Source organism: Primulina eburnea, chromosome 15 (assembly GCF_022965805.1).
Source record: "Primulina eburnea isolate SZY01 chromosome 15, ASM2296580v1, whole genome shotgun sequence".
NCBI classification, from domain to species: Eukaryota; Viridiplantae; Streptophyta; class Magnoliopsida; order Lamiales; family Gesneriaceae; genus Primulina; species Primulina eburnea.
Window position 1 is genome coordinate 5,999,460 of NC_133115.1, and position 144,179 is coordinate 6,143,638.

The 144,179-nt window shown below is 37.0% G+C and overlaps 2 protein-coding genes across 5 annotated transcripts; one reads left to right on the forward strand and one right to left on the reverse strand.

Moving 5' to 3' along the window:
- The first annotated feature begins 29,158 nt into the window (after positions 1-29,158).
- Positions 29,159-31,129, forward strand: LOC140814481 (uncharacterized). Its single transcript, XM_073173486.1, has one exon. The coding sequence runs from the start codon at positions 29,300-29,302 to the stop codon at positions 30,926-30,928; it is 1,629 nt and encodes a 542-aa protein (XP_073029587.1). The 5' UTR covers positions 29,159-29,299; the 3' UTR covers positions 30,929-31,129.
- Positions 31,130-42,572: 11,443 nt separating this feature from the next.
- LOC140814082 (callose synthase 1-like) lies at positions 42,573-114,460 on the reverse strand. Of its 4 annotated transcripts, none has more exons than XM_073172945.1 (43): positions 114,279-114,460; positions 112,593-112,826; positions 89,704-89,804; positions 88,544-88,665; positions 88,377-88,470; positions 88,070-88,180; positions 87,872-87,988; positions 87,144-87,233; positions 86,963-87,054; positions 86,664-86,790; positions 68,580-68,717; positions 68,405-68,481; positions 68,249-68,339; positions 66,209-66,331; positions 65,984-66,101; positions 65,204-65,538; positions 65,018-65,070; positions 64,864-64,924; positions 64,169-64,250; positions 64,013-64,062; positions 63,830-63,916; positions 61,393-61,524; positions 61,203-61,297; positions 59,216-59,300; positions 58,981-59,141; positions 58,770-58,893; positions 58,576-58,679; positions 58,365-58,494; positions 58,043-58,194; positions 48,037-48,146; positions 47,807-47,932; positions 47,646-47,714; positions 47,371-47,560; positions 47,137-47,290; positions 46,513-46,632; positions 46,319-46,434; positions 46,144-46,227; positions 45,442-45,554; positions 45,126-45,355; positions 44,244-45,041; positions 44,071-44,121; positions 43,763-43,948; positions 42,573-43,026 (listed from the first exon to the last, which is right to left on the reverse strand). In XM_073172945.1, the coding sequence occupies exons 2-43, from the start codon at positions 112,777-112,779 to the stop codon at positions 42,778-42,780; spliced, it is 5,835 nt and encodes a 1,944-aa protein (XP_073029046.1). In that variant the 5' UTR covers positions 112,780-112,826; positions 114,279-114,460; the 3' UTR covers positions 42,573-42,777. The 4 variants fall into 4 exon arrangements, with proteins under 4 accessions (XP_073029046.1, XP_073029047.1, XP_073029043.1 ...); XM_073172946.1 differs by having other exon boundaries at positions 114,261-114,460; XM_073172942.1 differs by having other exon boundaries at positions 114,250-114,460.
- Between the last annotated feature and the right edge of the window lie 29,719 nt (positions 114,461-144,179).

Below are 144,179 nucleotides of genomic sequence, written 5' to 3' on the forward strand. Positions count from 1 at the left end.
AATGTGATCACGAATGAAATGATGTCGAATGTCAATATGTTTAGTACGAGAATGTTGAACTGGATTCTTTGTTAGACATATGGTGCTTGTATTATCACAAAAGATTGGAATTTTTGAAAAAGTAACACCATAGTCGAGTAATTGATACTTCATCCAAAGAATTTGTGCACAACAACTACCGGCAGCCATATACTCGGCCTCGGTCGTTGAAAGTGCAACACAGTTTTGCTTTTTAGAAAACCATGACACCAAGCAATTTCCCAAAAAGAAACAAGTTCCACTAGTGCTCTTTCTATCCACCTTATATCCTCCAAAGTCGGCATCACAGTAAGCTTTTAAATCGAAAAATGAGTTCTTAGAATACCATAATCCGAGATTTGGAGTATTTGAAAGATATTTGAAAATGCGTTTTAAGGCGAATAAGTGTGATTCCTTTGGACATGATTGAAATCGTGCAGACAAGCAAACACTAAACATAATGTCAGGTCTACTAGCAGTCGCATAGAGTAGGGAGCCAATCATGCTACGAAATAACTTTTGGTCAACAGGTTTACCTCCCTCATCTTTGTCGAGTCTGACTGTCGTGCTCATAGGTGTGGATGAGGCTTTGGAAGACTCCATCCCAAACTTTTTTAGCATATCCTTGATGTACTTCCCTTGGTTGATAAAGAAACCATCCTTGCATTGCTTGATTTGGAGACCAAGGAAGTAGTTGAGCTCGCCCATCATGCTCATCTCAAAGTGATCCTGCATAAGCTTAGAAAAATCTCTACACAAGTGTTCATTAGTGGCACCAAAAATAATATCATCTACATATATTTGTACTATCAGCAAATCATTGTCTTTAGTCAAGGTAAACAAGGTAATATCAACTTTACCTCTACAAAAACCATTAGACAGCAAAAAGGTAGATAATTTCTCATACCAAGCTCTAGGAGCTTGTTTCAAACCATACAAAGCCTTATCAAGTTTATACACATAATCAGATAAGTGCACATCTTCAAAACCAACAGGTTGCTCAACATACACTTCTTCTTTCAAATCACCATTAAGAAAAGCACTTTTAACATCCATTTGAAACAATTTAAAGTCTCTAGAGCAAGCAAAAGCAAGTAGCATGCGAATGGATTCTAGTCTAGCAACAGGGGCATAAGTCTCATCATAATCAATTCCCTCTTCTTGACTATATCCTTTAGCTACTAGCCTAGCTTTATTTCTAGTGATTGTACCATGCTCATCTAACTTGTTCCTAAATACCCATTTAGTTCCTATGACAGGTCTATCAGTGGGTCTAGGTACAAGATTCCAAACTTTATTCCTTCTAAATTCATTTAGTTCATCTTGCATAGCAATAATCCAAGAATCATCAAGTAAAGCTTCTTCTATGTTCTTAGGCTCTATGTGAGAAAGAAAAGCAAGATAATTGCACATATTAGAAGAGCGAGTAGATACTCCCTTCGATGGGCTACCAATGATGAGGTCCATGGGATGATCCTTGTGTGTAGTCCACTCCTTCGGAAGAGGTGCGTCCTCTTGATCTTTAGGAACATCATCTAGGCTTGTGGACTCCAACTTTTCGCCAAGGATATCTATATCATCATCATCAGAAACAACAGTTCTAGGCAAGCAAGGGTTAGTTTCATCAAATATGACATGAATAGATTCTTCAACTAGTAAAGTACGTTTATTAAAGACTCTATATGCTTTGCTAGAAGTAGAGTAACCAAGAAAGATACCTTTGTCCGATTTAGCATCGAACTTACCCAGGTTGTCCTTACCATTGTTGTGGATGAAGCATTTTGATCCAAAAGCGCGGAAGTAAGAAATGTTAGGCTTTCTCCCTCTCCATAGTTCGTATGGAGTTTTCTTGAGAATTGGCCTTATTGATACGCGATTGATGATGTAACAAGCAGAACTCATTGCTTCAGCCCAAAAATATTTTGGTAGAGAATGCTCACATAGCATGGTCCTTGCAATCTCTACTAGGGTCCTATTCTTCCTCTCAACGACACCGTTTTGTTGAGGAGTTCTAGGACAAGAAAAGTTGTGACCAATGCCTTTGCTTTGACAAAAAATTGAAAAATTTTCATTTTGAAATTCCGTTCCGTGGTCACTACGGATTTGTTTGATCAAAAGATTTTTCTCATTTTCAACCTTTTTGACAAAAATTTTGAAATGATCAAAGGCATCATTTTTGTGGGCTAAAAACAATGTCCAAGTAAAACGTGAAAAATCATCTACAATGACAAAAGCATAAGATTTTCCTCCTAGACTAGTTGTCCTCGAGGGACCACATAAATCTAGGTGAAGTAATTCAAGGGGCATAGAAGTGGATACAAAATTTTTATTTTTAAAAGATTCCTTTGTGTGTTTACCAAGTTGACAAGCATCACAAAAAGAATCTAATTTTAAATTCAGCTTTGGCATTCCGGAAACTAGGTCAAGTTTTAAAAGTTTTTCTATGGTGCTCATCCCAACATGACCAAGTCGTCTATGCCAAAGAATGTTGTCATCAACATTTAATGTTACAAGGCTTTTTATTTTTGAAAAAGATGAAATCTTTAAATCGACCTTGTAAACATTTTCACTTCTATAACCTTTGAAACTAATGGTTTTGTCAGTTGTGAGTGATACAGTGCAATCGTGTGGTGTGAATTTGACTTCATAACCCCTATCGCACAATTGACTAATGCTTAGGAGGTTATGTTTAAGCCCTTTCACAAGAAGTACATCATCAATAATAGTAGAGTTAGATATACCTATTGAGCCGATGCCTTCTATGATCCCTTTGCTGTTGTCTCCGAAGGTCACCGATCCCTTTTCTTTTGGTCGAATGGATTGTAGCAGCTTCTTTTCTCCCGTCATGTGTCGAGAGCATCCACTGTCAAGATACCAAGTGCTCGATGACTTGTCTCCCCTTTGTCCCTACAAGGTTGAGATACAGTTTGATAGTTGGTACCCGTTTCTTTGGGTCCTTTGGGGTTAGTAGTAGTTGGGGATTTGGGGATCCATTTCCAATAACTATTCTTGTTGTGTTGGTGTCTAAGTTTCTTGCATTTAGGTCTTATGTGGCCTATCTTACAACAGTAAGTACATGTTGGTGGTGTTCTTGGTTTTGCCTTTGCGATAAGACTAGCGAAGTTGACTGATTTCTTTTCATATCCTAGACCTCCTTTGTCGAAGTTACACCTTTGCATGCTCAAGAGGTTTTCTAGTTTACCGCTACTCACATTGAACTTGTTGAAGGCTTTCTCTAAGTCTCTTAGGTTTGTCTTGAGCTTAGTGTTGTCATGCATCCTAGCTTCTAGTTCAGTTTTAAGTTGCTTATTCTCATTTCTAAGTGACTTAGCCTTATTGTACATACTAGTGTAAGCGGAGAGTAATTCATCGTAAGAGGGTACCTCGTCGTCATCCGAGTCGGTCAGATGATCTTCCTTCGCCATGAAGCATAGGGTAGACTCCTCTTCGTTGTCGCTGTCGCTCCACGTGGCTAGAAGGGCCTTTTTCTTGTCTTTGCCGGCCTTCTTCTTGGAGGGACACTCGTTTGCATAGTGACCCTTTTGTTGACAGTTGTAGCAGGTCACTTCCTTCTCAAACTTTTTGTCTTTCTTGTTGAAGTTGGAACTCCGCATGAATCTTTTGAACTTTCTAGTGAGGAGTGCCATTTCTTCATCGTCGCTATCTTCAAGTTGACTGGTCAAGGCGATCTCTTTCGCCTTTACTTTGTCGTCATCTTTCTTTGTCTCCTTCCGGGTAGATACTTCAAGTTCATGGGTCTTTAGGGTCCCATGAAGTTGATCAAGGTCGTAGGATGCCGCATCTCCCTTGTTGGATTCAATGATAGCCGTGCGCTTTGCATCCCATTCCACCGGTAATGCTCGAAGGGCTCTCCTCCACACTTGTTTAGTTGGGTAGTTCTCACCAAGTTGGGCAAGCTCATTGATGATTTGGGTGAGCCGCCTAGAACATGGTGTCGATATCCTCCTTGGGTTCCATCTCAAAGGTCTCGTACTTGAGTTGGAGAAGGTCTATCTTCGTTTCTTTGACTTGATTGGTTCCCTCGTGGCAAATCTCCAATTTTTCCCAAATCTCTTTGGCGGAGGTACAAGCCGAGATTCGGTTGTATTCATTCATATCTAGAGAACAATGAAGAATATTCATAGCTTTAGCATTTTGAGAGATAAGTTTCATATCGTCCTTGGTGAAGTCATCCATTCCCTTAGGAATTTCCTTATTATCCACCGTTTTCATGGGGATATAGGGACCTTTCACCGTTATTTTCCAAAGGTCGTAATCGACGGATTGGATGTATAGAGATATTCTATTTTTCCAATATCCGTAATTAGTACCATTGAAAAGAGGGGGACGATTTGTGGATTGTCCTTGGGCATACTCGCTTGCTAGATTGGCCATTTAAAAGATTTTGAAAAACCTTGCTCTGATACCACTTGAAGAACCTAAAGGGGGGGGGTGAATAGGTTCTTTTAGGCCCTTTAGCGTTTTTAAAACGAGTTTGCAAAAATTGCAAGCGGAAGACTTGAGGGACAATCACAAATGAATGCGTAAAGTAAGTGCGTAAAATAAATGCGTAGTAAAGTAAATGCGTAAAGTAAAGAGGGATAGAGATGTTTATGGAAGTTCGACGAAGAATCGTCTACGTCTCCCCTTCTCGATGAGGATCGAGGTATCACTATATCGACTTGGCTTTAGGAGCTCCAAGCTAGCTTTTACAACCACGCCTCGATGCGTCTACTTGGCCTTGAGGGCTCCAAGGATAGCCACGAACTTTACAACCCACTCGAGAGTATTACTTTCACTCTTTTTCTACAACTCTTTTGATATTACAACTCTTTTAATCAACGCACACAAGAGATAGTAGAAAGCTTTGTAAGAGACAAGAGAGAGTGGAGTTGATGATTGAAAATGCATCCTCAAAGGCCTATTTATACTAGTCTTGGACGCCAAGGTTCGGATCTTCTGTTTATGCTTCGGAACGTCCGATGTGATTGAAATCAATTTCCGTAATTTTGGGATGACTTCGGATCGTCCGTTCTTGAGTTCGTAGGGTCCGAACATATGCTTCGGAGGGACCGATCCAGCTTCGTTTCTTCCGAACAGTTCTTTCAGACAGTGTGTGAACAGCTTCGGAAGGTCCGAACTCAAGTTCGTACCGTCCGAACATTCCCGCGTTTCCAGAGATTTGAAATCTTCAACACTTCGTAGCGTCCGATCATGTCCTTCGTAGCGTCCGAAATCTTACTCAATCAATCAGTCAGATCAATTTGTCTCCGCATTCAAGTGATTTGATTGCTTGTGTTCGGAACGTCCGATCACGTCTTCGGACCGTCCGAACTGGCTCCTCGCAGCTTCCGAACAGCTTCCACTTTGCTTCTGATCGGCACCTTTTCGGAACGTCCGAACCAACTTCGGATCTTCCGAACTTAACTTTGTTCTTAATTTCCTGCATGCCTCAATATAAAACATTAGTACATTTTTAAGCCAAGTTTTGGTATCATCAAAACAAAAACTTTGGGATATGTTACAGCATTAAAAACATTAATCTCATCCTCGAGATTTGTATGCGTTTAAGGCGTAACAATATATATATATATATTACTATCAAGTGATCCATATAAGTAAGCTGTAATAACATCCATAAGATGCATTTCTATATTTTCAGATATCGCCAAGCTAATCAAATACCGAAACGTAATTGCATCCATCACGGGAGAATACGTTTCTTCATAATCAATTCCAGGCCTTTGAGAAAAACCTTGTGCAACAAGTCTAGCTTTATATCTTACTATTTCATTTTTCTCATTTCGCTTTCGAATAAAAACCCATTTGTATCCAACATGTTTTACAACTTCAGGTGTAAGGACTCTAGGTCCAAAAACATTACGTTTATTTAGCAAATCCAATTCAACCTGGATGGCTTCTTTCCATTTTATCCAATCCTGCCGATTTTTACATTCACCAAAAGATTTTGGTTCATGATCTTCATTATCATTTATGATGTCGATTGCCACATTATAAGAAAATATATCATCAATTTTTTCTATATCTTTTCGGTTCCATATTTTTCCAGTATTAATGTAACTGATAGATATTTCACGATTCTCGTCAGTTTATGTTTCTGACAGAACATTTTCATCATCATGTGTTTCTTCAGGAACATCATTCTCTATTTTGTGATTATCATGTGTTTCTTCAGGAACATCATTTTCTCTTTTGTGATCATCGTGTTTCTCTATGAATTTTCTTTTTTGAGGATTTTTATCCTTGGAACCGACTGACCTTCCACGCTTCAGGCGTTTAATGGCATCATGACTTTGTTCAATTTGTTTCTTTGGAATTTCAATTCGAGCAGGAGCATTTACAGCATGTATATATGATTTAGTTACTCCTTTTGTATCTGCAAATGCATTCTGGTATTTGATTTGCTATTCTTTACAAGTGCACAGTTTGCTGTACATCTTTTTCACATTGTTGTGTTCTTGGATCCAGATGTAACAATGATGATATATACCATGTAATTTCCTTTTCGGTATGTTTCTTTTCTCCCCCTAGCATTGGGAAGATTTCCTCATTAAAATGACAATCAGCAAAACGTGCTGTGAACACGTCGTCTGTCTGATGTTCAAGATATCGAATGATTGATGGACTATCATAACCGATATAAATTCCAATCTTTCTTTGAGGTCCCATTTTCTTTCGTTGAGGTGGTGCAATAGGCACATACACCATACATCCAAAAATTCTTAGATGAGAAATGTCTGGTTCTTTACTAAATGCAAGCTGCAATGAGGAGTATCTATGATATGCACTTGGTCTGATGCGAATTAATGAAGCAGCGTGTAAAATTGCATGTCCCCATATAGAAATAGGTAGCTTTGTTTTCATAATCATTGGTCCTAGCAATCATTTGCAGACGTTTAATCAATGATTCAGCCAATCCATTCTGTGTATGTACATGAACAACAGGATGCTCAATAATGATTCCCATAGACATACAATAATCATTGAAAGTCTGGGAAGTAAATTCACCAGCATTATCAAGTCTAATTTTCTTGATTGTATAATCGGGAAATTGATTCCTCAATTTTATTATTTGAGCAAGTAATCTTGCAAATGCAACATTTCGAGTTGACAATAAACATACATGTGACCATCTGCTGGAGGCATCAATCAATACCATAAAGTATCTTAATGGTCCACATGGTGGATGGATTGGTCCACAAATATCACCCTGAATACGTTCAAGAAATATTGGTGATTCAGTTTGGATTTTGGCTGGTGATGGTCTTATAATAAGTTTTCAAGAGAACATGCTTTACATTGAAACTTATTATTCTGAAAGATCTTCTGGTCTTTCAGCGGATGACCATGTGTATTTTCTATAATTTTTCGCATAATGGTTGAACCAGGATGTCCTAATCGATCATGCCAATTGGTTAATATCGAAGAATTATCAACTACCATGTTTGATTCAATGGGAATTTTATGTGTATAATGCAATCCAGTAGGGAGCATTGGTAGGTTTTCAATCACATATTTCTTTCCTGATTTATATGTGATAAGACACATATATTTCTCATTCCCTTCATTCATTGTTTGAGTATCATACCCATGGGAATATATATCATTAAAACTCAACAAATTTCTTTTCGATTGTGGTGAATATAAAGCATCATTAATCAAAAATTTTGAACCATAGGTAACAAAAATTGTTCTTTACCATATCCTTCAATCAAGTCTACAAGACCTGATATTGTATTCATCGTTGTTTTTGTTGGTTTTAGTTCCAAGCAATATCTTTTATCTCGGAGGATAGTGTGCGTTGTACCACTATCGGGTATGCAAACTTCAGCTTTGCTCATAGCATTTTCCATATTTGAACATAAAAAAAATGCAATGAAATATAATTACTGACAATAAAATACAATACAATACATATGTAAAACAATATAGCACACGATAAAACATTATCATACGGGTACATAAAATATTTTATATATTTATTCCACCAGCAAATTGATCATTGTCTGAGAAATCAATCAGAAAATCTCCAGCATCAAAATGAGTTGAATCACTCAAAGGTTCATTTTTTTCAGTGAAGTTGGTCTCCTTTTCTTTCCCCTTTATTGATTCTTTATAAAGTTTACAAAGGTACTCAGGGGCTCGACAAATACGGGACCAATGTCCTGGAGTACCACATCTAAAACAAGAACTTTCATATCTTTTTGAGTGATTCTCATTAACACTCATGTTCTCATGATGCTTTTTCTGTGGATGGTTTGGGACGCTCTTTTGAGATGAGTTATAAAAATAACTATCTCTATTGTTTTCAAAACTACGGCCTCAACCACGACCACAGCCAATTCCACGTCCACGTCCACGACCTCGACCTCGACCTCGACCTCGACCAAAATCTTGTCTTTGAATTTGATTTTGGTTTCGAGGTTTAAATTCATTTTTACTTACAGCATTTACTTCTGGAAATGCTGTTGATCCAGTGGGTCGGGACTGATGATTTCTCATTAATAGCTCGTTGTTCTTTTCCGCCACAACAAGACAGGCGATGAGTTCAGAATATATCGCAAATCCACGTACTCTATATTGTTGCTGTAGAGTAATATTTGATGCATGAAACGTGGAAAATATTTTTTCAAGCAATTCCGATTTTGTGACCTCATGTCCACAAAATTTTAGCTGCGAGATTATTCGATATATCGCTGAATTGTAATCACTAACTTTCTTAAAATCATGGAATCTTAACATATTCCATTCATCACGGGCAGTCGGAAGTATAACTTCCCTTATATGTTCAAATCTTTCTTTCAATCCTTTCCACAAAGCCATGGGATCTTTTTCAATTAGATATTCACATTTCAATCCCTCGTCGAGATGTCGACGCAAAAATATCATGGCTTTTGCCTTTTCTTGGGATGTCGATATGCCATTTTCTTTTATGGTCTCATTTAGACCCAATGACTCAAGATGCATTTCTACATCGAGAGTCCATGGCATATAATTTTTTCCCGTGATATCAAGAGCAATGAATTCGAGCTTTGCCAAGTTTGACATGGTGGTTCTAAAAAAAATTACGATGCATTTTATTAGTTAATGAATATTGCAATACAAAGTAATGGATAAACAACAAGTACAAGGATTTGTAAAAATAAAGAAAACACACGAGGAGGATATTCTCCGATAAATACAAGACTCGTGAGTATGATAACCAAAATAATTAAAAATAACCTTGAGAAAGCCATCTTCTTTTTTCTTCGAAAATTTGATGAAGAATAATTTTTAGAGAATTGGAGAAACTTGGAGTGATTGAAAGAGTTTGTGAGATCATATTTATATGGCAAAAACTAGCCGTTTTGTTACCGTTTATGACCGTTGGTATACAAAAAAATAAAGGTATGTGTTTGTATAATTTTATGGTAATAATATGGTGTATATAATATTAGTCATGTTTATATAATTATGTATATCATATCACATTATTATAATGCAGTGTCACAAGTTATTTTGTTTAAAAACCTTATAGGCTTTTATACTTATCGTGTCCCTTACCGGGAGTGTGGGATGTCGTCTTAACATCCTCCCAGGATTTATAACAAGTTTTTGAAAAATTTATTTTTATTATTTCTAATAATAACATTATATTATATATTAAATATATAAACAATAAATAAATAACAGTAAAATAAATATTATTACTTTTGTTACCTTTTTCTTCTGTTTGGAGCTTGGAAAAGTATGGAGGACTTTTAGAGCTTCGTGCTCATAACGTGTTGTGAAAAAGTAAAAATTTATGGTAAAAAGTAAAAATCTCAAACTCTCAAAATTTACCAAACTACACACTTTATAATATTTTTCTCTCTACTCAATTGTGATTTTCTTCACAAATGAGAGATCTATTTATAGGAAATATTTATAAATAATCCAAAAATAAAAACATCATTACTTACATCATCACACACTAATTTTCAATATTTACAACTCTTATTTTCAACATTCAAATATTCAACATTCAAATATTCAATACACACATTTTAAATATTATTTTTCAACATAAATAATATTATGATAATAATTATTCTTGTTGTTGAAGCATTAACAGCCGCCGTAATTGGTTGTATGATTTAAAAATATATATTTGTGAAGACGAAGCATGCTATTTCACTGTATTGTTGTGATATGTTGGAAATATTTGAAGACAACATCTGTACAAAGTATTGATTGAAGAATTGTTTTGTTTTTTCATTTTGCATCTATTTTAAAATTTTGATCGAATTTGAAGCAGTGTTATCATTGGACAGTAGAAATATCATCCAAGTTAATCGAGAGTAATTATCCACTATCACTAAATTGTACCTCATTCTCCCTATGCTATTTTACTGATATTGGCTCAAATAAGTCTATATACAATAAATCCAAGCATTTGGGGGAAAAGTTATATCCTTTGCTTTTAAAAGTAGATATCAATTGCTTGCCCAACTGACATGTGGTACAAATCTTATTTTTAGTAATATTGCATTCGGAGAGACCGGTCATCAAGCCTTGGTTACTTAGATTGGAAATATAATTGAAATTTAGATGATTCAACCGTTTGTATCACAACCAATGTTTATCATATTTATAGGAAACAAAACATGTAGGGGAGAGAAGTTGATTATCTTTCCAACTTATCCTGTAAGTATTTTCTTCTCTTAATCACGTTAGCATAATATCATCATTACTAGATTTCACAATGCAAACGTGTTGGTGAAGTTCAACAGAATAACCATTATCACATAATTGGATAATTCTAATTAAATATAACACAAAATTTTCAACCAATAGTACATCAATAATGATGACTTTATCATGTATAATCTTATCTTTATCCACGATTTTACCTTTAGAATTATCACCAAATATGATTCTTCGTCCTTTACGTATATTCAATTATTTTTTCAGTATCTTTTTGTTCCGGTCATGTACCTTGAACACCCACTGTAAAGATATCATGTTTAATTTTCGACTGTTTTTGTCTTTTGTACCTGTCAACAAACATAAAATAATTTTTGTACCCATATCTATTTAGGTCCAAACTAGATTAGTTTATAATGAGCTATAATGGACTTCTATAGCAACTTGAGTTAATCATTTTCGTAAAGCGATGATAGATACAAAATATTTTCTATAAGTGCCCATTGTGTAGTCACACAAACACTATAAATTATTTGCTATAGGGGCCCATTGTATAGTCACACAGGCACAGGCCCATGCCTGAGGCATGACATAATGGTATCAGAGACGGTCACAAGCAAGGAAAACCATGAAATAAGTGCTTTGAAGTAGGGGTGATCGTGATATCTCTTGTCCTACATGGTAAAAAATTAAAGATTTAAAATTAGTTTATAATGGACTATAATAAACTTCAATATCAACTTGAGTTCATCATTTTCGTAAAGCGGAGATGCGAAGTAGTTACTATAGGGTCATTGTGTAGTCACACAGGCGCGGATCTGGGCCCATGGAATGACAAAAATTCACTAGAATACTTTGATTTACACGTCCTTTATAACAACAAACTTCAAATTTAGGTATTATCCACGACATAAGTTGAAACTCCTAGTATTTCTTACAACGGTTGAGACCCTTAGTGAAAAAACCAAAACACCACAAAGGTAACAAAAGAATGAATCCTAAGATTCAAAGTATTTGCAAATACTCGAACCGTCTCTGGTAGAAAACTGGTTGAGTAGTTGTCTTTAAGCTCTGCCTGATCTTTGTCGAACTGATAATATCTAGAAGAGATTTGGGTTAATCATTTTCGTAAAGCAGAGATACGAAGTAGTTGCTATAGGGCCATTGTGTAGTCACGCAGATGCGACCCTGAGCCCGCGCCCGGGGCATGAAAAGAATTCACTAGAATTCTTGGGAAGTGAGGCATACCAAGCAAATGCAGTTCCTGTGAGGAAATTTGGGAATAACAACAACTTTAAATTGTTGAAGTTCTCCAAGTTGACCAACTCCTCAAACTGTATAATATAACTGACTATATGCAATATGCTGGATTGGCTGCCCTCCCTAGAGAACAGCCCGAAGTCATGAGATCTGTAACCCTTGTGATAAGTGCTATTCACATCTATGTAGTCTGGATAGGACTTGTGGAACTCTTGGCGTCCTTAGTTTCTTTCACCCTTTCTGGATCAATTACGTGGATGTTCAGAGCTGGGAGTGAATGATAATAATGTGCCCCTGAGTTTGGAAACCTGCATTGAAACCAAAATTACCTCCTAGGAAACCCCCATCCACTCTTTGATAATTCATATGCATCATGTCATCATGATATGCTCATAATAGTTTGTATTTGTGTTGTCATATCTCTCATTGTTACCACTTTCAACATGCTTAATTGACACATTTTTATGTGATTTTATTGTAGGAGGAATTTTTCTGCTTTTGCGATAAATCTGGGCTAAAAGGGTGATTTTATATCACAATTAAAGTTGCTGATATGATCTTAGTAGAAGACGTGGAGCAGAAAAAATTCAGAAGTGATTTTTGGACAATGCGTGATCACGCCTTGTGACTACTTCTCGGCTGCCTAGTGATAGTTGAGGTATTTTTATATCAAGGAAGAATACTAGATAGAGTTTTTTTCCATAAAAAACTCTATTCTTGGAGGATATTTTCTAAGTATCTTTTAATTTTAGATATTATGTTATAATTTTAATTATTGGGTTTTTATATTTTTTTGGACCCAAAATTTCCTGTTTAACCTACACAATTCACGCAACAAGGGGAGTCGGCTGATTGAACAAGAAAAAACTCTCCCAACCTTCTCCAACAACTCACGTGAAGAGCAAAAGAAAGACGTATGGATTTTCTCTCAACTTCTTTCAACAACTCTAGGCTAAGTTTTATTTCTGATTCAATGGATAATTCTACTATTTCAATTTATCATTGTGAGGCTTTTTGTGCTTCAATTTAATTTATGTGTTTTGTTCAAGTATTTTTTTATTTATATTTAATTCTATGAAAGTTGTATCTCGGCTAATCTGACAATTTAATTCGATATATAATTTTTTATTATTATCCATGAATTCAATGATCCGTAATTATCATGAACGATTGGTACAAGAGTAGCGATAGATTAGGTGTGTTGTGCTATCATAGCATATTTAATCTAAATAAATCAACGAAACTCGATCTATCAATTGCAGCTATCGCGGTTGTTAGATTTTAGGATTAACTGTTTTCACAAAACGAAATGCTATTTTTAATTAATATGGAATGCTATCGTGTCCAGTTAATTATTGACAAGTTTTGACTGGATTCTGGGTTTTGTCAATTAAATTAGGAAAACACAAGGATTTTAGCGGCTATCCCTGTAATTCTAAGGTTAATTACTTGTAATTGCATTAATAAATAATATGTTAGCCGATGAACAGTGACACAATTGAATAGTGAAAATATCCTTGAACCAGAGTTTGGTAATTTACTTCTCGTTTAGATTTATTATTTTTATTGCTTTCTAATTTTAGTTTTAATATTTTATTTTATATTTATCCAAAACCTCCCCAGTATTTACATTTTACTCGAAAAAAATCATCTCCTGTTCCATATGGATTCGACCCTACTCACCATTACACTAATTTATTTAGAGAGTAGGAATTTAAGTTTGGTGGCTCAACGACAGCACACCACATCATAAACTCCTGGATGGTATAGAGTGTTTGTCACGCTGTACACTTGATTAACATGTTGTTTTGAGCTTTCCACTCCATGAGAACGTGGATATGGCTGGAATCTCCCCCTAAGGTCTCTTCTCTCCTGTGTGGAGATGTATACTTTCTCTCTTGTTGTTTTCGGAGTTTGAACTCTGGGTGGAGAGGATCTCCCGTGCTTGTATTCCTATTCCCTTTTCAAGTTCATTGAATTGGTTGATTACCTGGTTCCCTTCTTTTTCACTTGTGTTATGCTCTTCACGAGTTGACTAATTTGGTTTACCCAAGAGTGTCTTCAAGCAATTAGACATCGCTTTCGACACTGCTTGTGATATTTATTCAATTTTCATTGTTGTAAACTATTCTACCCAACGGTTTGAAATGTGAGCACATACCTCTGGAATACGACCTGGATGCAAATCCAACACCCTGATCGGTTGTTCAGCAGCATGTTGTTTTGTCGGTGGAACTTGAATATCTTCTTGAATTGGTGGAGACTCCACATCCCCTTGATTGATGTTTTCTTTCCTTCTTGGCAGCATATTTTGTGTCCCACTAGGCGTTGAAAAATTGTTTGCACAATATTTCTGTGATGCGGGAGTGCTAGGTGTTTCAAACACCAATCTTGAGGGAAAATAATGAAATATCTAACTTCTAAAATTCAAAATAGAATGAATTTCTAACTTGATCATTCGTTTTAATCTCCTAAGCAAATATAACGTCATGAACGAAGAAAACTAAAGAAAAACTACTGGAAATTGAAAGATTCATTCTTTACATGATTTTTATTTTCAATAAAATGTAGCAATTTACAAAATACTAACATATAACAAAAGATCGTTGCTGAAATCTGAAATAAAATTACTTGAACTATTGAAATCTGGAATGAAAACGCTTGACTAATGCTATGAAAATTCTGCAGAGAATTTCTAAAATTCGTGCGATGTATCTTGTATCTTGTGTCTTCTGTCGTTTGTTCATGTTTTTTTCTCAGCTTGAGTGGTTTCCTCACTCCTTCCATCTGTTAGGTGAGGGGTGGGGCCCACATATTAAATAAAATAATATAAAACCACATCCTACATCGAAAATTTATAAAATTGAACGAGAGAATTAGTTATAAATAGAGCTCAATTCATTCAGTTATTGTATCCCAAAATCAAGCTTTTTCAGCTTTGATAAAAAGAGAGCGCATAGAAAAAAGAGTGTATTTTTTTCTTGAGTGCGGGAATTCTCTTGTGTGAGTTAGAGAAATTATTTTCTCGGTATACTCGGGTTTGGGAGTGAGAATTATTGAGTGTATTGTTGTATACACTTTTTGTAATATTTCTTCCAGTTATAAAAAAGTTGCAGTGCTCCGTGGACGTAGCGTATATTGGGTGAACCACGTAAATATTTGTGTTCTTTTTGGTTATTTTATTCTGCAATTTTTGGGTACTATATTATCATCGTGGTCAGCATCGCTTCGGTATAATTTCTCAACAACTGGTATCAGAGCCTTGTTGTGAAAATTCTTAAGAATTCTGAGTATGCTCTGTGGTTGCAGCTTTGTCTGATCTTCCACATTAGAAAAGATTTTTTAGATTTTTTGCTAAGGCTAGAGAAGTGATGGCCGGAGATGATGAATCGGGACCGAGAATCAACAAGTTCGACGGAACAGATTTTTCGTTCTGGTGGTTACAGATAAGAGATTATCTGTACAGTAAGAAGCTGCATCAACCTCTATCAGGAAAGAAACCGAAAAAGACAGAGGATGATGATTGGGAGCTCCTTGACCGACAGGTGTTAGGTATGATACGATTGACCCTAACGAAGAATGTGTCACATAACGAGCGGAGGCACAAACCACAGAAGAGATGATGTTTATTTTATCGGACATGTACGAGAAGCCATCAGCAAACAACAAAGTGCATCTCATGAAAAAGTTATTCAACTTGAAAATGGGAGAAGGTGCTTCGATGGCTAAACACATCAATGAGTTCAACACGATTGTTTATCAGCTAACATCAGTTGAAATTAATTTTGATGATGAGATTCATGCACTTATCCTTTTGGCGTCTTTATTAAATAATTGGGAACCAATGCGGGCATTGGTTAGCAACTCTGTCGGAAAAAGAAAGCTACAATTCAATGATGTCAAAGATCAAATTCTTGCTGAAGAAGTTCTCTGGATGGATTCGGATGAAGTAACATCATCGAGATCTGCTCTAAATCTCGAGAACAGAGGAAGGGGCAGGAGTGGCGAAAAGAGTTCTAAACGATGGCGGGGTAGGTCCAAGTCAAGAAATGGAAAAGACAAAATCAATTTTGAAAAGAATTTGAAGTGCTGGAGCTGTGGTGAAACTGGTCACTTGAAAAAAAACTGCAGATCAACGAAGAATAATGCCAATGCTGTCACTGAGGAAGTACATGATGCTCTGCTATTATCCATGGAAAGCCCTGATGATTCTTGGGTTATGGACTCGGGAGATTCGTCTCATACCACTGATGATCGCGATGTATTTTATAATTATATCGCTGGCGATTACGGAAAAGTTTTCCTGGCTGAAAGAAAACCCTTGGAAATTGTTGATATGAGTGATGTACGGATGAAGATGTCAAACGGATCTGTTTGAAAAATCAACAAAGTCAGGCATGTACTAAAATTGACACGCAATCTGATCTTGGTGGGACATCTCGATGATGAAGGCCACAATGTGACCTTCGGTGATGGTTCCTGGAAAGTGAACAAAGGGGCCATGATTGTTGCTCGAGGAAAGAAAACTGGAACACTGTATATGACTTCCAGTTGCAGAGACACATTAGCAGCTGTGGATGTTGGAGCCAATTCAAGTCTATGGCATTATAGAATTGGACATATGAGTGAGAAGATAAAGAAGATGTTGGTGTCAAAAGAAAAGCTACCAGAATTAAAGACTATTGAACACCAACTATGTGAAAGCTGTATCTTTGGAAAGCAGAAAAATGTGAGCTTTTCAAAAGGTGGTAGAGAACCAAAAGCAGCAAAGTTGGAGCCGGTTCATACTGATGTATGGGGACCATCTCCTGTGACATCCCTTGGAGGCTCGAGATACTATGTCACATTCATTGACGATTCGAGTAGAAAAGTTTGGGTTTATTTTCTGAAAAATAAATCTGATGTTTACGAGACCTTTAAAAGGTGAAAAGCCATGGTGGAAAATGAGACCAACTTAAAAGTGAAGTGCTTACGGTCTGACAATGGTGGAGAATATAAAGATGAAGAGTTCAAGAAATATTGTGCACAGAACGGGATCAAGATGGAGAAAATCATTCTTGGTACACCTCAACAGAATGGTGTAGCTGAAAGGATGAACATGACCTTGAATGAACGCGCAAGGAGCATGAGATTGCATCCTGGATTGCCAAAATCATTCTAGGCTGATGTTGTTAACACTGCAGCATATCTGATCAACAGAAGACCTTCGGTACCACTGGACTACAAAATACCCGAAGAGGTTTGGAGCGGCAAAGAAGTAAACTTTCTTTCTTGAAAGTGTTTGGATGTCTATCCTATGTTCATATTGATTCAGCAAGCAGAACAAAACTTGATCCAAAATCAAAGAAGTGCTTCTTTATTGGTTATGAAGATAATGAGTTTGGTTATCGTTTCTGGGATGACCAAAATCGGAAGATCATTCGGAACAGGGATATAATTTTTAATGAGCAACTTCTGTAGAAAGACAAGTCAGACATTGGAGCTGGAGATGAATGTCCTGAAGTCAAGAAGACTGATGAAGTGCCATTGACATATATTCCTGTGAATAAATCGAAAACTAGTAACCAGGAAGATGAAGAAGAAACTGCACAAGATGATGACCCACAAACTCCGGTGATTGAACTCAGCAGATCTTTGAGATCCATTAGATCACATGAAAGATACTCCCCTGCACTTCACTATATTTTGCTGACAGACAAAGGTGAACCGGAGACCTATGAAGAGGCAATGCAAAATGATGATTCAACCAAGTGGGAGTTGCCCATAGAAGATGAGATGTATTCACTGTCATCCAATCAGACGTGGGAGTTGACAGAACTTTCGCAAGGCAAAAAGGCTTTACATAACAAGTGGGTGTACCGGTGAAAAGAAGAGCATGATGGTAGCAAGTTGTACAAGGCAAGACTTGTTGTAAAAGGCTTCCAACAACGGGAAGGAATTGATTACACCGAGATTTTCTCACCAGTGGTTAAATTAACCACTATCAGGACTGTACTTGGACTAGTGGCGAAGGAAGACTTACTTTTGGAGCAGTTGGATGTAAAGACTGCGTTTATTCATGGTGATCTAGATGAAAAAATTTATATGAAGCAGCCACAGGGCTTTGAATTACGTGGAAAAGAGAAAATGGTGTGCAAAATTCAGAATAGCTTGTATGGTCTCAAACAAGCTCCAAGACAGTGGTACAAGAAGTTTGATGGATTCATGAGTAATAATGGTTTCCTAAGGTGTCAAGCTGATCACTGCTGTTATGTGAAAAAGTTTGACGGTTCTTATATCATACTACTACTATATGTAGATGATATGCTGATAGCTGGAGCTTGTCTGGAAGAAATTGATAAACTCAAGAAAGATTTATAAAAAGAATTTGCCAGGAAGGATTTGGGTGCTGCAAAGCAAATTCATGGAATGAGGATCTTAAGAGACCGAGTGAATGGATTCTTGAAGTTATCTCAAGAAGAGTACGTGAAAAAGGTGGTTAGCAGATTTAATATGGATGAAGCTAATTCTGTGAGTAATCTTTTGGCTAGTCATTTCAAACTAACCAAAGCACAATCACCTTCGACGGAGCAGGAGCAGGGTTATATGAATAAGGTTCCTTATGCTTCTGCTGTTTGAAGCCTCATGTATGCAATGGTGTGTACAAGACCAGACATAGCACATGCAGTGGGAGTTGTGAGCAGGTTTATGAGTAATCCAGGAAAGCAACACTGGGAAGTAGTTAAGTGGATTCTCAAGTATTTGAAAGGTACTGCTATTTGTTCTTTATGCTTCAAGAGGTCAAAATTGGGCTTACATGGTTTTGTTGATGCCGATATGGGCGGTGACCTGGATGATAGGAAAAGTACTACTGGATATGTGTTCACATTAGGTGGTACAGTTGTAAGCTGGGTGTCTAAGCTGCAAAAGATTGTTGCGCTTTCGACTACTGAGGCTGAGTATGTTGCAGTTACAGAAGCTAGTAAGGAGATGATATGGTTGAGATCCTTTCTGGAGGAATTGGGTCAGAAGCTTGAGAGTAGCATATTATACTGTGACAGTCAGAGTGCTATTCACTTAGCAAAAAATCCTGTTTATCATGCTAGGACAAAGCATATACAGACATATCAGTTCTGGAAGATGGAGTCTTGAAGATTGAGAAGGTTCCCGGAAGCAAGAATCCTGCTGATATGCTCACGAAGACAGTAACCACTGACAAACTGAAGTTGTGTTCGACTTCAGTTGGTCTTTAGGAGTAACATTGGAGATATGAGCTGCTGCATTGATGATGTGAAGACATGATTGAAATCAAGTCTTCAAGTAGGAGAATTGTTAGGTGAGGGGTGGGGCCCACATATTGAATAAAATAATATAAAAACACATATCACATCGGAAAATTTATAAAATTGAACGAGTAAATTAGTTATAAATAGAGCTCAATTCCTTCAGTTATTGTATCCCAAAATAAAAACTTTTTCAGCTTTGATAAAAATAGAGTGCATAGAAAAAAAGAGTATATTTTTTTGAGTGCGAGAATTCTCTTGTGTGAGTTAGAGAAATTATTTTCTCGGTATACTCGGATTTGAGAGTGAGAAATATTGAGTGTATTGGTGTATATAGTTGTTGTAATATTTCTTCTAGTTATAAAAAAGTTGCATTGCTCCGTGGAGGTAGCCTATATTGGGTGAACCACGTAAATTTTTGTGTTTTTGTTGGTTATTTTATTCCGCAATTTTTGGGTACTATATTATCATCGTGGTCGGCATCGCTTCGATATAATTTCCCAACACCATCTCTATGATTTGCTTCACGATATCTTCAAATTCTGCCATCAACCATGACTTTATCCCACAATCTCCTTTCTTGCACACCAAACCAATTCAGATTGGCGAAATAATCGATGGACCTTTATCTTTTAATTTATGTAATTGGCGAAATAATCTTAAGTCAAACACGCATGTTTCATTTGGCATATATCAGCGGATGTCCCTACAGTCATATACATCATCTTAGAATTTTGTTACTGTCAATGATAAACATTAAATCAATTAATACCCTATTATTTTTCGTACCAAACAATGCATGGTCTAAAATCACGTACAGTTAACACAAGAAAGTAACGAGGGGAACTATTACTTTTACTAGCATCCAAATTTATTAATAAAAAAAGAAAAAAAGAACGAACTGAGGACATAATTCAAGATGGATCACTATTATATAAATTTCCGATAAATGATTCCGAAAGTTCCGGGCTTTGTTTGTATGTATCTTTGAACTAAAAAACGCGACTCTTTTATTTTTCTTCATTCATTTCTAAAAACTTAATTTTATGTCTCCCAACACAATTAATCATTTCAGTTTGATTTTTCATCTCTCTCAAAAAATATTATACTATTATATTATCTTTAACACAATATAGAATATTTTTTAAAATTATACTAGCCAATTTTGTATTTAAAAAATCATTGTGCTTGGTTATTTGTGAATTTGATCATCTATATTGTTAAATTTCATTTTTAGTATTTGATCTTTCAATTTTTTAAAAAAATTAGTAATTTTTCATTGGAAGTGTTGATCGAAATGTAGCAGCTTATCAGTACAAACCCCCAAATCGTAGACCCTATATCTAGCTCGAATAAGATCATCCATATTGTCCTAAGAAGACCAAATAATCAGTAGATGCGCTAAGAGTTTAACATAATTAAAGTGTAAGAAGACGACCTTTGATTTGGTTAGGAAACCTGACCATCAAGAGATGAATTTGGGGCCAATAAATCGGCTGTATGGAGGGGAACAACCATCTTTGGCCTATAAATATCTCACCAAATGCTGGAAAATGTCACACAAAAATCCTCTCCAATAAAGCCCCGAGGCCGAGCACTCTTGTGCTGCCTTAGTATTGGTTTCCGCTGTATTTCACAATCGCAACTCCGAGATGTAATTTTCTGAATTTATGTCGTCAATGTAAAAGATGATATTTATATATGAAAAATGTTTTATATATGTTTCCCGATGATCTTTGGAACAGAGAACAGTACGAGTTGAGGAAGAAATTTTTTTTTTCCGCAAGACGAATTTACCCGTATTTACGTGTTATATGAAATGACAATCATCCCCAAGATACAACAACTCTAATATGCAGCACTACAAGTTCCGGATGGCAGCGAACAAAAATACGCCGAAACTTTTAAGTTTGGAAGAAAAGAATGCAACGAAAATGTATGCAGGAAAAGAAGAAGACTAATGAATGCATGTAGAAGGACTATTTAAAGAGTGAGACTCATCTGCCAAGGGACATATCCAGAGGACACACCTTTCTAAGCAAAGGGACGCGGTGCAACGCCAAAGGACAGTCACACGAGACGCACTGTTCGAACATAAGCACCACACTGGTTCGGACTAAGCACTGACTGAAGTGTGCAGACATCGAACTGTTTCGAAACAAAAATTATTATTCCAAATAAATTTTGTCCAAGAAGATTAAGATGGACACCACACCACACCGGGCCAGGCCGAACACGTGCATGTGTTTTTCCGAGATCCAGAACATAGAGCTAATAAGGAAGTCTTTTCTTGGCACATTTTCCAATGTGGGATAGGACTTGCCACACTTCCTTAGGCTATTAATCAGTAAATAAATATTAATTAACCATATTTTATGGTTATAGTTTTATGCTTTTAACTTTTTCCCTTATCTATTTTTCATTATAATATTAATTATATCATATTTCATTCTATTTCATTTAAAAAAAATTATTTCATTATATACCTATATAAATGTGTGGATGATAGAAATTGAAAACGACCATGAGAGATATTATAATGAAATGTTATTTTCTACTATAAAAAATAATATATGACATAATCCTTATAATAAATATAAATTATAATGATCATTGATTAACATCCGTCAAAGTATTAGAGTTTTTACATATGATCTATTAACATATTTATTTATTTATTTATTTTGAAATCAAACTAACTAATTCAACAAATACAAAAAATAACATTTTTTATGCAAGTTTATGTATTTGGTTATATTTTTATTTTTTATGTGAAAATCATACCGGTAGTTTAAATTTTATATTTAATAATTATTTTATGAGTTTATTAGATTTTATTTGATATTTACCATATAATCTTATTTAAATGTGTATTTCATTACATATATTGATTTATTTATTATTTTAATTAAAATTATATTTAACAAGAAATTAATAAGCATCGATGTAGTTTATAAAAGATCGATTCTGATATAAAATTATTATCAATGACATAAAATTATAAAAACAAAAGGTTAAAAAATTATTTAGGTATTTAAATATTATTTAAATAGAATATTATGACTTATATTTTGCTATCAAAATTATTATTTCATTGGTTTTGATATTGTTTTGATGAGTTAGTGACGATATTTTAAATTGATAATTATTTATCGTTAGTGTGCTTAATTTATGTAAATTATGATTATGCATTGATAAAGTCCATAATTTGATTGATTTTTAGTTTATTATGCCTTATACGTAGTGTTTGGATATATATTTTTTAAAAATTTGTTTCAGTTCATTTGGTTCTATATATTGTGCTAATTATAAGTTATTACATAACAGAAAATTATCAACTTGAATTTTAATTGTACAAAAATTCGAAAGTAAATTATATAAGTTGTTAATTAATTTATTCGTCTAATATAACAAAAGATTAAACTCAAATTAATAACAAAATGATTCAAATTATTTATTAAAAAAATCGAATTTTTAATTTTTATTATATAATTGATATGCACGTTATTCATGCAAATCTAACAAAAAAATGGTTCTGACTATCTATTTTATTGCTGTTGTGAAAAAGTAAAAATTTACGGTAAAAAGTAAAAATCTCAAACTCTCAAAATTATCAAACTACACACTTTATAATATTTTTCTCTAAACTCAATTGTTATTTCATTCACAAATGAGTGCTCTATTTATAGAGTTTCATATACAAATATTCCAAAATAAATTACCTCATTACATACATCATCACACACTAATTTTCAATATTCAACACCTAATTTTACCTAATTTTCAACATTCAACATTCAACATACATATTTTAATATTATATTTTCAACACTCCCCCTTGTGATGATGATCATAATGATTGTCTTCATTACGTGTTTTTATACTGCCTCGTTAAAAACCTTATAGGCTTTTATACTTGTCGTATAAAAACCATAGTAAGGGAAAAAGAGTGCAGTCACGTAAACTCCCCCTGATGTTGACATGAACAGTTCTTCACAAATTTCGTAGATTGCGCATCCCAATATTATATATGTGCTTTCTGAATATTGACGTAGGAAGTGCCTTTGTGAAGAGATCTGATGAGTTTTCACTTGATCAAATGTGACGAACATCAATACATTTATTCTTCTCAAGCTCCTTGGTGAATGCGAAGAACTTAAGAGGAATATGTTTAGTTCTGTCGCTTTTTATGTATCCTTCTTTCATTTGAGCAACACATGCAGCATTATCTTCATATAGTATCACAGGTTTCTCGTCGAATGATAATCCGCATGAGATTTGGATATGTTGGGTCATTGATTTTAACCACACACATTCACGGCTTGCTTCATGTAGTGCAATAATCTCGGCATGATTTGATGAAGTTGTTACTAGTGTTTGTTTCTGTGAACGCCAAGAAATTGCAGTGCCTCCACGAGTAAATACATATCCAGTTTGGGAACGTGCCTTGTGTGGATCAGATAAGTATCCAGCATCAGCATAACCAATTATACTTGGATTAGCATCTTTTGAATACAAAAGTCCCAAGTCTGTCGTTCCTCGTAGATAACGGAATATATGTTTAATTCCATTCCAGTGTCTCTTTGTTGGATATGTGCTAAATCTTGCCAACAGATTCACGGCAAAAGATATATCAGGCCTTGTACAATTTGTAAGGTACATAAGGGCACCGATGGCACTTAGATATGGTACTTCTGGACCAAGAATATCTTCATCATCTTCACATGGACGGAATGGATCCTTTTCTATGTTTAATGATCTAACAACCATTGGAATACTTAAAGGATTTGATTTATCCATATTAAAACGTTTAAGGATCTTTTCTGTATAATTTGTCTGGTGAACAAACATTCCACATTCTTTTTGTTCAATTTGCAAACCCAGACAATACTTGGTTTTTCCAAGATCCTTCATTTCAAATTCTTCCTTCAAGTATGACACAACTTCTTGAATTTCCTTACTCGTCCCAATGATGTTTAAATCGTCAACATATACAGCAATAATTACCCATCCGGATGTTGTTTTCTTAATGAAAACACAAGGGCATATTGAATTATTTACATATCCCTTCTTCATCAAGTGATCACTTAGCCGATTATACCACATTCGGCCGGATTGCTTTAACCCATATAATGATCTTTGTAATTTCACAGAATAACATTCTCTGGGTTTTGAACTTTGTGCTTCAGGCATCTTAAATCCTTCAGGGATTTTCATATATATATTACTATCAAGTGATCCATATAAGTAAGCTGTAACAACATCCATAAGATGCATTTCTAAATTTTCAGATACCGCCAAGCTAATCAAATACCGAAACGTAATTACATTCATCACAGGAGAATACGTTTCTTCATAATCAATTCCAGGCCTTTGAGAAAAACCTTGTGCAACAAGTCGAGCTTTATATCTTACTATTTCATTTTTCTCATTTCGCTTTCGAATAAAAACCCATTTGTATCCAACAGGTTTTACACCTTCAGGTGTAAGGACTATAGGTCCAAAAACATTACGTTTATTTAGCGAATCCAATTCAACCTGGATGGCATCTTTCCATTTTATCCAATCCTGCCGATTTTTACATTCACCAAAAGATTTTGGTTCATGATCTTCGTTATCATTTATGATGTCGATTGCCACATTATAAGAAAATATATCATCAATTTCTTCTATATCTTTTCGGTTCCATATTTTTCCAGTATTAATGTAATTGATAGAGATTTCATGATTCTCGTCAGTTTGTGGTTCTGACAGAACATTTTCATCATCATGTGTTTCTTCAGGAACATCATTCTCTATTTTGTGATCATCATGTTTCTCTATGAATTTTCTTTTACGAGGATTTTTATCCTTGGAACCGACTGGCCTTCCACGCTTCAGGCGTTTAATGACATCATGAGTATCTTCCATTTGTTTCTTTGGAATTTCAATTCGAGCAGGGGCATTTGCAGCATGTATATATGATTTAGTTACCCCTTTTGTGTCTGCAAATGCATCTGGTATTTGATTTGCTATTCTTTGCAAGTGCACAATCTGCTGTACATCCTTTTCACATTGTTTTGTTCTTGGATCCATATGTAACAATGATGATACATACCACGTAATTTCTTTTTCGGTATGTTTCTGTTCTCCCCCTAACATTGGGAAGATTTTCTCATTAAAATGACAATCAGCAAAACGTGCTGTGAACACGTCTCCTGTCTGAGGTTCAAGATATCGAATGATTGATGGACTATCATAACCGATATAAATTCCAACCTTTCTTTGAGGTCCCATTTTCTTTCGTTGCGGTGGTGCAATAGGCACATACACCATACATCCAAAAATTCTCAGATGAGAAATGTCTGGTTCTTTACCAAATGGAAGCTGTATTGGGGAGTATTTATGATATGCACTTGGTCTGATGCGAATTAATGCAGCGGCATGTAAAATTGCATGTCCCCATATAGAAATAGGGAGTTTTGTTTTCATAATCATTGGTCTAGCAATCATTTGCAGACGTTTAATCAATGATTCAGCCAATCCATTCTGTGTATGTACATGAGCAACAGGATGCTCAACAATGATTCCCATAGACATACAATAATCATTGAAAATCTGGGAAGTAAATTCACCAGCATTATCAAGTCTAATTTTCTTGATTGTATAATCGGGAAATTGATTTCTCAATTTTATTATTTGAGCAAGTAATCTTGCAAATGCAACATTTCGAGTTGAGAATAAACATACATGTGACCATCTGCTGGAGGCATCAATCAATACCATAAAGTATCTGAATGGTCCACATGGTGGATGGATTGGTCCACAAATATCACCCTGAATACGTTCAAGAAACATTGGTGATTCAGTTTGGATTTTGCCTGGTGATGGTCTTATAATAAGTTTTCCGAGAGAACAAGCTTTACATTGAAACTTATTATTCTGAAAGATCTTCTGGTCTTTCAACGGATGACCATGTGTATTTTCTATAATTCTACGCATCATTGTTGAACCAGGATGTCCCAATCGATCATGCCAATTGGTTAATATCGAAGAATTATCAACTACCATGTTTGATTCAATGAGACTTATATGTGTATAATGCAATCCAGTAGGGAGCATTGTTAATTTTTCAATCACATATTTCTTTCCTGATTTATATGTGATAAGACACATATATTTCTCATTCCCTTCATTCATTGTTTGAGTATCATACCCATGGGAATATATATCATTAAAACTCAACAAATTTCTTTTCGATTGTGGTGAATATAAAGCATCATTGATCAAAAATTTTGTACCATTAGGTAACAAAAATTGTGCTTTACCACATTCTTTAATCAAATCTACAGGACCTGATATTGTATTCACCGTTGTTTTTGTTGGTTTTAGTTCCAAGAAATATCTTTTATCTCGGAGGATAGTGTGCGTTGTACCACTATCGGGTATGCAAACTTCAGTTTTGCTCATTGCATTTTCCATATTTGAACTTCAAAAAAAAAATATGCAATGAAATAAATTACTGGCAATATATATTTAAATATAACACATATCATAATTATACAATAAAACATTATTCTATGAATACATGAAAAACAAATTATTGTACATTTATATTCTACCACTATATTGTTCATTTTCAGAAAAATCATTTAGAAAATCTGCAGCATCAAAATTGTTCATTTCTATCCCACCAACATGTTGATCATTTCCAGAGAAATCATTCATAAAATCACCAGCATCAAGATGAGTTGAATCACTCAAACGGTCACTGCGTTCAGTGAAGTTGGTCTCCTTTTCTTTCCCCTTTAATGATTCTTTATAAAGTTTACAAAGGTGCTCAGGGGCTCGACAAACTTTGGACCAATGTCCTGGAGTACCACATCTGTAACAAGAACTTTCATATCTTTTTGAGTGATCCTCATTAACACTTGTATTCTCATGATGCCTTTTCTGTGGATGGTTTGGGACGCTCTTTTGAGATGAGTTATAAAAATAACTATCTCTATTATTTTCAAAACCACGGCCTCGACCACGACCACGACCAAATCCACGTCCACGTCCACGACCTCGACCTCGACCTCGACCAAAATCTTGTCTTTGAATTTGATTTTGGTTTCGAGGTTTAAATTCATTTTTATTTACAGCATTTACTTCGGGAAATGCTGTTGATCCAGTGGGTCGGGACTGATGATTTCTCACTAGAAGCTCGTTGTTCTTTTCCGCCACAAGAAGACAGGCGATGAGTTCAGAATATCTGGCAAATCCACGTACTCTATATTGTTGCTGTAGAGTAATATTTGATGCATGAAATGTGGAAAATGTTTTTTCAAGCATCTCAGATTCAGTAATCTCATGGCCACAAAATTTCAATTGCGAGATTATTCTATACATCGCCGAATTGTAATCACTGACTTTTTTAAAGTCTTGGAATCTTAATGTATTCCATTCATCCCGGGCGGTCGGAAGTATAACTTCTCTTATATGTTCAAATCTTTCTTTTAATCCCTTCCACAAAGCCATGGGATTTTTTTCAGTCAGATATTCACATTTCAATCCATCGTCGAGATGTCGACGTAAAAATATTATGGCTCTTGCCTTTTCTTGTGACGTGCATATGCCATTTTCTTTAATGGTCTCGCTTAGACCCAATGACTCAAGATGCATTTCTACATCTAGAGTCCATGGCATATAATTTTTCCCAGTAATGTCAAGAGCGATGAATTCGAGCTTTGTCAAGTTTGCCATGGTGGTACTAAAAATCACGATGCATTTTATTAGTTAATGAATATTGCAATACAAAGTAATGGATAAATAACAAGTACAAGTATTCGTAAAAATAAAGAAAACACACGAGGAGGATATTCTCCGATAAATACAAGACTCGTGAGTATGATAACTAAAATAATTAAAAATAACCTTGCGAAAGCCATCTTCTTTTTTCTCCGAAAATTTGATGAAGAATAATTTTTAGAGAAGAAGAGAAAGTTGGGGTGATTGAATGAGTTTGAGAGATCATATTTATAGGGCAAAAACTAGCCGTTTTGTTACCGTTAATGACCGTTGGTGAATAAAAGAATAAATGTATGTATTTGTATAATTTTATGGTAATAATATGGTATATATAATATTAGACATGTTTAAATAATTATATATATCATATCATAATATTATAACGACTGTCATAATTTATTTTGTTTAAAAACCTTATAGGCTTTTATACTTGTCGTATCCCTTGCCGGGAGTGTGGGATGTCGTCTTAACATCCTCCCAGGATTTATAACAAGTTTATGAAAAATTTATTTTTATTATTTCTAATAATAACATTATATTGTATATTAAATAAATACACAATAAACAAATAACAGTAAAATAAATATAATTACTTTTGTTACCTTTTTCTTCTGTTTGGAGCTTGGAAAAATATGTAGGACTTTTAGAGCTTCGTGCTGATAACGTGTTGTGAAAAAGTAAAAATTTACGGTAAAAAATAAAAATCTCAAACTCTCAAAATTATCAAACTACACACTTTATAATATTTTTCTCTCAACTCAATTGTTATTTCATTCACAAATGAGTGCTCTATTTATAGAGTTTCATATACAAATATTCCAAAATAAATTACCTCATTACATACATCATCACACACTAATTTTCAATATTCAACATCTAATTTTACCTAATTTTCAACATTCAACATTCAACATACATATTTTAATATTATATTTTCAACCATTGCAAGGTTTATTGTCATGAAACAATATCAGATATCTATACGCTCCCATCTCACAACGTGACAAGGCCAAACACGAAAGTTGTAAAAATACTAGTAAACAAATAAACAATAAACCAATAAAGTCAGTCAACTCAAAATGGCGAGTCAACGTCAACCATAGAGAGGTGCCCATATTCAACTCTCACCAATTAAAAAATCTCCCAAGTTGGCCGTGATCCAAGCTCTTTCACATTATTAAATCTCCCAACTTGATCACTACTCTCTCACAAAAACTTTGTATATATCCAATTTCAATCCACCAATTCATCACAAGCAGAAAGATAAAAAGAAAAGAATCAAACAAGAAACAGGGAGAGAAATGGAGTTCAAGCATTTTAGCCACACCCATAGCCTAGTTTTTCACCAGGTGCAACAAGGATCCCAAGTCCAATGCTCCGGCTGCAAAACGCCCGGAACCGGCAACGTCTACGCATGCTGGCAGTGCAGTTACTTCCTCCACGAGCATTGTTATCGAGCCACTCGATCCCTCAGAAACCCGACTCACCCCGTTCATCCTCTGACCTTGATGCCTTATCCTACCTATCCTTCCAATACGTTTATATGCAATTCTTGCCATATTGCCGGAAATGGATTCTCATATGGTTGTGCGGAATGTGACTTTGATCTTCATATCCATTGTGCTAGTAATAATCCTAATCCTTATCCCTCTCCTTATACATCCCAATCGAATGTTACTATTACCAATCCGATCTATCCTCCGATCCAGACGAACCCTTATCCTAATTATAATCCTCCTCACAATCCAAGTGATATCCCATGTTTTAGCCAGCCTCAGGGTGCTACTACTTATCCCCCTTTACAAAGCAATCCTTTTCCAACTTATCCCAATCCTAATCCTATGCTACCGAATGGATCACCAAATTATGCCCCTCCTGCATCCACACCTCAAACTCCTATGTATCCGCCTACTCAGTCTAGTCCTTTGCCGGGTTATCCCCAACCAAATCTGCCGCCTGTGCAAGCCGGTCCTTTGCCGGGTTATCCTCAACCGAATCCGCCACCTTTTCAATCTAGTCCACTGCCGGGTTATCCCCAACCGAGTCCACCACAGCCGAGTTTCAATCTGCCGGTGGACACCACTCCCACAACTAATCCACCATCGCTCCCGCCACCAGCTATGCCGATTTATACTCCTCCGTTGACTTCCATCACGGCCACTCCTCCTCCTCAGGCGCCAACACAGACGTACACTCCCCCGGCAAGTTACCCCAACACCAACCCACCGCAACCGCCACCATCAGCTTCTCCACCGACCCCAAGCACGTCTCTACCAAAACCACCCTCACTGATAAAGCATTTCAGCCACCCCCACGTTCTTCAACCCATGGAACTCGAGAAGAAGAACGCGAAAGTATGCTCCGCATGCGAATGCGAACTCTCCGGCTCAGCCTACTGCTGCACCGAAGCCAACTGCACATTCAACCTCCACAAAGCCTGCTTCGACTCCCCAACCGAAGTCCGCCATAAATGCCACCTCGAACACCCTCTCACCCTCCTCACAGCCCCACCGTACAAAGACGGGTTCACCTGCAACGCCTGTCTCAAAGACGGCAAAGCCTTCACCTACCACTGCACGACTTGCTCCTACGATCTCCACATCGATTGCATCACGTGGCCCGAAACGGTGACCAGACAAGATCACAAGCATCCTTTGAAGCTCTACTACTCATCCCCAGCCGCGAACACGAGTCAAGAAGTGGTGTTCATGTGCGATGTATGCAAGAACCCGGTGCACGAGATGGCTTGGGTCTACTATTGCCACGAGTGCAATTATGGAACACACTTGGAGTGCGTGGCTTCTGGGATGCAACCTAACGTGACTGTGGGGGCGCAAACGGATGATGAATTGCTGAGGGAAACTGAGCTGAAATTCGCCGTGCTTCAGCTCTTGTTAAATGGAGGCCTTACGGTGGTGCCGGGGAAGTAGAAATTCATTCAGAGGTTTGATCATGAATTATTACTGTTTTTCTTGTGTCATATTTATGGAAAGAAACCCCCAAAAATTGATTTTGTGCATTCCAGAGTGATCATTGCAGATCACAAGACTCTTATCATGGATTAAATTTATTTACGGACAGATGTAATAGTTGAAATCAGGATTCGTGAATGATAGTTTCCCCCAAAATTATTAATTTTCTAAATTTATGTTTAAATGGAATAGATAGTTTCCCCCAGAATATCATAACACCTAATAACTTAAGATTATATTTGAATTGATAAATTTCAAATTCATCGAGTTCAAATATAGTTTGTGGGGACCCATCCGGACGCTAATTCATTCCTTAATTGTCTTTAGGAATATTTAATCATTTCTAATAAACAGGGTCTAAAATTTTTTTAAAATGCAAAGCGGAAACGTAATGAAATTAAATTTAAATTACATAATAAACATAAACATACAAATATTGTATTATCTACAATAATCTAATTAGGTTCAACTACATATCAGTGCTGAATCCTAAGTTGTTTTTGAGCCCGGATCTCCACGCTATCTAGTCCAGCCTCGTTCTTGTCCTGACCCCGCTTTTATCTCACCTGTTGCCATGCACACATACAAACAAGACAACAACCAGTTAACTCCGGTGAGAATTATATTCTCAGTATAAACCATGTATACATGTAGTCATATAAATAATATAAAAGCATATAACAGACATTCATAATATGTATGAAAGTCAGAGCATGAATCAATTATTCATAACATGTAACATAATCAATATCAAGAATAGTTCCTATTCTAAACATGTACCATCATCAGGGACATAAATTAACATCAATCAATATAAATCGATATAACTGTCACTTAAACTCGTGACTCTACGTTTTAGACTAGACTCAATCCTAGCCTAGGGATCCCGATTTCTAAATGTTGGAATTCCATATCGATCACCAGTAATAGAAGAAATACCGATTATATCCACATCGATATGGTATCGATCATCAGTAATAGAAAAAGCTCTGATTCTATCCACATCGAGTTAGTATCGATCACCAGTAATAGAAGAAGCTCTGATTCTATCCACATCGATATAATATCGATCATCAGTAATAGAGGAAGCTCTTATTCTATCCACATCGATATAACATCGATCACCAGTAATAGAAAAAGCTCCGGTGACAGACTTTGGCACTATTGCCAACCCACTATCTTGTGACATCGTGCAATGTGCCTGTGGCGATCCCGCCACTACCAGGCATTTCTGTCACAAGATTACTCGTCTAATACCTGCTATCTATTAATCAAGAAAACAAGCATATCAATTCATTTACCTATGCGATAAAATAAAGTATGTGATTTAGGGAAACTCGAGTCAAACCTCACTCGAGTTGTACAATCCCAACTCAACATTAATTTATACCTTTTTCTCGCTCTGACGAAGACGAAGTTCCGAAGTCAATTCTGTCCATCTCCAATCTGGCAATGACAATCGAATAGGTATAATATTAATACACAACTCAATTCATCACCTGTTCTGATCAATACTCAAATCGAAATATACTCTGATCAATATCGAATCAAGATGCAATCTAAATCAATAGCGACTCTGATCAATATCAATCAACTGATATTTCGACGGCATAACAATACAGTCTCAATAATCCCGTCAGTCTCAACATCACAGATATAATACCAGAACTCATAATCGGTATCAGTTCAACTCATACTCGCAATAACAATACACATCTGATATGAAATCTCAGTCAAATTGAATCCAAAAATCATAACAATTCCATAAACATTCCGTTCTTTAATATGACTTCAATTATACGATGTCTACTATGTCAAGAACATCATATATGACTCCTATTCAATTCTGACAACAATATAATTTCAAAACATGTCAGAACGTAGCAAAACTTACGTCCAGTTGTAGCCTGCATTGATAAGAATACAGTACTGAAGTCGGATTAGAAATCAGACGGACGGAGTTCTCACAAATCACGATAATAATCTTTGAAGAAAACTTAACACTTCTCCCCTCAATTGTCTCGGTTTTATATGGATTAACGTTTGTATGTGTGTGTGTGTGTGTGTATATATATATATATATATATATATATATATATATATATATATATACATAACTCGTGCATGCCATAAACGTGGCATGTTCTTGTTCTGCACGACTGGCGCATATGCGCTGCATATGCGCGTCCAAAATCAGCGCATATGCACCGGAAGCACTGTCCGGCTACTGGACTACTCGCGCATATGCACGCACATAAGTCGCGCATATGCGCGAGACCTACTGTCTCGTACCTCCCCTGACTCGCGCATATGCGCGCCTTTCGCCGCGCATATGCGCGAGGCTTTCTGCACATTTACCTTGGCTACTGGACATGCCGCGCATATGCGCGCACTCACGCCGCGCATATGCGCAAGGTCTTCTGCCAAACCCGCGCATGTGTGCGCACCAGATCGCGCATGTGCGCGAATGGCACCTCCCTCGCACATATTTTGCGTCTTTTCTCGTCTTTTCCGGTCTAATACTTTTCATCTATAATTACCGTAATTACTCAATAAATCATTTCAGATTAATCTCAAATTACGGTAATCAAATTCTCGGGCCTTACATAGTTAAATGTATTTTATAGTTCCAGTGAAGCAATTGTGAGACGGTCTTACAAATCTTTATCTGTGAGACGGATCAACCCTACCGATATTCACAATAAAAAGTAATATTCTTAGCATAAAAAGTAATGTTTTTTCGTGGATGACCCAAATAAGAGATCCGTCTCATAAAATATAACCCACGAGACCGTCTCACACAAATTTTTTTCATTCACAATAGACCTACTCTAATATGAAATATTATATAAATATATAGGTGGTTGATTTGAAGTTCATGGTTAGTCTTACTTCTCAAGTCAAAAACTTACGTGAGACGGTTTCACGGGTCGTATTTTGTGAGATGAATATCTTATTTGGGTCATCAATGAAAAATATTACTTTTTTATGCTAAGAATATTATTTTTTATTGTGAATATCAGTAGGGTTGACTCGTCTCATAGATAAAGATTCGTGAAACCGTCTCACAAGAGATCTGTTCAAAACAAACTATCGATTTAAACGCAACCTAAAAAATAACTATTTGAGATTTGAAATCAATTGAAAAGTAAATTTGCCCCAACAAACTAGTGTTTGTTATTATCGATTTGAAATGTTTAGCTTCAAATTTATGGATCAAAATACAATCTTAACGAATTTTTAGCCCAAAACGTGAATTGTTACTCCGCACTCAGTCTGTACAAGTATCAAATAATTGAGATAACTATACTAATTAACACTATCACAAATGGTTTGAAATATAAATATAAATTTGAGATTGAAGATATACATGCTGCAAAACTTAAGTACTTCTTATGGCTTACAAATATTTTAATTTATCTCACAAATAATTGCATTGTATATTTTTCATATTGACTATACCAGTTTAGACGATGCATTAATAGCCAGTACCAAGTACTCCTCCATCATTATACTGGATCATACTTATGTGTTTGTTTTATCTCGATGCGGACGAGTCACCTAAGTTGGAATTGATATCCTTATATCGGATCCTTAACATGCATTAACTATTATTGTCACGGCCTGCGACTGAAGCAGTTGACATCAAATAAAAATTCGAAAACAACAAGTTTTGTGTTTTAAATATCTTGAACCGGTATGTTATTCATAATGAATTCAATTCTTGCATCCGAAAACATGAAATGTGCAAATCTAATTGAAGTAAATACATCAGCAGAATCTTATAGTGGCACCAGCTAAATTCAAATAAACAAAAGCTTGTAAATATCTTCTTTCTCCGGCCCCAAAACTGGGTCTGATCATCGTCTCAAGTCACTTGTATATATAAATAGAGCGTACATATAACGTAACTCAACCTAGTATATTATAAGTCTTTTCATTCTGTAAATCAGCGTGGATATATAGCTCTTGAATTTGTTTGTTGTAAGTTGTAAGTCGTACCATGGATTTTTGGACATAGCTATTGCAGATTTGTTGTCACAATAAATCTTAATTGCTTCAATTTGCTTCTGGCTGAGATCTTCTAGAATTCATTGCAACCATACAGCATGATATGCTAGCTAATGAAGTAGTACTTCGGAGATTTTTTGTTGTTTGTTTCTTTGAACACGATGAGATGACAGCTGAACCAAGACTAAAAACATAATCATATGTTCTCTTTCTATCTTCCAAACACCCAGCCCAATCACTATTTGTAAATACAAGCAATTTAGAATCTGAATCGTGATCATACCATAACCCAGTATCAAGTTTTCTTGCAATATAGACCATCACTCTTTTTGTAGCTCCTCGACGATGTTTTGAAGGAGAGTGCATAAACCTGGACATCCAACCGAAATGCTATATCAGGCCTTGATGAGTCAAACAAATCAAACCTCCAACCACACTTCTAAAATACTTTGAGTTTAATTCTCTAGTACCGTCATCAATTTGTAGTTTTTCTGTCATATCTCGAACTCGGACCCACGCCTACGTGACTGCACAATAGAAATCTATAGCAACTACTTCGTATTCGTCCTTGCTTTACGAAAATGATTAACTCAAGTTGTTATAGATGCTCATTGTAGCTCATTATAAACTCATTTTAAATCTTTAATTTTTACCATGTGGACAAGAGGTATCACAATCACTCCTCTTTCAGAACGCGAGATCCTCGTCGTGGCCTGACCATTGATCCACAAGCGCCGAGAATCTAGAGGTGGCTCCTACAGGTTCAAGAGGTGGCTTCCGTCATGTATCACTTTGCCCCACAGGTTCAAGAGGTGGCTCCCATGCACGTAACACTTTGCCCCGCATAGCACTTATTTCCTTGTTTTTCTTGCCGGTAACCGGCTTTTATGCCATTCTGTCACGCCCGATCTCGGGCCCGCACCTGCGTGACTGCACAATAAGCCCCTATAGCAACTACTTCGTATTCGTCATCGCTTTACGAAAATGATTAACCCAAGTTGGTATAGAAGCTCATTGTAGCTCATTATAAACTCATTTTAAATCTTTAATCTTTACCATGTAAGACAAGAGGTATCATATCTTCAATTTAAATTCATTGGAGTGGCTGCAAATTTACAAATAATCATGCTGAATCTTTTAAGAAGATTGGTTGCATATTTTCTTTGTGAAACAAATATCCCATCCTCAACTTGATTCACTTTAAGATCCTGAAAGTAATGCCCCAAGCCTGAAATTTCAATTTTTTTTCATGGAAACTCTAAATCCAATGACAAGAGCATAAGATTACCACATATAAATCATTTCATCAACATAAATACATATGATCAAAAATATCATTCTTAACTTGCTTCTTCAAGTATATGATTCGCTCACTCTTCCTTCTTTCAAAGCCATTGTCAATAAAGTATGAATCAATTTTGCTATACCATGCACATGGCACTTGTTTCAACCCATAAAGATCTTTTTTGATCTTGTACACCACGTCTTCTTTACCATGAATAATAAAACCTTCAAGTTGGGTGACATAAACATCTTCTTGCAACTCCTCATTCAAAAATGCAGACTTGACATCAAATTGGTAAATAGACAAACTTAAATAGGCAACTGATGCAAGTAAAATTCTCACTCTTTCCATGCGTTTGACAGGAGAAAATATGTCTTCATAATAAATTCTTTGTTGTTGGGCATACCCTTTCACAACGATACGAGCTTTATGTTTATTAATGGTACTATCCGAATGATACTTTGTTCTAAACAACCATTTGAATCCGATAGCATTTTTTCCTTCGGGTAATTCCATCAATTCCAATGTTTCGAATTTAGCGCTTCTTCCATTGCAACATGCCATTTTTTTTTTCTTACAACTTCCTCAGACTTAACATGATCAACAACAAACAAATCTTTAGTTGAGTTATAAATTTCCCTCAATGATCAAAATTTTCATCTAGGCATTTCATCTGTAGATGAGCTGCTACATCTTATAGGATTTGAAGTGGTTGAATTTGAAGGATTCGAGCTTGAAGAATTATGCTGCAAAGTAATTCTACAACTTTTGGACCTTCAATTAATGATGGAATATAAACGTGAACACCGATTTTTCATGCCATTTCCAATTCGCATCTTCATTAAATATGACATTCCTGCCAATAATCACTTTGCTAGTGACAGTTTCATACATCCTATATGCTTTAGATTGCGCACAATAACCAAGAAAAATTCATTTTTTTTACTTATCATCAAGTTTGCTACGATTATGCAAATCAACCAAAGAGTATTAATTCAACCAAATATATTTTATAAATGACTTACAGAAGGTTTCTTACCACTCCAAGCTTCATATGGTGTTTGATTTAAACTAGCCTTGGTTAGTGATAAATTTAGCAAATAAATTGATATAGCGATAGCTTCGGCCCAATATATATTTGGATTTCTTTTGTCTTAAGCAGGATCCTTGCCATTTCAACCTATTTTTCCGTTCAAGTATGCCATTTTGCTTAGGTGTATATGAAGCACTCAACTCTTTGTGTAGCCCCTGCTCTTGCGATAAATCTGGGCCAAAAAGTGTGATTTTATATCACAATTAAAGTTGTCGATATGATTTAGTGGAAGACTAGAAGCAGAAAAATCCAGAAGTGGTTTTTCCACAAGCCATGATCATGCCTTGTGACTATTCTTCAGCTTTCTGCACAACTAAATCTGAAGTCCGAAAATTGCAAAGATAATACCGGATTTTAGACTCCTAATTATGGCATTTGAGTTGTGAAAAATAATTGGAGAGATATTTTTATTATTGGGAGAAATAATGATAATAAAGTTTTATTCCATAAAAACTCTATCATAATTCATATGTTTGATATGATTTTGTGTACATTAGGTTTTACCTAATCTTGGTAGGCTTTCCTCCTTGACCCAATAAGTACTACAGCAAGAATTTCTCATCTCATCTCCACACTTTTAGGCTAAGTTTTATTTCTGATTCAAAGGATATTTTTTCTATTTCAATTTATCACTGTGAGGTTTTTTGTCCTTCAATTTAATATTCATGTTTTGTTCAAGTATTTGTTGATCTATATTTAATTCTATGAAAGTTGTATCTCGGTTAATATGAAAATTTAATTCGATATATAATTTTCTACTGTTATCCATTAATTCAGTTATTCGTAATTGTCATGAACGATTGGTACATGAGTAGCGATATATTAAGTGTGTTGTGCTATCGTAGCATATTTAATCTAGATAAATCAATGAAACTCGATCTATCAATTGCAGCTATCTCGGTTGTTAGATTTTAAGATTAACTGTTTTCACAAAATGAAAATGCTATTTTTAATTAATATGGAATACTATCGTGCCAAATTAGTTATTGATAAGTTTTGACTGGATGCTGAGTTTGGTTAATTAAATTAGGAAAACATAAGGATTTTAACGGTCATCCCTATAATTCTAAGGTTAATTACTTGTAATTGTATGAATAAATAATACGTTAGCTGATGAACAGTGACACAATTGAATAGTGAAAATCCATTTGAACCAGAGTTTGGTAATTTAATTCTCGTTTAGTTTTATTATTTTTTTATTGCTTTCTAATTTTAGTTTTAATATTTTATTTTGTTCTTATCCAACAAAACCCCTCTGTTATTTATCTTTCCTCGAATGAAATCATCTCCTGTTCCCTGTTGATTCGACCTTACTCACCATTACACTCATTTTACTTACAGAGTAGGAATTTAGGTTTGATGGCTCAACGATAGCACGCCAACACTCAAATGCCCATAACGCAAGCGCCATAATCTGGATTCGCTTGCTTTCATTGACATCCAAGACATTATTTTCAACACTAAAAAATTCAAGAAGAAACATTTTATTTGGTATAATTTTGACATAAAAAATAACTTGATTAGATTCTTTATTTCTAGTCACATACGAGCCAATATAAAAAGGATAGAATATCCATTACCCATGAGTTGCCCAACACTCATAGAGATTTTGAATAAAATCTGGAATGAAATAAAAATTACAAAGGAGCTTAATATTACCATGGCTATCATTTACTGCTATAATACATTTTTCTTTTACTCGCGTTTGTTTGTTATCTACAAGCCTTATTTTATCTTGTATGACTCATCATGATCCTTAAATAATACCTTTGATCCTATCATATCATTGAAACACCCGTTGTCCAAGAACCAAATATTGTCAGTACACTTTTCATCTTCTTGATAAACTATGAACAAATTTGCCTCTTGTTCCCGATCCTCTGCGTAATTTGATTGCCTATTTTTGTGACAGCATTGATCCTGCACATGACCATATTTTTTACGGTAGTTACATTAATGAGACATTAGTCTCTTCTAATTGTTGTGCGGGTATGTTTTGCTTATCTAGTTTCCAGCATTCAACCTTTTAGAAACTCTGGTCAAGAAGTCTTGCAAGGATTCTCCACCTTTCATAAGTAAGGTTTCGAAATCCCGACGAATAGTTTGAAGTATCACAGTAATCACCTTCATGTACGTTGAAATGCACTCTTTAATTTTGGTCAAGCTTCTTTTGCTGCATTTGGACCGGTAGTTTTAGAAAAAAACTGATTCATGAACAGCTTGTTGAATGAAGAATAATTCCTTCCCATCTTCCTTTAAGTCTAGAATCATCAGCTGGATCCAGATATCCATTTTGGACCAAGTCCCAGAACTCTTTAGACTTGAAAAGATTCTTAATTTTGATGCTCCAGAATTTAAAATTTCTCCTTTGGATACCAGTATGTTTGGTTGAGAGAAATGGAAATAGTGGCAAAAGATAACAAGAAATATTTTGCTTGAGAACAAGTCACTTTTCTGCATATTTATTACGGAACTCAATGAACTCAACAACACCATCAATAACCAATCACATCAATTAAATATAACAATAACAAAGTACTAAATAAAGTAGACATAAACCTACGTTAATGAGATTTGAACTCAATATTTCTTAAAGGGAGAATCTTGGGGGTCTCCCTCCTCCTTTCCACGAGGCCTTGTATCCTTGGCAACAATACATCTATTATGGAACTTTGTCCACTATTTTTAAATTTTTGAAAATTTTAGTCATTTTTTTTTATCGAAATTGTTGATATGTTACTTCAGCACAACAAATATATAAGACCAAATTTGTAATTTTCTCCCAAGAAATGTCTAATTTTTAAAAGAAATTAGTTGGTCCAACTCCATTGCCTTTTAATTTGGGCTAACTCTTCACAATTGTGTAATTTCTTTCCCTTAATATCTTTTAGAAAAAGGGTATGCTTAATTTGTTGATTAATAGTGAATTCCCACTTTGATTTTAAACTTGTTATAGTTTAAATTATTATGTTTTTTTTACTAGGGGTTGCCCGAAATCTTACAAGTAGAATTTATTTTATTCTTTTCCATGGGCAAAGTCAAGAATCAATGCCGCCCTTCAAGCAAGAGTCCGTGGGATCACAATTATATTAACGACTTAGAGCGTATTGACTTGTGGATCCACAACATTTATTTCAAAAATTATATTGAGTAGGTATTTTGTGATACGATATTACATATCAATATCTGTGAGACGGATCTATCTGATCCATACATAGAGTGAAAACTAATATTTTTGACATCAATAGTAATAATTTTTCATGAGTCGTATTGGATCATTTAGTTTTGATTAATTAACAAGACTACTTATTTAAATGAAATTTTTATAGTCTAAACAAAACTAATCTTCATAGCCTAACCGATCAAAAATCACAACTGATGAAAGACAATTGTCAAGGGCCACTGGTTCTAGGCCTACTAATTATTCTAACGAATCAGCCAGGCACATTAGCAGACGTTCTCTGAAAATATCAGATAATTCCTTTCAAGGATCAAAGCTCAGCTGACGTATCGGACAAAATCTTCCATACCTTAACTGCTGTATTGAACCGTTAAAAAGTCAGAGTCCTTGCGCACTACCAAATCGTACTATCCGTCAGAAAAGATGATGGTGTGACAAAACAATCTCTCAATTTGGAAATGGACATCTGTTTCAAAAAGACGATAATTGAACTCAAACTCCACAATAGACCAGTTTGGATGATTCTTCCATGACTCTGAACTCTAGCATATTATTCTAAATATCAAATTATTGAAAGCCTAAGTAATTAAAGTATTTTACAGTCCACACTCGAGATTTATTTGATCACTGAGATCAATTCATGCTAGTATATTCTTTTGGGAAATACTTGTAGTTGAAAGTAGGAATCTTATTGATCATTTTGTTTAAATTGTGAGATTTCTAGAAGTTTCAGTAAGCGATAGATAAGTCTTATTGAACGAAGTTATTGCAAATTGCTTGTAATTATCAAAGTCTTATAGTGATAGATATCATTTTTGAGTGGAAGAGGGGTGTCATAAGAGTTATTTAAATCTTCGAACATCAAGAAACAATCACGTGCATTTTACTTTATGCTATTTCATTTTATTAGCGTAACTGTTATTTTACTTAGCCATTATGTTCAAATCTTTTCAGTAAGCTTTTTTCCGCGCACTATAAAACCGTTGGTTTATTGATATCTAATTGAATAGAATTATATTCCAGTCTTATAATCCAACCAAATTAATTTGAAAATTTGTTGAGATTGTTTATTCACCCCATCTAAACCAATCAGGTAGAAGATAAGTGTTACAAAATTGACCCGTGATACGTTCTGATATGAGTTTTTTTTTTTTAAATTATAAACAAAGTTAAATTAATGGGAAAAAATTTATTACGTTGAATTTAATTAAGTAGTTAATTAATTTTTTTTTATATATTGTAATTCTCTAATTTCTGTAATCACATGAAAAAAAAAAATCAGAATGGTTGATTTCACGGTGCAACCACTTCAAGGTAGATCAAATAACTGATATTGGTTAAAAACATATATATAAATATACATCATCCACAACATTTGTTTAAAAATTATAAACGGAGTTAATTCAATGAGAAAAATGTAATCACCATGGATTTAAATAAGGTAGATCGCCATCGTATGTTATTTTCTCTCCTATCATTTCGATTTTTAAATTTAATAAATTTCATTTAAAATAATTCCTTCTTTTTTTTATGAAACACATATATTGTGTGTGTTACAATCGACTAGTAATATATATTATAGTAAAAACCCTTAGTGGCGTGTGATTAAACCTACCAATTTTATTCTCCTTAATTTTCTCCATTCCCTCTGCTCTATAATCTTTGAGTCAATCAACCAAAGCAACGATGCAGTATATTTAGAGTCCAAAAAATAGTTGATTATCGAGAATGAAGAAAAGAGAGTTGATGACATATTTCGGAAAATATAGATTTTTGTTCATCGTTGTACGAGTTTTTGAGTAATCTGTTTTGTTAGATGTCAGATGGTTTAGCTGTCTTTGGTTCAAGGAATTAATGCTCTTGTAAACATCGGAGGTCATAAGCGTCTATACCGTAAAATCGATTTGAGACGGAATGTACATGGCCAGTTTACTGTTTCATGTAAAAAAATAAAAAAAACGTTCTAAACACTTCAACTCTAATATATACATTATACAAGATGACAATGAAATATGAAATAGAAAACAGTTGGTAAGAGAAATATTAGTGTAATAAAACTTTAGAAATCAACTTGCCAATATTCTCAAGTCCCAATAACTCCTCCACACAGTGGACAATACAAGTTCCTAAATTACTATAATTACACGTACAAACAACAATGTACACATGAACGAAATACGGCAAAATAAGAAGAGAGAGATCTTAGCCACTTCGAGTGTACATACCTTCGAAAGCATTCATTCTTTGTTGCTGGAGGAGCGATCCTTCTTCGGTCCACCAAGAATACGAGATATCTGCAGGCCTCTGCTGAAAGCTTGGTTGAACAACATTCGTGTTTGGAACTCAGAAACAAAAGGGAACCACGCCAAGAATGCGACTGGTGTGAACACCAGCAATCCGATTATAATTTCATAACCACGTGCAAGTGTTCTAACCGATGACCAGAATCCAGCATGGACAACCATAGGCTTTAATGCCTGTGCGATCTGATTTTTCAGAAATGATTCGGAATGAGACTCAAACTCGACCATAAAATTTGTTAGAATAAGGGATAGACAATAACAGTCTTCTATCTTACTATAGGTTTACTCCATGTTACACACTTACACAGGCACGCATCCGACATTTGAACCTTTAGAGACTACAAATTATGACAACATTTAAGGGTGAGAGAAATCTTGGTTTAACCAACTCAACAGTTCCTACTAGTTAGGTAAAACGGTTGTTATTTTTTTTGTTTAAATATTGCTTGATTCGACTAAGTTTCGGTTATTCTAAAAAAACAAAAAAGGACCAAACAACATGAACTTAAGTGGAGAAATATCTTCTCATATAAATATTTCGATTTGGTTAGTCATGTCAGTTTACTTATTTTGCCTAATTCGTTCAGTTAGCTAGGTTGTTTTGATCATTTTAGTTATATATCGAAACTGTTAGATTGCTTATGATGAAAATTTTGGTTAATTAAATGATTTGTAAATAAATATGGTTTATTTAGTTCTGAATGCTCGCCCTGACCGACATTCTATAGATCGCAATATTTGCATTACACTTGAGCACAAAGTAGAGTATAACTTGGGATAAAACAAGCGGAAGATGAAGGTTGAGTCAGACCCAAACCATAAATAAATTATAAAACTATAAACATGGAATAGGGCTAGGAGATAAAAAGATTGTCAAAAAACTGATGAACAGAAGATAGGACGGACAAGTAGCACTCACCAATAGTAATCCCCATCCGGTTGGCATGAACGCGAGGATGCAAACAATAACGTCTCGGAATGTCATGTGTGCACGAGCTATTAAGGTAATAAGTACTGCCACAAGTAAGAGGAACATCAAGCCCTTGATCATTCGAAACACGAGCTGAAACTCAGCACTGAGTTGCTTCCTTCCAATTGAGACAACCTGCAAAAGTTTGGCACATTTAAGGTCCAGGAAAGAGTTCGAAGCTCGACATGAACAGTTATATTTTTTGAGCAGAGATATGCTCGGTATTATGATTAGTATAAAAGAGACAAAATGTTCACCTTCAACATTAGTAAGACCATAAGAATCACAAGCCACGATAAACCATAAACCTGGATATCAAGCAAAAGGGATGATTATCATGTCCACGTTCCAAAGTAGCAAATAAAAACTGAAGGAACGAAGGAAAAATAGAAAACAAGGAATGAGGATAACATGAGTGTAAACATCATACCAGAAAACTTCTGCTTCCCTTGATGAAGCTCAGGTGATAAACGAGTCCGTACTGATAAATGAAAAACCGAAGAGACAGCAATATTTCAAAAATTATACCACGCGTCCCCGAATGAGACAAATGCTCTTGTTGTTTCTCCCACCAAGATTGCCAACTCTTGTCCGAAGGGACACCTATGCCTCCATGATTATTTATCCATTTGTTCCAATCTGTCCAATCATCCACGATTTTCTGCCATTCGAATCCAGAAGGATTGAACAGAAAAGGGGCAAAAAGCCAAGTGCCCACCAGCACCCATATAGACACAGTGATCAATACATACGCAACAACTCCTCTGTATGCTCCACCAAATATTTGGTACACAAGAAGCAAAATCATTAGTTCAATTCCTTTGACGAAATGGCTTCGGGAATATAACTGATAGTTGTCCGCAAACTTCGCGTGAAACACGACAAATCCTCGACCAGTACCTCTATATTGTGCACCCCCATGAAGCAACGTTCGTCCAAAATAATGTATTCTAGTTCCAAGCGAAAATGTGAAAAATACAGGAGCAAGTTGAAGTTGCATTAGAACAAAATCAGTTAACGCACTACCGAAACCCCTTTCAAGACCTATCTCCATCATCATAGGTAAAGCCATTAGGAGTCCAATTTGCACAAATGACTGAGAAGCAAGAGCAACTTGTAGAGGCTTATTGTCCCGTATTGCTGGATGGCTACTCAAATTCTTTTCAAGGCCACTTAGAACGAGATAAAGCCGACCATATAGAAATACATATACAGTTAGAACCGTAAGCTGTCAGGAAAAAATAGAAACGTTCAGATACAACCTTGAGAAGATTTACATTGTTAAGAAAGTTTTTCATGGCGTGGATGCTACCAAAGTGCTAAAATAGAAGCCCACTGTAGTAAAATAACATGACAGCATTCGGAAAAAGTCGAAGCGATGGCCAAGCCTATAAACATCACGACTCAAAGTCTGCTCTCCGTTACCACATGCTATCTTTGCCTCAAAATTTGAGATTTGGTTGAGGCCGACATCCCTTCCTTTACCAACTTGTACGTACTCATGATGAGTGACATTGCCTCCACGAAGAGTGGAATTGAAACCTTCATAGAAATGAGCTGTATAAAATAACTGAAATGCTAGATTTATCAGAAAATACACATAGGTTGTTTTAAGGCTATGAAAATGCCTGCAAAAATATCCTCGCTCAAGTTGATGATTTTAGAAGCTTTGCTAACACCACCTCTAGTCAGGTGAAACAACCTATCAAATACATCTGGATGTCCATAATGAAAACGAACCCTGAAATACAATAAAAAAATTTGAAATCAGATGAATAAATTTAGCTGATCCAAGAGGAGCCACAAACATTAGCATCATATTATACAGAATTCATAAAATGTCATGGCCTTGTGGGATTTTTACTTCTTAAGTGATGAAGCAGAACTGAAGATGAAGACGAAGATAGAGAGAAGGTTGTTATTAATTTGCCACATTGTCTAAACACAAAGTACCCTCCCTCATATGTGCAGCTATTCTTCTAGGCAGCAAGACCTGACCTTCCTGTTTGGACTACAACTGGTGCACATTCAATGACCCCCTCATTTAAACTCTAAAAGTATTATAAATGAGAATCTTATTAAACGGTGATTAAAAGGAACACAAAATGCAACAAGTTAACCAAATATCATAACTATTTCTAGGCTTCAATCTGACTATACATATATATATATATATATATATATATATATATATATATATATATATATGACAAACAATTAATAAAGGAAAACAAACTTTATTAGGGAAACTAGTGGCAGAAGATATATGAAGGTGCAGATACTGAAACTTAGATCTGTAACAAATCCTATAAAAATCAACATAAACTTACTTCAATGGATTGGCGAGCAATCTTTGACCTATTGTGACAAAACAATTCTCCTGATTTGACATGAACCAGGCAAGTGAAGATACACTAAAGAAGTAGAGAACTACAGGTTAACCAACAATAAAATTACAGAAATGGGGTTTGAAATGAGTAAAAGTTTATTTCCCGAGTTCAATACCTTCCTGTGAATATGTGCTCCCTAAGTCCAAGAATTGTTGGTTTCCTCACACCATGCTTCTTAAGGAACTCTTGCAACACGTTCCTCATTTTGAAGGCTTCCTCCATGTAGTTGTCCTGTTGCCAAACATTTGATCATAATCCATTAGGTCAATACCGGAATTCCAATAGCTTAACAAAGTAGAAGTCAAATACCTGGTTCATATCAATCGTTTGTAAGCCTTCCCCACGTGTAAAGATTATGGCATGATTTTGATTCTCTGGTTTGCCCTCACCCAATATTGCTGGTCCGGGAAGTTTTATGCGATAAATAACCTGGTAGGAATTTGAGTTGTTATTACTATCATCACATTACCATGCTTATACAAATGTAGATTCAAGATTTTAAAAAATACCGTGCTTATACAAGACTCGCATCACCAGAAACTTTAAGGTACAGACAAAGCTTCGCGTTGAAATTTTAAAAAAAGAGGATATGCTATTATTAAAAAACAGTCATATAATAAATCAAAAGAGCCGATATCTGAAGGAATTGCCTGTAAAACAGGAAGATATGAGTTGAATGTAAAATTATCAGATATGTACTCCATTATTTTCCATGACAGTGTCAAGTATTTATGTTGAATGTTTAAACTAGGACTGATAGCTCATAACAATTTTTTTTTGGTTGTTAAATGTGAAACTTATAGAACTTCAATCTCTTCAGCATAAGGTAACTCCGATTTATAAAACATGAAAAATTGAAATAGAAATTTTTATCATATATTGCGGATATATTTGATAATATTTAGGCATTCATATCAAGTTAAGAACTTGTACCTGGTCTAACTTCTGATCTGGATCAGATGAGTCAACTGATTTTGGCACAGCTTTGACAAGAGTTGAATAGTAGATTTTCTCGTCCATTTTACTAGATTTAATTCTACCTGTATCTTCAACCTCATCAATGTAAGCCACACGAACAGTTGGATACCTGCTCAATAAATAAACAAACTCAAGACACATAGAAGACAATCAATGAACACATGAAATAAATAAATCACAAGATCATACTTAATCATAAGTCTCAAAATATCTGCTGCACGAGAATCACCCGATCTTTTTTGAAGTCCATATCTTTGGCATGAGACCACATACGTAAACTTCATGTCTGCCACTGCTTGACATTGTGTTAATAATGAACTTTCATTTCTAACTTGTTCCTCAGTATTCAGTTCAGCAGCCTTATAGCCTTTCATTAAATCTGTAGCAAGCATTGACTGAAATAATAACTACTTTTCAAGTTAATGGATGGTAAAGAAAAAATAAGTAAAGAATTCATTGAGCACCTTCCTTTCCTGCCATATCAAGAAAAGCCTGTAGTTCTAAAGCTTGTCGGTAGTACATCATTCCTCGTACTGGTTTTCAAGTGGAGAACATATCAATATAACATACCATCATTTAATTTAGCAACCACTCAGCTCAGAAGAAAATATTAAAAATAGAATACCAGTTTTGGTCAATGTTTGGCCCCTGTATGAAGCCCAGAGACGTAGTTCTTCCTCGAGTTTTGGGTCTAGCTTGTTATCTTCCTCGATGTTGCAACCAATTCGTTCCAGAAAATTCTCCCATTCATCTGTCATTTAAAATAGTAGTTCATGTTAGTGTTCTTCATTCTAAGTCAAGTGTGTATACATAGTAATAACAGCAACAAGAGTCGAAAACCAAAATAAATCAAACCTGGGAAAATCTTTTGCAAATAAAAAAGAATTGAAACACCATCCTCATTTGGCTTTTCCAGTGAATTAATGGAGAAGAGAACTTCTTCATCCAAGTAAGGAGTTAAAATGCTGCAGAAAACATAAAAGCAAATATGAAACATAAGACGCATGCTTAAAAAAACAGCATATTCATCAAGAAACAATGATAGGACTTTGTTTAGTAGATATTCTAGCAACAAATTCATCTAGAAAATAGCCAAATACCTCACATTAAAATCCAGTTCATTTGAACAACTCCCAATCCCAAGAATATATCGTGTGGGAAAATCTCCTCCCAGTTAAAGAAGATTGTGCATATAATTTAGTCAATGTATTTCCAGATTGTGTGGGATTTAGATTAGAGTAAATATTCTCTAGGATTTAATGTTCCTAATTATATCTTGATTATTGTGTATATAAACCTTTGTAATCATCATATTATTAAGATACAAGAGTTATATTTTTCTCTCTAAAATTTTGTCATGAATATTAGAGCTGTGGGAAAATATCATCCCAATCAAAGAAGATTGTGAGTATAATTTAGTCAATGTTTTTCCAGATTGTGTGGTATTCAGATTAGAGCAAATATTCTAGGATTTAATATTCCTAAATTAGATCTTGATTATTGTGAATATAAACCGCTGTAATCATCATTATTAAGAGACAATAGTCATATTTTTCTCTCTAAACTTTTGTCATGGTATTAGAGCCTTAGGTAAAAAATCCGTGGATTTTTTTCGTCACCATTATATCACCTATCTCTCTATTCCCCTCAATCACATAACCAGTTGTCAAGAAAATATGTCAGAAGTGTCTGATAACAACACCGCTAAGGCCACCAAAGAGATCCCATCGAATGAGGGCAGCAAATTGAGTCATCTACTTGGTTCTGGCCCAAAAGAGGGAGATCATCGATTTCAAGCATGGGATGAACAAGATTCGATGGTGATGTCCTGGTTAGGGAACTCCATGCTGCCTGAAATCAGCGACACATGCATATTCCTCACCACTGCGGCAGACATATGGGAGACTGTGAAGCAAACATACTCCAAAGTCCGAGATGATGCACAAATCTATGAAATCAAGACAGATTACATCAACTAAACAAGGAAGTTGGTCGATCACAGAATATTCCAATCTTCTACAAGTTTGAGGCAAGAGATGGATCGTTATCAATGCGTAGAAATGAAATGCAGTGATGGTGCAGTACTTCTTGAAAGGTTGGTTGAAAAAGATAGAATTAATGACTTCCTGTCTGGATTAAATTGAATTTAATGATGTGAGATAACAAATTCTTGGAAAAGTAGATCTACCAACACTAAATGAGACAAATGCATTGTTCGAACTGAAGAAGGAAGAAGAGGTCTTATGATAGAATACAATTCAGTGACTAATTCAGCCCTTGCAACCACAAAAGGGAGGAACTTTAGCACCGAGCAGCCGGCAGGGAAGGATAATAAATAACCTGATTTTTCATTGAAATCATGTGGTAAAAATGGCATGAGAGGGATAATCACACTGAGGACAAATACTTGAAAATCCACGGCCGGCCACAAAGATCAAATAAATATTGGACAGACAAAGGTAAACATTCAAAGAGACAAGGAAAGGCATATACACCTGCCAGAGATCAACAAGTTGAAGAAAACAACATTCAAGGATCACCCATTGAATTCAATAGAGAAGAAATGGAGAAACTTTCTTCTTCTCATGCCTTCCATGTGTTGGATATGATCAACAACTAGCTCTTGGGTCATTGATTCAGGTGCTACAGATCACATGACCCACTATCCACAAAAATTTGTCACACATAAGCCTTGCCAGACAAAAAAAGATAACAATGGCTTATGGTTCAGCAACAACAGTAGCAGGACAAGGAGACCGTAGAATATTGGATTATCCTCATCTTATCAAGATTGATAGGTTTATCATCAGCTTATCTAGATTGATAGGATCTTGTCTACATTATCTTTTATATTTGAATTTTTAAGATTAGAATTATCGGTATCTAATTATCCCTTAGATTTAGGAATTTAGTTAACTTAGGAGTCTATAAATTCATTGTATCTAACCATTATTTTTGAAGCAATAATACAAGTGAAGCATTTTCTTTCTCTGCTATTCTCTCAAACTACATGGTATCGGAGCCAGCGAGAAGAGCAAAATACGACTTGGCTTCACCATCTGTTTCTTCCATTTCCGAGGCCACACCGATTACATCAACAATGGCCGAAACGTCTTCCCTTCACATAACGAACCACAAATTACACGGAGAAAACTTCCGGCAATGGTCGCAATCCGTTCTTATGTTCATTCGAGGAAAAGGGAAAGAGGAGTTCATCTTTAACGCAGCGATATGCCCTGCTACAACAGATCTGAAATTCAAGGTGTGGAATTCAGATAATAATATGATTATGTCGTGGCTAATCAACTCGATAACGACAAAAATCGGTGCAAACTTTCTCTTGTACCGAACTGCGAGGGAGATATGGGATGCGGCTCATGACACCTATTCTTCCAAAGACAACACATCTGAACTATTCGGCATTGAAAGCACCCTTCATGAACTCCGACAGGGAGACTCCTTGTCGCGACTTATTTCACTGCCCTTACTCGACATTGGTAGCAACTCGACCTCTTTGAAGTCTACGAGTGGAAATGCCCAGATGATGAAAAATGTTATCGGACAATAGTTGAACAAAAACGAGTCTTCAAATTCTTACTGGGCCTTCATAGCACACTCGATGATGTGCGTGGTTGTATATTGGGGACCAAACCACTACCTTCTCTCCTGCAGTATTCTCGGAAGTGCGCCATGAAGAAAGTCGCAGAAAACTCATGCTAGGATCTCAACAACCTATTTCTACCACAGACGCTTCAGCACTTACTGTGCATAGGCCTTCATTTCCACATAATGATCACTCAGGTGCTTCACAGTCTTCACAGCTCTTTAACAACAGCGAGAAATTCAAACAGGGACGCCCATGGTGTGAAAAATGCCGAAAACCAACGACACAGTGGATACTTGTTGGAAAATCCATGGGAAACCCGCTGACTGGAAACCGGATGTAACAGAGAATCAGCCCCATGAACCCCAACATTTCACAAAAGAGCAACTCGACATTCTCCAGCAAATGCTCAGCCAAACTAATTCAACACAAACCTCATCACTTGTTAGCACTGGTAATATGGTACATCGAGGTATATCTTCAATTGTTTTACTTACACAACATGAGTTAGCAGATTGTTGGATTGATGATTCTGAAGCCTCAGACCATATGGTGGGGAATTTGAAATCCTTTACACATTTTAGTTCTAGTAAGGATTCTCATTTAGTACGCATTGCAAATGGCTCATGCTCCCAAATGACTGGTTACAGTTCAGTTCAGCTAACTCCAGATATTTTCTTGAAATTTGTGTTATTTGTATCCGATCTAAAATGCAATCTCTTATCCGTGAGTAAGCTCAACAACGGTCTCAAATGCACAACTAAATTCCTTGTTGATTCTTGTGTTTTTCAAGATTTGGCATCGGAGAAGATGATTGGCAGTGCTGACCTTTGTGGTGGATTGTATCTCCTAAAGATGAATGTTTCCAAGAGATGCTTGAACAATACGACCACCAATCCACCACCACATATTCCTTCATTTTCTGTTTCGACTTTCAATTTAAACAAAGATAGTGAGATCTTGTTGTGGCACTACCGTCTAGGACACCCAAATCTTTTGTACCTAGGCAAATTATTTGCATCCTTGTTCAATAAAAAGAATTCTAATTCTTTCCACTGTGATATTGTCAATTGTCCAAACATACACGGTCCACCTTCACACCACAAAGTTACAAACCATCAAAACCGTTTTCACTCATTCACAGTGATATTTGGGGTCCTTCCAGTGTGACAAACATTAGGTGTGCACGCTGGTTCTTATTGTTTGTCGATGATCACACAAGTTTGTCTTGGGTTTTTCTAATGAAAGACAAATCTGAAACCTCCAACCTATTCAAACAATTCCACACCATGATTCAGACTCAATTCTCTACCAAAATTCAGATTTTACGTACAGATAGAGCTCGTGATTATTTCAACACAGTTTTGGGAGAATACTTGCTCTCTCATGGGATTATTCACCAAAGCTCATGTGTTAACACTCCCCAACAGAATGGTGTGCCCGAAAGGAAAAACCATCATCTCTTGGAAGTTACACGATCATTGTTGTGCACGAAAAATGTGCCTAAATGCTATTGGGGGGATGCCATTCTCACAGCCGTCTATCTCATCAATCTAATGCCCTCACAGATCCTAAAATTCTATACACCTGTCCAAATGTTCCTTAAATGTTTCCCCAACTCACACCTAGTTCATGATATTCCTCTCAAAGTGTTCCGATGCTCTGCATTTGTTCACATTCATTCCCACAACCGCAACAAACTCGAACCACGTGCTGTCAAATGCATCTTCCTTGGGTATTCCCCAAACCAAAAACGTTACAAATGTTACTGTCGTACCTTAAAGAAGTTGTACACATCTATGGACATCACATTCTTCGAAAATGATCCCTTCTATCCTAGTTCTACACTTCAGGGGGAGAAGTCAAATATAGAAGCGCAGAATTGGGATCCCATCACAGAATATCTCGAACCAAACACACTCCATACTGAAACAGAAACACTGCCTCCCGTGACTAGCAACCCCTCTATCTATAATGCCCAAAATCTCATCCAACCGATTCAGGTGTACTCTGGACGGAAACAATACCATAAAAAAAGTCAAGATCCAACACAAACTCTGCATGCTCATGATTTTTCCACGACATCAGATTCAGGTAACCTTGAGAACGATATTCATACATTGGAAAATGATTTGGATGATAGACCTATTGCTTTAAGAAAAGAAGTGAGAACATGCACACAACACCCCATTGGGAAGTTCGTCTCACTTGAATGGTTTTCTCCTAATTATCGTGCATTTCTATATCACCTAGATCCGGTTCAGATTCCATCAACTATTGCTGAAGCCCTCAAAGACCCTATTTGGAAAGCTGAAGTTTTTGATGAGATCAAGGTACTTCAAAAGAACAAAACATGGCACATTGCTGATCTTCCACTAGGAAAGAAAACAGTTGGTTGTGAATGGATATTCACTGTCAAACACCTGTCTGATGGTTGCATAGATCGGTTCAAAGCACGACTTGTAGCCAAAGGGTATACACAGTCGTATGGTATTGACTATCAAGAAACATTCGCTCCTGTAGCCAGACTCAATACCGTCAGAGTCCTGTTATAACTTGTTATCAACATGGATTGGCCAATACCAACTTGATGTGAAAAATGCATTCCTTACTGGTGATCTCGAAGAAGAAGTGTACATGGACTTTCCTCCTGGTTTTGCATTAGCGACTACAAAGAATAAGGTATGCAAATTACAGAAGTCGTTGTATGCCCTCAAACAATCACCTAGGGCATGGTTTTTCCGATTTACCAATGTTGTAAAGAGGGATGGCTACACCCAATGTCAAGCCGACCACACGCTATTTGTTAAACATTTGGAGGGAGACAAGATTACAATACTCATTGTCTATGTAGACGACATTGTCCTCAAAGGAATCACGAAGAAGAAATGACCAGTGTGAAACTACACCTTTTGAAAGAATATAAAAAAAAAAGATCTCGGGCAACTTAGATACTTTCTGGGAATGGAAGTATCAAGATCATCTATAGGTATCTCAATCTCTCAACGAAAATATGTTCTCGACCTTCTGAAAGAAACTGGCATGCTAGGTTGCAAACCGGTTGATACACCCATGGATCCAAACATAAAAATAAAAACTGAAAAAGATAGTTCCCCAGTGGACAAGGGAAGATATCAAAGGTTAGTTGGGAAACTAATATACCTATCACATACACGACCAGATATCGGCTTTGTTGTGTGTCATTAGCCAATTCCATGAATAACCCGAGGGAAGAACAAATGAATGCAGCCTACCGAGTACTAAGATACCTAAAAGGGATTTCTGGACAAGGACTACTGTTTAGAAAGACTTCCAACAGAACAACCAAAGTCTATAGCGATGCTGATTGGGCAGGATCACTCATAGATAGACGGTCCACGTATGGGAGGTAAGAAACAAACAGTAGTTGCTCAGAGTAGTGCAGAAGCTGAATTCCGATCACTAGCACATGGGATTTGTGAAGCAATGTGGGTCAAGAGACTACTATATGAACAAAAGATAGAAGAAAATCACCATGTGGAGCTTGTGTGATAATAAAGCAGCCATCAGCATATCCAAGAATCCAGTCCATCATGATCGAACCAAGCACATTAAAGTAGATCGACACTTTATCAGTTAAAAGATTGAAAACAAGATAGTTGTGTTGAATTATATCCTTACTCAATTACAAGCGGCAGATATTCTAATAAAAGCACTTCATAGACCAAGTTTTCAAGATTTGTGTTTCAAGCTAGGAATGATGAACCTATATGACCCAGTTTGAGGAGGAGTGTAGAATATTGGATTATCCTCATTTTACCAAGATTGATAGGATTATCATCAACTTATCAAGATTGATAGGATTATCATCAGCTTATCTAGATTGATAAGATTTTGTTTGCATTATCTTTTATATTTGAATTTTTAGGATTAGAATTATCAGTATCTAGTTATCCCTTGGATTTAGGAATTTAGTTAACTTAGTAGTCTATAAATTTATTGTATCTAACCATTATTTTTTGAAGCAATAATACAAGTGAAGCATTTTCTTTCTCTGCTATTCTCTCAAACTACAGAGACAATGTTATAACTAAAACCCTCGCTCTTAAAAATGTCATGCATGTCCCTAAACATGCGGTCAATCCAAAAACTCGCAAAGGATTCTAATAGCAGTGTTGTTTTCGATGGTTCTCATTGTGTTTGAACAGGGTACAAGGAGGATAATTGGACAAGCGAGAGAAAATAATTGTCCCCACTATTATGAAGAATCGAGTGGTCGGGATAGAGTTACGAACCCTCTCTCCATTCTCATTACTTCAGAGCCTATTAAATTCAATAAATACCATATTTGGCTCAAACACCTTCGTCTTGGTCACCCATCGTTTAAAGTCCTTAAGATTATGTTTCTTTTAATGTTCAAAGATTTGGATATTGATAATTTAAAGTATGGTGTTTGTGAATTAGCAAAGCACGGCAATGCTTCATTCCCAATAAGCAATAAAAGAACCATAGTTCCATTTAATCTCAATCATGGTGATGTTTGGGGACCTTCAACTATTCCTAACATATTTGGGGCTCGATGGTTTATTTTCTTCACTGATGATTGTACATTTGTAACATGGATTTTCCTTATGAAACACAAATCTGAGATCAGCACCATTTTTCCCATCTTCTGTCACATGATTAAGACAATTTGATAGGGAAGTCAAAAGATTGTGGTCTGACAATGCTAGGGACTATTTTAATCAAGTTCTTGCACCATATTTCCAGGAAAGGCATAATATATAAGCTCTTGCGTTAATACACCCCAACAGAATGGGGTGGCTGAACGCAAGAATGGACACATTCTAGCCGTCACCAGAGTCTTTTTGTTTTAAAAAAATATTCCTAAATAATTTTGGGGAGCAGCAGTTCATATCATTAACAGATTACCAACCAAAGTTCGTGATTTTCAAAGTCCCAAGCATACGTTACCATCCACCCACAAGGAAAGTCTATCTCTGCCAATGTCACTTTCAATGAAGACGATAACTATTTTTGTAGTCCTTGGCATCAGGCGGAGATCTTATTGAAAAAAGATGAGGACAACGAAATTTTCCCCCTTGATCATGCTCTTCTACCTCACTACAGCTCTTACACCTACCCGGCTACACACTGAATCTTTAACAACTAAATCACCTCCGCCTATTGCCCCTCCCAATATAGAACTCATTATGAACCTCCTACAGCTCAAGTTCAAGACTTCACTCGACCACTGCAGGTTTATACAAGAAGGCACACACCAATTATCAAATTAGTCCAGGTCCAATAACCCAAACCAGTCCCTGTTCGTGAACTTAATGAGTTATCCCCTAATTCTTACAATGATAATACTTTGAATGTCCTTGATCAAAATAATTATGATGTTCCAATTGCTATTAAAAAACGAATCCGATCACGCACCAAACACCCCTTAACCATATTCATGTCTTACAAGAATCTGTCTCCCAATCACCGAGCCTTTCTCACCAGCCTAAACTCAATCCAAATTCCCAAAACAGTATCCGAGAAATTGAATGATGTTAATGGGAAGAATGCCATGAAGGATGAAATGGAAGCACTGGAAAAAAATAAGACTTGGGACTTGGTGAAACTGCCAAAAGGAACAGTGGGGTGTAGATGGATATTAACAGTCAAATACAATTCAGATGTTTCATTGGAAAGATACAAGGCAAGACTTGTAGTCAAATGGTACACTCAAACGTACAGTTAGAAATGTAAACGAACCAAACCGTTCGCGAGCTATTCGGAGCTCAATTCGATAAAAAACTCGTTTGAGTTCGTTATTAATCATATCAAACCAAGTTCGAGCTCGATTTGCAATTTAATTAAACTAAGATCAAGGCTAAGGATATTCAGCTCGTGAGCTCGCAAACATGTTCGTTAATAGGCTCACGAACTCGAGCTCGGGGTGCTTGTTTAGGTGGCTCGTAAGCTCGAGCTCGGCTCGTTTTTGTTTTTTTAGTTGTTATTTGTAGTTTTGGTTATTTATGAATGAATTTATACTTTTATGTCTGCTTTAAAATTAGTTAACAGATATATTTAATTTTTAACAAGATCGAATTAAACTCAAACTCGAGCTCAACTGTAAGCTTTACGAGCTCGAAAACGAGCCGAGCTCAAGTCAGACTTGTTAAACATGATAACCAAGCTCGAGCCCGGCTTTATTAACATGATAAACGAGCTTTTAACGAGCCGTGCTCGAGCTTTTCGCGAGCTTAGTAATTTCAAGACAAGTCGAGCTCGAGCCTCTATCAATCTTAAACGAGCCAAGCTTAAGCCAGACTCTCATTTTTTGAACAAAAGTCCCCTTATCGGACAATCTTAAACGCTATAATCTTGTGACATGGAGAAGGAAAAAGTAGGAAGTCGTGGCAAGATACAGTGCAGGAGCTAAATATAGAGCTATGGATTAGAAGACTTGAAAGTTCAATGGAAAGGCCCAATGAAACTTTATTGTGACAACAAATAAACTATTAATATTGCTCATAATCCAGTACAACTTGACTGTAATAAAGCACGTTGAAGTGGAACGACACTTTATAAAAGAAAAGCTCAGCAACAGCTTGCAGACGTAAGCATTGATTGGTATGAACGACATTTGTTCCCTAGCTTGAGGGGGAGAGTGGAAAAATCTTCTCCCAATCAAAGAAGATTGTGTGCATAATTTAGTCAATGTATTTCCAGATTGTGTGGGATTTAGAATAGAGTAATTATTTTCTAGAATTTAATATTCTTAAATTAGATCTTGATTATTGTGTATAGAAACAGATGTAATCATCATTATTAAGATACACGAGTTAAAATTCTCTCTAAACTTTTGTCATACCACACTTCTCAAAATGACTTATCTGTAATACAATTTAACTTACGAGTACTCTCAGTTGAAAAGATGTTATTAATATCTTTGGGGAACCATGTCAAGAACATAAAATACTTAGAGTGTGAAGCGATTGTTGCATATAAATTATTTATCAATTTTCATAGAACAAAACAGCATAGGAAAAATAACTGGTGCATTGTTATGGCATCATGTAAACCAAGAAATCAATGTTATGACTTTTGGACACAGATATTTCATCCCTGAACTATACAGGCAATGAGCTCCTATTCTTAGTGCATCATCTCTCTATGAATCATAACTGTCCGATAAAATACGAGAAAACACATTATTTAAGGGAACCCTAATATCAAAGCATGACAAAGTAAACCTAAACCTTACTATCTGAAGTGACTTACGAAAAGGAGAGCATATTGCGAACTTTGGGAGCTGGAGGCATATCCATGAACAATGAATTTGAGAAAAATGAAATACGTCTCCTGGCTTCTAAATTGGATGGCACATCCATAGCCGATTCCTTCACGGTTAGCAGCAGATGAAGCCGATTAATCTGAATACACAAATAGCTATTGATTTTGATAGACGATAAATGTCAGAATTACAAGTATCAATAAAAATAGGTAATATAATTTTAATATCTTTTAAAAGTTATTCAAGTCCAAGTTTATCAGAACCCTAACGAGGAAAGGAGGATTTTACAAAGCATTCCATAGAACTTACTTTCTCTTTCCATGCCTCAAGGTCTTCTGTAACTGGAAAACGAAGTGTCTTAAAGTATTGCTGCTGTTGATCAAGAGGCATCATCCCTTGATACATTCCATAGGATCCACCATGGCTGGATTCTAGCAAACTACAAGAGAAATTAATGATTGAAGTGCATACACATTAACCTGAAATCCTGTGTGATTATTAATAGCATGTGTATTATTACCTAGGAACAAAGTCATCCAATATGTCCCTAGTCACAACTTCTAGCATGTCGAGCAAGACAATAACTATTTCATCCTTATCCTTGTCATCCCTTCTATTTTCTCTCTGCAGAGTATAAAATAATTACTCTTAGGCAGTTTCAGACATTGTCATGTCTTGTATTGACATTAGACATATAGGATTCAAAATATTTACCAGATACTCAATAAGCAGCACAAATTTGTCATAGAGGATTGGCAGAGCACTCATATTACATTTCACAATAAGATCACCCTGTTGTACGTGTTCATCGACTTTAGAGAAGATCTCACTTATTACTCTGAAATTTACAAACCAAAAGAATATGATTGGATTTTCAATATGTGATCAATAATATAAAATTTAATGTTCTTTGATGAAAACTTACTGCTTCTCGCGTTCTCCCACAACCAAATAATTGATAATATTTTTACAAGACGCATAGCACTCACTAATAGCACATTGCATGTATGTATCAACAATCAATCTCTTATTGAGCTCTCGATCTCTTGCATTGACGTCTTTTGCCATATCCAGGGCAATAGGAAGCTATATCGAAAACCATGACAGATGAAGCGATAAATTAAAAAGCTTACAGATTAAAGTAGTTCTAGTACCCCTACCTTGCTGGCTAGTAAAAACGGAGGCCACTGGATAAGGTCCAACTCTTTGTCAGCATGATATGGCACAAGCAATAGGTTCATTTCCCTGTTACCATTGTTCCCCAACCGTTAACCCAGAAAAAAATATAACCAACTTCAGAGAATCTGAAGAGATAGGGTTACAAGCAGTTCAAAAATTTAAGCCAAAAACTAAATACATGTCCCCTGATTGCATTCTGTGGAAAAAATCCGAGTGGAAAAAACTAATACTACCTAACTATATCAGCGGTTTTGTGTTTGGAAATTGCACTTTTTTATTTGCTCTGTGTGATTGCTTGAAAACTGAAAGTTTCTTAAATTGTCTTTCCAGTTTAATCTTTAATGTCTTCTGGTATATAACCTCTTGATTACATAACAAAAAATACAGTTTTTTCACCTTAACTTTCTACATGGTATGAGAGCCATAGGTTTCAACGTCGAGAAGAGCTACTTAAACTGGTCACAACTGGTCAAAACTATTCCAACTGGAAATGTGCTCATCTCATTGAAACAAGACCAAAGGAAGGGGAACTGATTTTGTATCATTGGATGAGAATGCCTTGGACTATTAATTCAATGGAGACAAGCATCAGCTGTGTGTACCTATCTTCTCTTCAAGACTTCCGATGGCATCTATGTTGCCTTGAGAGAAAATAATTCTGAGTTGGAAATGTTCTCATGTTTTTGCTCAATGAAATTGGATAACTATAAAGGAATCTGAATGTTTATGTGACCAAATACTAAAACGTTTAAAATTCAATGGCAAAATTTGGACGTATCCATGAAGCAGATTAGAGGGGTTTGGATATCCATGTTAAATTTTAAACATCACTTGGATAAAGAAAGATTGTATGATATCCTTGCAAGTTTCAATTGGGAGTTAGATGAAGTGTGTGGTAGAATTCAAGGAAGGAGACCGCTCCCTTCGACTGTAGAGGCCTTTTCCAAAGTTCTACGAGAAAATAATAGGAGAGTGATGACGATCGATAAAATGGACTCCCTTTCCATGGCTGTGTTGGGGAACTGATTGCAAAAGTGCTATATTTTTAAGAATCAATCCACCTATTCATCTAATAATCACACTGATGTAAAACATCATAGGAACTGGAATAAACCTTGATGTGATTTTTTTTTTTGAGAATGATGATATCTTGTTAAGGACCACTAGATTCATAGCATATTTCTGTTATTTCCTATTTTGTAAGAGAGAGAAAGGGGGGTGGGGGGGCTTTTAAAAGAACCATATTCTTTACTGAACTGCCAATTCTATTGCGTACCCAGAAGTATATAAATCAATCACTACCACTTGTGACAATACTGCCTCTAAACTTCCGACTGAATCACTCTCTTATTCCATTCAAATCACTACAACTCGTCTCAATGGAACAATTGTTCTGGTAATTCAATCCGTTAGAAAGTATAATAGAGGGAGAGAGAAATTCGGATATTTAACTGTTGACATTGTAGAGCCAGAAAAAACTGATGCTGGTCATGCTGTTTGGGATACTAAAACTCCATGATAATGGCTTGGTTACTGAATTCTATGGAGGAGAAAATAAACTCGGATATTTAACTGTAGACATTGTAGAGCCAGAAAAAACTGATGCTGGTCATGCTGTTTGGGATACTAAAACTCCTGATAATGGCTTGGTTAGTGAATTCTATGGAGGAGAAAATAAGTGTGAACTACATGTGTTGACCAACAGCCACAGCTCTACCAGGAAAATGTCACCCTACTGTATTCAGGTCTTCAAAATGAGGATTCTATCACTAGATATTCTAAATTTATAATCCCCAAGGTTTATGACAGAATCTTGACTTCTTCAATGATGACTATGAATGGAAGCACGCAGATTATTGCAATTACTTTAAGGAGATGGCTGAGTCAATGTTGACTTTGATGAAGTACGAGGAGTCTACTACGATTTTTGCAATAAACCACGACATAAGTGTGAGTGTTACCATATACCTGTAATTTATCAGATCTTCCTCTCTAAAACATTCGATTATCTTGTTCCACATCTGTGAAAATTTTGCTGCCTCCTCCTGTTTATTAGATTCGATCTGCGAATACCAGTCAATTCCAAATGCCATTATAGATCTTTGGAAACAAATAAAAGAAAACAAGGTGTAATATATTGAAGTTATTCATGATCAACCTGAGCAAATTTACGGGAGATCGTGGCCTTTATTCCCTTAGGCTTCTCAGCCTTTTCTGCTGGAATCAAACGGGCATTAAAAGCACCTGGCAATGATTGAAACCGAGACCTAAGCATTGCCAATGTTCGAATCTGTGGGCACAACATATATTTATCAGCTCAAAAAACCAATAGAAAAAGCAGAACTTTCTGAAAAGTGTAAGAAAACCACATTTTCTGTATGAGATAAATCATATGTCATGAATTCATATATAAAACATATATACCAACGAAAATCACATTCTTATTTATCAATGTAAGACGAGGGTCTGCTATTTTGTCTGAATTTAATCTCATTGGTTGAATTACAGAACAGCAATTAATACTTAAACTAGAAGATTACAGAACAGCAATTAATACTTAAACTAGAAGATTAACAAGCTTAGGCTTATAACTTGCTTGGGAATAGTAAAAATGTTCAAGTAAAATTAGTTTTCACAGAAATGCTTGAATGCAACAGTAAGGAAGCTGTTTATGAATCTGCAATCTTCAATCTAGCAACATATTGAAGGATTCATCAAATCTCAATGGGCAATTGAATAATGTTTTATAATGAAGTGTGGATCTCTGGTGCATGATCTCATAAATTGAAATGATAAATTAGAATGTAGAATCGGGTCTGAACAATATATTGTCATAATACAACATAAGACATACATTACTAAACACTAAATTTTCATAGGGCTGTTAGACACCACAGAATAACTGAATATATAAAGCAAGTCAAAACAATAAACAATTGGCAGCAATTGAGAGTACTTGCTTTAGAAATGTGAGATGGCATTATTTATTGATAGTCATATTCTCAGTGTTTTAGACTTGAATAGGGATTGGAATTTTGTATTCGAATGATGTTAAATTTCGAAACTGCTAAGCACACTACGCACTAAGCACATTTGTGGATTTCTTATCCGCAGATTGTAACGAACTTTATCATATTTATATACTACGTTTCTTATCAAAAAAAAAAATATTCTCCGAAGGAATGACAAGTGTGTCCAAAAACAACAAAAACTTAAAAGCAGAGAGCACATATTCACGACTAATATTGTAATATTTCATTAATTCGCGGATTTCTTATCCGCTAATGTAATCCTTAATATCTATTGAATAAAATTATGTTTCCTTTCAAAAAAAAAAAATTTCACGACTAAGACATGAAGAAACAGCATACATTTTGAACTGGGTGAAGCAACATAAATAGTTCACGAAGTAAAGAACACATGAAATCAGTTGTACAGGTAGATTCATATGAGCTTACTCTTTAAGAAAGTCCCCGAGTGAGCTTAGTTGATCCATGCCCATTCAGGTATCTCTATAATACATGAACTCTTGCAAACATCAAAGCTACACCCATCTCCCCTCACAAGTAAAATTTGGGTACATCATGGTACATTAGGAAGGGAGACAGATGGCACATTGTATATCCATTCTATATCAAGTTGGAGACACCTTAAAACCGAAGGGAATTTGGGTGTAATAATGATTTTTGAGGGAAGTCTGTAATTTGGAAATTGGGCAAGCGATGTAGAACTTTCTCTCCTTTTCAAATGGACAATCAATTAAAAGAAATCGAAAATCATTTTTGTGACAATGGATTAGTTGTAAATGATTCAAGTGCAAGTATAATAGCACAATTAAACAGGGAAGTGTCTCTACAATATAGGTTTCACAACAATAATAATATAGGAAACTAGCTACAGAATCTTCATGCATACATTCATGTGTATTTACTAGAGTAGCAAACGAGTCAAGCTGAGTAGCTCGTCAGCGGCTCGATCAACACTCGAGTCGAGCTATCAAGTACCTCGACTCAAATTTTAATTGTTTCTACTCAAGTAGCAAACGAGTCAAGCTGAGTAGCTCGTCAGCGGCTCGATCAACACTCGAGTCGAGCTATCAAGTACCTCGACTCAAATTTTAATTGTTTCTACTCAAGTAGCTTGTGAGCTGAGTAGCTATATATTAATTAGAGAATACATATTTTACAGATATTTTTGTCCATATAAATACAAAATTTAAACCCTAAAATTATACGACAAAGCTTTTCGAACACCAGCTCAAGTAACTCCATATTTTCACGAACCGAGTTCAAACTGAAATTGAATACTCGATCGAGCTCGAGCCTACAAAATTTAAATCGAGTCGAGCTCGACTATCGACTCGACTCGGGTGCACCCCTAGTATCTACTAGCATACATGTGTGCATTTCTGAAAGGATGAGTGTGTAAATGATTAAATTTAAAAATTATGAGACATAAAATAGGAAAGAATGATCTATAAGGTATATATTCATAGCATTACAAAGAGGGTATTCATTACGCAGCATACAGCCATACAAATGCCTAGAAACACCAAATATTGAGAACTGATCTCTAGAAAATAGAAGCCAAACAACCTCTCCAAGGCGTCGAAATGCTCCATATATCCCTCCAAATATTGTGGAAAAAATGGCATACCAAATCTGGGTATCCATGAAATATACCTGGAAGAGACCATAAATAAGAGATATTTAAACACATGTAGACCAAAGGATAAACAAACATCGACAAATCAACCTCAATGATAAAGATAAACTTACAATAATAACAGGAGCCCAGAGTGCAATCACTACCCCAATGTTATTTTTTGCTGAAATGAAAAAAAATGGTATCTCCCAGTGATGAGTAAAAATTTCATACATAAACATGGTCAAAATAAAATATACAAAACAGCCAATTGTGACCAGTGTAACTACCTCGAGGAAAGAACTCATGCCACTCATATTTATTTATACGAACCACCATGATTTCTTTCGTAGGACCCACAAGAGGATGTATCTGCGACAATATAAACCATCAAATCACCGCTCCATGAAAGTTGACAACCAATATCTAAACTAGGGACAACCTTTTACAAAAATATTCCTTTCAAATACTATTGATTTGGCCAGGAGAGAAATTTGGGAACATAAATTTCACCTGATGCAGATGTAGGAAGATGACTTACAAAAGGGATGGTTTATTAGGTCATGGAATATCTGATTTGAAATAAATATTGAAAGTTTGATTTAATATACTAGCATATAATTCCAGATTTTACTCCTCATGTTCATGAATTTTCAAGATTCAAAGGCGTACAGAGAGACTGTCTTCCAAAGAGTAAAAAGTCAAAACATACACAAACCTCAAAATGTTATCAGTGTAATTTTTCAGTTCTTCTCAGTTCTCAAAATAAATAAAAATGGTATCATCGAGTCTAAACCCTTTAAAAGTGCGCGTAAATTTCTACCAGAAGAATATCAGGACTGAGAATTACATAAATAAAATGAAATTTGTGTCGATAATATTACAGATGGAAACATTAACAAAATTGAATACACGTTGTCGAAATGGAAATAAACGCAATCAAATTTTGGAAAGAAAGGAAGAACAAGAGAGAACTGTCAGTCACCTCAGCATAAAAACTAAAAGCCAACTTCGCTGCCAAAAGTAGAACCCAAAACACTGTATAACTGGAAAAAAAAAGATGGCAGACCAATGGTTTATAATAACAGAAGGAATCTATTATGAGTAAATTCACTTTGATAATCAAAGAAATGCTTTACTTGACAACAGAAAATGTGCTTTCCTGCATTCCCCTTCCAATATAGAGCCGAGGCTGCAGGGTAAGAGATATTCAAGTGTTAGGGTTCAATCTTAGCCTACATATGATGAAAGTTAGGAGTGACATTGACATAAATAATCACAAACAAACTAGTTAAACATTCAGGATAAAACTGCTGCTGGCATACCTGAGACCACCACATCATTAGCCTCACAATTTTGTAGTCTGATCTTTCAAGATACCGCCGTATAAATGGAAACAGAAATAATGATCCAGAGAGCATATTTGGAGATAAATATATTAAAACTGCAATGATATACAAAGAAGGAGAACCATGCCCCTTTCCAAACCAGTTCTTAATCGTTTGCGCAAATCCAGGACCATTATTCCAACTATATGCATAAGTCACTGGCAACACAATCACCCACACTGCTGCAGAAACAACCTTTAATATATATCTCAGCTTTACATGCGCTGACATACTTTTCCTAGCTTTCCAGCTCATAATCACATCGAGAACAGCTGCACAACAACGTGGGAAAATGAGGACATTCTCCCAGTACAAACTTTCAATTCATAGTCATGTCGAAAGATCAAGACTCTATAAGAATATGATGGGAGTTTAAACAAATTAAATTAGGGTCCATGACAAAAAACGATTTATAGAACAAGTGGTCAAGTTTGCAAGAAAGACATGAAACTGGAAAATTCTGTTGGGTACCACCTCCCAAACAGTTCTGACCGTAACCTGATCTTCAATCTGAAAGCTCAAACCCATGGTGTCACATGACAGTGCAGGACAAAAAACCAAACAATGTTAACCATTGATGGTTTAGTTCATTCATTGAGAAGATTAGGAACTACAAGGTCTAAAAAATAATATTTCCGGCTAGAAGATGCACAAAAATATAACAAGATCGATATCATTTTTTAAACCTCGAGCAATTTTTTTTCTTTTGGAAATTACCTTGAGCAAGTTTTAGTATTGCAGCTGTAATAAATATACTCAAAACTTTCTTGATCACATCTCCATCAAATATACCGCCAATACTTCCGGATCCATTCCATGATATTATTATCATTGCCTTCACAGTCGAGAAAATTAATTTCAAGAAGATAACAAAAGTAACATCTATTAGAAAGTAGAACATGATGATGATGAAGCAGATACAGATACAATTAAAAAGGAAACCTGTAAACACAAAATAAAAAAGCTCCACATTCTATCATAACTCCTAAATATGTGCCAGAACGAACGAGTCTCGACAAAGTTGATTTTTCCCATCCATCTCTCTCTCCCAACAGATGCATTTTCCTGAAAGTAGGATAATAATTTTTATAAGAAGAAAAAGAATAGCAAGAGAAAGTTATGGAACTTTAGTTCTTCTTTTCCCTTTACTTTCTGAATGAATAATTAGTACAAGTTTGTCTACATTTATACAATATACAACTTAATAGATATAGAAATTTCAATTTTAAATCCTTAGTTACCGGGGAAAAAATAACCTGCTTTTAAAAACTAAAATAATCCTATTTTCCTATATTCTCCCACAAGTTGGTGCATGAATATCTAATGTAACTCAGCAATGATGAATGGCATAGTGAGTTCTAATCTCCAACTGTTATTTAATAAAATGTCTATCAACCTCAATATGTTCAGTTGCGATCATCTTGGAATAGGTTATTTGCAATACTAATCGCAGACTTATCATCACAAAATTATTTCATTGAGATTTCTGTCTCTAATTTCAACTCTTCATGTATCAGTTTATCCACAACTCTCACACCCTCCACAAACCATAACTTATTTCAAACTACTACATTTTGTGAAGTCATAATAGATTGAGAATTGGTGAAACACCGTATATTTCTTATTCTGAAATGTAGAGTCTACAAAGATTAAATAAACGACTAAGAAGATAAGATAACATAATACTAGGAATTTTTAAAATACAAAGATACAAATAAAGAGATAGATAAATCGATAGATAAGTTCTTATCAAACTAAGTAAATAAGATCAGGTATACAACATTTTGGTTTTCACTTCTCAACGTGATATGATTATCCTTGAGAAAAGTACAATAACCAACAATGGATCTTCTATTTGAGTTAGAACCTGCAGAGTCAGCATCAGTAAAAACTTCAATACTTCTTTGATTGCTTTTCGTTAGCAGTAATCCTTTTATTTGTGATCTTTTAAAGTAGCTCACCACATTACAGTGAAGGTAATATCATGCCTCAGGTGTGACAGGTAGATAAGCTTGCCTACATGATACAAATATCTCCAATTATCAAATGGAGTTCCTTTCGATATTCCACTCAACTTCATTAAGGTAAATTGAGTGTCACTTAATCTACAACCACTGTCCCTGTTTCTTAAAAGAGATCCAAAACATACTTTTGTTTTGATACACATATCGAGTTGCTCTCTCTGCTTTTGTTTCTTTCCTTTCCTATCATTTTCATAGGCAACGGTCATTACTTATTGACGTATTAGTGCCACAAGTTAACCCCCTGCTTTCAAAAGTTTATGTAATTGGTGAATGGTAGAAAGCCCCATGAGTAAACCAAAAGATAGAAGACCCACCAAATCACACTCAATAATGTGTTTTAGCGTTAGAGTTACCAAATTGGAGTGATATCCAACCATCAGTCTAAGTTGCTGCACGTCACGTAAACCAAACCTGTCCGCTAGTATGAGGAGGCTGATTGAATAAACAGGATACAAGAGAAGGTATACAGCAAAAGTATATTCTCTAATCAGAGAAATTATTTCATAATACCTATAGAAATATGAAACCCAGAACTTCTAAGCCTTCTCTTCAACCAACCAAAATTATCTCATTCAAAGGTTCAATATCTTTGGCCAAACATTTTAATTCATGTACTGACCAGCCTCACCACATCTGAATCCAATTATCAACATAAAATGGACGCTCTAAGTCAAACCTTAACAGAGGACACATGCTCAATTAAACCTAAGAACTGTAAGGATACATCTGGAATGTTTTTTCAAGAGACCCAGAATAAAAATCTTATACGCCATGTAAATTCACCAGAATTCTTGGAGCAAAAGTGAAAACAGAGGGCACCAGCGGCAAAATTATCTACTGAAATTAGGAACAACTCATGCACCTACAATTTGATTACTGCCAATGCAGAATTTGAAAGGAAATGAAAGATTAGAACAATCCATGTCGAAATACATCATCTTAGAAAAGTAATTCTTACTTCACTTTTATCTGAATGTTTTTCAAAGGGAACATGGAAGAAATCAGCATCAGCACGCATCGGCCAACCTAGTCTGAAGCAATTAAGTGACCTGCAACTTACCACTAGATAAGTAACATCGTTTGACATAAAGGGCATAAGATGGGATCATATTACCAGAAGTATTCATTCAAATCGTCATATGTTCTCCACTGAGAATGCTTGGATTTCCCACCCCGGCTCCTTTTAGCTTCCTAAAAGGCCAAGATGAAAGTCATGGACTTAAAATAAAAAAAAGTATGGCAAAAAGAAAGATCTCTGAAGGCTTGAGAACCAAAGATAGGATTGTCACCTCAGCTATTGTATTATAAATTGGAGTTACAACTTTACTCAAGAAAGCCTCTTCATCGCCGCCATAGGCAGGTTTGATATTCTCACCAGTCACAGAACTAACATGTCCAGCAAGAAGACCATAAAGCTCAAATGCCATCTGAACAAAGAGCCAAGAGAGAAAATAATATAAAACAATCAAGAATCAAAGCATGGTTAAACCCCCACAAACAACCACTTCAAGACCCATTGCCTAGATATTCATTGTAAAAGAAACAAGAATCAGCATAAAATACCAACCAGCATCCTGTACTTTATTGGCTTTGCAATGACCCAAAAACTCCAGGAGAAATAGATTTTTAACATGGAAATAACTTGTCAGATTTTTTATGTCAATATTCTCAACCATAGACAATGTCAAATCTTACCTAGAGCTTTAATGCCCAATATTTTAGTAGTTCAAGATAAAAGAAACTCTACCATATAGTTAGAACACTGGCCATTGTCTGTAGATATAAAAGTAACCATACCATTGAAAAAGTGGCCATAGCACTCAAATATACACTGAGCATACATTCAAACTGAGCCCGGAGGCAGCTTCTCTGGAAGAATATTACATTGCTCTTACGTCCACTCAAAAATGAAAGAACCAACTATTTTTGTTCGCTATCATGATTAATTTGGAAACCGAGGGGTCAGACATTACACTTTTCTCTATAGAGAGAGGTTCAATGTTACACATTTCGGAATGACAAAGAAGTATTTAAATAGATAGAGTCAACAACATAGGTAGAAATTATTTTTATGGGAAACTTGTACCAAAACAAGTCTTTACAGCGTGCTTATGTTCTCACTCACACACACCCTCATAAACTTCTCAGGAGGTCACTCATTCAAGAATTGTCACAAGTCAAGCACGTTTAACTTTGGAGCTCTTATGTGATAAGCACCCGAAAAAAAGATGCATCTTATTGATATGAGTAATACCTATCAATTCTTTTGAACTCTCCTCAATTTTACAGTTCCATACCTGCACAGTTCATTCACGTTCATCTTCGCCTAGAAGCTTACCAGGAGCCGCTCCGTGTCCGTGCAACCTCATGAAACCGCAATCACTCCCCACGCCGTCGTCCCCTGGAGTCACATATCCACCAGTTTCCACTTGGTTCGTCGTCGAACCACACCGTACTAGGAGAGGTCGTCTTTGATACCAACTGTGATGCTTCAAATTCGAAGATTGACATCACTTTACCAAACGGATCTTTCCGTCCGTCCTTATGTCATCACTCACACGCACCTTTGGAGACCACTCGTCTCAGAGTTTTCTTAAGTCAAACACGCTTAACTTTAGAGTTCTTATGTGATGAGCTGCCGAAAAGAAAATGCATCTTATTGATGTAAGTAGTACATATTGTGATAACCCAATCAAAGTGATCATTTTTCCATTCTCACAATGGTTGTAAAAAGAATTGTAACTCCCAAGTTAATGGGTGTTGATGGCTATAATAGGGAGTTAATTCTAGTAACCGGCGAGATATTGAGGATTTAATGGATGAAATTTGGTAGTTTATGGAGATAATGGAGTAAGCACCATCTCACACCTCTATAAATACCCCAATGCTACAAATGATAAATTTACACCAAAAATTTAAGTAAATTCGTATCGAACCTTTAGGGCTGCAAAAAAGGCAACATGTTGAAGTGCCATCGTGTTCCTGACATCTCCAAACACCTCCATAACTTTTACCGACAATGGTAAGTGGGTTTACATTTTAAAATACATAGTTTCTATCAAATAGAAGCATGTATGCTCTTCCAAAAATCATGATTACTATTTTTGCACTAAATGATTATGAACTGAAGGTAGGAATGCTTATTCTAAACATTTCTGATTACCAACCTCATCCCTAAGAGGAGTAACATATAGGAGACTGGTATCAATTTATCCACGAGGAACATCGTTATTTCATTGCTCTTTAAAAATATGATTATTTATCTCTTAATTACTGCCACATGAAAAATTATTTCTTTTAACAGCCAAAATTTACTATTATATATATATGGTTTTTTAAAACATTGAGAGTATCCCCGCCCCCACTTACTCACACCTTCCAGTTGAAAAACAAAAACAAGAACAAGGAAGATAACTAAAACAAGGTCAAGGAAAGAGAGAAGACTCGGTTTTGGAAACGATGATTTTGGTCATGATAGATTTCGTGGTATAAGTTATCTTCCGCTTTTTGGTTAAGACAGTTGTATATTTCCATTATTGGGTTGTAAAGATGATTTTATTCTGTTTTTATCGAACAAAAAGCCTGGTGTTTCGAATCATTATGTACTAGTGATGCGTCATGTTCTTCAAAATCTTGTTAATATATTGAAGAGCACCGTTGATGTCACATCTTGGTTTCAGGACGTGACATAAATGGCATCAGAGGGAAACCATGCTCATAGTCTTGATGGGAAAATTGGATTTAATAAGAGAATCATTTCGCGATAGTGTTTATGAGCAAAACAGGGTGCTCAGTACTGAAAGAAAAGTAGGATGTAATATGAAAGGGAGAAATCAAAATCAACTGGGCATTAGTGTTTATGTTTCACAATCAATTAGAAGTTTAAATTTCGTGACTAGGTTTTTTATTTTTTTTGGGAGGGGAGATTAAAGATTGGGTAAGTATTACTACTCGATAAGATAACTTGATATTTTCTTTGGATTTGAGATGATATATTGGACGAATATTTATGGCGAGAGGTAATGATGTTTTTGGGCATTAAAGATTAATATAGTGTTTGTGAGAATATAGGAAACTGAAGGTATTCATCATTTCCTAGTAAGTTATGACTTCTTATTGTTAAATTATGAATTTAGGACTCAATCAAGGATAATGATAGTGAAGTGTTGAGGTAAAATAATGACTAGTATGAGCATGTTGGTTGTAATAAAACATGACACTCAATAGACAAAACCCATTTAGGAATAACAATGAGTTTGATTATGGTTTGCAGTCACGGAGCATTTGTAACTTTATGGATTCATATTTGGTAGAATAAAAAATGGTTCATGGCCATGATGGTATAAGAGTTTATTATTATGTTATGAGATTTAGAGAAAACAATTTGTGGCAGGGATAAAGGTCGAGAATTGTCAAGAAAACGTACAAGCAAATTTTGTAAACTTATTAAAATTTTAGAGTACGATTGATTTACGTATGGTGGGGGAATTTCCACATATGAAATTCAGCACAACTTTGCAAGGAAAAAAGACCACTTGTTTCTCAAGTAGAGATGGGAAACATGCTCATTTGATTGAATAGTTGACCCAACCCTTTGTTGATTGAAGAAACATTTCACTTCAATTGGTATTTTTCACGAAAAGTAGACATTAGATAAGAAATCTCATGCTTCACTAAGATTTCGAATAACAGTCCCGAATTCAAGTTGATTCTATTTCGCCTCTTCCTCATAGAAAGGAGATCAAACAATTCCAATCAAGGTCCTTGAAGGTGGGATCATCCATATAACATACAAAATGAAGATATTTTAGAACAATTTTCTGTAGCGACGAAACTTTGGCTATAACTATTTTGGGATTTAAGCTACTGAATTAAGGATAATTTATGTTAGACATTTTATGTCAAATGTAGCTTACATCACTTAATGACGATGATTTTTGGGATATTGATGTGGAGAAGGTTATCAAATACATATTAGATAACTGATTTTTTTATTAAAAAATTATAAATGCGAAGATGGTAATTGACTTCAAAATTTTTCGAAAATTGAGTTAGGATTTCTTAGAGAAAGGTGTATTACATTAGTTATTATATTTGAATAAATTTTATTGTGTTGATTTTAGTTTAGAGCATAAATGAAAACTTTGAGTATCAAGTATTATTTGAGATTCGGGGATCTAAGTTATGATTTTTTTTAAATAATAATAATAATAATTCAATACATAGGAAATATATTATAAGTGATAGGTAACACTAATATATCGAACTTTGATTTGAAGAATAGGAATGGGGTTTTAGTAAGTTGTTTAGTGATTCAACTATTTTTTTATAATTATATGTGTAATAGGATATATCATGACATTGGGTGAACACTAGACGTGACAATAAGATATTTTAAATTGCAAGTTATAATTGAAGGTAACAATAACTTAGCAACGGAGTTATTTTTAACCAATAGATTAAAAATATGTCATAATCACTTGAGTGAATCATTTAGGAGTTAATTCAGTAGCTCAAGTAACCTAGAGAGAGAATTTTGTAAAAATGCTCTCTCCATCCTGTTACCTTTGTTTCTGCGACCAACCCTTTCCCTTTCACAGTGCCTCGTGATTCCCCTTCATCGTTGACCACTATCTCAAGTCTCACCACCGATCCCAGCACCGACCATCGGTTGCCGGAAAATCGTTCCTCAGTTCCCGCTTTTGGTTCGTGTCTTTACTATAGATTCATTCTCGCACACATCTGGCGTATCCTTTCTCGCGTGTGGGGCGCTCGCAGGTCAAGCGGAGTTCTACGACATACTCGCTAGCAATGCATGCTACGATTGTGAGAACCCAAATTTTTTTGGGCACATAATTAATTAAATATAGACATGTATAAGAATTTATTTTCGAGTTATAATAAATTTGAAAATATAAATAATACATGGAAATCGAAATCCAGTGCAAGATACACAGTAAATTAATACTGGAAATCCACATAATTGGAAATATTATATTGTATATAAGGAAGTTTTCTCAATAAGTAAGCTAGCAAATTTGCAATACAGTCCAGATACGTCACGAACCTGTACAAGGAAGCAGTCTACGTTCATCCGAGAGAGATTAGTGCAATCACCCATTTGATTAGCCATCAGCGTCATTCGTGGAGCGACTTCAGAGCTTACCTTGTAAGCTGATTTTCCGTGCCTATAAATAGGAGGACTCTTCATTCAGAACTTGCACTCCCAAATCTCGAAATCCTCTCTAGCATCACCGTATTTTCGAAGCTTTCATCCTCAAGTAGCGAAGCTCTGCCGCAATCTCACCATTCACGTTTCCTTGAGCAGTCAGAATACTGTAAGTGGGCTTTTGCTATGTATTTCTTTGTAATTTAAACTTTGTATAAGTATTTCATGACATGCGTCTATGTGTGTCAAATCATTTTCGGAAAATGCTATTATATATTTTATAAAATCTCGATCGATGTACGATATGTTCTTCTATTTCCGATGTTCTTTGATTCTGCTGAGTTCATTCAAAAATTCCGATAAATTTTGTTTGATACATCTGATTTTGTGGTGCACTGTTATGATTCGAGTGGGATATGGAACGACGATTGTAAATTATATATGGCCCCCATCAGTGGGTATAAAACTGTGTTCCGGCCCCGTGTTTCGGCCCTCATCAGTGGGTATAAAACTGTGTTTTGGCCTCACCCTTTAGAGGACTAACATATTGGGGACAATTTGACCATGGATAACGAGATGAATAACAGTGTTTTCATTTGTTCTGATTCGTTCTGTTCTGAATTGTCTGATAATCTCTGTTTCGCATTTCAATTCCGATTCTGATCTGATATGAGATACTACGTTTTGAAAAAAATCAGTTGCAATATGGGTTTTAAATTATATTTATATGTATTTGTGGTAATCGATCGGCCCCCACTTGCTGAGTGTTTCCCAAACACTCACCCCTTACATTTCTCCCCAGATGAGAATGAAGATCAAGTAGACAAGGATGAATAAGACGTGTTTTGGAGTTGGAGATGAAGTTTCGAGATATGAAGATTTCTCACTTATGTTCTTCCTAAGTTTCGATTCAAGTTGTATATCGCTTCCGCACATTTTATTTCGTTTTGGAATTTATCACTGTAAGACAAGATTATTTTGAGTTAATTATGAAATAGACTGGTTTTGGTTTATACTGAACTACGAGGCTTGTTGTTTGGCGATTATGTGATTGTTGAACAACGCCGGTGTCGACTAACCCCGGTCTCGGGACGTGACATTTAAGTGGTATCAGAGCCGCCAGGTTCATAATCCGGTTGGGGAAGAAAATTATTCGGGAAAAAAAAAATCGGTGGAATTTTAAAAAATCGGCCAATGCAGTCCCATTCGGAACGACCAACGAGTAATATCACAACTTGTTGCGAGGCATAGTCTGAAAACACGAAATTCCTTTATTTAGATATTCGAAATTGCGTTTTTGTTATTTTAGGAAAGTTTCGTAGAACTCATAACTTTTCGTAGAAAACTCAGAATTTAATTCCGTCAACTGTTTTAGATTCCTCTCAACGTATTATTTTTATCCATGGGTCAATGTCCAAACTTTCTACTTTTTGAAACTTTCTCGAAAAATCCCATTCAACGTGTTTCTTGAACTACTTGTCGAAATTTTATGGAATTGTATTATGAGAACAATTAGTATTTGTATTTATTTTTGGGAATATACCTATAAGAGATAAGTTGACTGAAATTTCTAATTTAAGATAAAAGATTTGACTCGGGGATGATAAGTTATTTATGGAAACTAATATGAGAAAAGTTGATATAAAAACTATATCACAAGTTTTGGGTATTCCAATAGAGAAGTTGATTTTGTAGTGACAATTAACTGTGTGGGTATTAAGTTTGGGTTATTAAGAATGTTAAGCGCTAACTTCAAATATGTAGGACCTTCAACCTTGGAATATCTTGTGAGACAATATCTCCAGGTTAAAGAATTTATATTATTTTGGGATAACAAGTAGGCTATGACCTTACGTAAATAAAATAAGTTATGAGATATTGATGGGTATCAAGGAAAGTATAGTACAATAAGTTTTGACTTTTATGGTACTAAGAATGATTCAAAGGGAATGACATTTAATGAACTCCTTTGTATTATTAGAGTGTGATAGGCTCATGATCTTGATAAAAGTAAGATTTAGTAAAAGAATAATTATTTGAGGTAACGACTATGTTATAATTTCGGATTTTAAGCTATAGATCGATATTGAGTTAAGTTTCAATATTCTATATGGGTTTTAATTTTGTGATAGTAATCGGGATAATTTCAAGATAAGATTAAATAAGCATCAATCGCATATATTGAGTGCCGACTTGATTCAACTCACTTCGATAGATTTCGACGCCATCTTAAGGATGAACTGATTATCTAAGAGCCATGCAATAGTAGATTGCCAGAGTAAGAATGTCAAACTCTGAACCCCGAACCAAGAAGAAATCAGGTACCATGGCAACGCCAAGGAACGGAAATACATTTTTTTCTGTTTCCCAGACTTGGAAAGCCATAATATCGGGCGAAGAAATTTACCTAGCAATGGTAAACAAAGTGCAAGAGTAGATGAGCTGAAGTTGGAAGATATTCTAGTAATACGAAAATTTTCGGGCGTTTTTCCAGAAAGGCTTCTTGGAATGGTCTTGGATGGTGAAGTAGATTTCGAGTAAATTCGGTACTTGATGATGCACCAATCTCCAATGCACTGTACCGAATGGCTCCAGATGAACTCAAGGAGCTAAAAGAACAAGTCTAAGAGTTGTTAGACAAAAAGCATATTATGTCAAGTGCATCTCATTGGGGAGCTGCAGTCCTATTTGTATGGAAGAAAGATGAAAGTATGAGATTGTGTATAGATTATAGAGAATCTCTATAAGATCGCAATCAGGAATAAGTATCTTCTTCCAATAATATGCGGTCTTGTCGATCAACGTAAAGGAGTTACAATCTTCTCTAAGCTTGACCTGAGGACATGCTATCATCAGCTAAAGGTCAGAGCAGAAGACACCCCAATGTCAGCATTCAGAATAAGGTCATGTGAGATCGAAATCAGGAATATCAGTGGAACTAAGAAATTAGAGGCAAATCTAGATTAGCCGAAACATAAGAATGGAACCGAAATTAGAGGCTTCTTTAGATTACCAGGCTATTAGCGGAAATTCGTCGAGGGCTTCTCTTCAGTAGTCGTATCACTGACGAGACTCGCACAAAAGAACTATGAATTAAACTGAAGAGAGAGATGTTAAAGAGCTTTCAAACATTAAAGGAGAAGCTAGCATCTACACCAATGTTGGTATTATCTACTGAGGACAAAGATCAAAGGAAGATATCAGAGGCGTACTCATGGAAGAGAGGCTAGTCAACTAAAGCCACGGGAGCAAAACTACCACTCACGATCTCGAGTTGGCAGCAGTGATCTTTGCTTTGAAAATTTGGAGACACTATCTCTACGATGTCAAGTGTGAAATATTCACTCACTGACCACCAAGTCTCAAATATTTGTTCATTCAAAAAGAATTAAAAATGAGACAAAGATGGTTGATAGAGTTACTCAAGGACTGTGACTTGACAATAAGCTACCACGCCAACAAAGCAAATAAGGTAGCCGATCCTTTGATTCAAACATGGGTAAGATAACATAACATCATTCTCCGCGCAACCATGCCTTCGGGAAGCAGTCAAGTTAAATCAGAGTCGAGACACGACACTAGAGAAGTTCAAAGAACAAGCCAAGAAAATAAAGTCATCAGATTTTCAAGTGGACCCAGACGGAATCCTAGGGATAATAGGACCATTATGTGTGCCAGATATCAACAATCTTCGATAAGAAGTGATGTAAGAGGCACATAAGCCAATATTCCCGACCCACCCAGGTAGTACAAAGATGTACAGAGATTTGAAAGTAAGTTTCTAGTGAAGCATAATGAAAAAAGATGTCACCGAGTTTATATCTAAGTGACAAGTATGCCAACAAGTAAAGTGTCGTTCATCACTGTGCATGGAAGAAATAGAGGAGACAGTCATAACTAGGCTAGAACTAATCCAAGAGACAATGAAAAAATGGTCATCATCAAAGATAGACACAAGGTTGCATGAGACCAGCAAAAGAGTTAGTCTGATCTTAAAAGGAAACCAATGGAATTCACATGGGGTGAAAAAGCTTATATAAGGGAATCATTAGATTCAGTAAAGCTGAAAAAGTGAAACCTCGGTACGCAGGACTATTCAAAATTCTGGAGAGATTGGCACATTGTCTTACAGAATAGCATTGCCATCAGATATATCTAGAATCCACAATATATTTCACAAGTCCAAACTAAGGAAATACACATCGAACCAAAGCCATGTTATGGAAATTGAACCGCTAATGATCAAAGGTAACACGGGGGAAGAGCTGAAATATGAAGATGTCTTTATTCATATTGTGGACACCAAGGACCAAGTACCAAGACGACGTATCATTCCCTACGTCAAGGTGCAATAGTCAAAACACACAGAACGAGAAAACTACTTGGGAGTTTGAAGAGAAAATGCGCAAGCATATTCTTACCTTTTTGAAAGTCAAACCGACTCAAGTTTCGAGGACGAAACTTCTAATAAGAAGGGAGGGATGTGAGAACCCAAATTTTTGGGCACATAATTAATTAAATATAGACATGTATAAGAATTTATTTTCGAGTTATAATAAATTTGAAAATATAAATAATACATGGAAATCGAAATCCAGTGCAAGATACACAGTAAATTAATACTGGATATCCACATAATTGGAAATATTATATTGTATATAAGGAAGTTTTCTCAATAAGGAAGCTAGCAAATTTGCAATACAGTCCAGATACGTCACGAACCTGTACAAGGAAGCAGTCTACGTTCATCCGAGAGAGATTAGTGCAATAACCCATTTGATTAGCCATCAGCGTCATTCGTGGAGCGACTTCAGAGCTTACCTTGTAAGCTGATTTTCCGTGCCTATAAATAGGAGGACTCTTCATTCAGAACTTGCACTCCCAAATCTCGAAATCCTCTCTAGCATCACCGTATTTTCGAAGCTTTCATCCTCAAGTAGCGAAGCTCTGCCGCAATCTCACCATTCACGTTTCCTTGAGCAGTCAGAATACTGTAAGTGGGCTTTTGCTATGTATTTCTTTGTAATTTAAACTTTGTATAAGTATTTCATGACATGCGTCTATGTGTGTCAAATCATTTTCGGAAAATGCTATTATATATTTTATAAAATCTCGATCGATGTACGATATGTTCTTCTATTTCCGATGTTCTTTGATTCTGCTGAGTTCATTCAAAAATTCCGATAAATGTTGTTTGATACATCTGATTTTGTGGTGCACTGTTATGATTCGAGTGGGATATGGAACGACGATTGTAAATTATATATGGCCCCCATCAGTGTGTATAAAACTGTGTTTCGGCCCCCATCAGTGGGTATAAAACTGTGTTTCGGCCCTTATCAGTGGGTATAAAACTGTGTTCCGGCCCCCATCAGTGGGTATAAAACTGTGTTTCGGCCCTCATCCGTGGGTATAAAACTGTGTTTGGCCCCCATCAGTGGGTATAAAACTGTGTTTTGGCCTCACCCTTTAAAGGACTAACATATTGGGGACAATTTGACCATGGATAACGAGATGAATAACAGTGTTTTCATTTGTTCTGATTCGTTCTGTTCTGAATTGTCTGATAATCTCTGTTTCGCATTTCAATTCCGATTCTGATCTGATATGAGATACTACGTTTTGAAAAAAATCAGTTGCAATATGGGTTTTAAATTATATTTATATGTATTTGTGGTAATCGATCGGCCCCCACTTGCTGAGTGCTTCCCAAACACTCACCCCTTACATTTCTCCCCAGATGAGAATGAAGATCAAGTAGACAAGGATGAATAAGACGTGTTTTGGAGTTGGAGATGAAGTTTCTAGATATGAAGATTTCTCACTTATGTTCTTCCTAAGTTTCGATTCAAGTTGTATATCGCTTCCGCACATTTTATTTCGTTTTGGAATTTATCACTGTAAGACACGATTATTTTGAGTTAATTATGAAATAGACTGGTTTTGGTTTATACTGAACTACGAGGCTTGTTGTTTGGCGATTATGTGATTGTTGAACAACGCCGGTGTCGACTAACCCCGGTCTCGGGACGTGACAACGATGACATGGAGAAAATCTTCTGTATCTAGGCTAACAGCACGAGATGAAGTGATGCACGTTGAACACAAAGTTTTGACGTTGCGGCTAGGAAATGGGGGCTGTTCGATTTGGTGGGCAGAAAGACCAGGAATATAAGCCTAAGATTCAATGACTTCTTCAATAACCCACCCCCTTTCAGACTCAGATTTCCATCAATACAGGGGCAGGAATGCGGTCTTCACTTTGCAGAAAATTAATAATAAACGTGGAAGATTCATCGAGGTGTCCAAATTCTGTACAAGGGGCAGAAAGCAAAATACAATCGTGCCCAGCAGCTATAATTCAGGGGGATGGAAGAATATTTTAATTACCTTGGGGAAGCTACGGTTAGGGAGTTATCAGAGAAAGATTCAACAATCTATTCTACATCGTGGCTTATACCCGCTGAGAATCAAATCAGTTAAACAGGATGATAGAACAATAGAGAGGGAGCTTAAACAAGGGGAGTAGTTGACAGCTATGGTGGTTAGTGGTAAGCAAAGAAAGGAGATAAAGTGGCATGAAGCAATTGTTGTTACCAAAGGTAGGGTGAACATCTCTTGGGAGCTTATTCAAATCGTTCTTGGGAAATCTACAAATAAACCGGTTGAGTTATTTCCGTTTCAAGCCAACAAAGCAGTATGGTGGCCATCGAATTCGGATGAGTTAGAATACTATATTAAGCTGAAAAGAAGATTCTTTGATAATGGGGTGTCTTTGGATTTCGAGGAGTGGAGAGCGGATATTAATACGTCAGATATGGCAGACAAATGTTGCAACAGCTAGATTCGAATTTATGGGATACCTTGGAATCTATGGTCACAGGATACATTCAAAATCATCGGGGAACACTGCGGGGGCTTGCTGTACATCAGCGATGATACAATATTTTTCGTAATCTGGATGCAGCTAAGATTAAGGTTAAAGGCATCAAAGGAAGGTTTATTCAGAGTAGGATGCAGATTCCGTTGGAAGGGGGGATATAGATATAAGAATTCGGGTAGAATCCTTCGATCCAGTAGCATATGAGCAGTATCAACGGCAAACTTATGCAGAAGTTGTGGTGAATGGCAAGAGGACTTTGGCGGGATGGGGCAACATAAATATTCATTGGAAACAGATAGGAGTTGCGGAGTCCATAAGATGTCCTATCAAAGGAAAGAGAGAATCGGGGTTTATACTCGATCAATCAATGAGCACGGAAGCCATGAGGATACGAGATACATATGGGACAGCGGGGAGAGGATGGAAGACGCGCAGGGTTCCAGGCATTCGAAGGAACAACAGAATCGTTCAGCAGGCAATAATGAGACATCGACACAACCAAAGTGGGGAAAAGTATACAAGATATTGAAGAAAGTAGTCCCAAAAGAAGCAACAAAATTCAGACGATCGCCAATCCATTCACTGAATAATAGAGACGATAGAGGACAAGCATAACAAGGGGGTAATGCAACCAACAATCAACTAGTGCCTACTTATGGGGATGTCTATTGCAGAAGACAAAAAAGAGGAAGTGTTTGGATAGAAGCGGGTTACGGCGATGATGAAAAGACAGACTCAGTTCTCGGCAACAGCAACGGCATCGAGAAGTTTGGGATTCGTGATTCAGAGGACAGAATAAAAAGGGAGTTTGACGACTCACAAGATGATTTGCTGGAAAATGATTTTGATTCATCAGATACTGATAGCCAGGGTTCCTTGCGGTCAGAAGAGTCAATGAAATGTGTAGAAGAAGCAGCAGTAATGAAGGAGATGTTCTCATCACCGAAGGGGAATATGTCTCACACCGAGCCAAGTCAACCTGAAAATGCGAAATCTAATGTGGGACACGCACTAACCAGTATTCATTCTTCACTTCTAAACCATTCTTTCAAGCTCCATTCCATTTTACCGGCGTCATTCTCTGTACTGGGGTTGTCTAGTGGTCGTCTAATAGGAAGAGGGGCTGAGAGGGTAGATGTCTTGCCAGGTTCCGAGAGATAAATTTCCAAAGGGCTAGATATGGAGAAGAATCGGCGTGTTGCAAAGGAAATCAGGGGAGATTGTGCAGATGGAAAATTTGGGGTTGAGGCGAAGATATCGAGGGGTCTTTTAAAGAGAGAACTTCATAGGTTAAAGTGTGGAATTAACTACGAGAGAGGTTCGTCCTCGAAGGGTCAAGACTCTTTGTTATGAAAATTTTATCTTGGAATATCAGGGGAGGAGGGGCGACAAAAAAAGAGAGCTAATTCGAACTGTCATACGTAAGGAAAATCTGGATTTAGTGGTGCTTTTGGAAACAAAGAAAGAACAGGTTGATAAGCATTTTGTGACTACTTTGTGGAAGTCTAGATTTGTGGATTGGGTTTGTCTACCTTCGGCTGGGAGATCAGTGGGTATACTAGTGATGTGGGATCCGAGAGTGGTGGTGGTAAGTAATAATTTGATAGGGGAGTTCTCGGCGTCAATTAAAATTAGATTGAATGACAACATCAAGTGGTGGTTCTCTGCTATTTACGGAGCGGTCAAGCCTAGAGAGAGAGAGTTATTCTAGGATGAATTAGCGGGCTTGAACTCTATTTATGGTGACAAATGGTGTCTGGGAGATGATTTTAAAGTGGTCAGGAATACAGGAGAAAAGATGAATTGTTTTTTTTTAGAAGAAACTAGATATTATTAATACTTAAAATTTTTACAAAACAAGCGGATGAGCAATCCGCACGATTCCTATCAAATTGTCTCCCAGACACTACGAGTATGTTATGTTTTGACAGTTTGATAGGAGAATTGGGACTTAATGACCCTCCTCTATTGAATGCAAAGTACACGTGGTCAAATTTTAGGGCTGAGCCGATTTGTTGCTGACTAGGCAGATATCTCATCTCCAATGGCTGGAGGGACATTTTTCCAAATTTCAGACAAACGGTGCTACCCAGTATTACATCGGATCATTGTCCGGTGATGTTTGATACCACTAAGTCGAAATGGGGACCTGCTCCGTTTAGATTTGAGAACACTTCGTTGTCACATCATAATTTTAAAAATTTGGTCCAGACATGGTGGAACAATGGGGTCACTCCAAGATGGGAAGGGTATAATTTATGAAAAAACTAAAAAGGATGAAAGTCGAGATCTCTGGTTGGAATAGAGAGGTTTTCGGAGATGTGGGTGTCAGATACGTGGAGTTGACTTATAGGATAAATCAGCTTGGATGAGTTAGAAGCTGAGGGAGGCTGCTCTGATAATTTACATACCGAAAGAAGGGCTGCAAAATGTGAACTAGAAAATTTGTCGTTTAAAAGATTCCAAATGGAGAGTCAGAAAGCGAAGTGAGATGGTTGAGTGAAGGAGATCAGAATTCAAAATTCTTTCACTCATTGTTGAACAACAAAAGTAGTAGATCGACTATAGATAAAGTGGAGTTGGGGGATGGGTCGGTGGTCACGGAGAAGAGACAGATTGAAGAAAACATTATCAAATACTATACGAAACTGTATAGAAAATCGGAGGGGGATGGGGGAGGATTTGATGGGTTGGAATGGTGCCCTTTGGATACGCTCGAAGAAAAGGAGTTGGAGATTCTTTTTTCGGAGGAAGAGATAAAAAAACGGTGTTTGAGAGTGATGGATCCAAAGCTCCAGGACCGGACGGGTTCACATTGGCTTTCTTTCAAAAGAGTTGGGATACGGTCAAAGGGGATTTAATGAAGGTGTTCGCTGAATTTTTTGAAGGAGGACCGGTTAATGGTATTACAAACGAAACATATATTTGACTAATTCCTAAAAAACAAGAAGCGATTAAGGTTAACGACTTTAGGCCAATTAGCTTGACAACGAGCTTGTATAAGATATTAGCCAAAGTATTGACAAACAGAATGGTGAAAGTTTTGAGCGGTACAATTGCGGAGAACCAGTGTGTTTTTATCAAAGGAAGACATATTCTGGACTGTTGCCTAGTTGCCAATGAAGTTGTTGAGGAATACCGAAGAAAGAAGAATAAGGGTTGGGTTCTTAAAGTTGATTTGGAAAAGGCGTACGATAACGTCGGCTGGAGATTTCTTGATTTTGTGTTACAAAAGAAAGGATTTGGAGATAGATGGAGGATGTGGATCATGGGGTGCATGTCTAGTGTTTCCTTCTCAATTTTTATCAACGGAAAGCCAAGGAGAAAATTTAAAGGGGAAAGGGGCCTTAGACAAGAGGATCCGTTATCCTTTTTTTTTAATCTAATCGTTGATGTTTTGGGGAGGTTGGTTGGCAAGGCAAGGAATTGAACGAAGTAAGAGGACTTGTAGTGGGAAGGGTAAATTTAGAAAACATATCCAATTAGCGGATGATACATTGTTTTTGGTACAATAAGAGAGGCATGTGATGGCATTAGTGGAAATACTCAATTCCTTCGGGCTTAAATCGGGCTTGAAAATTAATTTTGAAAAAAGGGTCGTGTTGGGGAATAATTTTTCAGAAGAGGAAGTCGTTGGTTTGGCGCAAGCAATTGGGTGCAAAAAAGATGATTGGCCAATTAAGTATCTCAGGGGTCCCGTTAGGAGGTAAGCCTACGACCTTGGAGTTTTGGGAACCCGTCGTATCCAAAATGGCAAAAAAACTTTCAAGTTGGAAGAAGGCATTCCTATCAAGGGGGTCGACTTACTTTGATAAAATCAGTGTTAAGCGCAATGCCATCTTACTTCATGTCTTTGTTTAGAGTGCCAAGTCAGGTGGCCAAAAGATGGAAAAAATGATGAGGGATTTTTTGTGGGACGGAGCGGACGAGGACACGCGTTGTCATGTTGTTGGATGGAAGCAGGTTTGTAAACCATAGGACAAAGGAGGACTGGTATTGGGGAATATTTGTTTGAGGAATAAAGCATTACTAGGAAAATGGTGGTGGAGATGTGCAAAGAAAAAGGAGACTTTTTGGAAAAAAGTTATAAAAGTATTTATGCTCTTCAAGATAATGGGTGGGACTTGGGGTTGGCCAGGAATGCGACTTTTAGAAGCCCATGGAAATTTATTTCTCGTTCTTACCTCGGCATTTCATCAATTGAGTAGGGCAGTGTTAAAAGAGGGCAATATCATTCGGTTCTGGGAGGATGATTGGGGGGGAGGGGGTCCTTCGTTCAAAGAGCGATTTCCATCTTTGTTTCGGATATGTACCGAAACTAATAAACCTATTCGTAGCTTTTTAGAGGTTGTCGATATAGGAGTCAATCAAACTTTCGATGGGATATGCGTTTTAGAAGAGATTTAAATGAGATCGAGGGAGAGTTTGCTAATATATTAGAAGTCTTAGATGCAGTCAGGTTAGAGTTGGGATCAGAGGATTTTAGAGTTTGGTTGGGTGACTCTTCCGGTTCGTTTTCCGTCCGATCTTTCTATGATTCTTTCTTTCCAATAATTAATTTCCCTATATTCTCCTGTTATGACGATATCATGAAAGTACATATCCCACATAAGGTTCAAATTTTCTCGAAATGGTGATTTTGGTCACGATAAATTTGGGTATTGATTTAGAGAAGTTTCAACGTCATAGTTTAGTTTAAGTTATATTCCGCTGCTTTTGGTTAAGATAGTTATGTATTTCCATTATTGGGTTGTAAAGACGATTTTTTTATGGAATAAAAGGACTGGTGTTTTGAGTTATTTATGTATTACTAAGGCTTGATGTTCTTCAAAATTTTTTGAAGAGCATCGTCGATGTCGTTTCTCAATTTCAAGGCGTGACACCTGTTAAACATTTTAAGACTTCCTCAATTGCACAGTCTCATACATGCACAGACTTGGAATCCCTCTCATTCTGGTGTAATTTCGGTTTATTAATGTTCCCCGTCGCCTAGAAGCCTGCTACAGTCTCATACCTGCACAGATTTAGAATCCCTCTCATTCTGATGTAATATCGGTTCATTCATGTTCCCGTTCACCTAGAAGCCTGCCAGGAATCGCTCATTTTCCGTGCAACCTTTTGGCACCATCAATCACTCCCTACCCAAGACCAACAAGGGCGGCACATAAACAATGGCCGCATTTAGTTTCTTCCTAAACAACCTTCCTCCACTCAAAAGTTCGATAACTAATTGGTTTTATCCACTTTCGAAATTAAGTTTCGTCCTAGTATAAAATCAATATATCACAATCACATTATAATCCCAAAAATCACATACTACTAACTAATTTTCAGATTTTTAAATATCTCTGTCACATTAAAAAATCAGATCCGACACAATTTCAAGTCCCAAAACATCAAATCAACATTCACAAGTTTCATACCAAACATGCTTTCAAAAGAATTCAAAAACTGACTTCAAACTTTGAGTTGCAAATAGTTGAAAGTCCGACAAAGTGCCACTATATATTAACATATGTACTAGGATAATCGGCAATGGATTAAGAAGCAAACAATAAGTGCCCAGAATGAAACAAAAAAAAACTACAATTATACACATATGGCCGTAGATCCTTTTTCTCAAAAAACACGGAAATGCAGCTGCCAACTTGTTAAGTAATTGTAAATCAATTAAGTCACCCAGATAGGATTAAGGAAATGTTGCAATGAAAATGGCCCACGAAAACTAACAGAATCTACGGATAAACAATTTTCTCATTATCATTTCCTTCCCTTCCGCACTCATATTACAGTCCTAAAAGAAAGAAGAAGATGTCAAGCTTAGAGGACATATTACACTACAAGTAGAAAAGGGAAAACTCTTCCTAATGCAATAAAAACCATACTTGCAGAGCTGGGGATTAGGAGTCCTAGGATTGATATACGTGTGGATTAATTACATATATTACCTAAGTGAAATCTTGAGATTGCTAAAAACCTCTCGTGACTGTTAACCTACATGTACCTTAAAAACACGTACTGACAAGGAATAGATCTTTTTCGTGGAGGATTTTTTAACTATCTCGTTATTTCACTGGGATAATGTATGTAATTAATTCTATATGTGCAAGCATGCATGGAATTATTTACATTATTTTGTAAACGGTTTCTACACGATGGAAGATATCAAAAAGTATCTGCACAAACATTAAAACAAAAGGACAGTTGCTTGTAAATTATTAGAGGATTATGGAGCCAGATCTGAAAAATAAGATGATGTCAGAGGACCAAATGACATAAACATCTTTGGAGGAAGAAAGTATAAAACGCATAAATACATACATGATGATATATATAGCAGAGGCATTCAGGCATAAATCTCAAATTTGCCGCTTCTCCCCAAATAAGAAGATATAGACCCATATATAATAATTTCCGTTGTTGAACTTCTTGTTGGATGGTTGGCAGCCTATTGAAAGAAATTGGTTTAAGTTAAAAAGTAGCTAATGTAACTAGAGACAGATGCGAGAGAAATGTTAGAACAACCTTTTAAACCCTTTCCTCCCCAGAATATATACAGTATTTACAACACCACAAAGATTCTGGTCATAAATTGAACATAAACACAATATTTCACTCACCATAAGCTACTCTTGCGACCAAGATACTTGCACCACTTCTTGTAGTTCTTGAAAAGTTTTTTCATAACTTCAGTGAGTGCACGATCATCCAGCTAAAAGACACCAATACAAGAGAACTCTGTTAGAAAGTAGATCTCATATGCATTAAAATGAGAGTACAATGAAAAGGAAAGCACGATACTTTCGGCTGCTGATCAGGATTTGGTTGTCGAATGTGCACATTTGCTAGCAATAAAATCAAGTGTTCCCTCTGGTTTGCCACATTATCTTTCTGCACTCAAGACAACATGCAGAATATAATCGTATGAAAACAGTTTATGAGGACTTGCCAAATATGTGGCTTCATCAGAACAAGTAAAGCAAAACTTTGAGATCCCAATTCTCCATCAAAAAAATTTTTTTTTTAATCGAAAACTAAGATTTATTATAATCGTAATCAAGATTACAAAGTTAGTGGATGAGCGATCGACAAAACATCACAGCGTTCAGGTAATCACAATATCACTAGCAACAAATAAAACTCCATCAAAAATATTCAATGACACATAGGAGCTCATAAAAGTGAAATGTAAATAGTATGTGTCAACACATCCTAGCCACTTCCATATTGCAATTTACTGCTAAGAACTAATAAAAAAAAAACACTTATAACAAGTTAATATTTATAAAGCTCCAAATACATATTATAGGATTTGACTAGACTGCCAATTCTTGTTACAGAAACAAAAAATTTTTCAGTGGATGCATAATTTTAATTAATGCATTCATTAGTTTCTATTTCAGATACGTATCCTTGACAAATTGTGAGTGGAATTCTTGAGAATTGAAGTTTGCCATGTGTGTGTCTCACTGTATCCCATATCTAGGTCATAAGTAAGGAAATAAACATGATACAGCACATTTCAGTACCTGAAAACCAAACATCGCCTGAAGCCAGTCTAAAATATCTTCGTCCACTTTCTTATTCAGTCCCTTTGGCCTTGGAAGACCTCTCGTATTACGAAGTGCAGCAACAGATGCTTGTATCTGTCAAAGACAAAAGCAACTAAACTCCGGAAAAAAAAATGATGTTAGAAAATCTGAACTCCCGTGAAAATGAAGTCCCACCTCCGGGTATCTCATGATCGCTTGATGTGAACTTTCAGGATCAAGAGGAAGTATATTGTATGGAACATATATCTGAGTCTTCTCAGTGACCTTGGTGTGTTTTTCTAAAATCTATACGTAGAATGGAAATAAATCGGAAGGTTAACGTGTGGTTCTGGCAATTTAACATATATGATCGGCGATTACATGTCCATAAAAGGAATAAGAACAGAAAAGATTATTATCAACAACAGAAGCAGAAAATCTATGGCTCGGTACAAAAAAGTAGAATCATCATAAGTTGTTTGACAGAATAGCGAAACATTACCTCATCATCTACTTCAACAGATTCTGTTAAATTAACTGCCTTTAAGACATCGAACAGCACTGCGGCTGTTTGATAAGCTTTTGTGAGCCGAGCACTGAATCAAGAGTAAAGATTATTTAAAATATGTGGGATAAATAATTGAAATTAAATATTTTGGAGCACTTTACCGATCCGCTTTATCTGCAGCATTCTGCAAAGCCTCAATGTACTTCCTGTAGTAATGCTGATAAAAACTCTTCATTTCACGTGCATCACTTCCTTTCCTTGCCTTCAATGTTGTATCATTTTCCTACAGAATAATTACCAAATATCAGAATTTTCTTATAGCGAACTACCCAGCATCAAAACCTAGACAGATAAAGACTCCAGCCTTGCCTTATGTTACCTTTCCCATGTTAAAAAAGGAGCCCAAAAAACAAAATAACCTGTCAAGCAGGATACTGGGCATTCTCAGCTAATTATCAGCATTCTTAAATATGCATTTTAAGCCATTCAAATAAAGGAATTTCCGCCAACTGTGGTTCTTCTCCCAGGTATCACCTAAAATATGGTCATAATTTTTGGGGAAAAAAATAGCATTCAATCTGTAGCTGATTGCATCAATACCCAAATTTGCCTCCCTAACACTGGGATATGTCATTCTGAGTCTTTACATGGTACAGATACCAGACAGATCAATCTATCTTTTAAACAGTCATGGATGGTGTGCTCCTTGCAAAGTATCTAGACTACAATAAGCTTTAAGATAAACTACTCCGAAATGATTCAAGGAACTTAAAGTATGAAAACTGATCCTTACCTACTTGGCATACACACGAAACTCAAAACTAGCCCGTTTTTAGCAAGATCAACTGTCTGCAGCATATTTGAATTTCATAGCTTCATCTTTTTTATTAATTATCCCAACCATCATTTTCTCGTACCAATTTCAGCAGAAGCCAACAGTTCTTAGATTTGCACCAACTTTCTGAAGTAGTTTTTCAAGAGTAAATTAAAGGCAGGGATCATCCAAGAAAAAAACAGAGTCCATAATAAATTTCTTGACCAGTCATTATTTTTTTATCTGTTCATAATTTAACAGCCATTATGACTTATTTTGTGTCACAAGATTTTAGTTCATCCACGTCAAACAAACAGCCGTCGAACACTCGAACTAGAAGGATCCTCTTACTCTAGATGGGAAAACAATCTTCTAAGAAGTAATGGTACAAGATTTGGAATCAAAATCAAGGAAATTAAGTGGTCCAATACTTATTGAAATAATATCGATCTTCTCTTTTTGACACGCAAAAGGTAAAAAACCAAATTGCATTCAAATATGATATACCCTTTCGAGGCGTTGAAGTAGTGCAGTTTTAAATTGGCGTACTCCACGTCCACTAGAAGTTGGATCTAGGCGGTGAGCTTTCTCAAAGGCATAGAACCGACCTGATTCCAAAGCACACATCAATACACATTGGATTTAAAACAAAACAGTAAACAATAAAAAGAATGCTTCACAAATCAGTTGGGCAAATACATAATAACATTGTGCAGCTCAGAAAATACTCAAACAACAAATGCTATGAAAGATCAATGTGGGAAGGAATCATTTGTTTTCTAGATTTGAGGCTGGTTGTGTCTAGCTGTAAATTAGGATACTTAGAAAAATCTGTTGAATATAATAAAATATAATCAAAGATCATGGATAAAATCACATCTTATCATATCTTTGAGATTTAGGAAATTGTGTAGCATTTGTAAATTAGGATAATTAGGAGGTCCCTTAATTAAAGAGATCTCAATACTGTTTTTATTTTTTTTATTATCTTAGTGTTTGTAACTTAGGTGTTGGTGATTGTAAATAATTATAGTGATATAATAACTACACTCTTTATTTTCAGCAGTTATCTTCTTCCTGTTCGTTTAACATGTTATCAGAGCTATAAGACTCGATCCATTCAGAACTGATAAGCGATTTCATTTCTACTGTTTAAATATGACGCCGCAGGTCCTTCGATTTCTTATTCTTGCGATTACCAATGGCTGAAAAAGCCGAAATTCCTGAAAACCTTCCAGCTGTTCGAGATTTACAGCAAATCCATTATGCTTCTCGGCTAAATGGAAATAATTATTTAAAATAATCCCAACAAGCCCAGACCACATTGAAGGGCCAAGGAAAGCTTAGCCATCTACTTGGTAGTGGGACTAACAAAAAAGACCCCGAGTTTGTTGTCTGGGATGAAGAAGACTCTCTTATTATGGTTTGGCTATGGAAATCTGATGTCCGACATCAGCGATACATGCATATTTCTCACCACTGCCAAGGAGATTTGGTATGGCATACGCCAAAGATATTCCAAGAAGGGAGATGCTGCCCAAATCTATGAAATCAAAGTACAAACAGGCTAGACTACTCAAGGAAATAAAATAAATTTGTAACAGAGTACGCTAATACTCTGAAAAATTTGTGGCAAGAGATTGATCATTATCGATGCTTCGAGACCAAGTGCCCGGAAGATGAAACAATCCTAAAAATTTACATCAAACAGGATCGGGTCTATGACTTCCTCGTCGGACTCAATCCCAAATTCGATCAAGCCCGCGTTCAAATCCTTGGGAAGGACCAAATTCCATCTTTGAATGAGGTTATAGCCATCATTCGATCCGAAGAAAGTAGGCGTGGTTTCATGCTTAAACCACAAAGTGCGGAGAGCTCCGGATTGGTGATTAACAAGAACAGTGGCCATCTGCCAGATCCTGGAAAGGGTACTACTACTAGAAATCTGACCCAAGGCTCTAAAAATGAATTTTGGTGTCCCAAATGTCGCATAACAGGGCATACTCTTGATCGCTGATGGAAAATTCATGGCAAACCATCATATCATACAGGGATAACGGCAAAATAAAGGAAAGCAGCCAAGGAACAGGAGGTGAGCCCATATGACTTCCCGGCAGCCTACTGAGCACATGGATGCTCCATCTTCAAAGGAATTCGACAAGGAAGAAATTGAGCAGTTAAGGGCTTTCTTGACCACTCGGGGGAAATCGCCAGGTACATACTCATTGACACAGTCCGAAAAGTTTCCTTTTTCCATCGGATTCAATGCTTCCACAAGCCCTTTTGCCAACTCTTGGATCTTAGTCTCTTGCGCCACCGATCACATGACACACTCGTCACAAATTTTCTGTTCATATACCCCTTGTCCTAGCACTAGAAAAATTACTACTGCTGATGGTCCTTTAACCACAGTAGCAAGGTTAGGTGATGTCGAATTAAGTCATCCATTACCTTAAAACAAGTGCTTCATGTCCCCCAAACTGTCCACAAACCTTAAAATTAACACAAGCATGTATTTTTTCCTCAAAGCGATAAAAGAATGTTCAAGCCCTATTTATTTAATCCATGGCAACGATTGGGTTCATCTCCTATTCCAAATGTTTCTGAATCTCGCTGGTTCATTTCTTTTATTGATGATTATTTTTTTTTTTGATAGGAAACTAATATATTGATAATATCGAAATAAGATTACAAAAGGCAGTGGACAAGAGATCCACGAAACGGACTAATAATAAGTCCTAGTCTTTAGAACATCACTAAATCACGACAAAATAAAATTCCAATCCCTAACTAAATCTGTTAAAAATAAATGCTTAAACTCCGGAGTCACCACTGCCCATCTTGCCACCCTGATCTTGACTGTGTCCCACAGAATTTCCTAAAGCTCTTCTCTGTCGTTGAATATTCTATTGTTGCGTTCTAACCAAATTGACCAAAATAAACAATGAATAATGATGCGCCAGAATTTTTGTAAGCCTTTTCCTTTGAGGTAGCTGTGATCCATAAGATACATATCTCTTGAGTGTAGAGGAAATGTCCAATCGAAACCCAGATGTTGCATGACCTTGATCCATAGACTTCTCGCGTAGGAGCAGTGCATCAGCAAATGATCTTGATCTTCTTTCTCTTTTTTGCACAAAACACACCACTGCGGATTTAAAGCGCTGTTTGGATTCTTTTTCTGTACCCTGTCATTCGTCTGCAACTTTCCCAGCGCCACTATCCACGAGAACACTTTGACCTTTTGGCACTGTCCAGATAAGATCAGTGAAGGGGAAATTTGAAATGGAGTTGTCGTTAAAAAAAGAGGAGTACAAAGAATTTACCGAGAATAGACCCGAAGAATTGCCTAACCAAACTCTGATGTCCCTAACCCCTACACTCAAAATGACCGAATGCAACACCCCTGAAAGGGATGTGAACTCTTCTAATTCAGCAACACTCAACCCTCTTCTAAAACCCACTTCCCACTGAACCGTAGATGCCGAAGATGATCCTACAATGATTTGCTCTGAGTAAAAATAATTAATAGGCTTATTCTTGGAGTCAGAGAGAATGTAAAGAAGAGGAAAACACTCTTTAAAAGGACACAATCCCGCCCATCTATCCTCCCAAAATCTCAAAATATCACCTCCCTTAAGAACCGAGCCAATCAAGTGCCAACAAAGACAATGAGTCCGAGAGATGTACTTCCACGGGCTTCTGAACGTCGAGTATTTTGCCTCCTTTAAATCCCGTCCATTTCCTTGAATGCCATAAATACTACCCACTACTCTTTTCCACAAAGAACTTTCCTCGGTCGCGGATCTCCACCACCATTTTGCAAGTAGTGCTTTATTCCTTAGGAGAATATTACCTAACCCCAAACCTCCTTGATCTTTCGGTTTTGAGACTTGTTTCCAGTTTATAACGTGGCAATGAGATCCCCCTTCTGTACCATCCCAAAAAAAATTCCGCATCAGTTTTTCCATTATCATCGCCACTCTATTCGGAACCTTGAATAAAGACATGTAATAAGTAGGTAAGGCACTTAAGACCGCTTGAATCAGTGTAAGGCGTCCACCTCTTGAAAGAAAAGCCTTTTTCCATCCTGCTAACTTTGTGGACATCTTGGCTATTACCGGAACCCAAAACTCTAACTTTGTTGGATCACCTCCCAACGGTATCCCGAGGTATTTGATTGGCAATATTTCAGTTTTGCATCCGCATTCCGTAGCCACTCCCTCAACTATGTGTATCGGGTGATTCAACCCAATCAAAGAACTCTTCTCAAGATTTATCCTCAACCCAGATTTGGAGCAGAAAGATTTTAGGATTTCTACCACTACCTTGACATGCTGCTCGGATTGGACGAGGAAGAGAGTGTCGTCCGCAAATTGAATATGTGATATTTGTTCTTTGTTTCTCCCCACCTCAAGTCCTCTAACGGTGCCCGAGCCTTTTGCAAGATCTATCTTTTTTTTTTTTTGATCAGAAACTAATATATATTAGATTAATAATGTTAAAAGATTACAATACGAGTGGATGAGCCATCCACGAATTCGAAAACAACCCATAAATGTAACTTGTTCAAATTAAAAAGGAATGGTGATAAAGGGTCCCCTTGTCTAATTCCCTTCTCGCCTTTGAACTTCCCTCTCGGTCTCCCGTTAATGAATATGGAATAAGAGACATTCGACAAACAACCTTTAATCCACTTCCTCCACCTATCACCGAATCCCTTTTTATTTAGAACAACATCTAAGAAATTGTGATCCACGTTGTCGTAAGCTTTTTCGAAGTCAACTTTGAAGATCCACCCCTTCTTCTTTTTCCTTCTATGCTCCTCGACAACTTCATTTGCTATGAGGCAGCAGTCGGTTATTTGTCTTCCCTGAATGAAGGCACATTGATATTCCGCCACCGTTTTACTCAGCACCCCTTTCAATCTGTTTGCTAGGACTTTAGCCAAAATTTTGTACAAGCTGGTTATCAGACTGATTGGTCTAAAATCTTTGATTTTCAGTGCGTCTTGTTTTTTTGGAATGAGACACAGGTAAGTTTCATTTGTAATGCCATTGACAATGCCATCTCGGTAAAAATCCTCAAAAACAAGTAACAGATCGGCCCTAATAATATCCCAACATTTTTGAAAGAAATCTAGAGTGAAACCATCTGGCCCCGGTGACTTGTTTCCATCACATTGAAAAACTGCTCTTTTAATCTCTACCTCGGAAAAAGGCTCTTCCAATTTCAATGCTTCGTCGGGGTTTATTGGCATCCATTCCATTCCCTCTAATCCCGTGTCCTCTCCCACTGATTTTCTGAACAATCTCTGATAGTAATCGATGATGGCTTCTTCAATCTCTTTTTCATCTGTAATTATTGAACCATCATCCAGCTCCAATTTATCTATCACTGCTTTGTTTCTTCTATTTTTCAACAACGCATGGAAGAACTTCGAATTCTGATCACCTTCATTTAGCCATTTAACATTAGCTTTCTGACTATCCATCTGCATCTTCCTCACAGTTATTAATTCCAAATCGGTTTTCGCTTCTCTACGTTCCTCCTTTAATTCTCGTGACCAAATACCTTCTTCCTCCTTCTCATCTAAACTTGATATCTTGGACTTTAACTCTGAGATTTTGGTGTTAACGTCACCGAAGCATTCCTTGTTCCAGATCATGACTTTTTTTTTTGTTTCTTTTAGTTTCCTCATGAATTTGTATTCGGCCCATCCCTGAAAATTCCCAGCATTCCACCACAATGACATGGACTGACGAAAGTTTTTATGAGACAGCCATACATTCTCAAAGCGAAAAGGTGTTGGGCCCCATTTTAGCCTCTTTGTGTCCAGTACTATGGGATGATGGTCTGAGGTAATTCTCGGAAGCACTACTTGTCTAGGCGTGGGAAATAAATCTAACCACCCATCCGACAACAGAAACCTGTCTAGTCTGCTACAAATTGGATTATCTCTGAAATTTGACCAAGTATACTTCGCATTCAGTAAGGGTGGATCGTGCAGACAAAACTCTTGAATGAGTGCATCGAAGCATTGCATGCTTGTTGTCAGTGTATTGCTATTCAGCTTTTCATCCAAATTTCGGACCACATTAAAATCCCCACCTATACACCACCTGACTCCGCACAAAGAATTCAAACCTGCTAATTCCTCCCAAAAAAACTCTCTAAGTCGTGGCTTGCAAGGCCCATACACGGCGGAGAACCACCAACAAACATCATCTTGCTGCCTTATTTGAATGGATACCGAGTACTCCCCGATCAAATTGTCACGAACATCAACCACACGAGGATCCCACAGAACTAAGATACCACCCGATCTTCCTTCCGCCGGTAAACACACCCAATCTACAAATCTAGACTTCCACAAACTAGAAACGAAGCGTCGATCAATCATACAAGTCTTTATCTCTAAAAACACCGCAATATCTGGGTTTTCCTTTCGAATTAGTGTCCTAACCAAATTCCTTCTTCGAGACGACCCCCCCCCCCTTATATTCCATGAACAAATCTTCATAACAAACGATTCGGACCCTTCGAAGCCGATCCTTTATCATAATTGACTCCGCTCTTCAACCTGACCAACTCACGAGTTAGCTTACCCGTAGACTTGAATACTTCCTTCTCAGTTGTAGGAATACTTTTTTGACTAGGCGAAATATCCTCAAACTTTGTTGCTTCTGCCTCATCAAGCAAACGCGGAGTATCTCTCTCGGACTCCAAATTGTCAGGAACAAAAGACTGACCGCTTCCTAAGAGCCCACTAGACTTACCCAAAGCGATAAAAGAAGCGGGGAAAAAAGAATGAAGAGAAAAAGGTAACTTGGATGTGGAAGAAGGGAAACAAGAAAGTACCTTTCCCCCAATAGGATCAGTGTTACCTTGGGATGCTTGTTGGAAATCTGATTTATTCTCCTCATCTTGTAGCATAAAAAGTTTCTGAAGATCCCAGTCGACTGCTACATGATCTTGCTGCGAATCCGAATGAGAAGAAAATAAGCTGCCCGATACTGAAGATGCAAATCCTTCTTCCGATTGATCGTCTTCCTGTTGTTGATCATCAAAATCCTCTGAATCAGCGAACTCACACTCTATTGACTTGGGCAAATCTCTCAATTCTTTAACAAAAACTGACTCTCCCGCCATGACTTTCTTATTAGCCATTAGTGTTGATGAGTTGGAATTTGACGAGTCCTTTCCCCCCTCTTTAATATAAGGAGATGTCTGCTCTGCAACAGGCTTAGAAGGGACCTTTTCCTTCCCATTACCGTTGGACAAGGAATGAATAGGGGAACAATTGAAATCCTCTATAGTTTTAGGTGAGATACGCTGCATTATCTTGTCCATCTTACTGTCCTTTCGATTGGCCGACTGCTCCGAAGATTCAATAGTCTTGGCCTCTACTCTGCTAACAAGCCCTATGACCTCCGCCTCTTCTCTTTTTTCCGAAGTGCATCGTATTGGATCTCCAATTTCCGACTTTTCTCTGCGAATATCTTTACATACCTTACTATCCGAAGTCCTCTTCCCATTGATCAACGCTTGAGCATAAGTCTGTTTACCGTAAAGCTCATACGCCTTTCGGTCAAACGTATCAACGCTGATAGTAAGATCCATGTTCAAACCATTGTTTCTCAACAGTACACGATTGGATAAAAAACCATCTCTCTTTCCTTTGACCTTAATCTTCGCAGCAACTAAATTCCGCAGGAGACTTGTGTCTTTGCTAATCTCGAGTAGTCCCCCGCACTGATCACCTATTTCCTTGAGAATGTCGAAAGTCCATAAATGCCACGGTAACCCTGCAATCTTGATCCAGCTATTACAGCAACTGAGAACCGAATCTTTTACAATACAATCAGGACTCCAAGTCTCGAAATCTAAAGCCACTCCACCATCAAAGAAACCTCTTTTTAGTTGAGTATAGTACTCCCGTTCCTTCTGATATTCAGGCCACCAAATCGCTTTGTTTGCTTGGAAAGGGTGAATTTCGATCCTCCTCTTTACATCGCAACCTAGAACCCTCGCTACCTGATCCCAAGACACATTCACTCTTCCTCTTGTGATTATGATAGCGTCTGTCCATTTTGTTTCTGAAGACTTACAATAAGTTGCATCAATAACCTTCGACGAATCTTGAATTAAGGCCCGATCACCAGCATTAGCTTTGTTCTGGTTCCTTGAATTAACTAGCTTGTGACCCACTACCAATTGTCTCCCTGACAGTAAGTTGATGAGCATATCTGAGATCCTGATCCATCCTTGAAGCTTAAAACCGCTCGGTATGATTATATTCTGTTTCTTCCCTTGTTCGCTAAGCCTAGAAATTTCCAGAAACCTTCCTCTTTTGTTTACAAATCTGTGAACCACTGTTGTTGCGCTAGTGCCCCTTAAACGGTAGAAATCTGAGCAGGATAAAGGATTGCTAATGAAATTTCTGATTTTTGAACTGATCCATCGAGCATCATTTCGATCCAAGTCGAGAAAGTAAGTGGCATTCCTTGTTCTTTCAATCCAGCGAACCGAGCTACCTCTGTTGGCCCATTTAACCGAGAACCACTTGAACTCGATCTTAACCCCTGCATCTCTGAAAATAGACATTAAACTGAAGACGAAAGCCTACTGGCCGTAACTGACTTCAAATATTTCCGAATAAGATAAAGATCGGCCTGAGGAAGCTAACCGAGGACGGAAAAGATAGACGAGGAAGGCTGAGGAAAAGAGGATTGAAGATTGAAATAACGGGAGGTAAGCAAGGCTGAAACCCTAGAAATCGGCGACCGGATAATGGTTGCCGGCGACGACTAACGGGGACGAGTACGGGAGAAGAAAATTAAGGTGCATTACTGAACTTCTCGGAAAAACATGAATAAATGAGACTGGGAGATTCGCCGACGGCCAGCGACCGTCGCCGGAAAATGGTGAACCGTGCAGGCAGCAGGATTCAGGACTTTAAGGTGTTGATGGAACAGTAAGGGAGCTCGGTTGAACGAAGGGGAAATGGGGGGGAGAGCATTTTCAAAAAATTCTCTCTCTAGGGCACACACAGGTTCTTGTCTTTCTTTTATTGATGATTATTTTTTTTTGATTGGAAACATGATTTTATTTGATTATAATTAATAGTTGAAATACAGGAGTAGCGGATGAGTGATCCGCATGTTAGCAAAATCTTATCGCTAATACAAGTTTTACGTCATTACAAACTTTAAGTCCCTAACAACATCCGAGATCGAAAGATGACTAAACTCTTTCGCCCTTGTGATCGTAGTTGCCACTCTGAACTTTGTGAGCTCCCATACAGCACTGGATTCCGCTTTCATGTCATTGAATATTCTGTTATTCCTCTCTAACCAAATGCTCCAAAATAAGAATTGAATCGTGACATACCATAGAATGGTAGATTTCTTCCCCGTGGAGATACCTGGATCGATGGTGAACATATCTCTAGCCATCATTGGAAACACCCATTGAAAGCTCAGCTCTTGCAGAACCCTTGCCCATAAACTCCTTGAGTACGGGCAGTGAATTAATAAGTGGTCGAGAGTTTCTTCGTTACTTTCACATAAAGAGCACCAGTTAGGGCACAAGTCGCACGTAGGCCATCTTCTTTGCACCAAATCCGCCGTAGGTAATTTACCCAACGCGACAACCCACGAGAAAATTTGCAACTTTTGAGGGACAGGAATTTTCCAAATTTTTTCGTAGCTAGGAAAAGCTGGAAAATCTTGGATAGGAAAGAATGAGTCGTAAAGAGATTTGACAGTAAATATACCCGTAGATTCCCCCAACCAAACCCTGTAGTCCTCGACCCCTAACCGAACATTGATCGTATCTAACACACCCGCAAGGTTGACAAACTCTTGTAATTCTAAATCAGTAAGATTTCTCCTAAAGCTAACATCCCACCGATAAGATTGGCTGTCCGGTTGACTTACGACTTCTAAGAAGCTCAGAATAGGTTTATTTGACAAGGTGCAAACCCGAAACAAAGAAGGAAAACGTAATTTGAAGGGAACATCCCCACCCGCCCACAAATCCTCCCAAAAACGTATGTGATCACCCCCTCTCAAAACCGAACCCCACAATGATTGAATTGCCGGGAAAGTACTTGAAATAAATTTCCATGGGCACCTATAGGTAACGTTCTTGGCCAAACCCAAATCCCACCCGTTTTCTTGGAAACCGTAAATGCTTTTTATCACCTTTAGCCAAAAAGTATCTTTCTCCTTCGTTCCTCTCCACCACCATTTATCACCGTGCTGCCAAGAACGTTCAGGGCGTCCCGAGAACAGATAGGAGTGTGCACCCGCATACGTTTCCTGCGCGGCCGCACGAGCTGACGTACAGAACATGGACACAGCAGATTTTTAGATTATAAAAGGGTTATAACCCTAGCCGCCGTGAGGGGATCGAGCTAAATATGAGAGATAAGACGAAAATACAGAAAAAGTGAGAAACGACCGAGAGGGAGAACTTGGAAGCAAAAGAACTTGGGTACGAAGACAAAGAATGCTGCATTCGGGTTCTCCGTCTTCGTTTCTTTTCTTCTTTTTTTCTACAATTCTTAGATTAATCTCTGGATTGAAAAACGTGATTTGTTTTCATTTCACTTTCATTTTGAACTAATTTCAATTATAGAGGAACAACATAGCTTGGTTGGAAACTATGTGTGTGAATTTTTTGTTTATATGGTTGAATTCCTCTTCGTTTGTTTGTGTCTTTCTGTTCTTAATGTCTTCAATTGACTGACCAAAGATTGATTGATAAAATAATTGTAATCTATCACTCGAGAAACGGATCTAGAAGATCGTAGGAAACACGTCATGGGAATTTATATAGTTCAAAAGGCGTATAACCCCATCGAAATCCAGGCAATAACAATTGTTTACATATATCGTTTGATGTAAGATTTTAGATAGTGATATCAAAATCAAAATTAGATGGTAATTTCTATTTATCACTTGAGAAAAGAAATAGAGATAATTTAAGTGCTTTTGCCTAATAAACGTGTTGAATTCATGAATATAAATGCTATCGATATTTAAACATAGAGGAAAATAAAGTGAAATCGAACCTCTAAATTCTCTCTCTCGTCGAATTCTCATTATTTAGGTGTGCTTGATTTTAGTTGCTTGTTAAATAAATAATCCAAACTTTTCATGAATTTCTAAATAAAGTCCTCTCGGGATGCTCACAGCCTCCGTTCCTGATCTACACACTAATCAATTGCCATCAAAAGTGTGAGGGCGTGTGTGTTTTGTTCATGGTCATAATCGTAGGAAGTTGGATCCTAGAAATCTCAAGTGTGTGTTTGTTGGTACAGGTATCAATTCGGGTGGTTCAAGTTGAAGAAAGGGTATAAAATAAATTTCTCAACCGAACAAACCCTAAAACCAAAACCGAACCAAACCGGTCAGATTTTTTAACTATGCAACATTATTATTTTATTCTTTCAAAACACATAATAAACATAATAAAATTTACTTTAAATACATGATAACACAACATCGAACTATGCAACATTATTTTCAAAACACATAATAAAAATAATAAAATTTAATTTAAATACATAATAACACAACATCGCCTATAATAATTATGTGTCATGGGTTTAAATATTTAAATTTAAGAATCTAATTTTGTAAACTAATAATTACTCCACAAAAGAAACAATTGTTTAGAAAATTCAAATATACAAAATATATATTACACGATGAAAAATTATAATATCAATACATATACAATAAAAAAAGTCTACACGCACCACAAAGTAACTTTCAAGTTCCAAGCTCCACTTCATTGTTTTACACATTTTCTGGTACAAGTCAAACCTTGAAAAAATATATGTAAATGGGTCGGGTGGGTTCGGGTTGATTTGGGTCAACCCGAACCCAATCCAACCTAATTTTTTCTCTATAACCCCCAACCCTAACCTGATATTTTCGTGTCGGGTTGGCAAGCCGTGTTAATTTTTGAAACCCTTATTTGTTGGGTATTTATCAACAAAAAAGGCTACAAATGTTATCATCCTCCCAAGAAGTTGTTTGTTTCGTCTGATGTCACATTCCATGAAAATAAACCTTATTTCTCCACCCCTCATCTTCAGTGGAGCATCCAAGTTTGGAAGATAGGGAGGTTCCAACCTTACCTAACTTCTCTAGTCCTCACTTGCCAAGCCCACAATTTGACCCAGAAAATGTTCAAAACCTTGATCATATACCAAGTTCTCAACCAGTCCCAAGTCATGAAATGATCCCTACTCAAACTAATACGAGATTGTTTGGTCAGACATATTCCAGGAGAAAAGCTCCCTCGGTCCCTGAACTTGTGCAAGCCCAAGAGTTCACATTGAGCTCTAAACCTGAAGTAACAGTCGAAAATCTCATTGCACACAATGAACACACACCTTTTTTTTAGTAGAAACAACTTTTTATTATATTGAAATTAAGGTTTACAATTGCGGATGAGCAATCCGCAAATTAATTAAAAAGAGTACAAAATAACACCGCCGTTATCACGACCAAACATATTACCAATCCCTAACAGTGTGTTTGGCAACCCGGATTTGGGAGTATTTCATGGGATTTGGATTTCAAAATCCTATTTTTACTGTTTGACAATATATTAAAAAAAAAGGATTTGGATTTGCTTAGGATTTCATGGGATTTCATGAGATTTCCACAAGTATATCCAAATCCCATCAAATTTGATGAGATTTGGTGGGATTTGGATTTTAAAAACATAAAATTACTTTTTTATCCAACACATCATTCTCCACCAAAAGTTTATAAGGGTAGTTTAGTAAAATTTTAAAATTCCAAATTCGAATATTTTTTTTCTCCAAACAAGAAATGGATTTGTAAATACCGTTTTTAAATTTTAAACCAAACACCAAATGGAATTTCAAATACTTGAATTTCCAAATCCAATTCCAAAATCCAATTCCAAATCCCACCAAATCCTCTCAAATCTTGGTTGCCAAACACACTGTAACTATATCAGAGATACTAAGATGTTTATATTCTGTCAATAATACCAACCAACTTGCAACCCTGAATTTTATTTTTTCCCATACTTCCTCTAGCGACGCCGACTTATCTTCAAAAATTCTCAAGTTTCTTTCCAGCCATATCGACCAAAGTGTGCAATGAACAATCATAGACCAAAATCTCAAGTGTCTTCTCCCTACATGCCAACTTGGTTTCAACAAAAACATATCTTTTGCCGTCTTCGGAAAAATCCACAGAAAACCCATTTCTTGTAACATCTTCAGCCAGAACAATGAACACACACCTCACTTAGTAGATGACCATAGCATGCACATTCCTATTGCCCTTCACAAAGGAACCAGAGATTGAACAAAACCCCCACGCTACTCAATGTCCCGTGTCGTAAAATTTGACAATTTTCACCATCATATAAAAGCTTCTTAGTAAGTTTGAACATCATAAATACCCATTCCACACTACCTGACTACCTGAAGCAGTCTAATGAAAAATGGAAACAAGCCATGAATGTGAAAATGGAAGTTTGGAGAAAAATAACACTTGGGAGATTATTGATTTACCTTCGGGAAAGATGTTAATAGGGTGTAAATGGATATATACAGTGAAATATAAATCAAATGGCACATTGGAAAGCTATAAGGCGAGGGCTAGTAGCTAAGGGTTCTACACAGACATATGGATGGGACTATCAAGAAACATTTGCTCAAGTTGATAAAATGAACACATTTAGAGTTCTAGTATCTTTGGTAGCAAATTATGGATGGTTATTGCAGCAATTTGATGCAAAAAATGCATTCTTACATGGAAATATTGAGGAATAGATTTAAATGAACATTCCACTGGGATATGGAATGTAAGAAAGATACAGGAATGTAGACTGAAAAAGGCCCTATATGGCCTCAAGCAATCCCGCCGGGCGTGGTTTGGAAGTTTAACAAGAGTAATGCAATCCACGGGATACAAACAAAGTCAGAGAGACCATACTATGTTCATTAAACATTTGAATGCTGGGTTAGTCACTATTTTGCTTATTCATATCGATGACATTATTATTACAAAGGATGATGAGAAAGAGAAACAAGGCCTTAAACAGAGATGAAGTGCTTCTTTGACATAGAAGTAGCATATTCGAAACAAGGGATATTTATAACCCAACAGAAATATATCACTGATTTTCTCCGAGAAACAGGAAAATTGGTTTGTAAACCAATGAGCACACACACCTATAGAACTCAATCATAAGCTTGGAGAAGCCGGGGAGGACAGAATGGAGAATAAAAAGATGTATCAACACCTGTGGGAAGACTCATTTATCTCTCACACAAGGTCAGCATAGCATATGTTGTAAATGTGATAAGCCAATTCATGCATGACCCAAAGAAAACGCACTTACGTATAGTTTACAGGTACTTCAATACCTAAAAGAGAAACCAGGAAAATGTATTTTGTATAAAAAATGTGACAATATGGTACTTGATACTTACACAGACACGGATTGTGCTCAACCCGCATAAGAAAATTGATTGTCCTCAACTACCAGCCATAATTGGGAATCACAATAGTGAAATATGAAAATTGTCCCTCCAACCCGCATAAGATTTAGTGTACTTGATAGAAACGTGTGCCGATTCAAAAAGGTTTTGTATGGCTCAAAACAGTCTCCACACGCCTGGTTTTGAAGGTTTACCAAAGTAATGTACTAATGTCAGCAACCTATTATAAACAAAGTCAGGGAGACCACACTTTGCTTCATCGAGCACTCAACATGAGCTTTGATAGTCTATGTGGAACCAGAGATGTTGAGGAAAAAAAACAAGTATTAAATGGGTACTTAATCAAGGAGTTCGAATTACCCGGTGATTCCCAGAATTACATCGGATCATTACCGAGTGATGTTTGATACCATGAAGTTGAGATGGGGGGGGAGTGTTCAATCATTTCAAGAACGATTTCCATCCCTGTTTCGGGTATGTACCTCAATTAATAAATCGATCCGTAACTTTACAGATGTGGTCATTATTGGAGTCAATCCTATCTTTCTTTTTTTTTTTTTTTTGATAAGAAACTAATTTATTAATAATAAGAGCTTAAAAGTTTACAAAAAGTAGTGGACCAGTGATCCACAAGAAGGAGTAGTGATTTTCCTAGTCCTTAGAAACACTAAATCAGCACAAAATAAATTTCCAATCCCTAGCTATATCTGATAAAAGTAAATGTTTAAACACCGGGGTCACTACTGTCCATCTTGCCACCCTGATCCGCACTGATTCCCACAGATTTTCCACAAGCTCTTCTTTTCCGTTGAATATTCTATTGTTTCGTTCTAGCCAAATTGACCAAAATAAGCAATGAATAATGATGCGCCAGAATTTCTCCAAGCCTTTTCCTTTAAGGTAGCTGTTGTCCATCAGGTACATATCTCTTGAGTTCATTGGAAAAGTCCAGTCGAAACCCAAGTGTTGCATGACCTTGATCCATAATCGTCTCGAGTATGAGCAGTTCAGCAGTAAATGGTCTTGATCTTCGGGCTTATTTTTGCACAGAACACACCATTGTGGATTTAAGGCATTGTTTGGATTCCTTTTTTGCACGCTGTCATTCGTCTGTAATTTTCCCAACGCAACTATCCACGAGAACACCTTCACCTTTTGGGGGATTGGCACACTCCAAATTTGAGTAACGTAGAGGAAATCAGTGGCCGATTAAGTATCTCGGGGCACTGTTGGGAGGCAATCCGAGGAATCTTGAGTTTTGGGAACCCGTGGTATCAAAAATGTCCAAACAACTTGCAAGTTGGAAAAAGGCGTTTCTCTCGAGAGGAGGTCGACTTACACAGATAAAGTCGGTGTTAAGTGCGATGCCAAAATATTTTATGTCTATATTAAAGTTTCTATTCGGGTGGCAAAACAAATGAAAAAATTAATGAGGAACTCATTGTGGAACGAAGCCGATGGGGAGGCGCAGTGCCATGTCGTTGCTTGGGAACAAGTTTGTAAACCTAAAGACAAGGGAGGTCTAGGCTTGGGGAATATTCATTTGAGGAATAAGGCGCTTTTGGGGAAATGGCGGGTGGAGATGCTCAGTGGAAAGAGATTCTTTGTGGAAAAAGGTTATCAAGAGCATTTATGGTCTTCAAGATAATGGGTGGGACGTGGGGCTGGCCAGGAACTCGACATTTAGATGTCCTTGGAAATTTATTTCTCGTTCTTACCCAGCTTGTCATCAGTTGGTTAAGGCGGTGCTCAAAGGGAGAAAAGTGTTAGATGAGGTCGAATTGGGTGAGTTCAGCACTCTTTTAGGGGTTTTAATTTCAGTTAGGTTGAGTTTGGTCATGGAGGATGTTCGGGTTTGGTTGGGGGATTCTTCCGATATTTTTTCAGTTAGCTTTCTACGCCTCTTTCTTTCTGGTTTCCAATTTTCCTTTATTCATGTACTATTCTAGCATATGGAAAGTACCTATCCTGCATAAGGTTCAAGTTTTCTCGTGAATAAAATTATTGGGGATCTTTGTGGGGGATTGTTGGCCATTAGCCTTGATACCCTCCACTTCAGAATGCTCGGAGCTGCGAAGATTAAGGTGAAGGGTACTGAAGGTGGTTTTATTCAAACAAAAATGAGCATTCCATTGGATGGCAGACCTACTGAGATTAGAATCCAGGTTGAAACGTTTGATTCTAAGGGTTATGAGGTTTATGAAAAGCAGACTTACGCCCAAGTAGTTGTGCATGGCAAGAAGCATTTTCAACATCTTAGCTAGAACTGAACATGGGGAAAATGCTCATAACGAAGCTAAATCGATTCCGGAGGTCACAAATAGGCAGGAAAATATTGCTGCGGAATCAAGACTAGGTTGCGGTTCAGAGGGCTTGAGGGGCAGTTTCGTAGAGAATCAGGAGCAAAATACTTCAAAAGGATCACAAAATACTTCCATGAGGAAATCCGAAACACCGAATCAAGGAAAGGTGCTGAAAATTTTAAGTAATATCAAGCCAAAAGATGCAACGAAATTTTCAAGCTCTTCTATCGGATCCACAAAAAGCAATCATTCTGAGGAGTACAGTAAGAGTCCGGGAACTGGTTTGAACAACAACACTCCGCAAGAGTTCTGGAAAACATATCGCCGAAGACGCAAATCAGAAGAGTTTGTGGGAATTGAATCACAGGTAGTACCGGAAAGTGTGACTCAAAACATTCACGACATTCATGACTGGGAACTGTGCAGCAAAGGTAAAGCGGCGGAGAAAGATGATATGGAGGACATTGACGTTGAAAATTCACAAGACGAATTGCTGGAAACGGAGTTCGAGTCCCTCGAGTCAGAAAGTGTGGGATACATCAGCTCTGAACACCCTGAAACAGTTGAAGAAGATGCTGCAGATTTGGATGCGTTGTTCTTAACTCCAAAGCCTATAAAGACCGACTCAACCGCTGATCTACGAGAAAATAATAAACCTTTTCTGGGACAGGTACTTAACGGTAATCAATCATCATTTTTATATCATTATGTATCGTTAAATGCGATTTTATCTTCTCCTCTCACAAACTTGGGTAAGTCTAGTGGTCCAGTGGGGAGTGGGTTAGGTATAGTTGATGAAGAGCCTTGTAATATCAGAGATCTATCAGTTCTGAATGTGGGGGAGGATAAGGAGGATTTTGAACAACATGTAGGAGGGGGTGGGATAGATGAGAATGTTGGAGACAAAGAAAAGCCGCTGAAAGGTCGTTTAAAGAGGGAATTGAATAGACTTCATTGCGGTATCAGTTATGAAAGAGGTTCCACTTCGAGGGGTCCAAAATTTTTTAGATGAAGATTTGCGCTTGGAATATTAGAGGTGGGGGGGCAGTGAGGCGAAGACAATTAGTTCGATCAATAATTCAAAAGGAAAGGCCCGACATTGTAGTTCTCTTGGAAACGAAACGCGAAAGAATAGACACCAAATTTGTGGCGAGTGTTTGGAAATCGAGATTTGTTGACTGGGTTTGTTTGCCATCGGCTGGTAGGTCGGGGGGAATTCTTGTCATGTGGGATCCCAGAATAGTGAAAGTTCTTAACAATTTGATTAGGGAGTTCTCGGTATCCATTGAGATCTCCAAGTCGGACGAAATAAGTTGGTGGTTTTCAGCCATTTATGGGCCTGTCAGGCCGAGTCTCAGAGAAGCGTTTTGGGATGAATTAGCGGGATTGAAAGTAATTTGTGGTGATTTCTGGTGCCTAGGTGGTGATTTCAATGTGGTGAGAAATCTGGGAGAAAAACTAAACAGCCTATCTTTGACTACAAGTATGTCGTGCTTTGATGCGTTGATAGAGGAGTTGGAACTTGTTGATCCACCACTTTTAAATGCCAAATTCACGTGGTCCAATTTCAGAGCAACTCCAATTTGCAGTCGGTTGGATAGATATTTATTTTCTACAGGATAGAGGAGTTTATTTCCATGTTACAGACAAACGGTGCTTCTGAGACTCACCTCGGATCATTGCCCTGTCTTGCTAGATACATCTAAGCTGAGATGGGGACCAGCCCCATTTAGATTTGAAAACGCCTGGCTGGAGCATCGCAAATTTAAAGATCTATTAAGGATATGGTGGAACAAAGAGGGCGTCCGGGGGTGGCATGGATACAGATTCATGCAGAAGCTGAAAATGATAAAAAAAAGGATGTATCTGATTGGAATAAGGAAGTGTTCGGAGACGTCCGTGTTAGAATACATGAACTGAGCAACAAAATTAGTCATTTGGATGGTCTTGAGGCGGCTGGACTTTGGTCAGAAGCGTTGATTGATGAGAGGAGGGTGGCAAAATGTGAACTGGAAAAAACAGCCTTTGCTAATTTTCAGATTCAAAGCCAAAAAGCAAAACTTAATTGGTTACAACAAGGGGACCATAATACTAAGTTCTTTCACACGTTATTGAACAACAGAAGGAACAGAGCTTTGATTGAGAGAGTGGAGGTGGAAGACGGAAGAGTTATCACCGAGGAAAAAGAGATTGAGATTGAAATTGTTGACTTTTATCGGAAATTGTTCTCGAAGGCAGAAGGGGTTGGGGGGAGATATGATGACTCGGGTTTGGGCATAGATGGGCTGGATTGGGCACCGATTACGGGAGATGATGCAGAGGCGTTGGAAAAACAGTTTGATGAGGAGGAAATTAGAAAGGCTATGTTTGATTGTGATGGAAATAAAGCGCCAGGGCCCGATGGATTCACCTTGGCATTTTTTCAAAAAAATTGGGATACATTGCGACTGGATTTATTTAAGGTGTTTGCGGAATTTTATGAAGCTGGGATTGTGAATGCAATTACAAATGAAACTTATATTTGTCTCATTCCTAAGAAACAAGATGCGCGAAAGATTACGGACTACCGACCAAATAGCTTGGTTACAAGTTTGTATAAAATTTTGGCAAAGGTTTTGGTTAACAGATTGAAAAAGGTTTTGGATAAAACCATAGCGGCGAATCAATGTGCTTTTATCAAAGGAAGACAGATACTGGATTGTTGTCTTATAGCGAATGAGATGGTGGATGAATATCGTAAGAAGAAAAAGAAGGGATGGGTGCTTAAGATTGATCTAGAAAAAGCATATGATCATGTCGATTGGCAATTTTTAGACAATGCTCTATTTCATAAGGGATTCGGCGAGAGATGGAGGAGGTGGATTAGGGGATGTGTTTCAAACGTCTCTTTCTCGATATTTGTGAATGGGAGGACGTGTGGGAAGATCCGGGGGGAAAGAGGGCTGAGACAAGGGGACCCCCTATCACCTTTTCTCTTCAATATTGTTGTCGATGTGTTGGGAAGAATGGTGGATAAGGCAAGGGAGGCCAATGAGGTTAAGGGATTCGAAATTGGAAAAGAAAAGTTGCAAATTTCACACTTACAGTTCGCGGACGATGCTTTGTTTTTCGTGGATTCAAGGCAAGATGTGATGGCAATAATAAACATACTCAATTGCTTCTCAATCAATTCAGGGCTGAGAATTAATATGGCCAAGAGTGTCGTGCTTGGACTGAATTTCCCGGACGAACAATTGGATGAAATGGCAGTCACATTTGGGGGACTAAAAGGGGCTTGGCCCATCAAGTATTTGGGCCTACCGCTGGGAGGAAATCCCACCAAGATGGAGTTTTGGGAACCTGTGGTTTCAAAAATGGCAAAGAAACTAGTAGGCTGGAAAAAAGCTTATCTATCGAGAGGTGGGCGACTTATTTTGATCAAGTCAGTTCTTTGCGCCATGCCATCTTATTTTATGTCCCTTTTCAGCGTACCGAAATATGTGGCGGCTGATTTGGAAAAGTTAATGAGGAATTTCTTGTGGGATGGTGACGAAGGAGATAAACATTGTCATGTGATATGTTGGAAACAGGTGTGTAAACCAAAGGAAAAGGGAGGTTTGGGATTGGGGAATATCAATCTTAGAAATAAGGCTCTTCTTGGTAAGTGGTGGTGGAGATGTTCGACGGAGAGTGGGTCGTTGTGGATAAAGGTTATCAGAAGCAAATATGGGTTGCAGGATAACGGGTGGGATCTGGGCTTGGCGGAGAGATCAACATTCAAAAGTCCGTGGAAATCTATCTCTCGGTCTTACAAGGCTTTTCATCAACTTATTAGGGTGGTGCCTAATCAGGGCAATCGTATTAGATTCTGGGAGGATATCTGGGAGGGAGGGGAGTCGTTTAAGGTCAGATTTCCTTCGTTGTTTCGCATTTGTACTTCAAACAATAAATCTATCGGTCATTTCATTCATGTCGAAATCCCCGGGGGTCAGTCTTCCTTTATTTGGGATGTGAGGTTTAGGAGAGATTTATCTGATGAGGAGTTACGAGAGTTAACCATTTTGTTAGGAGTTTTAGATGGAGTTAGATTGAACTTGGTTTTGGAGGATTATAGAGTTTGGTTGGGGGATTCGTCTGGGTTGTTCTCTGTCAAATCTTTTTATGATTCTTTCTTTCCCACTACTGAATTTCCAAATTTCAATTGCTTCGAATATATCTGGAAAGTACATGTACCACAAAAGGTTAAGATTTTCTCGTGGATCATCGCTTTGGGAAGGTTGCCTACATGTGACACGATACAGAAGAGATGGAGGAGTTGTGTTCTAAGGCCTCAATGGTGCTGTTTATGTCGGCAAGATGAAGAAAACCAAGACCACATCCTTCTGCATTGTGCTTTCTCAAGATGCATCTGGATAAAAGTTCAGAGAGAAATGGGAGTTCAATGGGCGTTTCCAAACCAGGCCAAAGAGTTGTTATATGATGATTCGGATAGTCCATTACCATCAGCATTCAATGAACTCTGGCAAATGATTGTGCACGGCGTCTTTTGGTCACTTTGGTTGGAAAGGAATGCAAGAATTTTCGAAGATAAAAACGAATCGCCCGATCGGGTATGGGACAAAATAAAGTTCAAGATAGCATCATGGACGACGAGCTTCAAAGAATATAGCCATCTATGTATAACAGATGTAGTTAGGGATTGGAACTTTGTAAGGGCAGGCAATTAGTTTCAAAAGTGATTAGCTTTACGTTAAGACAGTCATGCAGTTATATGAGCGCGGATTTCTTATCCGCCTCTTCTTGTAATTCGAATTTATTATTATAATGAAATAGTTTCTTATCAAAAAAAAAAAAAAAAGAATTTGGATCAAAGTTCTGCAAGATCTGGGTTTTGAATGGACTTTGAAAGGCACTGGGACTTGTTTCTCATGGAGCCAGGATTCTTTACCGGGAAAAGAATTAGGAGTTTTTGTACTCCGTAGTTCATTACATTTTTTGGTCAATTTGATTGGAGCACAACAATAGAATATTCACAGACACATCGAAGTCTACGGACGACGTTTGGGAGAAGATCAGATTCACAGTTGTGACTTGGACGAAAAAGATGTCGGAGTTTAATCACATGCTTATCTCAGATCTAGTTCGGGATTGGAAATTTATTTGCTCCCCACGATAGTGTAGTTGTCGTGTTTTTTCCCTAAATTGTGAGGTGTTTTGCGGATTGCTCATCCGCTTTTCTTGTAACCTTCTCTATTATTATAATAAAATCATAGTTTTCGATCAAAAAAAACTATATGGGAACTGAAGTAGCTCACTCCAAACCACTTTTTCATTGGAAATGCATCATTGATCGCCAAAAAGATATCAGTATGACAACAAGCAAACCAGTCACAACTCCAACTGAATTGAAGTAATGACTTGGAGAGTTAATTGAAGACCAAGCAGCAAACGAAGAAATGTACCAAAGACTAGTTGGAAAGTTCATCGACCTTGCCCGCAAACGGCAGGCTATAGCATACTCAGTTAGTGTCATCAGTCTATTCATGAATGATCCCAAGGAGATTCATCTACAGGCAGTCCACAAATTATTAGTTGCTTGAAGTCTCACACAGGAAAGGGTATAATGCATAAGAGGTATTCTGAACTAAATTTTGAAACCTACATTGATGCAGACTATACCGGATCTCCTGTAGAACAAAGATAAACCTTGAGCTATTGTATCTTCCTCATAATAACCTAATAATGTGGTGGAACAAGAAATAAAATGTAGCAGCCCATTCAAGTGCGGAAGCGGTGTATAGGGCTAGTGTACAAGGAGTATGCTAGTTTTAATTGGTGAAGACGGCCCTAGAAGATCTAAGGTTAAATGGAGTGGACCTGTGAGACTGACTGTAACAATAAATCAGCCAGCAACATCTCAAATAACCTAATGCAACACGATCTGCGAAAACACATTGAGATAGATAGAGACTTCATCCAAGAAAAGCTGGACAGTGGACTGATTTTTTTTTACGCCTCGTGTTCCCACAAGAGACCAATTAGCAGATGTTCATGCAAAGGGTCTGAACAAAATACAATCTTTTAGGAGACTATTGGCAAGTTGAGAATGGAAGATGCATATTCATCAGCTTGACGAGGAGTGTGGAAAGATGTGATTTTTTCTTGATTTGTGGGCTGATTTAGTGTACAACTGTAAATTAGGCTACAAAGGAAAATTCCTTGGTTGAAGGAAACTGAATACTTCTCTTGATTAAAGGGATCTGATTGTTTAATTGTTTCCATCTCTTGTAAGTTAAAACTAGGGCCGTCTGCGAGTTTCGTTAGTGCACAGATCAACAAAGAATTTCATTCTCTTTCCCTTCCACGGCGTAGAATTTCACATAGCTACCCCAGCTTAAAATTTGAAACCCATTCCATCATAAATTCATAATAAGCAAAATGATTCAAGCCTGGGAGATGATATATGTAAAAGCAAAAAAAGGAGTGATGCTGTAAATAACATTGGAAGCAAGATGATAATTATAACAATGACGAAAGAAAGAAAACCCGCTCTTCAGGGTTACAAGAATATATCCATATGAAGAGATGTAATTTATTTTGAGACTTACAAAGATAAGCAACCCTGGGATTTATGGGCTCAACCTCATTGGCAACACGAAGAATTGGTGCAATCTCAACAAGAGATGATGGCACCACCTCACTATCCATCATTGTCTCCCCCAAATTACCAACGGTCTGAGTCCGCAGAATCTGCCTCGGTGGCTGCGAATCGGACCCCCTTCTCTGGTAAGCCATTTTAGCTTTAAGCTTTCCAAACACAACTTTATTTTACTTTAGTTTACCTGTAAAAAATTATAACAAAACGTTGTAAGAACTCAGATTTCCTTTAAAGGAACCTCGTCTGAATTAATTAAGTTATTACTTACAGCATATTTACAATTAAGATATTTATTTTCAAGGCAAAATATAAAATGACTCCAAATTCAGATTTCAGGTTCGGGTGAATGGTCTGGGACTATTTTAAATTTTAACTTGATTGGTCTTTCAGTAGAAGATTGTGGAATGGTTATTTTATTTTGATTAAGGGGTGATTTCACCTGGTTACTAAACCCTATATCTAGACTTTTTCACCAATTTTTCCTTCTATCCTGCTGTCCTTTTTCCTTCCCCTATCATGCAATCAATATAACACAAACCCAAGATCCAATCGAGTTGTCATCAAAAAGAACTGCTACATAACTTGACTAATTAGTTTATAATTTATAAGCGTTTAGAGTAACAAGTGATCATGGACACCAAATTATCTCAAAAAAATACATTTAAAAACCAGTGATGAAGTCTAGATATTGAATTAGGAGGGCCGAGAACATGTTAAAGCATATAATGCCCGGGATTTTTTTTTAAAAAAAAGTAAAGCAAACCAGAAACAATATTCAGATTTCTGAATAAATTACAAATGCCCCATAGCCGGATTCAAATAATTTTCACAGTTTTCTTGCACATTTCATACCAAAAAAATGGGTTTTGGGGGAAAAACAAACAGAGTCTCAAAAGTTTAGTGCGAGTAAACATCAAATATCATCAAAGCCACCAGGATCCAATTCAGTAAAATAAACAGCGAACTGATACAAATGGAATATGGGTTACACGTCAATGTGATTAACAAAAAGGAGCAACTTTAATTCATAATATTGGGTCCTCGCAGTATACAAAAATTTAATATAGTTAAAAACAATATCCTCTGTCTGATTTGCACGAAATATGGATTTTGCAGCTAACCAAATCATCTCTTCAGGCAATCAAAACCCAGAAAGAATTAGTTACCATAATTTGGGGAAAAGAAGACCATACTCCGGGTTTCGTTATTTAATTAAAACTAGTAATCTAACGCGACATGCAGAACCCCTTTTTGGTTTCTTCTTCCCGATGCTCTTAGAAAAAAAATAACTTAATTGAACAAATCTTCGAACTTTAACCCACTGCACAATTCTTGAAGGCAAAAGAACAAGAAAAAAGAAACAAGACCAAAAAATTGCAACTTTATTTTTCTCCCGACTCAACCAAGCAAATAAAACCGCAACAATTCAACCTATCAAAACATTTCCATCATCAAAATTTCCAATTATTGATGAAACGTAACCTCCATGCTGAGCATAAACAAGAACCCTCATATCTGTCTCATTTTTCTAACCAACAACAACCCAATTCTTAATAATCTTGAACCGAAAATTTTGATCTTCCAAATTGAAGTGAGAAGAAAATTACAAAGCAATTACACTGGAAATCAATCCCACCAAAACTTGACAGCAGAACTTAAGTTTCTTGGGAAAAAGAACCAATTTCCTGGCCCTAGCGTTGAATAGAGAAGTAATGCTCAGTAAATGATATGCTAAGAAACTTCGACAAGAATAATTAATAATTATCTTCAGAATTTCATACAGAAAGTAGGAAAAGAAATTTTTTTTTAATAGTGAGTGTGAGTGATAATTCAGAAAGGTAGTGCCACCAAACTGATTGAAGGTAGGAAAGCAACGCGCGTAGCAACAAAAGTCGCATCATAATGGATCAAGAAACCAAAAAAGTTGTATAATAATACAGAAAAATTAATATTGTAAAAAAAATTAAAAACTAAAAAAGTTTCTTATTTACATTCGAACCCATGCTTGCTTGTCTCTTATTCACTCCAGTATATATTGTTACCCTGTTGTTGTTGGACCGACCCAATGGAGTAAACAAGAAGTCATCCTTCCACGGAAGAATGAACATTTTCCTGTGTGAGATCTAAATATAGTACACTCTTGGAAAAGTAAACTTATAATTATATATAACTGATTTTTATAAGAACTTGAATTAATCATTTTTATAAAGCAATTACGGATTCAAACTAGTCCATGTAAGAACTTGTTATAACGTCGTGCTTGTCTGGGCCTAGTCTTGGGCTTTACTAAAAATATAAACGAATCAAATCGAGTTGAATAATATTAAAAATTAAAGTTCAAATTTGGCTCGAATAATTAAGTATATTCGAGCCAAATTTGAACTTTAATTTTTATTTGACTTTAATTTTTAAATATTATTCGACTCGACGAACTCGAAATTTTTAAAATCTTTTAGCTCAAGTTCAGCTTGAAAAAAATTTTGATTTCGACTCGAAATCTTCAAACTTATTCCGAACTATTCGAATTATTGCTTTGATAGTAAATTTTGATAACGAAAGGATCAAAAGGTTAAAACCTTCGAAAACCTCGAAATTCATCTATATTTAACACATAGTTATATTATATTAATAAATTGCTCGCGGGTGGCTCGTGCACTATCTAACAAAATAATATTATATTGAGTTCGCTTCAAAAAATTATTCGAACAAGTTCGAGTTCGGCTAGAGTTTAAAAGAAACAGATGGGAAAAATAGTAAAACGGAATTGAACTTCAGTTTAGTTGAAGAAGGGGACACGGGTCTTCTAGCATAAATCATGGAAGTTTTGGCTTGGCACATCGATATTTGTAATGTGGCGTAATTTACATTACATTCCTTCAAATAGAAAGCGGTACTTGTACTTTATTTTATGACGATTTTTGCGTAACTGTGCTAAAAAGTCTGTAGTTGATTAATCAATTTCGTAGTACACAAGTAATTTACGTGCTTGGAAATTTTTTTAATTAATTAAAAAGAGATCGATGAAAATAAATTTTGTTCACAATTCTTGAATGGCTAAATGGGAAATTACCTTTAAATAAATAGAAGTTGGCAAGGTTGGATGGAACTAATGCCTAACATATTTTTCCACCGTGTGTCATCAAATTAAGGTAATTGATAGGATCTATCGGGGGATAATCATTGAGGTACACTAGTTTCGTTTTTAAAATATTTAAAATTGATGAATTGAATCGAGTTTGGTTTTTAAATCAAACGGAAGACACTCAAAATAATCATTCCTAACTGATTAAACATTTTGGTAACGCATTTAACAGATATGCAATCATTAGTTTGCCTAGATAAGATTTGATTTAGCCCAACTGACATAAAATACAAATTTGTCCCAAATTTAGCTCTCTCTTCAGTCATTTTGGAGGTTGGTCGTTTGCATTATCGAGCTATAAGATATCATCAAAACATTGTACCTTATCGGATTTTCACTTTGGTTAAATTCGAGTTTCAGCTTATATATTATGTTAATAACTCCAAATTTCAGTAAATATTTTAGAAACACAAAAAAAAATTTAATTATTAAAATCAATATTGCTAGATTTTCTAAACGCAGCAATCTCCAATTTTTATGATTACAAAACTTGGATAAACAATTATTTCAACTAACATATTTATCATTATTTTTGTGTTAATCAAAAAGCCATATTTTCAAACTTATTTAATCAAAAAAAATTCCTCAATATTTAAAATCTATCTCCTTCTTAAAATCATAATTAACTCTCCTCATATATTTTTGAAAGTTTGAAATTAATTAATGTACAAGGATAACTAGCAAATTTTCTTCATAGTACATTTTCTGTCATGACACGCTTGATCCTATTTTGATTATTAAACTGATTGCTACAATCCTATACAAGTTAGTTTACAATGATAAAAGTGGTTTGTCATTTTGACACTCGAGCAAAGAGTTATGTCATTTTTCTCAATGTTGTTGTTGTAAGTTGTCCGAAAATTCGACTGTGCATATATGTGTTATAAAAAATATGAAATTTCGAATTTTAAAGATCAAAATCAGTTTCAAATGCTCTTTCAAGAACAATCGACTTTGATACCAATTGATAAGATTGATTGTGAGATAATCATTGAGTTACAATAGTTCGATTCTTGAAATATTGAACATCGTTGCATTAAATCGAGTTTAGTTTTCAAACAAAGCGGAAGACACTCAAAATAATTCGTCGTAAAAAGAGATTAAACATTTTGTAAAGTATTTAAAGGATATGCAAGTTGAATGTGTAAAAACGTGATAGAAGCATTTTATCAAACACATTATATGCAATATTTTCGATATTTGAAATACATATAAAATGTTTCAACAATGCATCTTTAAAATAATATCAATAATAAGTTAAATACATATAAAATACTTCAACGATGCATCTTTAAAATAGTATCGATAATGTAACGAACCGTACTTTACATACTTAAAATTTGCGGAAAAATTAAAAATTTTCTTAATTGTAAACATTCATACGTTTCATCACTCAACATTCGTAAAATAAACTCCCAATCATCCGTCACAAATAAAATTTTGGATAAAAGAAATTGTCTCAAAATATTTCGCATCCAGATGCTTAAAAGCTCAGAGTATTTTTAAACTTTGCATAAAACATAAACTTTGCGGTCCTCGGGTCTAGCCTGCCACTCAGCCCAAGCCTGCCCCTTGGTCATCACCTCCTGCCTCCTCAACATAGTCACCTGCATCGATCAAGTCTAGTGAGTCTAAAGACTCAACACGTATAAACTGGAATAACGAGTACTACATAATAAAAATCACATGCACTTTAAAATAGGACATACATAATTTGAAGCTTGAACATACGTACATACAAAACTAGACGTGCCATCAACATAAACTTTCATAAACATACTGCATACATAAACATACATAACTTCATCATTTTGCGTAGAGGCATGTTTCAAAGCAAGTGACCCATAACATAATAAACGTTTGATCAGACATACCACAGTACTGGGCTGACAGGGACGTATCCACTGCCACATACATGAGATCCCTGTTCATAATTTAACGGACGGATTGGTCCCCGTTCATGATTTAACGCTTTCCAATCCTAACTTCAAACCCGTTCATAATTTAACGGGGTGGAGAGGTCCTCGGCCACGTTCACCGACTTCCAAACCCATTCACTTTTGGTCACAAGACATTTAGCATACCTCAAAAACTTCAAATATTTTCTTTGCACGTCATACATACTTACTTGGTGTTGAGGGGTTCGTTGGACTTCGATCGGGGCCGTTGATGCACATACTAACGTGAATTCACATACGCAACTTGCATAACTTAGGCGTAAATATCATACTTACTCTCAAGTTCAATCGATACTTAGGACGTTCTAACATTCCCCATAACGCGACCCTGGATAATCCTTGCACTAAGCCATAACATCAAACCTCAAACGTGTTATAATATTTTCCCAAAATATGAAGGACACGGACCCCGTGCCCAGGTCCGGCTCCGGGTCCGTGTAGGTACTGTAAAAATGTGTGTGCAGAAAAGGGGAGACACGGACCCCGTGCTGAGGTCCGTGTAGGGGTCCGTGTGGACTCTGTAAAAAGACATCGAAAAGGAGGGGGGCACGGACCCCGTGCATAGGTCCGTGTGGGGGTCCGTGTAGACACTGTAAAAAGACACTCCGGAAGAACAAGAGGCACGGACCCCGTGTAGAGGTCCGGGTATGGGTCCGTGTACCCACTGTGAACGCGGACCAACGAAAATTTTGTACATGATTCGCTTAACTTTATAGACTCGATTGCACGGACCATGAATTGACACCACGAGACCATCTTAGCATACCATAACATCTAACCAAAATCGTACAACACCCAAAGCAACGATGTTCACCCTATGATACATACAATTCAAAAACGTGGCAATTTGACACCGAAAAGTTTTCCTACGACTCCTAATACATTCGAGTGCCTATCGACACTAAACGACGTATCAAATGACATCCCAACATCATACTAACCATACCTAGACGCAGCAACGATCACCCGTCGATCTCCAACGAAGCCTGCAACAAAACTTCAAGAACACAATTTTCGTAAAAGTCACAGTTTGAGCAGTCCCACGAAAAACATCATAACTCACTCAATTTTCATCCAAAAATCTCGAATTTTATATCAAATCGAAGGTATCGAAAAGTTCTACAATTTTCTAGTTGAAAGTTTTCTCAAAATCCCGACAGAAAAATCGCAGTTTTCATCAGAACAGTAAGTTACGAGATTTCAGATCTAAAAAGTATTTCAAACGCATTCAAACCATTTTCCGCTCAAACGACGAACGTCACACATGGATTTTCACGCATAAAATAACACGACGCATACTATGACAAGATCGATGCAGAAAGAACAGATTATACGTGCCTTTTGATATTTAAAAATATCGTAACGGCGTCACCGAAGCGGAGATAGAAGCGAGGTTGATCCGGGACGAACGTGACGCGATTTTCTTGCAATAAAATCGAACAAAACCTGCTGGAAGGTAACGGGGAAGGGGGCGGCTGCTAGGTTTCTTAGAAACCTAGGTTTTCTTCAAAAAAAGAATTGAAATAGAAATATGTTTGTGTGTGTTGTGAGTTGCCGTGAGTTAGTGTGTGAGTTAGGTGGTTAATTATGGGAATTAAATTGCTTAATAATAAATTGACCACTAATTTAAAGTTAATCAAACCCTAACTCCCTCAATTGCCTTAATTAAAATAACAAACCCACACAAAATGCTAGATTTAAAGGTTTTAAACTCTAAAATCACTAAATAAATAAATTAGGCTTTTAAAAATACTAAAACTAAATAAATTATTTAAAATACCTCATCTTAAACTTAAAATAAAATACCACCCTTTAAATTGCTAAAAATCGTCACCGGTTCTTTCCTCGATCCCACCTCGAGTGATCGCCTGAACAAGAAACTCGAAAACATTTAGCATGCATCAATTAAACATAAATATTAAAACAATGCAATTTCTTAAATCGTGAACTAAAACTCAAATCAATGAATTAAACATGCATTAAAATCATTTAATAAAATACATAAGGAATTTAATAACTTGCACGCACGTGGTTCACGTGGACCTCAAATTTTCGGGACGTCACAGATAATAAGTAAATACAATAAATAAATAGAGATAAAAAATTTTGTGATGTTCGGAGATTAACAACTACTACATCACTCCTTCTCCTTGGGAAAGATCCACTAGATGAATTTAACTTGTACAATTTCTTGTGCTAACCCATTTAAACTTAGGAATTATCTCTTGTCTAATTGAAACTCATGACACACTCTAGATTGTAAACCGCAACCTCACATACCTATAATGTTTAACGTCTCTTATACCAAATCTATAAATACTATCTTTTAATGTCATTGTGTGAAGATTCACTCATATAAATTTTGAAGCTCAAATCTATTGTATATGTGTGAGTGATTGTGTGCGAGGATTTTTACGGTGTATGTATATATCAAATGTATACTCACACTTGGGTTTGCTCTCATTATTGCTAATTCTTCATATATGATGCTCATGTTTTGAATCTCATTTCAAATCTTGTATTTGATTTTCAAGATTTTGTATTTATAGCATCCAACAATGATATGAACATGAGACATGAGAATATGACCATTTGGAAAGTTTCTGATATTGAGATTACTATTTTCCCCTTTCTGACCACTTTTCCCAAGCCTAGCTGATTTTGAGTAACTGATTTTGAGGTTTGTTGCCAGTTGGGCTCGTTATCTAGACTTAACAAAACTAATGAGGTTTACTATGATCAGCAAGACTGGTTTCAGTTTGTGCAGAACTGGTAATTCGTCATCATTTATCATCATCTTAAACTCCAATTCTATGAGGGCTCGTGCTCCTGTTTAATTTTTAATTACCAAACAACCAGGATTTATTAGCGTAAACAACGAAAACGAGTAAAAAAAATCAATGTTGGGCCTATTAGGAGGTATTCCGTACTCATTTTATTCAAGAATACTCGCCTCCATCATATTATTCTGCTAAAGAAGCCGAGTTCAATCAATTGGTTCAAGGAAATATGTCATTTGGAGAGTATGCCTCTCAATTTTCTGCTCTTCTAGCTTACGTAACTCATGTTTCTAATAGTGATCGATCCAAGATGTCGCGTTTTATGCAAGGACTGAACCGGACGATACATACATTGGTTATGAATGGGGCACCAACTACTTATGCTGAAGTAGTAAAGAAAGCAAAGAATATGGAGGCTAGTCTGCTTTCGGGAGGATCACGACAAGTTCCATCTTTTACTCCCCAAGGATATGGGAGTAACATTCAGATGCCAATGGGCATACCGTCTCCGCAATCATATCAGCCACCTAAGCAGAAGAAATTTAAGGCTAAGGGAAAGCAGTTTAAGAAGAATTCTTACAATAGTTCATCTAGTTCAGGTAGTTCTTGTTGAGGAAGATCTAGTAGTTATGTAACGAACCGTACTTTAACTACTTGAAATTGCGGAAAAATTAAAAATTTTCTTAAATGTAAACATCCATACGGTCGTCACTCAACATTCATAAGAATAGATCTCAAAATCATCCGTCACCAATAAAATTTTGCTAAAAGAAACTGTCTCAAAATATTTCGCATCCAGATATTTAAAAATCAGAGTATTTTTAAACTTTGCATAAAACGTAAACATTGCGGTCCTCGGGTCTAGCCTGCCACTCAGTCCAAGCCTGCCCCTTGGTCGCCACCTTCTGTCTCCTCAACATAGTCACTTGCATCGATCAAGTCTAGTGAGTCTAAATACTCAACACGTATAAACTGGAATAACGAGTACTACGTAATAAAATCGCATGCAACTTTAAAATAGGACATACATAACTTGAAACTTGAACTTGCATAATAAACTTGAATATACGTACGTACATAACTAGACGTGCCATCAACATAAACTTTCATAAACATACTGCATACTTGAACATACATAACTTCATCATTTTGCGTAGAGGCATGTTTCAAAGCAAGTGACCCATAACATAATAAACGCCTGATCAGACAAACCACAGTACTGGGCTGACAGGGACGTATCCACTGCCACATACATGAGATCCCCGTTCATAATTTAACGATTTCCAACCACGATCTAACCCGTTCATAATTTAACAGGCGGATTGGTCTCCGTTCATAATTTAACGCTTTCCAATCCTAAACATAATTTGGTCACAAGACATTTAGCATACCTCAAAAACTTAAAATATTTTCTTGCACGTCATACATACTTACTTGGCGTTGAGGGATTCGTTGGACTTCGATCGGGGCCGTCGCTGCACATACTATCATGAATTCACTTACTTAATTTTCATAACTTAGACGTAGAAATCATACTTACTCTCAAGCTCAATCATTCCTTAGAACATTCTACAATTTCCCATGGCTCGACCTTGCAAATCATTGTACTAAACCATGACATCAAACCTCAAAAATGTCATAATATTTTTCCCAAAATATGAAGGACACGGACCCCGTGCCTACCTCCGTGTAGGGGTCCGTGTAGACTCGGGTGAAAGGTTCGGAAAGAAGGGTGGACACGGACCCCGTGTCAGGGTCCGTGTGGGGGTCCGTGTAGACTCTGGAAAAAGACACCGAGGGGAAACAAAGGCACGGACCCCGTGTAAGGGTCCGTGTAGGGGTCCGTCTAGTCTCTGGAAAAAAAACACTTCGAGGGAAACAGGGGCACGGACCCCGTGCCAGGGTCCGTGTGGCCTCGATTTTCTGAGCCTGCGAGGAAAAACTTACACAATATCTATTCTCCCAATCGAACGACCAATGGAACGGAATTAAACACCTTGAGACCATCCTAAGACACCATAGCATCGATCTAAACTCGTACGAACACCCAAACAACGACGTTCCCCTACGATACATACAATTTGAGAAAACGTGGCAATTGACACCAATTGGTTCCTACGACTTCTTATATATTCTAGTGCCTATCAACACCGAACGAAATGATAAATAACAACCCAACATCATACCGATCATACCTAGACGCAACAACAATCACCCGTCGATTCCCAACGACGCCTGCAACATAGAAACTTCAAGAACACAATTTTCGTAAAAGTCGCAGTTTGAGCAGTCCCCCGAAAAATGCCATAACTCACTCAATTTTCATCCAAAAATCTCGAATTTTATATCAAATCGAAGGCATCAAAAAGTTCTACAATTTTTTAGTTGAAAGTTTTCTCAAAACCTCGACTGAAAAATCGCAGTTTCAACCAGAACAGTAAAAACGTAAAATTCAGATCTAAAAAGGGTTTCAAAAGCGATTTAAACATGATTGCTCAAAGTTCTACACAACATACACATGGTTTTACGCATAAATAACAACGCACGCATAATATGACATAATCGATGCATCAAGAACAGAATATACGTGCCTTTATGATATTAAACGTTACCGAACCGGCGATATCGAAGCGGAGATGGAAGCGAGGTTGATCCGGGGCGATTGTGGCGCCGAAATCCTTGAAGAAATTACCCGAAAATCGCTGGAATAATAATAGGGGAGTGGGGCGGCTGCTGTTCTAATGAAGAACCCTAGTATTTTTCTCCTTTAAAATCTGAAAATAAGGTGTGTAGGATGTGTTGTGTGTTTTAGTGTGTGAAAAAAAATGTAAGTGTGTGTGAGTGTGTGTAACGTGTGTGTGGGTTTTTAATTAGGATAAATTAGTGCTAAATTAACTAATTAAAAGTTAACACACACTACTTTAATCAAACTCATCATTTAAAATAATTACACACTAATTTTAAAAGTTCTAAACTCTTAAATTACTAAATACATAAATAAGGTTTTAAAATGCTAAAACTAAATAAATTATTTAAAATGCCACATCATTAACTTAAAATAAAATACCACCTTTTGAAATTGCCACAAATCGTCGCCGGGTCTTTTCCTCGATCTCGCCTCGAATAATCGCCTGAAATATGAAACTCGAAAAATATTTTAACATGCATCACTTAAACATAAATAATTTAAAATAATGCATTCAAATAAACCATGCATGGCTTAAAACTCATTTTAAAATTAATTAAATGATTTACTAATTAAATAACTGCATGAGTTATACGTGGACGGAATTTGGGCACTACAAGTTATGTTCGAGATTCTTGTGGGAGATGTGGAGGTAGGCATTTTACTGCCCAGTGAACAGGAGTTCAGGGAGACTGCCATACATGTGGATTATCGGGCCCTCACATATTTAGACATCGACTTGTGAATAAGATTTGTAGATCATCATATTAGCTTGTAATGCATACTGAATCGTTTAATTTGGATAATCGAGCTGACCAAAATACTGTAGCTGCTCATGCCAAACTGATTGTTGTTTACGTTGCAATCATTTGGTCTTTCAATCATCAATTTTCCTAGATAGAATTTGATTTAGTCCAACAGACTTGAAATATGACTTGTCCCAAATTGAATTTTATGTCTAGTTGTTTTAGAGTCTGGTCTTTTTCATAATCGATCCATTAGATATCACCAAAACACTTGTAACTTGCAAGATTTTCAATTTGGCTAAATTCGAGTTTTAGCTTACATCTTAAGTTAGCAACTTCATACTTGAGTAAATATGTTATAAAAACAATAAAAATTTTGTCATCGTCAAAATAAATATTTCTAGAGTTTCTAAATCCAAAAATAATGTTTGACTTGATTTATAATTTTAAAGTTACAAATTTAGAATTTTTATGTTCCATTTGGATGGTTATCAAATATAAAAAATAGTATTTTGAAACTCTATTTATATTTCGGTTTAAGTAGGATTTTGTGTTCAAATTGAAAGAAATGTGATTAGAATCCAACGATTTAAAGTTGTCAAATATATACAGGCTTATAGAGGGATTTCAACGTAGTTCTTTGCTAATCAAGTCATCCCAATTATAATCGAAGTTTTATTATAATTGAGCTTAATTAAGACAACGTTGAACTTTCGCTTTTTTTATGTGGATGTCATAGCCGTCATAAAAATAATGTGCGATATAGATTTTATGACATTGACAGCTAAAAAATATCTAAAAGGAACTTGTAGTGTGTGTGGCTTTTGTGGTTGTCTAAGGAATTTTCTTTTTGAAAATTATCGAAAAGAACACAAGTGAGATACTTGTTAAGCGAGATTAGCACAAGTTTAAGCGTGAAAAACTTTTTTTTATCTTTAGAACACTGGGTTTTTTGCCATCAATTTTTCTTGTATCACCCAAAAAAATAATATTTCTAGCATAATTTTCTATAAAACTTTGTTCTTCTTTTATAATTCCTTCGATGTTATCTACAATTTTGTCTAATCTCTATTCTCTAGGAATAGTATTTAGTGTGAAATCTAAGAACGAAATGGAATTATTTGCTCTATTTTATGTAGATTTTTTGCTACAAAAATTATATATAGGTATAATAATTTCAATTGTTATATATAAGGTTTATGTGCCAAAGAAAGAAAATCAAAGGTCAGCTGAATTTATGTATGTTTATGTGCCAAAGAAAGAAAATCAAAGGTCAGTTAAAGGGGACGTATTACACAACATTAATTAATTTTCACTCTGCAATTATTATTATTATTATTTTTTATGTGTCACTAATTAATTAAATATATCGATGGATTTCACTTTCCATTAGATGTAATAAAATACAACTGGACCACACAAATTTATTAGTTTGGGTACAAAGCGGTCCTTCAAGAACTGTCTCGTCCTTGAGAAAAAAAGTGATTTTTTTTTTTTAAATTTTGAACTAATTGCATGTCTTGAGTTTTGGTAAATTAATTTGCTGCATCTCCTTGAATTGTCCCAAATAATTTGCCATATTTGTGGAAGATAAATCATCCCAATGAAAAAACAGTAAAATTGATCTTATATTTATGTTTAAATTGGATTTTTGTTTTTTTAATTAATTTAGATATGTCTTAATGTAATAATTTGGTCGTTTTTTACGTGGAATGATAGCATCGGATATTACTGATATGATCGATAAAGCATAAGATATTTTTTATATATCACGAAAATGAAACAATTAAAGGTGCTATTATCTTCTTGAAATACCTGCGTTGGTCCACAAGCGACTTTGAACAATTCACACATTCATATCATCTTGAATTCTTGATATTCTAAAGAGTACTCAAGAGCTTTGAGAGCTGGCATCCATCTCTAATATATGAATTGACACATGTTCAAATTACACGTACAAATTTTTTTTTGTGAGAATGTCTTATATTTTAATTTTATGAGATAGATCTCCGATCCGATCATGAACACATTAATTTTTATATAAAAAAATATTATTTAATTTTCTAATATTTTTAACCACTTTTCGTATATAATCACATTGGGTGTTCCTTAATGGATATTATTGGCCTGTTGTTTTTAAGATTTCATATATAACTATTATTGCAAAACGTTTGTGATTTATTTTGATTGCTGCTCAATTAAATGTTTGAATCATGATACTGCAGGATCTTAAAGTCAAGAAGCAAGGGGACGCATTTCTGTCAGCCTTAGTTTCCGAAGGTATGATGTACATGTACGGAATTATTAAGTCGATAGAATCTTTATAAAAGTTTTATTACTTATATTATTAAATAAAATCGACAGGACGTGCAGAATGGTTAGATAAAGGTAACAGAAAATGTTTAATTCTTAGTTCTTGAATCTTGCAACACAATTTACGTACGAGGAATACTCTGGTTTTTTTTCCCTTTATCTGTTTCCTTATTTTCTACGTGATTTCTGCAACTGGGACAAACTCTTGGGTCTCGTTTGTCCGTGGAAACCAGAGCTTCATGGACCGGACCGGACCGGACAATTCTAAAGCGAGCCTTGAAACAGCTAGAGCATAAGGGGAAACTTGTCATCTTCAAAGGCACCTCAGCTGACGACGAGGGTATTAAATTTTCATTGTAAATTTTCCGCTTTCAAGATGGCCCATTCTTTTCAACAGACTTGTGTCCGAGAGTTCTCAAGATTTTTCTATTTACAGAATAATTGCGACATTTTCATGGTCCAGAGTTCATCAAAACTTCAGCCACTCCAAAGGTTTTGTCTTGCTCAGGAATGTCGTGTATCCATGGTTTAGCGGGAATATTCACGGAGTGGTGATGTCTTGTCATGTGAGTTTGAGTTAGTACCAGGGCGAGGAAATGCACCACTACTTTGTTATTGAATGCACACACAGCTTCAGTTAGATTTGTCTTATTATCACCCGAGTCAATCGAGGCCTGAACACTGTACCGCAATAGTTTTTAATTATATTTCCGAACGAGCAGTCGGGCACTACAGGTATTTCACCATGCCACGACCCTCCACGCTGAGTTTGGTAGCTTGTAGCTGCTTCCTTTTTGGGGCTTTCAGTTGTTGCTGCTTCTTGTTCATCTGCCGGCATTAAGAAAATTGAGCATGTAACTTGTGATCAAACAACAGAAAAGCTAAGACGAGAATGAGCACAGCCGTAGTATTATAGGTTAGAAGTAAGCACCACGGCCGTCAAATATCATAAACTTTATCGGATCTGACGGAATTTAAATATCACTATTATCATAATCAAAAGGAAAATTTGCTCATTCTCCAAAATACATGGTAAAATCAAATTCAACGAAGTAATATTTGAGCAACTAGGCAAAAAGAGAACATTGTAATTCAATTTCAACCAGTGAGCAAACAAGAAACGGTTCGTGTGACAGAACCAAATGGTTAGTCATTGCTTCCTTGGAGTTTGGCCCATTGTTTGACCGCACTAAGAAGCCAAGGGCGTGAAAAAGTAAATATGTTGATTTGCTGTTAACTCAAAATCAAATTTTGTATATTTTCAAAGAGAAGCCACATATAGCCACCAAAGAAGGTACCACAATGTTAAAACGAAAGACGGATGAAATAGCTCTTCAACTGGTACACGATTACAGAAATCCAAGCAAACCCAAGAAAGGTTTGGCAATTTTTCTGTTTAGACAAACAACCCACTCTGTCAAAGGGAATGTAAATGTCTATACTTCCTCTAACAACTTCAGGATGTTAAACGTGAGTTTTCTGTATGAGATTGTCTCGAAAGGAGACAGAGTAGCTAACCTTTGCCCGACGCTGATCCTGAACCATTTGTTTAGCTCGAGCTCGAACTTTATCTGGATCCACCTTCGATTGAGGACGCACCACAAAATCCATTGACATTGCTTCAGGCCTTGAGGCATGTTGCCTAGAGGAAGACTGACCAGATTTTGCCCCCCATCAAATTATGAAAAACAGTGAAACACTGAAGCTTAGGTGTGTACTCTAAAAAATGGAACCACCAGATAAAAGAATCAATCAGGTTCAGATTGCAACTCACTGTGACAATAAAGCTAAATCAAGGTCGTCGTCTCGGGATGCCATGGCTCCCTCATTATGAAAAACAGTGAAACACTTTATGGTAGATTGATTTTCTATTTTTGAAATATTTCAAATTATATCCCTAAACAAGTAATAAAATAACAGCTAAACAAATAGAAATAAATCTGTTGGATCAGGGTTTTCTACGTGTCTAAACGCAGCGAAAGTTTTAAATTATTTTTATTTATTTTGACAATCAAAATATATTTTGCTTTGGACGCTCGTATGATTTTAACAAAATAAACATTCATAGGATGTTAGAAACTTATACCTTTAGTGAATTAATCACGTGGCTCCAACTAATCCGATATAAACGGATTAGCTCTTGATGAATCCCTACGAACTTTCTTCAAGGACTCCTTTCTTCTAATCAGGTCCACGACTAGATGATTTGTTCTTCTTCTAATTTGCACTAGAAAAGTAGAAGAGATTTTGCGTTGAGATCGGAAATTCGAGAAAGACTCAAATATTTTTCTCTTGAAAAATTGGTCAAAAATATTTGGAGGATTTTTATATCAATTCACGCGAATCACAAAATAGGAATAGTGGAGGCTACGTTTTCTTTTCATTTTTATTTCTTTAAAAACAAAAACCTTAACCTAAATTCCATAATTAACATTAATTGGCTTGATTTATTAATTGGACTAGTCCAACAAGTTTAATTAATAAATCAAAGTCCATTAAAAACTTTAATTATATAGTATCTTGGACTTGTACTCCTACAAGCCCATTAAACATACTTCTCACTATTTTTAATTTAATTTTTAATAAACTCAACTTTTGAGCTTAATAAATTAAATCAATTATAAATTCAACATTTTGAATTTAATATTTAAATTATAAATTCAACTCTTTGAATTTATCACCTCCAAAATTTAATATTTAATAAACCCAACTTTTGAGTTTAATAAATTATTTTATCAAATTTTATAAATTCAACTCCTTGAATTTATTATCTCCAAATTTCCTAAATTCAACTTATTGAATTTACTATATCATAAATTCAACTGCTTGAATTTATTTTCTCAAAATTTAATTATCATAAATTCAACTCCTTGAATTTACTATATTATAATATAAATTCAACTCCTTGAATTTATTTTCTCAACGGGAACAAACGATCCAGTGCTTGTGTGACCCTCAATGGTTCACGGATACAGCTAGCCCTGGGTTCACAACTCTTTGTGATTCAGGACATAATCTTTTATTCGGGCTTACCCTAGTTAGCCCCATTCTTTTCATCAACACCTTGATCATGAATGTCAGAACTCATTTCTGATTGCACCCATCGGATCATGGTAAGAGCGTCTAGTAGCATCGCCCCATGATCCCCTAGGTATCACTGATAGTGCCAGCAAGAACCAGTCGATTATGATTAGCGTATATTACGGTCCCTTCAGCTCATATATCCAGATCGAATCTACAACCATTGGTTCATCGAGGGTTGCATATTAATTCGATAACTATGTGATAACTATAATAGTGGCATCGCGTGCACTATTGGAGAACTCCTTCTCCAACGTACATCTCATACTCTGGCCAGAGATTCCATGCACTATTATTTCATTAGATCACATAGGATATCCACACTCGTAGGTGAGCGGTGAATCCCCGACTACAATGCACTGGCTCCTATATGTGTCGCAACTGTACCCAACCTCGCCACCTTATGACTCTCCTGGAGCCGGTAAACGAGTCAAAGCACAGCCCTAGCATATAGAGCCTCAGTGTTGTCCGGGTCTTAAGGACTAGCGGTGTAAAATCATAACCACGGACTTATCCTCTCGATGAATGATAACCACTTGGAAAGTCCGAGGGAGGGTTGTTCGGTATAATCATCATATGACTACCCATCTGCATGTTTGGACATCTCTATGCCCTTACCAAGAAACGCAGTACACAACATCACAGATGCTAGTCTCGAGCTCAAGGGGCCTTTATCCCTGTTTTAGGCGGCTGAATCGACTAAGAACGAATTTAGAATATGCAGTGTTTACAAATGAGTTTCAACATCGAATTACGATTCATTTGTATTAAAGCATAATCAAGGTCTTTATCTATGCTGTTTGCATGGGTATACAGATAAAGTATAACAAGACCATAAAAAGTTAAATTATATTAAAATAAAGATTATTTATTTTACTTGAGTCAATAAATTCTCTAGCCAACCGTTGCCTTGCAGGAAATCTACTCTAACAAAATCACCCCACTCTTTATGAAGCAATCAAATGAATAGACAAGACTAATGTTCATACATTTTGTAATAGCCGAGCCCGGTGTACGGTACGGTTTAAGCTTTATTGTGTTAATTGGGTTATGTGATTAGATGATTATAGTTGTGTTTTGGGCTATAGTATTATTGGTTATTATTTATTTGAGGTGTTAGTTGGTGTTGATTGTTCGTTTCAGCGTTTCGAATCGATTTTTTAGTTGTTTTGTTACTGTTCATTGCCGTGAGTAGAGTGCACCCGCGCTCTTAGATGAGTGCCCCCGCGGTGTACTATTCATGATTTTGGTTTTGGAGGGCCGTGGCATCACCGCACCCGCGGCAGTGCAAGGACCGCACCCGCGGTGAGACCGCACCCGCGGTAATTGTAGCACCGCACCCGCGGTGTTCGTGCATGGGATTTATTTTGGTTGCCGTGAGCTTAGCGCACCCGCGGTGCTTGTGTGACCGCACCCGCGGTGTAAGTATGGGCGAGATATTTAGCTACTTTTTGGGAGTTGTTGGCCATACCTTATCCTATTCCTTCTCTTCTTTACCGATTTTCTCTCCATTGGCAAGGGTTTTCATCCATTTCTTTAGCTTCCTACCTTTGATTCTTGGAGTTATTTGGATTTCCGACTTGAGATCATCGTTCTCCGTGGTATAGGGAAGCTTAGGTAAGTTTTTGGTGCGATTCTAATGAGGTTTCGAGTTAAGGGTTATTTTGGATTTGATGTTTTGATGGTTCTATGGATTATTTAGCATGGACTCTTGGATTTAGTCTTGATATTGGTGTTATTTATGGATTATTGTTGTAGGTGGTGTACCAAGAGTATAGTTGGAGGTGTTCTATTGGTTTGTAAGTGGAATTTCATCCTTTTTGCTCACATGATATTATATGTATTGTGTTTTAAAGGTTTCAAAGTGTTATTCCCTTCCATTGATCCATTGTTATATATTGATTTCATTGATTATCTATTGGAGGCATTGACGTCTCACTATTGTTAAAAAGGGAATACAAGAGATATTATGAGATTGCGAAACGACGGCCTTAAATGCTATTGAGAATTCAAATGTTTTATTGGATTGATTAATCATAGCCATAGCATTGCATGCAATTAGATGATCATCGACCATAGGCTTTTATCCCCTCACAGTTATCGATTTATATCGATGGGATATTGGCAACCACAGACAGAGATACTATTGATATCAATCCAACCATAGAAAAGAGAAATACCATCGTTTTGCTATCTATTGCCATTGCTATTGCTACAGTTATTGCTACGTTATTCATGTTTCAGAGTCGATGGTATTTATGATTTAAAAGCCATGTTTTACAGAGTATACTATGTATCATTGCTATGTAAGAGTTCCACTTGCTGAGATTTATTCTCATTTCAGTTATTTTCATGTGATGCAGATAAGAGCGACGGACCGGGACGTTGACTGTGGATGGGGGTCATATGCATACGGAGATTGGAAGGATGATTATTTTGTACTATTTTGTAACATGATCACACTAATGATATTTTGTATTTTGTTATGTCATTGGAATGATCATGTTGTTATTTTGTAAACACTTTTATAAAATGTATTTGGAAACTCCTTCCATGTTTGAAAGAAAATTTTAAATTCCGCTGTATTTTAATGGTATCGGGTCAGGGTGTCACATTTAGTGGTATCAGAGCGGTGTTCTTCGGACCAATGCATATGACTTCGTCTACTTTCAACTGTCCGGGTATGTTTTCTTGCATCTATCCATTGTTATATATATTGATTGGTGTCTTGTGAGCAATTGTAGAGTATGCCTCCTAAGCGTAAGGCGGCAGAGGGTGAGGATAGTTCTTCCTCGAGAGTTGTCGACGAGTTCGGCAAGTTGCTTAAGGAGCAGGCTAAGGTGCATAGCGATCAGATTCAACAGTTACTCCGATTGCAAGGAGCAGGACAGGGTCGAGGCCAAGTGAGAGGTCAAGTTGCTCAGGCTGTTGGCACTGATGCCGTCTTTTCTTCTTTTAAGAGAATGGATCCACCGGAATTCGCAGGTAGCACCGATCCTCTAGTTGCTGTCGAGTGGGTCAAGGCGCTTGAAGCTATCTTCGATCATCTCCAGTATGAGGACAAAGACAGGATTAGCTGTGCAGTGTTCATGTTGGTTAAGGCTGCCCGCATTTGGTGGAATGCTACGAAAGTTGGAGTTGATGTTGCGACACTGAAGTGGTCAGAGTTCACTGACTTGTTCTACGACAAGTATTTCCCCGACGCACTTCGAGCGAGGAAGGTTACGGAGTTCTTGGAACTTAGACAGGGGAGCTTGGATGTTGGCCAGTATATTCTGAAGTTCGAGGAGGGTTGCCTATTTGCTCCGTACATTGCTTCGAACGACAAGGACAAGGGCGCTCATTTCATTCGAGGCCTTAGAGCGGAGATTCGTCGTGATATCAACATGTCCAAAGCTGTTACTTTCAAGGAGATTGTGTCCAAAGCATTGTTGGCCGAGCAAGACGAGAAGGACATCGCCAGGGAGAGGCAGGAGAGACACCAGGCCATTGCTCAGAGAGGCCAGGGTTCGAATCAGAGGGGCAGGGATCGTTTCAAGGGCAAGGGCAAGATGGAGCCGAGTTCTAGACCACCGCCAGTTCCATTTGATCCCGAGAAGCCACTGTGTCCAAAGTGTGGCAAGCATCATCGAGGAGAGTGCAGATTGGGCACTCATACTTGTTTTCGTTGTGGCGCGGCGGGCCACGTTGCTAGGAATTGCCCGAGGGGAGATAGCCAAGGGAACGTGCAGGGTCGTATCTTTGCGATGACCAAGGAAGATGATGGCCAGGGAGGAGCGCTCGCCAGCACAGGTACTTCGCTGGTCCTTCCTTTTATTTCTTGCTTTGAGGCTGAGAGATTGTTGTGTAGAGGTTGCGATGGGTTTCTTGCTTCTATTGTGGATGTTGATAGATTGACTAAGTTGAATGTAGATGATATTGATGTGGTGAGAGAGTTTGCTGATGTGTTTGAGGATGATGTTCCGGGTTTGCCGCCGGATAGAGATGTTGAGTTTGTGATCGATTTAGCTCCAGGTACGGTTCCTATTTCTAAGGCTCCGTACCGGATGGCCCCTACCGAGATGAAGGAATTGAAGACTCAGTTGCAGGATCTTTTAGACAAGGGCTTTATTCGTCCGAGTTCTTCGCCTTGGGGAGCTCCGGTTCTATTTGTCAAGAAGAAGGATGGTTCTTTGCGACTGTGTATCGACTACAGGGAGCTTAACAAAGTAACTGTCAAGAACAAGTATCCGTTGCCTCGGATAGATGATTTGTTTGATCAGCTCCATGGTGCTACTGTGTTCTCGAAGATTGATCTTCGGTCTGGCTACTATCAGTTGAAGGTTAGGGAGTCTGATATCCCTAAGACAGCTTTCCGGACCAGGTACGGTCACTATGAGTTTCTTGTCATGTCTTTTGGGTTGACCAATGCCCCTTCAGTCTTCATGGATCTGATGAACCGTGTGTTCAAGCCTTATCTGGATAGCTTCGTTATTGTTTTCATCGACGATATCCTGATCTATTCCAAATCCAGAGAGCTTCATGCAGAGCATCTCAGAGTGGTGCTTCAGTTGTTGCGAGAGAAGAGGTTGTTTGCCAAGTTGAAGAAGTGTGAGTTTTGGCTAGACCAGATTTCTTTTCTAGGCCATGTGGTTTCGAGAGATGGCATTGCTGTTGATCCGTTGAAGATAGAGGCGATTCGGAGTTGGCCTATTCCTACCACTGTTTCTGAGGTACGCAGTTTCCTCGGTTTGGCGGGTTACTATCGTCGTTTCATTTCGGATTTTTCCAAGATTGCCCTGCCATTGTCCAATCTGACGAGGAAGACTGTGAAGTTCGAGTGGTCTATCGATTGCCAGAGTGCATTTCAGGAGTTGAAGGACAGATTGACGACAGCTCCTGTTCTTTCTTTGCCCAGTGGTTCAGAGGATTTTGTGGTCTATACCGATGCGTCGAAGAGAGGCCTTGGTGCAGTGTTGATGCAGCGAGGTAAGGTCATTGCCTATGCGTCTCGCCAGTTGAAGGATTATGAGAAGAATTATCCGACGCACGATTTGGAGCTTGCAGCTGTGGTTTTCGCCCTTAAGATTTGGAGACATTATCTGTATGGCGAAAAGTGTGAGATCTTCACAGACCACAAGAGTTTGAAGTATCTGTTCTCGCAGAAAGAGCTCAATATGCGACAGAGGAGGTGGTTAGAGCTTGTCAAGGATTACGATGTAACTATCAGTTATCACCCAGGGAAGGCGAATGTTGTGGCTGATGCTTTGAGCCGCAAGTCGAGTGCTTCATTGAGTTCTTTGATTCAGAGACCGTTGTTGATGGATTTGCAGAGAGAGGAGATTGATCTGGTGATTCCAGGGACCATTGCTCGCTTTTCAGCGTTAGTCATTCGATCTACTTTGACGGACAGGATCCGTAGAGAGCAGTCGACTGATGTTCAGTTGGCAGAGTTGAGAGCTAGAGCCGAGGCTAGAGGGAATTCAGAGTTTAGTCTGAATGGTGATGATTTGGTAACTTTCAGAGGCCGCATTTGTGTTCCTTCTGGCGACGATATTCGTAGAGACGTCTTGACAGAGGCTCATACCGCACCTTATTCGATTCATCCAGGCAGTACGAAGATGTATCAGGATCTTCGTCGACTCTACTGGTGGCCAGGTATGAAGAGAGATATTGCTTTGTTCATTTCTCAGTGTCTTACTTGTCAGCAGGTAAAGATTGAGCACCAGAGACCTGCTGGGACATTGCTTTCTTTGCCGATTCCTCAGTGGAAGTGGGAGCATATCACTATGGATTTCGTGACTGGTTTACCCAGGACGCAGAAGGGTTTCAATTCCATTTGGGTTATTGTTGATAGATTGACCAAGTCAGCGCACTTTCTCCCAGTCAAGACGACGTATTCGATGTCTCAGTATGCCGAGGATTACATTGCAGAGATTGTTAGACTTCATGGTGTGCCCGTGTCGATTGTGTCTGATCGTGACCCTAGATTTACCTCAGAGTTCTGGAAGAGTTTGCACAGAGCTATGGGTTCTCGATTAGCTTTCAGTACAGCTTATCATCCTCAGAGCGACGGTCAGTCAGAGAGAGTCATTCAGATTCTGGAGGATATGCTCAGAGCTTGTACTATTGACTATTCTGGTAGCTGGGATTCCAAGTTGCCTCTTGTGGAATTTACGTACAACAATAGCTACCAGGCGACGATTGGCATGGCACCGTTTGAGGCACTTTATGGCAGGAAGTGCAGATCCCCTTTGTTTTGGGATGAGGTTGGAGAGAGGAAGATGTTGGGTCCCGAGTTGGTCCAGCAGACTGCCGATGTTGTTGCAGTTATCAGAGAGAGGATGAAGACTGCTCAGTCCAGACAGAAGAGCTATGCAGACGTTCGTCGTAGACCTTTGCAGTTCGAGGTTGGCGATCATGTTTTTCTGAAGATAGCACCTCTCAAGGGTGTGATGCGATTTGGCAAGAAGGGCAAGTTGAGCCCTAGATTCATTGGTCCATTCGAGATATTGGACAGAGTGGGTGACCGAGCCTACAGATTAGCCCTACCGCCCGATCTTGACAGAGTCCATAATGTGTTTCACGTATCGATGCTCAGAAAGTATGTTGCAGATCCTTCCCATGTTCTTCGCCATGAGCCATTGGACTTGACGCCGAGTCTGACTTACCATGAGATTCCGATTCAGATTCTGGATCGCACAGTTAGAGTTCTGAGGAACAAAGAGATCGGCATCGTTAAAGTCCTTTGGAGGAACCATTTGATTGAGGAGGCTACGTGGGAACCAGAGACTGAGATGAGAGAGAGGTATCCTGATTTGTTCGTGCCGTGACGTCAATTTCGAGGACGAAATTCCTCTAAGGAGGGGAGATTGTAATAGCCGAGCCCGGTGTACGGTACGGTTTAAGCTTTATTGTGTTAATTGGGTTATGTGATTAGATGATTATAGTTGTGTTTTGGGCTATAGTATTATTGGTTATTATTTATTTGAGGTGTTAGTTGGTGTTAATTGTTCGTTTCAGCGTTTCGAATCGATTTTTTAGTTGTTTTGTTACTGTTCATTGCCGTGAGTAGAGTGCACCCGCGCTCTTAGATGAGTGCCCCCGCGGTGTACTATTCATGATTTTGGTTTTGGAGGGCCGTGGCATCACCGCACCCGCGGCAGTGCAAGGACCGCACCCGCGGTGAGACCGCACCCGCGGTAATTGTAGCACCGCACCCGCGGTGTTCGTGCATGGGATTTATTTTGGTTGCCGTGAGCTTAGCGCACCCGCGGTGCTTGTGTGACCGCACCCGCGGTGTAAGTATGGGCGAGATATTTAGCTACTTTTTGGGAGTTGTTGGCCATACCTTATCCTATTCCTTCTCTTCTTTACCGATTTTCTCTCCATTGGCAAGGGTTTTCATCCATTTCTTTAGCTTCCTACCTTTGATTCTTGGAGTTATTTGGATTTCCGACTTGAGATCATCGTTCTCCGTGGTATAGGGAAGCTTAGGTAAGTTTTTGGTGCGATTCTAATGAGGTTTCGAGTTAAGGGTTATTTTGGATTTGATGTTTTGATGGTTCTATGGATTATTTAGCATGGACTCTTGGATTTAGTCTTGATATTGGTGTTATTTATGGATTATTGTTGTAGGTGGTGTACCAAGAGTATAGTTGGAGGTGTTCTATTGGTTTGTAAGTGGAATTTCATCCTTTTTGCTCACATGATATTATATGTATTGTGTTTTAAAGGTTTCAAAGTGTTATTCCCTTCCATTGATCCATTGTTATATATTGATTTCATTGATTATCTATTGGAGGCATTGACGTCTCACTATTGTTAAAAAGGGAATACAAGAGATATTATGAGATTGCGAAACGACGGCCTTAAATGCTATTGAGAATTCAAATGTTTTATTGGATTGATTAATCATAGCCATAGCATTGCATGCAATTAGATGATCATCGACCATAGGCTTTTATCCCCTCACAGTTATCGATTTATATCGATGGGATATTGGCAACCACAGACAGAGATACTATTGATATCAATCCAACCATAGAAAAGAGAAATACCATCGTTTTGCTATCTATTGCCATTGCTATTGCTACAGTTATTGCTACGTTATTCATGTTTCAGAGTCGATGGTATTTATGATTTAAAAGCCATGTTTTACAGAGTATACTATGTATCATTGCTATGTAAGAGTTCCACTTGCTGAGATTTATTCTCATTTCAGTTATTTTCATGTGATGCAGATAAGAGCGACGGACCGGGACGTTGACTGTGGATGGGGGTCATATGCATACGGAGATTGGAAGGATGATTATTTTGTACTATTTTGTAACATGATCACACTAATGATATTTTGTATTTTGTTATGTCATTGGAATGATCATGTTGTTATTTTGTAAACACTTTTATAAAATGTATTTGGAAACTCCTTCCATGTTTGAAAGAAAATTTTAAATTCCGCTGTATTTTAATGGTATCGGGTCAGGGTGTCACATTTAGTGGTATCAGAGCGGTGTTCTTCGGACCAATGCATATGACTTCGTCTACTTTCAACTGTCCGGGTATGTTTTCTTGCATCTATCCATTGTTATATATATTGATTGGTGTCTTGTGAGCAATTGTAGAGTATGCCTCCTAAGCGTAAGGCGGCAGAGGGTGAGGATAGTTCTTCCTCGAGAGTTGTCGACGAGTTCGGCAAGTTGCTTAAGGAGCAGGCTAAGGTGCATAGCGATCAGATTCAACAGTTACTCCGATTGCAAGGAGCAGGACAGGGTCGAGGCCAAGTGAGAGGTCAAGTTGCTCAGGCTGTTGGCACTGATGCCGTCTTTTCTTCTTTTAAGAGAATGGATCCACCGGAATTCGCAGGTAGCACCGATCCTCTAGTTGCTGTCGAGTGGGTCAAGGCGCTTGAAGCTATCTTCGATCATCTCCAGTATGAGGACAAAGACAGGATTAGCTGTGCAGTGTTCATGTTGGTTAAGGCTGCCCGCATTTGGTGGAATGCTACGAAAGTTGGAGTTGATGTTGCGACACTGAAGTGGTCAGAGTTCACTGACTTGTTCTACGACAAGTATTTCCCCGACGCACTTCGAGCGAGGAAGGTTACGGAGTTCTTGGAACTTAGACAGGGGAGCTTGGATGTTGGCCAGTATATTCTGAAGTTCGAGGAGGGTTGCCTATTTGCTCCGTACATTGCTTTGAACGACAAGGACAAGGGCGCTCATTTCATTCGAGGCCTTAGAGCGGAGATTCGTCGTGATATCAACATGTCCAAAGCTGTTACTTTCAAGGAGATTGTGTCCAAAGCATTGTTGGCCGAGCAAGACGAGAAGGACATCGCCAGGGAGAGGCAGGAGAGACACCAGGCCATTGCTCAGAGAGGCCAGGGTTCGAATCAGAGGGGCAGGGATCGTTTCAAGGGCAAGGGCAAATAGTCAATCCAAGTTCTTTTTAAGAATAGCACGCAAAAGTGTTCCCAAAGTTCTATTGACAACTTCAGTTTGTCCATCAGTTTGAGGATGACAAATAGTAGAAAACAACAATTTTGTGCCAAGTTTAGCCCATAAAGTATTCCAAAAGTAACTCAAGAATTTAAGATCGCGAAGAGAAACAATAGTCCTAGGCATGCCATGCAACCTAGCGACTTCTCTAAAGAACAAATCCGCAATGTTTGAAGCATCATCGGTTTTATGACAAGCTATAAAATGTGGCATCTTAGAGAATCTTTCCACAGCAACAAAAATAGAATCCCTCCCCTTCTTAGTCCTAGGCAACCCCAAAATAAAGTCCACAGAAATGTCAATCCAAGTTCTTTTTGAGAGTAGCACGCATAAGTGTTCCCAAAGTTCTATTGACAGCTTCAGTTTGTCCATCCGTTTGAGGATGACAAGTAGTAGAAAACAACAATTTTGTGCCAAGTTTAGCCCATAAAGTCTTCCAAAAGTAACTCAATATTTAACATCGCGACCAGAAACAATAGTCCTAGGCATGCCATGCAACCTAGCGACTTCTCTAAAGAAAAAATCCGCAATGTTTGAAGCATCATCGGTTTTATGACAAGCTATAAAATGTGCCATCTTAGAGAAACTATCCACAACAACAAAAATAGAATCCCTCCCCTTTTTAGTCCTAGGCAACCCCAAAATAAAGTCCATAGAAATGTCAATACAAGTTCTTTTTAAGAATACCACGCAAAAGTGTTCCCAAAGTTCTATTGACAACTTCAGTTTGTCCATCAGTTTGAAGATGACAAGTAGTAGAAAACAACAATTTTTTGCCAAGTTTAGCCCATAAAGTATTCCAAAAGTAACTCAAGAATTTAAGATCGCGACGAGAAACAATAGTCCTAGGCATGCCATGCAACCTAGCGACTTCTCTAAAGAACAAATCCGCAATGTTTGAAGCATCATCGGTTTTATGACAAGCTATAAAATGTGGCATCTTAGAGAATCTATCCACAGCAACAAAAATAGAATACCTACCCTTCTTAGTCCTAGGCAACTCCAAAATAAAGTCCATAGAAATGTCAATCCAAGTTCTTTTTGAGAGTAGCACGCAAAAGTGTTCCCAAAGTTCTATTGACAACTTCAGTTTGTCCATCCGTTTGAGGATGACAAGTAGTAGAAAACAACAATTTTGTGCCAAGTTTTGCCCATAAAGTCTTCCAAAAGTAACTCAATATTTAACATCGCGACCAGAAACAATAGTCCTAGGCATGCCATGCAACCTAACGACTTCTCTAAAGAACAAATCCGCAATGTTTGAAGCATCATCGGTTTTATTACAAGCTATAAAATGTGCCATCTTAGAGAAACTATCCACAACAACAAAAATAGAATCCCTCCCCTTCTTAGTCCTAGGCAACCCCAAAATAAAGTCCATAGAAATGTCAATCCATGTTCTTTTTAAGAATACCACGCAAAAGTGTTCCCAAAGTTCTATTGACAACTTCAGTTTGTCCATCAGTTTCAGGATGACATGTAGTAGAAAACAACAATTTTGTGCCAAGTTTAGCCCATAAAGTATTCCAAAAGTAACTCAAGAATTTAAGATCGCGAAGAGAAACAATAGTCCTAGGCATGCCATGCAACCTAGCGACTTCTCTAAAGAACAAATCCGCAATGTTTGAAGCATCATCGGTTTTATGACAAGCTATAAAATGTGGCATCTTAGAGAATCTATCCACAGCAACAAAAATAGAATCCCTCCCCTTCTTAGTCCTAGGCAACCCCAAAATAAAGTCCATAGAAATGTCAATCCAAGTTCTTTTTGAGAGTAGCACGCAAAAGTGTTCCCAAAGTTCTATTGACAGCTTCAGTTTGTCCATCCGATTGAGGATGACAAGTAGTAGAAAACAACAATTTTGTGCCAAGTTTAGCCCATAAAGTCTTCCAAAAGTAACTCAATATTTAACATCGCGACCAGAAACAATAGTCCTAGGCATGCCATGCAACCTAGCGACTTCTCTAAAGAAAAAATCCGCAATGTTTGAAGCATCATCGGTTTTATGACAAGCTATAAAATGTGCCATCTTAGAGAATCTATCCACAACAACAAAAATAGAATTTCTCCCCTTCTTAGTCCTAGGCAACCCCAAAATAAAGTCCATAGAAATTTCAATCCAAGTTCTTTTTAAGAATAGCACGCAAAAGTGTTCCCAAAGTTCTATTGACAACTTCAGTTTGTCCATCAGTTTGAGGATGACAAGTAGTAGAAAACAACAATTTTGTGCCAAGTTTAGTCCATAAAGTATTCCAAAAGTAACTCAAGAATTTAACATCGCGACGAGAAACAATAGTCCTAGGCATGCCATGCAACCTAACTACTTCTCTAAAGAACAAATCCGCAATGTTTGAAGCATCATCGGTTTTATGACAAGTTATAAAATGTGTCATCTTAGAGAATCTATCCACAGCAACAAAATTAGAATCCCTCCCCTTCTTAGTCCTAAGCAACCTCAAAATAAAGTCCATAGAAATGTCAATCCAAGTTCTATTTAAGAATAGCACGCAAAAGTGTTCCCAAAGTTCTACTGACAACTTCAGTTTGTCCATCCGTTTGAGGATGACAAGTAGTAGAAAACAACAATTTTGTGCCAAGTTTAGCCCATAAAGTCTTCCAAAAGTAACTCAATATTTAACATCGCGACCAGAAACAATAGTCCTAGGCATGCCATGCAACCTAGCGACTTCTCTAAAGAAAAAATCCGCAATGTTTGAAGCATCATCGGTTTTATGACAAGCTATAAAATGTGCCATCTTAGAGAAACTATCCACAACAACAAAAATAGAATCCCTCCCCTTCTTAGTCCTAGGCAACCCCAAAATAAAGTCCATAGAAATGTCAATCCAAGTTCTTTTTAAGAATACCACGCAAAAGTGTTCCCAAAGTTCTATTGACAACTTCAGTTTGTCCATCAGTTTGAGGATGACAAGTAGTAGAAAACAACAATTTTTTGCCAAGTTTAGCCCATAAAGTATTCCAAAAGTAACTCAAGAATTTAACATCGCGACCAGAAACAATAGTCCTAGGCATGCCATGCAACCTAACTACTTCTCTAAAGAACAATGTTTGAAGCATCATCGGTTTTATGACAAGCTATAAAATGTGCCATCTTAGAGAAACTATCCACAACAACAAAAATAGAATCCCTTCCCTTCTTAGTCCTAGGCAACCCCAAAATAAAGTCCATAGAAATGTCAATCCAAGTTCTTTTTAAGAATACCACGCAAAAGTGTTCCCAAAGTTCTATTGACAACTTCAGTTTGTCCATCAGTTTGAGGATGACAAGTAGTAGAAAACAACAATTTTGTGCCAAGTTTAGCCCATAAAGTATTCCAAAAGTAACTCAAGAATTTAAGATCGCGAAGAGAAACAATAGTCCTAGGCATGCCATGCAACCTAGCGACTTCTCTAAAGAACAAATCCGCAATGTTTGAAGCATCATCGGTTTTATGACAAGCTATAAAATGTGGCATCTTAGAGAATCTTTCCACGGCAACAAAAATAGAATCCCTCCCCTTCTTAGTCCTAGGCAACCCCAAAATAAAGTCCATAGAAATGTCAATCCAAGTTCTTTTTGAGAGTAGCACGCAAAAGTGTTCCCAAAATTCTATTGACAGCTTCAGTTTGTCCATCCGTTTGAGGATGACAAGTAGTAGAAAACAACAATTTTGTGCCAAGTTTAGCCCATAAAGTCTTCCAAAAGTAACTCAATATTTAACATCGCGACCAGAAACAATAGTCCTAGGCATGCCATGCAACCTAGCGACTTCTCTAAAGAAAAAATCCGCAATGTTTGAAGCATCATCGGTTTTATGACAAGCTATAAAATGTGCCATCTTAGAGAAACTATCCACAACAACAAAAATAGAATCCCTCCCCTTCTTAGTCCTAGGCAACCCCAAAATAAAGTCCATAGAAATGTCAATCCAAGTTCTTTTTAAGAATACCACGCAAAAGTGTTCCCAAAGTTCTATTGACAACTTCAGTTTGTCCATCAGTTTGAGGATGACAAATAGTAGAAAACAACAATTTTGTGCCAAGTTTAGCCCATAAAGTATTCCAAAAGTAACTCAAGAATTTAAGATCGCGAAGAGAAACAATAGTCCTAGGCATGCCATGCAACCTAGCGACTTCTCTAAAGAACAAATCCGCAATGTTTGAAGCATCATCGGTTTTATGACAAGCTATAAAATGTGGCATCTTAGAGAATCTTTCCACAGCAACAAAAATAGAATCCCTCCCCTTCTTAGTCCTAGGCAACCCCAAAATAAAGTCCATAGAAATGTCAATCCAAGTTCTTTTTGAGAGTAGCACGCAAAAGTGTTCCCAAAGTTCTATTGACAGCTTCAGTTTGTCCATCCGTTTGAGGATGACAAGTAGTAGAAAACAACAATTTTGTGCCAAGTTTAGCCCATAAAGTCTTCCAAAAGTAACTCAATATTTAACATCGCGACCAGAAACAATAGTCCTAGGCATGCCATGCAACCTAGCGACTTCTCTAAAGAAAAAATCCGCAATGTTTGAAGCATCATCGGTTTTATGACAAGCTATAAAATGTGCCATCTTAGAGAAACTATGTGGGGACCCGGGCTCTAACTCAATTCTTTTGGGATTTAATTGGATCTTTGTTCGAAAATGTGGGTCAAAAATTTGCTTTTAACATTAATTCAAATGTATAGATAAAGCATAACATGTCGTTAACTGAAATAAACAACATAATGTACATACATATCTGTCTGGTACAATCATACACTAGTGTTCGAATCTCAAATACAAATAGTTCAAATCTAAACAGAAACTACTGGTAATCTGCTACTACACCCGGCATCACCACGCTATCAACTCAACTCTCTCATCCTCGTCGTGACCCTGATCCTGCCCCACCTGTTGCCATGCACACATACAGACACGACAACAGCCGGATAACTCCGGTGAGAACATATCCCAGTATAAAACATGTATGCATGCAATGTAATAATCATGTACAAAAGCATAGCATATGTAACAAGTAACATGAATATAAATCTAAACATGTAGAAGAATACAAATCTGTATTCCACAATTCAAATCTTGACTCGACTCTTTTCTAATCTAGGGATCCCGGTGTGAATAAGACGGTCTGTCACCTACCCAGCCACTCGGGGCAACGGTACGTCTTATTCCTAGACTTCGGTCAACTCTGTATCGAGGGTCTACACATATAACAAATCTGTTTCTATGCGTCGATACACCGAAACGTCTAGTTTTGGCAAGTCTGCCAATCTCTCCTATCTCAAGACTCGAATATAAATCAATAAACGAAACATTACATAATCAATGTAATAACTATCTAGTATGTGATTTAGGGA

Bases quoted from the DNA above. Each gene is read 5' to 3' on its own strand.
- LOC140814481 (XM_073173486.1), top strand. From the start codon at position 29,300: ATGGAGTTCAAGCATTTTAGCCACACCCATAGCCTAGTTTTTCACCAG.
- LOC140814082 (XM_073172945.1), bottom strand. From the start codon at position 112,779: ATGGCTTACCAGAGAAGGGGGTCCGATTCGCAGCCACCGAGGCAGATT. The intron at 59,301-61,202 runs GTATATGGTAAC...CAATGGTAACAG, and splicing joins GAAGATCTGATAAATTACAG to GGAAATGAACCTATTGCTTG. The intron at 47,933-48,036 runs GTTTGATTTATT...TTTAAATGACAG, and splicing joins TTTGCAAAAGATTTTCCCAG to ATGAATGGGAGAATTTTCTG.